The 144,179-nt window shown below is 40.2% G+C and overlaps 2 protein-coding genes across 2 annotated transcripts; both read left to right on the top strand.

Moving 5' to 3' along the window:
- The first annotated feature begins 27,934 nt into the window (after positions 1-27,934).
- LOC145800714 (uncharacterized) lies at positions 27,935-29,002 on the top strand. The gene has a single exon (XM_082890444.1). The coding sequence runs from the start codon at positions 27,935-27,937 to the stop codon at positions 29,000-29,002; it is 1,068 nt and encodes a 355-aa protein (XP_082746570.1).
- Positions 29,003-29,083: 81 nt separating this feature from the next.
- LOC145800715 (uncharacterized) lies at positions 29,084-32,063 on the top strand. Its single transcript, XM_082890445.1, has 4 exons — positions 29,084-29,650; positions 29,804-30,343; positions 30,575-31,765; positions 31,947-32,063. The coding sequence occupies exons 1-4, from the start codon at positions 29,084-29,086 to the stop codon at positions 32,061-32,063; spliced, it is 2,415 nt and encodes an 804-aa protein (XP_082746571.1).
- The last annotated feature ends 112,116 nt before the right edge of the window (positions 32,064-144,179 follow it).

The following is a 144,179-nucleotide window of genomic DNA, read 5'->3' on the forward strand; positions in this document are numbered from 1 at the left end:
TGACTAGCTAGATAAGCTGTCATTTGCTCTATGGCGCTACCGGACTTCAATTCGAACTTCTACTGGGGCAGCTTCGTATTCCTTGGTCTATGGGATGCAGGCTGTTCTGCCTATCGAAGTTGAGGTTCCGTCATTGCGAGTATTAGTTCAAGGGCTACTTCTGATTTAGCTTTGCAAGCTTCCTTTGATGACATCTGGCCTTCTTGATCTGACCATCTTACCCCTAGTTCAAGGGTTGCTTCTGATTTGGCCATACAAGCCTCATATTGTGATCGATTGTTGAACATTCTAAGTCAAGGTTTAAGGTTTGAAAGCAAAGGGGCCGAGTCTTGATGCTGAGAACGATCTGATACTGCACAATCTCGAGAGCGATTCTACGCATGTCTTCGTAGGACCACGCAAAACATTTTTTTTGAAATCTTGTAAGAAAACGATTAGTCACTCAGGCTCCTCTGAAGACAATGTAGAACCAATCTGGATGAAGTCAGGATCCTTCTTAGTACTCACATTAACAAGCATGATCTCATTCATTAAGGACTCAGCACGCCTCTCTTCCTCTCAATCAGTCAAATTTTTGCAAACCCCGAGGAATTCCTTCCGCTTTGTTTTCATCATAGTGTAGAAAAGTTTTTAAAAAACTTAGGTCAATGCAACAATTTCAAGGCACAGGAAAGTAGGTGAAAATCTCTATCGTTTCGTTCAGATATTCCAGCGCAACTGTCTCCATGGCAGAAATAGACGCAAAAGAAAAAGTGTAAACGACAAACACAAAACAAGATAGTGATGTTAGAGATAGCACCCCCGAAATCACCAGGCTCTAACACAACAGGACAGACTTGATACAACAAGACAGACTCAATACAACATAACAGAACTGACTCAATACCCAAGTCAGAAAGTACAATAAACAGCATTTTTAAATTGCTCAAAACAGTGTGTGCCATCCACCACATCTGGAGTAAAATCAACGCCATCAGTAGGTGGTTCATCCCCCGATCACATAGTCACATTATCCCCTCAGTTCATTGATTCAGTGCCGATAGACTTTGCAGGACCTAATGTGGCGATGACCTTGCTATCAATCAAATCTTGTATTTCATGGCGAAGATGAAAACAACCGTCAGTGTCATGACTGGCTTGTTGATTGAAGGCACAATACTTGGCAGGATTATACCTGGTTGGAATGAGATCAAGGAGAGGCTGAGGGTCAAGGGGTTTGAGATAGCCTTGTCCTACGAGGATTTGGAGAGCTTTGGATAAGGTCATGTAGATGGGATTATAGGTGTGGTTACCAGTCCTGGAGGGAATGACAGAGGGGTTGGCAGGTGCTGACTAGGTTTGATGATCCCTTCCTAGGGTAGGATTGGAGCTAAAAAGGGTGTTTCTAGCACGACATCCCCTTTCCCGGCTTGCCCCTTGATTCATAATGCTCTTATCCTAAGTGGGAAAAATGTCATCCACAGTTGTTGCAACAATTGCGAGCACTTGCTATTTGTTCAGCCTTTCGGCTTTTAAAGCCTCAACAACCCACTGAAGATGCTTATAGGGACCAGTGCCTGCCCCTACCTTGTTCTTACCAATTGCCTGCACTTTGCCAATGGGTTTGGTTGGTATATCAGAACGGAGCCCAGTTGTTGTCGACATGTCATTGCCCAGACCTGGGATGGCTTCAGGTTGGCCCTTTTCAATTACAGCTCGCCCTAAGATTTGGGAGCCTTTTAGCGTGAAATTTTTGGCATGTGATGTGGTCGATGATAGAGCCAAAACCCCAAAGGCTAAATCTGCTACTGTTCTCTGAAGATCTTCAATCATGCTCATCAGCTCAGAAGTAGTAGGTTCATGGGTTTAAGATGATTGGGGTTCGAATGCATCCATCATGCACAAGTTCAAGATTTCTCAAATGAACACCTCAGGCTTGGGTAAATGGCTGGGGTGATGTATATGCTGGGGTTGTAGGTAGATGGCAGTGTATGGATTAGATTGAGATGTGGAGGTAACAGGTTAGGGGTGGCCTGAGGTCCTTTTGGTGGAGTCATGGTCTCTTCGTCAATAAGATCCTGAATTTTATGACGGAGGTGGATGTAACGGTTTGAATCATGATCGTGCTATTGATGATAGGCCCACTATTTAGCTGGGCCATATCTTGGTGGAAGAGGATTTGGAAGTGGACGGGGTTCTAGGAGTTCTAGGTACCCTTTTTCTTACAGCATTCTCAAAGCTTGAGAGAGACTCACGTAAAGATGATGGAAATTTCGAGCTTGGGGCCGGGTTGAATTGGTTGGTTTTTGGCGATTGAGGGAAGTGGTGACCGTGTTTACTTCTGAGCATTTCGCAGCTGTACTACCATTAGTAGTAGCATTGGAACTGTGAACAACATTCTTCTTCAAAGGCTCACTATCTTCCGCAAAGATCCTTCGTCTGATGGCATCCTCGATTTGAACCCCCGTTTCATGAAACTCTGGAAAGGTAAACAGAGGTAGAACGATCATCTTCTGAATGATCATCGCCTGATCTGATCTTTTCGGAAGGCCTTATAGTCATCATCGAGGCCTTCACTCTTCATCTCGTCACGAACTCTGAGAAACCCTCATTTGGCTCTTGGTGGGTGACTTTGAGATCACAAGTTATGACCTCGATCTGTGTTATAGGAGTATTGAGCAATAAAGGCCTCAGCTATCTCTTCCCAGCTCTGTTTCACAGAGTCCTTCAATTTAGCATACCAGATTATGGCTATCCCAGACATAGTTCGACCGACGAGAGACAACTTCTTGGCTGGGGTCAAACCCATTGGCCTCAGGATATTAGAAAATAGGCGAAGTTGCACCATTGGGTCTCCAGAGCCGTCAAAATGGTCAATATGCGGCATCTTGAACCGCTCCGATAAGGTAACTGCAGATTTAGTATACTCGTCCTCTAAATTCGAGATGGAGTTCACTCCTTCTGCTCGTTTCAATAACTTCTCCAGTTTATTAACTTTAAGTGCAGTTGGGTCAACCTTCAATACAAACGGAGCTTCGGTTTGATAAATAGGAGCTTTAGAGGCCTGTGATGGGATTGGCTCCACTGGATTGCCCTGAGTCTCTTGGACATTAGCAGCATGGGCAGTGGCTCCAGGTGTCGGGTTACCCATGGGAGGTGCATGAGATACAGAAACTGCAGCCGGCTGTGGCTGTTGTTGTAACCGGGTTATCACTTCGGCTTGACGAGTTGTGCCTTCAGCCTGACGAACTGCTTCCTACTACAGTGCCTCAACTGTTTGTTGCAAGTGCGGTATTAGTTCTTCCACACTGGATAGGGGATATTATGCCATTTAGAATCGGCGTTTGAACTCGTGCTGTGCAAGAAGCAGATGATTGTTCCCGGACCTGACTGGACACGGGTGAACCAAAGGGTGACTGATGTAGACACTGCACTGATGAATCCTGCCTGACTCTTCTCTGTCTTGTACCCGGGGGGAGTGAGGTAAACTTTGGTTTCCTCTGAACAAATTTCGACCTGACAAAGTCTATCGATACATGTCCAGAGTACCTGGGGGATATTGGAGCCTTCTGAAGCTATGGTTCCAGGATTATCTAGCAAAAGAGAAAACAGACAGCATCTCAGTCCAATTTCACAAGAACAGATATGATCAAAGTTGAATGATTTTGCTCTCTACTGAATTCTGCCCCAAAACAGATACTAACTTGGCAACTGATATGCACATCCCTGTACAGTTTCATTGTAAAGCACATACCAGTTAAAGAGAGCCAAAACACCCCGATGAGCGGATAAGGTTACCTTGTCCTAGTTTCGTCAGGAGCTAGGGTTTTACTATGCACAACAAGTGGCTTCACATAATCCTGCATTCGGGTAAGCAACCTGTCCTAGTTTGGAACAATCTCTATGGTTTCTGATATGTAACTAGGCCGATTGGTCAAAAAAGATACCTCAGCAAGACTACCTAATATACCTCTCACACCTAACACCGAAAAGTGAAAGGAGGATCAAATGGTACAGCGATAGTTCAGATCCAAGGGTTATGTTCCCATCGTGGCAGAGCCCGCAACGGGTCAGCCTTTTGGCAAGCTTTTCCAAGCGAGCCTCTGGCAAACTGTTCAAAAATAACAGATGGCAAATACTGTGAGTTAGGCGCACCAATGCAAATGCAAATGCAAATAAACACATAAGTATAGATAAAATATCATATCATGAGTTCGAGTCAAGTTCCCTAAATCCCCAGTGAAGTTTCCAGAAACTATGGACTCGCCTTTTTCGCGCCTCCTTTCGGAAGGTTTGAAATGAAGGCCTCACAGTTCGAACTCCCACGGTTCTGAATCTAGTCTCCAAAGTGTAATGTGAAACTGATAAACATCAAAGAGTCCAAATTCGAAAAATATTTTGCAAAAATCGATTTTAAAACAAATAATGCCAAAATTAGACTCCTTTGCCAGATACAGAGTCGTCACCTAAATATTTTATTTTTGGAAAATTTAGGAAACCCTGTCTTGTGCCAAAGGCCACGTGTCCGTCATCACCAAAGTTGCCTTGACTCGGGAACCTAGGTACGATAGGGGAAGGTCATGAAATGAGCACCCCCGCTTGCCCAATTAAAGATCGGCCTATACTAATCATGATATGATTTTTTATTAACATTATGCATTCTTATTCCAGTTATTAAACTAGCTTCGCTATGTGATGCGCACAAGCAAGTATAGACTAGTTTGCTCAATTTGGAACAATTCAACTCATGTTTGTTTTTTCAAAAATGATTTGAATTTGCCACCTCAAGTGGGCTTAAAAGATGCGGATTTGCCACCAAACATAGTGGGCTTGAAACATGATTTGCCACTGAACAAAGTGGGCTTAAAGACGCACATTTGTTGAATCGTTCCAATTCAAACAACAAGCCATCATCCACAGGCATTCAAGTAGTTTAGCATTTAAGCACATAGCCTCATGGCAAGCATGCTAATCATGGCAGCATTCACATTTATGGAAGTATGCTAAAGCATAAAAACTTGCTGAGTACTCCAAACCAAAACAAAAACTAGTTAGAAAGATGCATGATCCTAACTTTACAAGATACCTAATGCAACACATGCAATATACAATTAATAGGCTTGGCTACTACTATGGCATATGAAGGAATTTGAACGACATGTGATTTAAACATGCATTCAACGAAGTATTGAAATCACAATGCAGTTTGAATGATGCGCCGAGCCTCGATGCATGCAATACGAATGAATGGATGCAAGCATGCAATATGCTAATTGAAATATGACCCCTAATCTAACCATTGAAAGCGATTAAATAAAAGGGAGAAAGACTTGGGGTTGGAAAACACACACACACACACACACACACACACTTATTACAACATTTTGCCCTCGCGGAGGAGGGTCCGAATGAATAAGAGCTAACTCACTAGCTACACTAATTAAACTAATCTAATTAAGATAATTAGACTAATTATTACAAACCAAATGAATCACTAGCTAAGCTAATTACTAATTATTACAACACGTTAACTAACTAGTAAATAATTAATTAAATTACAACACCAATGCGAATAAACTACGCAATTAAAATATTAAACTACACTGCCACTGCTCCGTCTTAGGAAGTGGAAAATGCACGTTCTCGATTTTTGCCCCGAAAAGACCTCCATTTTGCTCTTAACAGGATCTATTTGCAGGGTTAAGCATACTTCAGAACCTTTCTGCCCTACCTTGCCAAATCTTTGCTGAGGTTGACATCGGTGGCCTACCGGCCATGGATGGCTGCTGCCGGCCATAAATGGTGGCCGGCCTGCCACTGATGCACTTGGTAACCATGCTGCAACAGAGCACAAACAGAGCAAAAAGAGGGTTTTTCCATTAAATTGTTGTGTTCATGATTAAACTGTTTTGATAAATTATTATATTATCAATTGAATCAAATTAGTTCTGAAACAAGTGTGAACTTGGCATACTGTAAACTATTAGTTTTGGTCCCATGTTCATAATGATGAACTACCATGTTTTGCGAAACTGATATGTATTGATTATTGGGACCATGTGTGTATTTAGTCCAGGGAAATTATTCTACTGTGTGTGGTGACTCTGGCCACTAGGGAACAGATCCAGGTTGGGCCGTGATGACTCTAGTGCTCAATGATTGCAAGGAAAAGACCCTTAAAAACAACTAGGTGACCTTCAATCGGATTGTCTTTGAGAAAAGGCCCAGGTGCCACCCTGAGGATGACTTTTAGTTCGGTATTGGATCCAACGGGGCTTGTAGCCTTGAGAACTGTGTGGCATATTATTTGTTTTTCATGGTACCCAAAAAATTTTTGGTGTTCATGTTATAATCTATTTTAAGTGGAAAATGTCATTTATTATGTTCTTGCGAGACATGAGTATTTTAAGTGTTAAACTGTGGAACCTTCTTTTTGAAACAGATTGTATTTACCAAACTGTATGCCAATCTAGTTTTTGTGATATATATCTTATTTTGGAATTTATCCCTGTTTTCAAAACTGTATTTACTATCCATGTTGCTACTCACTTAGCTATCAGCTGACTTAGTTTTTATCACTTCCAGGTGTTAGAAGGACTTAGGGTGGACTCATCGCGTAGTGGAGACTCAATTACATGGACTTCTAGGACATTCATTTATTTTATTTGAGCTTGTTATGTCGGGTTTTGTACATACATTGTGGTTGGGTTTAATTTAGAATTATTTTATTTTGTGGACGGTTTATGTGCCATTTAGTATATATTTTTGGAAGTTGGTTATGGCTGGTTTTACCATTTATACTTGTCGCATGTCAGTGGATTGATTTTTTTTGATTTATTTATTTATGGGATATCGTCACATTTATTCTTTGTGATTTTTGAGTTCATGTTTAGGCTTACGTGTGCCTTGGGCTGAGTCCCTGTGGGCCACGGCCGGTCATACCCAGATTTGGGTGTGACAATTGTGGTATCAGAGCTATAGTTTATTGAGCTACATATCTTGCATTTCATCATTTAGACGAGGTCCGAGTCCTTATAGTCCGTAGTAGTGTGTGGTTGAGTTAATTTTGTTTAAACTTATGTTGAATCTTTCTTGATTTCATTTTGAAGGTTAAGAGTTGGTACGTAGATATTTACACGGATTATCGATTCTTTCTGAGCCTTTGATGTTTGTATTACCGTGTGTAATCCATTAGGAGAAAGAATAGTGTTGGGAGATGTTTGTAGATCTTGTGAGATAAAGATGTGTGGTAGGATTTTTGCAGTGGATTTGATTTCTTTAGAGATAAAGGATTTTTATGTGATTTTGGGGATGGATTGGTTGACAAAGCATCATGTCTCTGTTGATTGTTTTAAAAAGAGGGTAGTTTTTGCTATGCCAGGGCAACATGAGTTTTTCTTTCAGGGAGATGGGAAAGGATCTTCTATTTGTTTTATTTCTTCCCTTCAGGCTAACCGAATGTTGAGAAAAGGGTGTCATGGTTATTTAGCTTGTGTGGTGAGTACTGACCAACTAGAGCAGAAGTTAGAGGAGTTGCCTATGGTGAGTGAATGTGTTGATGTTTTTTTTTTCTAGAGGATCTACCTAGACTTCCTCCAGATCATGAAGTAGAATTTTCTGTTGACTTGGTCTCCAATACAACACCTATCTCTAAAGCGCCCTATAGAATGACACCGTTGGAGTTGAGGGAGTTGCAAACTCAGTTACAAAGTTGCTAGACAAAGGTTTTATTAGGCTAAGTGTCTCACCTTAGGGAGCACCTGTGTTGTTTGTGAAGAAGAATGATGGGTCTATGAGGTTGTGTATTGATTATAGAGAACCGAACAAGTCACAGTGAAGAATATGTATCCTTTGCCACGTATTGATGACCTATTTGACCAATTGCAGGGAGCTTAGATATTCTCTAAGATGGACTTGAGGTCAGGCTATCACCAGTTGAAAGTAAGGGATGAGGATGCTCCTAAGACCGCTTTTAGAACCTGTTATGGGCATTATGAGTTCTTGGTGTTGCCTTTTGGTCTCACAAATGCACCACCTGCATTCATGGATTTGATGAACAGAGTATTTAAACCCCGGCTGGATAAATTTGTGGTAGTGTTTATTGATGACATCCTAATTTATTCGAGGAGTAAGGAGGAGCATGAGCAGCATTTGAGGGTAGTACTGCAGACCCTTGGGGAGAAGAGACTGTATGCAAAATTTAAGAAGTGTGAATTCTGGTTGAGTAGTGTATGCTTTTTGGGTCATGTAGTGAGTAAAGATGCGGTATTTGTGGATAGCACGAAGGTGGCAGTAATTGTTGATTGGTCACGACCTACTTAGATGATAAAGGTTTGCAGCTTTCTAGGGCTTGATGGGTATTACAAACGGTTTGTGGAAGGATTCTCCCGTATTGCTTTGCCATTTATAAATCTCACCAGGAAAGGGGTAAAGTTTGAGTGGAATGATGATTGTGAGTGTAGCTTCCAAGAGTTTAAACAAAGGTTGATATCAGCACCAATCCGTGTCTTACTTACAGGTGGTGGTAGTTTTGTGATTTATAGTTATACTTCACGATAGGGTTTAGGATGTGTGCTCATGCAACATGGGAAGGTGATTGCTTATGTGTCACGATAGTTGAAAGTACATGAGAGAAATTATCCTACGCACGACTTGGAGTTTGTAGCAGTGATTTTTGCTCTTAAGATTTGGCGACATTTATTTATGGAGAGTCATGTGAGATTTACATTGATCATAAGAGTTTGAAGTATATTTTCACACAGAAGGAACTAAATTTGAGGCAAAAAAAAAAAGAAAAAAAAGATGGCTTGAGTTGTTAAAAGATTACGATGTGAATATTTTGTATCATCCGGGAAAGGCAAATGTGGTGGTAGATGCCTTGAGTAGGAAAGTAGCAGTCGGAGATGTAGTTGCTTTGTCTATTGAGAGTTGTTTGGTGGAAGACATGAGACGTTTGAGGCTTGAGATTGTTACGCCTGGTGATAGGGCTTATTGTAGTCAATTGAAAGTTCAGCTGACCATGAGAGAACGAATTCATTTAGCACAGGAGATTGACTCCTAGTGTGAGCGTATTAAAGGAGAGATGGCAGAGGGTAAGCACGTAGACTTTGTGGTTAGTGATGATGGGTTGCTTAGATTCCGTAGCTGAATTTGTGTTCTTGCTGGTGGTTATTTGAGGAAGGAGATTATGACGGAGGCACATAGTTCTAGTTATAGCATTCATCCTGGAAGCACTAAGATGTATCAGGATCTTTATGAACATTTTTGGTGGAATGGTATAAAGGGAGATATTGCAGAATTTGTGGCTCAGTGTTTGGTGTGTCAACAAGTTAAAGTAGAATATTAGAAATCCGTGGGGAAACTACAACCCTTACCTATACCAGAGTGGAAGTGGGATTATGTTACCATGGATTTCGTGTGCGGATTACCTCATACTAGTAGTAATCACGATGCAGTTTGGGTAGTTGTGGATAGATTAACCAAGTCAGCACATTTTATTGCAGTTCAAATGAACTATTCTCTAGCTCGATTTGCACAGTTGTATGTGAAGGAGATTGTTAAATTGCATGGTGCACTTGTGTCAATAGTGTCAGATCGGGACCCTCATTTTGTGTCTAAGTTTTGGGGTGCGTTACAGTCAGCTATAGGTACTCGGTTAAATTTCACCCTCAGACAGATGGACAATCAGAGAGGACTATTCAAACCCTTGAGGATATGTTAAGGGCTTGTGCTTTGGAGTGGAGAGGTAATTGGGATGATTATTTGCCGCTCATGGAGTTTGCCTATAATAATAGTTATCATTCTAGTTTAAGAGTAGCTCCTTATGAGGCTTTGTATGGGAGGAAGTGTAGGTCTCCTTTGTGTTGGTATGAGGTTAGTGGAAGGAAAATGTTGGGACCTGATTTGGTGGAGGATGCTACACGGAAAATTATCACCATCAGAGAGAGATTATTGACTGCTCAGAGTAGACAAAAAAGTTATGCTGATCATCGTAGGAGAGACTTGGAGTTTCATGTGGGGGATATGGTATTCTTGAAAGTATCACCATGGAAAGGAGTGATCAAGTTTGGAAAGAAAGGAAAGTTGTGTCCTAGATACATTGGTCCATTTGAGGTATTGTTGAAGGTTGGTGAGGTTGCGTACCGTGTTGCTCTACCCCCTAGGTTGGCAGGAGTGCATAATGTGTTTCACGTGTCTATGCTGAGGAAATATGTGCATAGTCCGTCGCATGCTATAGATTATGAGCCGCTTCAGATTAGAGAGGATTTTTCGTATGAGGAGATACCTGTTCAGATTTTGGGTTCGAAAGAGAAAAGGTTGCGTACAAAGGTCATTAAATTGGTTAAGGTACTGTGGCGTAATCATCTAGTTGAAGAGGCGACTTGGGAATGCGAGCACGAGATGCGCGAGAAGTACCCACATCTATTCTCATGATTTACTCAGGTTAGTTTCGAGGACGAAACTTTCTTTTAGGAGGGGAGAATGTGAGAACCTGAATATAAAAATTAAGTAAATAATTAAATAATAATATTACAATCTCAAATATTTTGGTGGTGAATTCTAAGGTGCAAATTAAATATTATTGGAGGATCTTTTAATTAATTTTAAACTTAAAATAAATTTATGGTGAAAGTATTTAATTTAGAGGCAAGATTTATTATTTAAAAAAAAAAATAGAGGGCAAGTTTGTAAGTATATTTTGTTATATTAATAGTTATATTTTATTTACATTAATGAGTTAGAAAATAAAATAATATAAAGAGATAATAAACTAGAGCCTTTTGTTTAGATACATAGCCCTATGTTGCCTAATGCATTCTATAGCAGCAACAGGAGGCAGCCACGCGGAGAGAGAGAGATTGAGAGAAAAGAAAAAAAAGAAAAGAAAAAAAAGGGGTTGGAAAGAAGGATGGATTTTTGGGTGTGTACTAGGTCTTTATCTTTCTTCTTCCTTATGGTTTTGTTCTTTATCCTTACTCTATGATTATTTAGTTCATGGATGGAGAGGTTGTAGATTTATGTATTGTGTATATAGATATCCAATTAAGAAACTTGAGGAGCTAAATTTATGTGTAAAGATTGGGTGTAATTCTTAGTTCAAAAATTCTGTGCATAATCACGAACTTTAAAAATCAAGAAATCATATCAAACGGATGAATTTTGAACTGAAATTTTTATAGTAGATCAGTTACATATTGAGTTGCATATCTGAATTGGGAGTCAAAATCCATATAAATTGAGGTATTCAAATCTGTCCAGGAAACCAGTCCGAAACAGTAAATTCGGGAGTGTTGTTCTCCTTGGGTATAAATCCAAAAATTATCAAATTAGTGTCATTAGAACCGGTTACGAGTCTAGTTTCGTACGTTTTTGGCCTTGCATTGATTGCTCCTGTATATTAAGAGAACCGCCAATTTCTTTAAAGTGCTGCAGAAAACAACCTGTTTGGATATAATAAAATGTAGATAATTATTTTGATAAGCAAATCAAGTGAAACCAATTGGGTTTGAAACTTAGGATATATTAGATCATATCTACAAGTTATTGGAATTTTTCGAATAGCGTGGAGTGGGTTTTGTAATTTTCAAAGTTAGCGAATAGGTTAGGAAGGCTTGTTTGAAATTCTGTTTTACCTTAAAGTCACAATTAATTAAGTGTTGACCGGAACCCATGTCTTGGGTGATTTTAAACCTTGAAGAACATGAACTTAGGTAATATTTAAGAGTAACGGTGAGTTGGGTTGAGCCGTGTTAGTGCGCTTTAGTTGAGGTTACTTAGTTCCTATTTTTTTTGTATTTTTAAATTAGTTATGACGTGTAGTTTTTATACTTGGTTCAGGGCACTAGTTGGACTTTTACATTCTATTCCAGGATTATATTATTTTGTTTTTAGGTCAGTAGTTTCATGCTACATATTTTTATAAATGTTCCCCTACCCTGAACTGTTAGAAAATTAAATTGTTGTTTCATGATTAAACTGTTTTGATAAATTATTATATTATCAATTGAATCAAATTATTTCTGAAACATGTGTGAATTTGGCATACTGTAAACTATTTGTTTTGGTCTCATGTTTATAATGATGAACTACCATGTTTTACGAAACTGATGTGTATTGATTATTGGGACCATGTGTGTATTTAGCCTAGGGAAATTATTCCACTGTGTGTGGTGACTCTGGCCACTAGGGAACAGATCCGAGTTGGGCCGTGATGACTCTAGTGCTCAACGATTATAAGGAAAAGACCCCTAAAAACAATTAGGTGACCTTCAATCGGATCGTCTTTGAGAAAAGGCCCAGGTGCCACCCTGAGGATGACTCTTAATTCGGTATTGGATCCAACGGGGCTTATAGCCTTAAGAACTGTGTGGCATATTATTTATTTTTCTTGGTACCCAGAAAATTATTGGTGTTCATGTTATAATCTGTTTTAAGTAGAAAATGTCATTTATTATGTTCTTGCGAGACATGAGTATTTTAAGTGTTGAACTGTGGAACCTTCTTTCTTAAACATATTATATTTACCAAACTGTATGCCAATCTAGTTTTTGTGATATATATCTTATTTTGGAATTTATCCCTGTTTTCAAAACTGTATTTACTATCCATATTGCTACTCACTGAGCTATCAGGTGACCTAGTTTTTATCACTTCCAGGTGTTAGAAGGACTTAGGGTGGACTCATGGCGTAGTGGAGACTCAATTACATGGACCTCTAGGACATTCATTTATTTTATTTGAGCTTTGTTATGTCGGGTTTTGTACATACATTGTGGTTGGGCTTGATTTAGAATTATTTTATTTTGTGGGCGGTTTATGTGCCATTTAGTATATATTTTTGGAAGTTGGTTATGGCTGGTTTTACTATTTATACTTGTGGCATGTCAGTGGACTGATTTTTTTTGATTTATTTATTTATGGGATATCGTCACATTTATTCTTTGTGATTTTGAGTTCATATTTAGGTTTACGTGTGCCTTGGGCTGCGTCCTTGTGGGCCACGGCCGGTAATACCCAGATTTGGGTGTGACAGAACACATGCAATGCAACACAAAGACATGCTTATCATGCCTCTTTTTCTTTTCAATTTTATTTACTCATTTTAATTACCAAATCATTCGTTAATCAATTTGTCCATTGGTGAGTGTCCTCTAAAGTGAAGGAAGTCTCAACTAAGGGATAGTGTAAGGCAAGAGAGAGATCGTGCCCTTGATAATGAACCCTTAAAGAGGATTAAATCATTGAGCATGACCTCAATCTCAAGCTGAAAGGATCCCAAGTTTGAAACAACCCTCAAAAGCAAATGAAAGAGTGAAGCAAAGAGGGAGGTTGTAGAAATTTAGGTGCTGAAATTAAGTGATAAAAGCACTAAAAACATGCAACCAAGTCACACCAATGATATTTAAAACCTTAAAACAACAAGTTAGTGCAAGGATTTACACTGCAACTACACAAAACAAAGTTTAAATGAACCAAACAGCCCAAAACAGAGCTAAAGCAGGTTATTTTAGAAGCTAAAACATGCTGAACTTTAGCTAAGTTAAGCTAGAAAAATATGCTAACATGTAAAGCTAATTAAACATGCAAACAAGACGCATGGAGGGGAGGCTAACCCCTCCAATTTTGGAATTGAAAATGAGATTTTTACCATTAAAAAGCCTCTGCAATTCAGTGGCTAAAAGGCCCAAAAAAGTTGATTTGAAAGTGGTGAACAAAGGCACAAAAGCTTTATAAGCAAAGAAGCAAGAAGGGTGAACCACCCCTTAACTGAAGATGGCCTCAAACCACCACTTTTAGGACACAAAAACAGAGTTTTTTATAGTCCAAGGACAGGCCAAAAATAGTTCAAAAATAGTGGAAAGAGATAGGAAAACAATTGTGCAAAACAAGCTTAAAAGGAGAGTGCTACACCTCTTGAAGCCAAAACACAATTGAGGAAATAAATCAAGCAAAGACCACCTTCTAGAGAGGGTCAAAAGTAACCTCAGCCCAAAGATAAGCAACTTTGGTTAAGGGTTGATAGGCAAACTTGAAGTGTATCTACACTTGTATGCATAAAAGTTCAAGGGAGAGAGAGAATTGCAGAGAGAGGGACTCCCAAAATTTTTCCAACCTTAAAAAAAATAGAGAAGGTCCTCTATATATAGAAATATATGGCTTCAGGTCAAAAATATCAATATAGGACAGCTGGAGCAATGTGGAACAGCTGCAGGGAAAATATCTGCACAAAATCTGACTTTTGACACCAATGGCCGACAAGCTTCATTAATGGCTGAAAAACCTCATTTTTGGCCGTCAACCATCATCAATGGCTGGCACATGGCTGGGAAAATTCATCCATGGCTGGCACATGGCCGGCAAACCTCATTCAACAGTTGGCCAGAAAATTTACTTTTTGGGCCTGACTTCAAATGGGCATATCTCCTTCATCTGGACTCCTTTGCAAGTCATTCTTGAGTCTAAATTGAAGCCCTGGAAGTCTACTTTTAACAGTGGAAGCCTCACATCTAAATTATAAGTGTACAAAGAGATATGCCTATTTTAGTGAAGGTTGCTCAGTTCTGGTCCTAATCGAATTGATGCCTAACTAAACAGCCACATCTCCCTCATCCGGACTCGACTTTAGGATATTCTTGAGTGTAAAATGAAGCCCCAGAAGTCCACTTTCTAATGGTGGTGGCCTCATAACTAAAATACAAGTATACAAAAGGATAGGTCTGATTTAGTGAGGCTGCCCGACTCTCTCTCTTAATGGTTCATGCCCAACCTCTTCCCCAACTAGGTTTCTTCCCTCCACTCTTATTTTCTTCAAGTCCAAACCTCTAAATAAGGTGTTTTGGAAGATATTTCAAAGAGTTCACCTCTTTTGCATTTATTTCCACTTTGTCCTTGCTTGGTTTACCGAAAAGTGCAACATTTAACAAAATGCGAGCCTCGGAACATCGTAGAAATATTTGGCAAAAATATTTTGAAAGAGAGGGTTATAAGGTTTAAAATCATTTTGCTCAAAAAAAGTTTGGTCCAAAATGGGGTGTAAGGTTGCGATTTGGAGCTCTTTTTGTTGAAGAAACTGAGTGATTGCACAACATAGCCTTAATCCTCGAGCAATCAACCTGTGGCCTCCAAGTCTTAAGGGCTGTCAAAAATGGGGCGTCTACAGTGTGCAACATGCTATGATTGCAAATCGGTTAAAGACATTCAAGTGGGCCCGGTGTTCACACCACCCTTCCTCCTCTCATGCGCAATGCGTTAGGATTGCAAATCGGTTAAAAACATTCGAGTGCACACGGTGTTCACACCACCCATTCCTTCTCTTGTGTGCAACGTGTTAGGATTGCAAATCGGTTAAAAACATTCAGGTGCATTCGATGTTCACACCACCCTTCCTCCTCTCGCGTGCAATACGTTAAGATTCAAATCAGTTAAAAACATTTGGGTGCGCCCGGTGTTCACACCACCTTTCCTTCTCTCGAGTGCGACGCGTTAGGATTTCCTATTGGTTAAAAACATTCTGGTGTGCCCTGTGTTCACATCACCCTCTTCTCCTCACGCGTGCAACTTGTTAAGATCTCGGTTGAGACCTCAGATGCGCCCAATGGTTACGCCACCCTTCGCCTTTCCTGCGCAACGCGTAGTTATGCTTACATAATTTTCTTACATTCTTTCTGCATGAAATGTGGTTTGGCTTGTTATTTCCATGTGTGGCGTGTTTATTTACTTATTTCTTTTCATGACTGGAATTGTTGTACCATGTTTTAGTTTGTTTGAATGTGGCATTTTCTTTGCATTGAATTTGCATTCAAATGTTTCATTGTATAGCCTCATTGCATGATCATAAGTTATGTTCTTGCATCATGCACCTTGTTTTCATTTCACCTAGAACTACGCTGGTTTGATTCCTTGCAAAGGGATACGTAGGTAGCCTACGAACGCAACCATTTATTTTCTATCTTGTTTGTTTGTCCAAGTCTTTCGGCCTTGTCAAAATGGGTCGTCTCTAGGCTTTGACATGCACTCACGTCATTTCATGATTTCTGAGCTCCGTCAAAGCGGGACAACTGTAGACACCCCATTTTTGACCGTCCTCAAGACTTGGATGTCATCGCTTGTGCACTCGATGATTATGATTATTTGTGCTTGTTTTAGTGCTCAAAATCCTCATTGGAATGCCCTGTCTTTGAGCCTTCAAACTTTATCCATTTTGTGCCCTATTTTGGATCAAAATCTTCAAGCCTGCAACCCCTGGTGGCTTCCAGCCACCAATTGAGGCTACCGGCCACCAGTGACATTTTTGCAGTTATTTTGTTGACAGTTGTTTCAGTTGTTGGCACAATTGTCTCCATCTCCCTACACGTGTATGGAGGGATTTCTCTCAGCCAAATGTATGTTTTTTTGTATATGTGGGGTCTCCTCCCCCATTTTTGAGGGTTAGAAATTTTGGAACAAAAATCTCTCTCTCTCTCTCTCTCTCTCTCTCTTGCAAATTTGTGCACATTAGCCTAGTTATACTACACTTTTGCCTATACTTAACCAAATTTGTTCATCTTTAAGCTGAGGTTCCTTGAAGCCTTCTTGGAGCTCTTGAAGGTGGTTTTGGCTTGAATTAGTGCCTAAAGTTGATCTTTGCTTCAAAAGGTATAACACTTCCCTTTTAAGCTTGCTTAGTTCACTTGTTTCTCTATCTTTTCAAACTGTTTTTGGGTTGTTTTTTAGCATAAGAAAACTCTGTTTTTGTAGGCTAAAATTGGTGTTTTAGGCCATTTAAGGTTAGCGGGGTATCTCACCCTTCTTTATTCCTTTCTTGTAAGGCTTTTCCATCTTTGTTTCCCACCTTCAATTTTTTTTTTTTTTTTTGGGGCTTTTGAACACTAAATTTTAGAGTATTTTCAGTGATAAAAATCACGTTTTGAAGTCCAAAATTAGAGGGTTTAGCCCCCCTCCTTGTGTCTAGTTTGCTAGCCTAGTTAGCCCTATGTGTTAGCTTTATTTTCTAGCCTTTTGTAGCTTAATTCCAAATTGGGGGGCTAGGTGGTTACTTGCTAAACTGTTTGAATGCCTGTAGATAATGGCTTGTTGGTTGAATTAGAATGATTCAACGAATGTACGTTTTAAGCCCACTTTGTCAAGTGGAAAATTCATAACTTTAAGCCCACTTAAAGTGGCAAATTCAAACCCTTTTCACAAACGAACATGAAATTGAATTGTTCCAATTCTTGCAATTTATACTTGTGTGTGTACGCATCACATAGTAATGCTAGCCTAATAAACAAAATAAGAGCATATAATTTACATAAAAATCATATCATGGTTAGTAGAGGCCAACCTTTGATCGGGCGAGCGGGGGTGCTCAATTCATGACCTTCCCCTCTCGTACCTAAGTTCCCGAGTCGAGGCAACTTTGGTGATGACGGACACGTGGCCTTTAGCATGAGTCATGGGTTTCCTAAATTTTTTCAAAAATAAAATATTTAGGTGACGACTCTATATCTGGCAAAGCAGTCCAATTTTGGCATTTTTGATTCAAAATCGATTTTCCAAAACGATTTGCCTGATTTGGACTCTTTGGTGTTTATCAATTTCACATTGCACTTGTGAGATTAGATTTAGAACCACGGAAGTCCGAACTATAGGGCTTTCTTTCAAACCTCCGAAAGGGGGCACGAAAAAGACCAGCTACAGTTAGCTCGTTGGTTGCTTCTCATTTCTTAATTTGATCTCAAGTATGTCACTCGCAAGTTGGTCAAGGGGGGAGCTATAATGGAGTTCCTGGCAGATCACCCAGTAGAAGGGGATGAAGCAGTAGAATACCTGTTCCCAGATGAAGCCATTCTGCAAATCGAGGAAGAGACTTGGACAATGTACTTTGACGGAGCATCCAATCAATATGGTTATGGGATAGGTGTGTTGCTAATAGCACCAGACAACTCCCATATACCTTTAGCCTTCAAACTCTGATTCAAGATATCCAATAACAAAGCAGAGTATGAGGCGTGTATCGCTGGTTTGGAAGCCGCCCTAAAACTAGGGGCAAAAAGGTTGGATGTTATCAGGGACTCAAACCTAGTTGTTTCTCAAGTAAATGGAGACTAGAAGGTCAAAGAAGAAAAGATGAAGGTTTATCACCAAACCCTAGATGCTCTAATTCCTAGGTTTGAAAAGCTGACTTTCACATATCTACTAAGAGAGAAAAACGGGTTCACTGATGCTTTATCAACTCTATCTTCTATGATAGACATCCCACTTGGAATCCAGATGCGTCCAATTATCATTGAGCAGAGTTACACGCCAGCCTATGAAACTATCGTCATAATAGATTAAACGCAAGATCAACACCCCTGGTACTACGATATCTGGAACTTCTTGGAAAAGAAGATTTATCTACCAGTGGCAAATGCCAAGGACAAAAGGGAAATATGGAAAATGGCCATTCAATTTATCATCTGCGGAGGTAAACTGTATAACATGGGTCATCTGGGAATACACAAGTTGTGTTTTGAAGAAGAGGAGTCAAAGCGCCTGATGGAGGCCATCCATAGAGGGGAGTGTGGAGCGCACATGAACGGAGTAATGTTAGCCTGGAAGATTCTTAGGCAGGGTTACTACTGGTCTACCATGGAGGAGGATTGTACTGGTTTTGTTCAACGATGCCACAAATGCCAAATTCATGCTAATCGCATGAATATCCCGCCGTTAAAACTCTACAACATGACTTCACCATGGCCTTTCTCAGTCAAGGGAATTGATGTCATTGGGGCAGTCACACCAAAAGGGTCGAATGGGCATGAATACATTCTGGTGGCAATTGATTACTTCACAAAGTGGGTGGAGGCTCAGTCCTACACAGTGTTGAAAGCAACGCATATGGCTAAGTTCATCAGAAACAACATCATTTGGCGTTATGGGCTCCCAAACGAGATCATTTTAGATAATGACTCCCACTTCAAGAAAGAAGTGATAGACTTGTTGGAGAAATAGAATGTGGCTTTTCACAAGTCATCTATATAACGGCCGCAAACCAATGGAGCTGTTGAGGCTGCCAACAAGAACATCAAGCATATTCTGTAGAAGATGGTTGAGACCTACAGGGACTAGCCAGATAAATTGCCATTCTCACTCTGGGGTTATAGAACTTCAATTCGGACGTCTACAGGAGCAACCCCATATTCTCTTGTCTATGGGATAGAAGTTGTTCTACTAATTGAAATAGAAGTCCTGTCGCTGTGAGTTATGGTTGTGTGTTAGATAGCAGAGGCAGACTAGCAACAGAGCAAGTTTGAGGAGTTGATGTTGTTCGACGAGAGAAGGTTAAAAGCATTGTATCACATTTAGGGCTATCAACGGAGGATTGCTAGGGCTTTTAACAAGAAGGTTAAGCCCCAAAAAATCAAAGAGGGGGATTTGGTGCTAAAAGACAACCGAGCTTCCATCCATGACCCTAGGGGCAAGTTCAAACCCAATTGGACTGGTCCTTACATCATCAAAACTATCTGATCGGGTGGAGCTGTTATTCTCATAGACTTGGATGGCCTAAAATTTTCCCAACCGATCAACATGGACAAGTTGAAAAAATATTACCCTTGAGAGGCTCGCTAGGCCGAAAATCTAGAAGGGTGACCTAGGCAAAAGTTAGAGCACAAAAATTAGAAATAAAGAAAAACTGAGCTCGCAAGGTTGAAAACCCTAAAGGGCGGCCTTGGCAAAAGTTAGAGCGCAAAAGGAGTGAGTTAATACTCGAATGAACCTGAACCGAACTGTGTAAGGCCTGATTCCCATCCTTGGGATACGTAGGCAACTTCATCCTGAAGTTCGGCCATAAACACCTCCAACTCAACTGTCCTATCCATGTGTTTGATCAGGTCATCTTTGTCTGTTCCGTACCTAAGAGTTCGGTTGTGATCTTTACTCTAAGAGAAGAGCTTGGTATAATGCTGAGCAATGGAGTTCAATCAAGGGGCAGTTCTGATTTTTTGATTTGGGGTTGTACATCTTGAGGATTGATTCCTTGCATGTCAAGTGGTGATCCTTTTCGAAAATGGTTTTGGAAAGTTTTGATAAAAAATGATTTTGTTCAAAATTTACCATTTTACAACTTAGACCATTTTTAGACCAAAAGAAAAAATTTTAGTGCCCACAACTTTAATTTCATTGATTTCAATATAAAAATTCTCTAACTCTCTGATACAAATCAAAGCTGCTAATAAACTAGGGACATAGATGAGTCAGGTGCTCCTGCGTCCCCCACTCGTGCTTGTGGAAGCTTTTGAAGCCAAAGCGAGCCCAGTTTGTGCCTCATCATCAAGCCAAGCCAAGCATTCGCCAGAAAGGGTGCAACTGAAATAAGGGACAGGGGCCGGAAGCTCTCTCATCCTCCAACCAATGAGGTAGTTAGCCAAATGTGAACCTCGAATGAGGAATGAAACCAGGTACTCTACCCCCTCCTCAAGGCGGATCTGATCACGCCCAAACTAATGTCTGAACTGAAAAGGAAAGTAGAATACACAGTGTGCAAGGTTGATTAACTGAATGCCAGGCTTCCGAGCCATGCTATAGCTCATCTCGGTTAAATTAAGCCAGGGGCAATGCCAAGCTATGTCAACAGCAGAGCTGTTGCACATCCAGTCTCACCACCACCCCTCATTCAGGAAATCCACTAGTTGGTGTCGGAAGAAATAGCCTCGAGCTGAGTACTCAGGGCAAGAGTTCACTACCTTCAGCTTATCCATAAGCCACACCTGGGAAGGAATGAAAGAAAAGAGAGATTAAAGAACAGAGAGATTAAAGAAAAGGGCTTTGAGAGAAAAACAGGGCATGAGCTTCGAGAGATGTGAGAAACACATATGAGAAAAAGTGGGAAACAATACCTAAAAAAGTAGCGGACTCCTTGCGAATCTGGTAGTCTCCCGTCGATGAAAGGTGACTAAGCCCATCGAAGTCTCGGCCAATGCCAAACCAATACAACTCTTGCCTTCTTTCAAACCTTAGGCCACTTCAATCAATCAAATGCTAGATCCGCCAAAACTAGGGGGAAGGAAAAAATGAGCAAGCATGCATAAGTAGAGGGCATGTTGCCAAAAATTCTACCAGAGAAGGTTGCCTCAGCTACTAATGTCGGAAAATCGATGAATCAGACTTGGAATGTCCAGTTCTCCGTTGTGAGCCAGAGATCGAGCCTCGTGCAGAGTAAGCCCACACATCCGTCCCAACGCTTAGGCGTGGCCAAAATGAGGCTGAAGCATGATTTCCTCGTCGCGCCGAGATTCCATTAATGCCTGAAATTCTTCAATTGTCGGGCACATTTCTTGTCTCTCGAAGCTAAAGACGTGTGTAATCGGGTCCCAGCACCAAGTCGTAGCATAAAGGAATGGAAAATCAAATGGAGTTCAGCTCAATAGAAAAAGTGCATTTATGCCGAAACTCTAGAAATTTACCTTTTTCGATCCATTTAAAGTCCCTATCCAATCCAAGAGTCTTTCGGCGAAAAATGGCTCCATTTGTGTAGAATTTGTAGCAAAAATGAAGAATCCCCGAAGTTCAACCTTTTGTAGAAGATAAGGCAGTGAGTGGAAGCCAGCTGTCAACAATTTGGAGATTCTGCACATTGATGGCCAGTAGGCCACATTGGTGGCCGAGAGGCTACCTTTTGTGGTCGGCATGTGGCCGGCAATCTTAATTTGTGGCCGGCAGCCTTCTTTACAGGCCTGTTGTTTACCTTTGTGCTGAACAATGTTGAAAGCATGTGTTTTGTTCTACTTTTTGTGTGTTTTTAAGGTCTTGTTTTGAGTCCTTTTGGTTTTAGCAGGTTTGTTGTGTTGTATTTGAGTTGTTCTATTTTGTTTATCGAGTTGTTGTTGTTTTTACTTATCGAGTTATATGTTGCTTTTTGTATTTCGGTTGTTGGTCGGTTCATTACCCTATTAAGAATTTTGTTTCAATCAAGTGCTCTTGGCCATTTCAATTCCATGTTCATTTCATGCTAATATGGTGCCCATGATACAAAAATGGTAACACACTTTTCATAAAAACTGTGAGGTTTTATTCCGATCATGGTTTTTATAAAAGAGGAGTACAAGTTTTAAAGCAAATAAGACATCCTAAAGCTATACATCTGCTAATGCTACTAAACAAAAAGAAACTAAGCAAAAAATCAGAAAATCAGCTCCAGTCACCTCGTGCCCGAGAGGCCCTCTTCATTCCTTTTCTCGGAGGAGAGGACTCTGGGGCACTATCTTCATCGACTTCACTATTTGAATCTGCCTCTGAGCTGGAACCAGAGCCGGCATCATCTCCGTTCTTTTTTCCAGAACCCTCCTCAACATCGTCGCCTTCGCTCTCGAAACTCAAGTCGGCATCGTCATCTCAGCTCTCAGATGACACAGAGTACTGACTTACTGTCTTCTTAGAGTCGTTAGTCTCAATATCATCATCACTCAAGATCAGCTTGGGAGGATTGCTCTAGCCTCGGGTGCCTTTAGCCCTCTCTCTCTTCCTTGCTACTGGAGGAGATACCACTGGTGCAGGTGTTGCGGCTACCGCTGGAGTAGTCAGTATAGCTGGGATCTAAAAAGGACAGTTGTCACAGATCTATTTCATCATGTGTATCAGATGCAAGCATAGTATACAGAATAAGTGGTATGCGGAAATCAGATACCGTCTGTAAGTACAGTGAAGAATGTAATGTGTGAATGCAGTGTATCAGATATAGTGTGTTAGATGCAGTTTGGGAAAGACTACAGTTGAAATGCCAGTGTATTAGTGGGAAGATGATAGCATGAAGTGTAAATTGAAGAAATTACCAGGATGACGTGGAGACCAAGCAGCGTCTCCCTCCTCTGTATCATAGCCATCAAGAAGGCTATCAGCTCAGGAGTGCTTCAGTGGATGCTGTGGACGCGCCCTCGGGCATTATGCTACCACAGTTCAGACTCAAGTGTCACGGTTCTTAATCTGATCCCATAATGTGCGATGTGAGATTGATAAATCACCAAAGAGTCCAAATCCAGCAAATCGTTTTGGAAAACTGATTTTTAAGAAAGAAGTGCCAAACATGGACTGCTTTGCGAGATACAGAGTCGCTACCTAAATATTTTATTTTGGTGAAATTTAGGAAACCCTGACTCGTTGCCCAAGGCCACGTGTCCATCATCACCAAAGTTGCCTCGGCTTGGGAACTTGGGTACGATTGCGGAAGGTCACTTCGTGAGCACCCTCGCTCGCCCGATCAAAGATCGGCCTTTACTCACAATGATACCGAGTTTCGAAAACATTATGCGCACTTATTCCGGTTATTAGCCTAGAATTACTATGTGATGCACACAGCATGTAGAGGGCATGGAAGACTCTGGGCCCTCGGGGCAGATACTTCGAAGTCTGTGGACCTTTGCTGGACGCACTAGCAAAAGGATCAGCAGGTGCTGTCTTGGCTCTCAGATCTTTTCCAGGTGCAAGATTAGGGTTGGCAGGAACAGTTCCGGTGCGACGGTCCTTATCTCGATTTTCCCTCTGGCTTGAACTACTCTCGGTCTGAGTGGGGAAGATGTCATCCACAGTCTTAGCCAAAACTGCGAGTACTTGTTCCTTATTCAACCCCTCGGCTTTTAGAGCCTCAACAGCTTGCTGAAGTTGTTCGTAGGGATCAGCGTCCACCTTCATCTTGTTCTTTCCACTAGCCTCAGCTTGGTGGGAGGTTGGGGTTGTTGCTTCAGTGCGAAGCCCCGTTGTCGTTGATATGTCATTGCCGGAGTTTGAGACAGCTTCAGGTTGGTTGAGCTTAATTACAATTCGCCCCAGTAGCGGGGGCTCCTGTGGCATGAAGTTCCCAACATACGATGCAGTTGGTGGCGGGGCTGACATTCCATAGGCTAGATCAGCCACAGATCTCTGGAGGTCGCCAATCATTCCCATTAACTCAAACGTGGTGGGCTCATGAGTTTGAAACAACTGGGGCGTCTAGATCGGGTGCGCGATAGGCGACCTAGGCGGATGTGGTATTTCAACATTGGTCTCATCCTGCAAGATGATTCCTTGGTCCAATGTGGCTGCCATAATCACAATTTCCTTTGAATTTTGTGTCATCATAAGTCTGCTGAACTGAACGGAGATGATGTAACCGGTGACTGACAGAGCAGGTGAACCAGTAAGCCTTGACCGGTCTTGCCTCAACAAAGGAGAACGCTGGCTACTCCAAACTGAAAGAGAAAGTAGGCAACATCTCAGCCCAATTTTACTAGAATAGACATAAGTACAGCTGAATAACTGTATTCGACCACTGATCACTGTTCCCCAAAATTACTGCCCCAATCTGAATCTGATACCCACAGATATAACTGATTCTCAAAACACTGATGCTCGCAGGCTTGATGCCCAGACTTGCAAACTGATATGTGTATTCCCCTGTAGAGGTCAACTCTAAAGCACATAACAAACAAGTGAGAGCAAAAACACCCCTATAGAGGGGTATGGTTTCCCTGTCCTATTTTCTCAGGAGCTAGGGTTTCACTACGCACGCAGCGGTTTCAAACAACCTACAATCGGGTAAGCAACATGTCCTAGTTTGGAATGGTCACTATGGATTCCGAATATGCACTAGGTCGAATGGTCAAAAGGGTGTCCCGGTAAAAATTGCAGTTTCTGTTCCCATTGTGGCAGAGCCCGTAACCGGTCAGCCTTATGGCACGCTTTTCAAAGCGAGCCTCCGGCAAACCGTTCAGGAATAGCAGATGACAAACACAGTGTCCTAGGCACACCAATGCAAATGCAATGCAAAGAAACACATAAGTGTAGTAAAAACAAGATATCATAAGTTTTAGTCAAGCTCTCTAACTCCCCAGCAGAGTCGATAGAAACTGTGAACGCGCCCTCGGGCTTTATGCTACCACAGTTCGGACTCAAGTGTCACGGTTCTTAATCTGATCCCACAATGTGCGACGTGAGATTGATAAATCACCAAAGAGTCCAAATCTGGCAAATCATTTTGGAAAATTGATTTTTAAGAAAGAAGTGCCAAACATGGACTGCTTTGCCAGATACAGAGTCGCCACCTAAATATTTTATTTTAGGGAAATTTAGGAAACCCTGACTCGTTGCCTAAGGCCACGTGTCCGTCATCACCAAAGTTGCCTCGGCTCGAGAACTTGGGTATGATTGGGGAAGGTCACTTCGTGAGCACCCTGCTCGCCCGATCAAAGATCGGCCTCTACTAACCATGATACCGAGTTTTGAAAACATTATGCGCTCTTATTCCGATTATTAGCCTAGAATTACTATGTGATGCACACAGCATACAAGTATAGACTGGATTGCCTAAGTTGGAACAAAGCATCGAATATTCGTTTGTTTTGAAAATGGATTGAAGTATGCTACTCGCAAGTAGGCTAAAACACGGGTTTCAACGAATTATTCCAACTCAAGCAACCCAACCTTCACCCACAGGCATTCAGGCAGTTATATCACATAAGCAATTGGCCTCATGGCAAGCATGTTGTCATGTTAACACTTACACACATGCAAGATGCTAAAGCATAAACACTCACAGTGTACTCTGAGCCAAAACAAGAACATGTTAGTAATCAAAGGTATGATCCAAGTCCATGTTAAGATGACTAATGCAACACGTCCGAAATGCAATTAGAATAGGCTCAGCTAATCTAAGATGGCATATGATATGCGGCAATTTGATACACGTATTCAAGTTGGAATTGAAATACTATGCAGTTAGTATAATGCGCCGAGCCCGGTGCATGCAATACAAATGAAAGAATGCAAACATGCATAGCATAAGGTATGCTAAATCAAATATGCCCTAAAACATAAGCGGTTAAATAAAAGGGAAAAAGAAGTGGGGGTTGGAAGACATGCATTGAGAGGGGAGATTTGCACCGTTAGTACGGCCGAGCTAAGATAGTACGGATCTATTTTGCTCGGTCTAAAAGATCGGCTGGCCGGGCGTGAACTAAGCATGGCCGAGCTACGACTAGCAAACATTCGGCAGTGCACACAGCCAAGTGGCGAGACCGGGCTACAGGTAGCTCGGGCTAAACTATGGACAAGTGAGGGATGGCGCGTCTTTGACCGGTGAGCCGAGATGGGCAGATTCCAGATAACCTCAGATGAAGGTAGAACGGACGGAGGCCGGCATGCCTCGCGACCGGTATGCCACGATAAACCGGTCAATACCAGCCCGGCCCATGAGCATCACCCGCTGCCCCTTTGCCAAGGGGCAGTCCGGTGGGGCATAGCGGTTGAGTGTCTTTAGTGATAGTTCTTCATGGGAAATAGGTCGGTCGTGGTACTGCGGTCAGGTGTGCCACCTGGGCCAATGGCACGAGGGAGGGGACATCTGCTCCACGCATGCCTCAATACCGTTAGACAGTTCTGCGTGTACTGGTGGGAGGACTAAGCCTTTACACGCGTAAGGTGGTGAGAGGCAAGCACTGCCACCTGTCTTGGGAAGGACAGCAGAGGTAGTGCGCGCATAATCTTAAGGCTGCATGGCCAACCTTGAAATAGGGAGGAGGACGAACGTTAGAGGTATGCTACTTCTCCCCCAAAAGAAAATACTCTCTCTCTCTCTATCTGTCTTCTCCTTCCTCAAGTGAACTGACTTGATCATCGGAGGGTCTATCCGGCACACCACCGCCGGGCAGCTCACCGTTTCTTTGTTACCAGGTAGATGCCATCAAGAGAAGCTTGGAGTACAAGGAATACGGAAAGCAGAGGATATTTCGCCCCTGTACAATTGGCACCGTCTATGGGAATCTTTTGATACTCAACCCTTATTCTTAGAGCTTCTTCAACCATTTCCATGGCCAACAACGGCGAAGGCCCACTCTCCGTCGTCGATGGCGTTACACCTGAGTACGTCCGTTTGAGAGAAGGTCCTCCAAATATTCCTGCCATGGCGGGCTTAGAAACTCCTTCGCGAAGTGCGCGAGACAAACGCGGAAAGAGTATTGATCGCTCGCAGAGTCCTGAGGGCCGCCGACGCCGGGGGGAGTCCCATGTGCAGCGCCTGGAGCACAAACTCAAGGACCAAGACGCCGTCATTCGTAAGATGGTGGTGGAGATGGAGCTGTTGAAACGCCAGATTAAAGGGAAGGGTGTTGCTGGAGAAGGCAACCTCAGTGAGCGCACCCCGTCCCCTCATTGTAGCAGTCGCCGCCAGGGGAGGACTCACTCTCTCTCCATCACCAGGAACTATGGGGATGGAGGTTCCGACCAAGGGGAGGGCAGGTCCCTCCCTCGCGACAGCACCTACCGCCCCTCACGCCCGACGCCGACGTCGGGATCCTCTTTCTCCACACGTTCCGAGGACTTGAGGGATGTATTGGAGGAGAGGGCGCGCCGTCGGGAGGCTCAGAGAGTGCCGACATTGCAGAGGTTAAGCACTCTAGTTCGTTACAGTGAGGAAGTGGCAATGCCATCCCCCAAAGTGATGGCCCTTGCGCTGGTGGACAAAGAGGTGGCGCGACTTACAGCCACGCCGCTGTCTCCAGAGATTGAGAGTACGCCACTCCCCGCCGGATTCCACCAGCCAAAGTTCACTTTGTACGACGGCAAAACGGATCCATACATGTATGTGAGCCACTACCGGCAAGTAATGGCTGGACACCAGCGGAATGACGCCTTGATGTGCCTCATATTCCCAGCAAGCTTGGGAGAGCTGTGTTTAAAATGGTTCGAAAGGCTCGCGGAGGGGAGTATTGAGGGGTGGCAGCAACTAGCGGAAGCCTTCGTCACCAGATTCAAAACCAACACACGAACGCCGAAGGAGGTCGACCATCTCCTGGGCGTCAAGATGGAGTCTGGATGTTCGTTGAAGGCATACAATGCGAAATACTGGGAAACTTACAATGAGATCCTCGACTACCCAACCAATCTGGCGATCACTCAGTACAAACGGGGTCTCCCAGTCAGACATAGGCTGCGAGATTCACTCACGATGCATCAACCCACAACCATGGAGTCATTGATGCAGTGGATCAATGAGCACATTCGTGTGGAGGATGATGCCGCCTCCGCGACCGAGAAGGCTAATCCGGTCGCAGTGGACAGAAGGGTTGCGGGGAAAGTTCACTCAGTTAGGCAGGAGGATAACCGCCCAAACAACTGGTCGAAAGACCAGCGCCATGGTTCAAGCCGTGATGACAGAAACAAGGGCCGCCGAAACGACTGGGCTGACCCTCCCCATGATGCAGCGGAGGATGCCAAAAGAAAATTGAAGGCGCGGATTGGGATCACCACGGTATTTAAAATCCCCATATACCGCATTTTGAGCGAGATTCGAGGTGAATCCTTCATCCGTTGGCCGGCCAAGTTGGGGAGTGTGCTGAGGGGCTTCAATTCAAAATATCACTGCACCTTTCATGAAGAACGGGGGCACCGAACAGAGGACTGCTTGCCGCTCAAACAACACTTAGAGGAGTTGGTGGCGGCGGGGCATCTTGACCAATACGTAGATGGGGGCATCAAGGCCACGCCAGCGGACCAAGCCGAGCCAAACGGCCTAGCCGCCCTAGAAGCACCCCCGCAAGGTGTAATCAACGTCATCCACGGTATCATTGAACCGGCCAGGGTTTGCGAGCTGAGAGGGATGATCAAGAAGGCCGAGCACATGAGGGAAGTGCTCTCTATTCAGCCCGCTGTGAAGAAGGGAAAGATCGAAGAAAGGGACATCCTTTCATTCTCAACCAAGGACTTGGAAGCAATTCAGATGCCGCATAATGATGCTTTAGTAGTCACTCTTCGCATCAAAGACTTTGACATCAAGAGAATCTTGATCGACCAGGGGAGTTCGGTAGAAATTATGTACTATGACGCATTTAAACAAATGAAGTTGGAAGACAAGGACTTGGTCCCCACAATGTCCCCTTTGGTCGGCTTCAACTCACAGCCAGAATGGCCAATCGGAAAGATTATTTTGCCGATCAAAGCGGGATCGGTCGTAAAGCAAGTAGAGTTCTGGGTGCTTAAAGTTCCATTAACTTACAACTTGATCTTAGGCAGGGGTTGGCTGCACGCCATGTAAGCAGTTGCCTCGACCTTCCACCAAGTCATGCGCTTTCCAGCACCGAGCGGACTAATAGAGGAAGTTTGGGGGGACCAGGTGATGGCGAAACAATGCTTCGTTGCGGTAAATGGCAGCCAAGCGGCCAAAGGGTTCGTCCAAATGATTGAAGGGCCCGAGGGTAAAGAGGTCCTTGAAGACGTAGGAAGAAAGGCCGAGGAAAAGCCGATCGAAGATTTGGTGGAAGTGCGCATTGACGAGAATGATCCAACTAAATTCTTCCTCTTGGGATCATCCTTGTCTAGCGCCGAGCGGATGGATTATGTCAACTTCTTGGTTTCCAATTTGGAGGCGTTTGCCTGGACGCCTTACGACATGCCTGGCATCGACCCGAGCTTCATTTGTCATCAGTTGAATGTCTTCCCTAATGCATGCCCAGTCATTCAAAGGACGAGTCGCTCAGCCTTGCACCATGCTGAAGTGGTCGCAGAGGAAGTAAATAATTTGTTGGAAGCTGGGGCCATAGAGGAAGTGCAGTACCCTCGGTGGATATCCAACACGGTGGTTGTTCCGAAGAAGAACGGCAAGTGGCAAGTCTGCGTTGACTACAAGACTGTCAACCGAGCTAGCCCCAAGGATAGCTTTCCCCGCCCACGAATTGACCAGCTGGTGGACTTAACCGCTGGCCATCAGAGGTTTAGCTTCCTGGACGCATATCGCGGCTACCACCAGATAGCCATATATAAACCAGACCGAGAGATCACGTCGTTCACAACCCCCAGAGGCTTATATTGTTACAAAGTCATGCCGTTTGGACTAAAGAACGCCGAGGCGACTTTTCAGAGGATGGTAACGAAGATGTTCGTGCCTCTTCTGGGTCGAACAATGGAGGCCTATATCGACAACATGGTGGTGAAGAGTAAGGAGAAGTCTCAATACCTCGCCGACCTTGTAGAGATGTTCGCCATACTTAAGCTCCACAAGCTTCGCTTGAACGCCACAAAGTGCGACTTCGGAGTTGGCACCAGAAAGTTTCTGGGTTTTCTGGTCACAAATCGAGGGATTGAAGCTGACTCGTCACAGATCAAGGCCATACAAGACCTGGAGCGTCCCAACTCCACGAAGGACGCGCAACATCTTGCCGGGATGGCAGCCGCGTTGAACAGATTTATCAGCCAGTCTTCTGATCGTTGCAGGCCCTTCTTTAAAACTATGAAGTCCAAGTTCTTTTGGGATGACGAGTGCGACCGCGCACTAGTAGACCTGAAAGCATATCTCTCCTCAGCCCCTATTTTGGTCACACCTCAGCCAGGCGAAGATTTGTACCTCTACTTGGCTGTCTCTCAACATGCAGTCAGCGCGGTATTGGTGCATGCTGAAGGCATCCAGCACCTACCGATCTTCTATGTAAGCAAGACTCTTCTCCCAGCCGAAACGAGATATCTTCCCTTGGAAAAATTGGCGCTGGCCCTAATGATGGCATCAAGAAAGCTAGCACGCTATTTTCATGCCCATACAATAGTTGTGTTAACCGAGTTCCCGCTTAACGTGCTTTTTCAAAAGACAGACTTCACTAGGAGAATTTTGAAATAGGCCATGGAATCAGGACTATATGACATCAAGTTCCGACCGCGCACCGCAATCAAGGCTCAAGCACTTGCCGACTTTGTGGCGGAATTTGCCCCTGGGATGCATCCAGTATGCCCGGTTGATTTGGTTGGTGCGGATTTAGCACAACCCATGGTTGTTGCAACAGAAACGAGTGTTGGTTCGCAAGTAGGAAAAGGGACGAGCACGACCGGACTAACAAAGTCCGACGAGAATGAACCGGTCAGAGACTTGGAAATGGGAAGCTTCCAGAACCCCTCTGATTGCTGGAAGCTGTTTATTGGCGAGATGTGGAAGCTCTTCGTTGATGGGGCGTCCAACAGACATGGGACCAGGCTGGGCATCGTGCTGAACTCGCCGGACGGGCTGATCATTGAGCAGGCAATTACGCTCGGCTTCCCAGCATCCAACAACGAGGCTGAGTATGAAGCTCTCCTTGCCGGACTAAGAAGCGGGTTGAGAATGAAAGCCACAGCCCTTATGGTATTTAGTGATTCCAAGTTGGTGGTCAATCAGGTCTCAGGGGAGTATGAAGCAAAGGACGAAAGAATGGCCAAGTATCAAGCGCTGGTACGCGCAGAGATCAAGAAGTTCGCTGCAATAAGGTTGGAACAAATCGACCGCGAGGAAAACAGCGCGACAGATGAATTGGCTGGACTTGCTTCTGCTCAGACAGCTTTTTCTAACCCCTTGATGATAGACTTTTTACCACGGCCAAGCATTGAGGAACCAGAATTAGCCGAGGTACTCTGCACCGATTTGGGCCCTTCTTGGATGGACCCTATCATCGCCTTCCTGAAAGATAGAATTCTACCAGAAGAAAAGAAGGAGGCACACAAGATCCGAGCAAAGTCAGAGTGGTTTTGGCTCTCCCCGTCCGGGGCCTTGTACAAGAAATCTTTCACCGGCCCGTATTTGAAATGTGTCCACCCCACCAAGGTAGAGGCTTTCCTCTATGAGATACATGAGGGCATCTGTGGCAGAATTCTCAGGGTTATTGGTGGCCGTGCATGCAGGCAGATGCGCAAAAATATGTTCGCAGGTGCGAGAAGTGTCAGAAGTTCGCCCACCAGATCCACCAGCCGACTAGAGATTTCCTCCCTCTCACAAGTCCTTGGTCGTTCGCGCTTTGGGGATTGGATATTGTTGGGCCACTCCCAGCTGCACCGGGCAACCGTAAGTTCTTCATCGCCGCCACTGACTATTTCACCAAGTGGGTTGAGGCCGAGCCACTAGTGACCATATGGGAAAACAATGTGAAGAAGTTTGTATGGCAAAACGTGATCACCCGTTTCAGTATACCCAAGGCCCTCATCTCGGATAATGGCGCTCAATTTGATGGTAAACTCTTTCGCAGATTTTGCGAAGAGTTGAAGATCGAGTTCTACAACTCGACGCCGGCCTATCCTCAGTCAAATGGTCAAGCAGAGGCCTCAAACATGACCATCCTGGACGGGCTGAAGAAGCAGCTTGAGAAGGCTAAGGGCAAGTGGGCTGAAGAACTCCCTAATGTGCTCTGGGCATACCGCACTACGCCGAGGCGGTCAACCGGGGAAACACCATTTGCTTTGGCCTACGGCATGGAGGCTGTCATCCCGTTGGAAATTGGCATGCCAACCATCCGCTCTGAAAGTTTCCAGCCAGATCTGAATAGTGAAGCGGTGGCATTGGAGTTGGACCTTGCTGAAGAAAAGAGGGAGTGAGCATTGATCCACATAGTGGCTTATCAACAAGAACTCTCCAGGAAGTACAACAAGGCTGTGCACCCCAGGACGTTCAAGATTGGGGACTGGGTATTAAGAAAGGTGCTTGGCAACACAGTGGTCCCTGGCGAAGGAAAGCTCGGGGCAAATTGGGAAGGACCATACAAGGTGATTGGTCTTGCTGGTAAAGGGGCGTACCATCTGGAAGCTATAGACGGCAAGGCTGTCCCCAGACCATGGAATACGGCCAACCTTAAGGTCTTTTACTTTTGAGATGTAATTTGCTTGTGTTGTTTAGCCTTTTTAGACCTTTAGCCTTTTGGCACTTAATGTAAAGGATAGCAATGCTTTTGTAATGAAAAATAGCCCTCTTGTTGTTTGGAATTACATCTTTGTACAATGGATTCGCAAGGACGCGAGGCAATTATGAATACCAGGGGCAAGAGACCGACCTGAATTGGACCGGACTGATTTCCTCTCGCCGGAATGAATGCAGACCACACAAACAGTTGGTGCATTTTTCGACGATGTAATTGGCGTATGGCCCCATTCACGTTAGGGCCGAGATGGTTTTGCTCGCCCGGTTGAAATGTTGGCGTCATGACCAACTTAACTGAAACATTGTTTTGCCCAGTGTAAGGGCCGAGCTGATTTCGCTCGGCCCAGTCGACATATTGGTGTCTTGCCCAATATGGAAAACGAGCGGAGTTTGCTCGGCAGAATTCGGAATGTTGGAATTTTGCCCAACCGATAAGAAGTCGAGCTGAATTTGCTTGGCCTAAAAGAAATGTTGGCGGCTTACCCAACTTAAAAGGCGAACTGATTTTGCTCGGTCACGTCGAAATTGCATGAAATTTACAAACTAATTGAGGCCAAGCAAATTTTGCTCGGAAGAATTAAAACGACAGTTGATTTGAAAACTCATGGAACCGCACTACTAGTTCTGATTAGAAAACGTTGAGGTTATTTTAGCTCGGCAAACTGTACGGCACAGTCGACCTGGCAGTTGTGAATTGTCAACAATTGAATCAAGGAATCCATGCTGACGCAAACCGAACAGAAATAGAAGATGAGCGAGCAAAAAGTCAAAAATCTTCATTGATAAAGGAAATTTAAGTACAAGACGGGCGGAACATATCCCGGTTACAAAAAAAAAAAAAAAAAAAGAGGTCAATCCAACTCTACGTCAACCGTTTGTTCGGTGACTTGCATAGTTTGCTCGGCCTCTTCCACATTGTGCTCGAGTAGGATTTCTTCGGCGTCATCGTCAGTGCCTTCCACCATGGCAACATCCCAATCAGCCTCTTCCTCCACACCTGGAAATGCTTCTGGAGGATTTTGTTTAGCTAGTTTCGCGGCGGCAGCTTCTTCCTCGGCCTCTTTCCTTGCATCCGTGATGAGCCGATTTTGGGTGGCCTTGGAGTACGCCTGCATGTAGACTAGGATATAGGCAGCAGGCGGATTGATGAACATGTCAGAATCCTGACCAAGACCAACTTTCTCCACGGCAGCTTTCCAACCGCACTGGAAAAAGATGTCCTTGGTCGCTTGGACCTGCCGTTTGTAGGTCTTCTCGCCCTGGGCATACCCCCGGTCTTCTGCATCATCTACGGCCTTGTCCTTCTCGGCTTTGTGCGCATCGCGCAGTTTCCTCAGCCCGGCGAGATACCGAGCCTTCGTCGACTTCACAGCCCGAAGTTTGTCCTCGTTAGCTCGGTCAACCTTCTGGCTCAGGATATCTCGCTCGGCCTCAACTGCTTCCTGCGCTGCTTTAAGCTTCGCTATCTCGTCCTTTTGAGCCTTATTCTCAGCAATGGCATCCCGCAGGCTCTGCCGCACTTTGATCATTCGGTCATGGGCCAAATAGTTCTTTTGCGCGGCTTGAAAACAAATGAGAGATCGTCAGTATTCGAAAAATCGCGCAAAAACAGAGCAAACAGTTTGACATAAAAAATGGAGAACTTACCAACACTATGGATTTCGCCGCCGAGCGGAGGACCTTGAGGTCGGAAAGCTCGTCATGTTTTTTCATATCAGCGGGCAAGATCAACCCCTTGGTCAAGTTGAAACCAAGCGAGTAGTCCTTGCCCGCGTACACAGAGTCTTCAGCAGAAATTGCTCGGCCCTGGTATTTGAACTCGGGTGCCCAGACCGGGGGGGCTGGGCCCTTGGATTTGCCGGTCCGTGGTTGCTCGGCCTAGTCCCCGAGCTCGGTAGCGACGCGATCAGTAGAGTCTTCATCCGCCAGACGCGGCCCAGTGTGCTCGTTCCTCGGCCGCTTCTTGGACCGACCAGCCGGTTGCTCACTGGCAAGCGCCAGCACTGCCCCGTCCCCCTGCACGGTGGGTGTGGAGGATGTCCCACCGGTTGCCTCTAGGTTCTGGGGCTCGTCTTCTTCCCCGGTGATCAAGGACTTGATGGCCCTAATTTTCGCCATTTCTTGCTCGGCGGTGAGTGGAATAAGTCTGATCGGTGGTAAGTTTGGATCCGGTTCGGGGGTTGGCGCACGCAGAAAATCGGTAACCCAGCTCCTGCGCGGCGCGGTGTAGTGGTAGGTCTGATCGAAGCCGAGCAATTTCGAAGCTTGCCTCTCCTCGGCAGGATGGCGCAGCAAGACTCTGATGGCCTCTTGGTTGGCCCGGTAGTAGTCTGCTGCTAGGTGCTTATCTGCAAAAAGAAGACAAGTGTTTGATCGGCATGGAAAGTAATTGATGCATAAAGAAAATAGCGGGGTCAGCCGAGCGACTCACCGGCACTACCAAAATCGTTTCTAATGTACCATCCCGGTATGGGTGCCTCGGTGTCCTCATAGCGACCGGACACCCACAAGAAGTCGTCGTCGTTGGTCTCCTTGTCCGGGTTACCCTCTATTAATTTTGCTCGGCCCTTCTTCACTTTGAGGTACCAGCAAAACCCGCTCTTATTTCTACTAACACTATACTGATGGAAAATTTCAGCCAGACCGAGATTGAAACCGAGCCTCCGGTTCAGTTCGGCGACCCCGTTTATTATTTTGTAAGTGTTATTTGAAACTTAGGTCGGGCAAAGCCTTGTCTGCCTCAAAAACTCACAGATCAAAGGCTGGACCGGGAAGCGAAGCCCTCCCTCTACTATTGACACGACCGTAAAGGGGCACCGGTCTAGATCTCCCCAAGGGGTGTCTCCCTTTTTGGTGAGCTCTAAGATGACATCATCTGGGATGTTGTAATCCCTGCGAAACTCGGCCATCGCACTGGGCGAGCTAACCATATAGCGGTACTTCCCCATCTATCTCGGTCTTATTTGATATAGTGTATATCTCGGTAAAAAATGTTGGGGGGTCTGCTCGGACTCTGAGCTCCACCAATTAGTGTTGGACTGGCTTGGTCGGTCCTATTTGTTCTGCATTGTTAAAAAATGAGGCTAAGGGTTAGCGCGACATAAATTCCACGGCTCCTATTGGAAATAGCTCAGTGAAAGGATTTTTGGTGTTTTACTGGCCTGACCCCTATCTCGGCTGGATTACTTGGTCGATCTCCTAGCTCGGTTCATTCCAATTTGCAAATTTTATGGTGTATTCAGCTCGGTTAGGCTTTGAAGTGAAAGTTATAGCTCGGTGCTTTCCTATTTACCAATCTAATTAAAGTATCCGGCTCGGTTGAGACCTCAATAAGAAGCCACAAACCAATTTTTGCTCGGCTATAGCCCTACCAATGGATCTAAATGAGCGTTTAGCTCGGATCTAAATGAGCGTTTAGCTCGGTTCTACCCAGATTTCAGCTATTCATCCCAGAAGTGGGGCGAACTCGTTTGAACTAGGGAGGAACGGGGGGTTCAGAGACCCCCTCCCATTCTCAAGGTTCCCATTTGCCCTAGGGTGTGCAGGTTCTAAGCAAAGAGAGAGGGCACTGGTGGTTACAAACAAAAATAAATAAAAATACGAAGCATAGTGACACGGAAATGAAGAACATGTATGAAAAAAACCTTGAGAAGTAGAAGTAAAAGATGCAAGGGGGGTAATGTGACTTACCAGGGGAACAGGTGCGAGGGTGAACGCAACCTCGAAAGCTCGATTGTGGCCTTCGAAAGGATCTGAAATGGAGGATGTGGCACAGAAACAGCAATGGCAGTGGTCTTGGGGGTTCGAAAGTTTGGGAGGTTTAGGGCTTGTGTGGAAGAGAAGGTGAAAAGTGAAGGGTTTCAGGCCCTTCGTTGGAATACAAAAGAGGGGGAAAAGAACCCCAAACGGCTACGCCATTTGAATTTTGCCTATGCAGAACAGCTGGCTGTACGACCCAGTGGCGTAAAGCCACGTGGCTCGGGAAACGCGGCTGTCAGTACGGCTGTACGACCTTTGATGAGACTACGGAGGAAATAGCCGACCAAACGGGACAACTTGACGATAGATATGCCCCAAATCATGCTCGGCTTGGTGGTGGTGCAACTCATCCGTTAGCTCGGTCAGGATGGTAACCCCAGTCACGACTAGGTCGGATAGGGTTAAGGGGCAATTGAGATGGGAGATTTGCGCCGTTAGTACGGCCGAGCTAAGATAGGACGGATCTATTTTGCTCGGTCTAAATGATCAGCTGACCGGGCGTGAACTATGTCTGGCCGAGCTACGACTAGCAAACATTCGGCAGTGCACACAGCCAAGTGGCGAGACCGAGCTACGGGTAGCTCGGGCTAAACTATGGACAAGTGAGGGATGGCGCGTCTCTGACCGGTGAGCCGAGATGGGCAGATTCCAGATAACCTCGGATGAAGGTAGAACGGACGGAGGCCGGCATGCCTTGCGACCGGTATGCCACGATAATTTGGTCAATACCAGCCCGGCCTAGAGCATCACCCCGCTGCCCCTTTGCCAAGGGGCAGTCCGGTGGGGCATAGCGCGGTTGAGTGCCTTTAGTGATAGTTCTTCGTGGGAAATAGGCCGGTCGTGGTACTGTAGTCAAGTGTGCCACCTGGGCCAATGGCACGAAGGAGGGGACATCTGCTCCACGCATGCCTCAATACCGTTAGACAGTTCTGCGTGTACTGGTGGGAGGACTAAGCCTTTACACGCGTAAGGTGGTGAGAGGCGAGCACTGCCACCTGTCTTGGGAAGGATAGCAGAGGTAGTGCGCGCATAATCTTGAGGCTGCATGGCCAGCCTTGAAATAGGGAGGAGGACGAACGTTAGAGGTATGCTACTTCTCCCCCAAAAGAAAATACTCTCTCTCTCTATCTGTCTTCTCCTTCCTCAAGTGAACTGCCTTGATCGTCGGAGGGTCTATCCGGCACACCACCGCCAAGCAACTCACCGTTTCTTTGTTACCAGGTAGACGCCGTCAAGAGAAGCTTGGAGTACAAGGAGTATGGAAAGTAGAGGATATTTCACCCCCGTACATGCATCACACACAGGCACGCTTATTACACAATTGCGCCCTCTCAAGGGAGGGACTGAAAGAATAATACAGATTAATTAATTAACAAGCTAATTAAATATTACACAATACTTAATTAATTAAATGAATTAATTAAGCTAAGAAAGTAGTAAAGAGGCCTCGAGAAGAGGAATGAATGCGTGCACGCTCAGCTCCGCTCAGAAATCCATCGCCATACTCATGCTGCCTCTATTTACACTGATCTGTACTTCTGAAAGCTTCACAAGTCCCAAGGAAGCTTCAAGATCACACCCTGAGCACTGTGGGATGTCACTGACCAAGAGGTGAGGCCACCGACCATGGGGAACTGGTCATCGACCATTTGTGGTAGTATCGGCTAACAATTAATGGCCGGCTGGCATTGAAGATGGTCGACCGACCATCTCTCGCTGCAGAATCCTGTTTTGCTGCAGCAGAGGACAGACAGAGCATGACGATGCATTTTCAAAGCAATGTTTGCACCACCACCCTCCTTGTCATGTTTGAGACTCGAAGGAGTATGGTTCTCGACCCTCGGGCCATCAATCACGCATTTCAATGCATGATGGCCCAAGGTGCCAAGTGTGCATTTTAATGTCAAATGAAATGCACACAAAACAAATGAGGGACCCTCAACCTCTATCATGGTTTATCAAGGGGCAAGGAATGCATGCTTAAAGCTATGCAACCTAGACATGCAAGCAAGCTAATGCAACATGAACATGCAAACGAACAATGTTGCACATGGCAATTATCATACAACAATATGCCAAGACAAGCATGCAAATAAGCATGTGACTTCATTCAATCATGTAACAACATGTGAGGCAAACATGTAACAACATGTTAAACAACGTAAAACCAAAAGAATGCATGCCAAATGCACTACCACTTAAGCATGCAACAACATATTAATAAGCCAAATATGCGACAACATGCGGGAATGGTCTTAAACCAAAATGGGCAGCTCTCGAATAAGCCCAAATCAGTGGCCAATATGTGAAGGGATAGGGGACAAAATCACATACGAACATGCATGGTAGTTGGCCTAACACTTAAGCATCAAAGGGAGACTTTGAAGCACGCTTAAAAGGAATGAAAAAGCATGCAAATGTGACAACATGTTAAACTCTGAAAACATGCTAGGAATGATGCCAAACCAACTAAACAAAGTAAGCAAAGCGTGCAAGAGAGCCTAAAGCTTGAAGCTAGCCGAAGGACTCAAACGAAGGCTACATGAAGCAAGCCCCAAAGGGACAAGGGGATCTAAAACAGTCCCAAATCAAGCTAAAGTGAGCCTAAAACATGCAATGACCAAAGCCAAAACAAGCTAAAACGAAGGGGCAAAATCATGAGGCATACAAGGCCATCAAAGAGGTGTTACACTACACCTAATACAACCAAACATGGCACGATTTAAGCGACCCAAAACAGAGTTAGGACATGTCAAAATGAGCCCAAAAACCCACTTAGATGGCATCCCAATGACCTAAGCATGATGGCATACACAATGACACATTCATGAGGCATAAAACACAAACTCTTTAAGACATTAAAGGAGTGATAAGTGTAAGTTTATAAGCATGAAATATGGACTGAAATAGCATTCTAAGTGATGCCAAACCACTGAAATGATCCAAATAGTGCATACTAGCAACTCGGACACTCAAAGCTAACAAGTTAGATTACATGGTAGCCATATAAAACAATGCAAACATGGCCAAATCAATGAAAAACAGAGCTTAACCATGCTACAACAAGCCTAAAAGCTTCATGGAGTTGGGCTAAAACATGCAAGCATAGTAGTCTAAATGCTAGGTACATCTTAAGGCAAATCATGGGATTACAGGACAAGTACACAAAGCATGCACGGTATGTCTAAACCAAGTTAAAACAGTGCTACATCATGACAAAACAAGGCCTAACATACACGAAAATGAAGCCAAAACAAGCTAAGTATGCAAGCCCCTTACATAAGCCATTTATGCAAGCATTAAAGGCAACAATGAGAGGGGATGACCGTCTCCATTTTAGGAACTCAAAACCACCTCTCCACTACTGATAATCCTTTGGATTTCAGTGGTAGAGAGGTCATGCAAAGACCAAAACAATGGCCAAAAGGTATGGCCTAAAACAAGGCCTTGGAGGGGGGAAACAACCCCAAATCTCAAAGTGACCTTAAATAAAGTTCTAAAACACACAAAATCAGAACTTTTATCAATTATAGTCGAAGCTTATAACAATAAGAAAGATAGGCTAAAAGCTTGTGCAAAAATGGGGAATAAAGAAGGTAGGTTCTCACCTTTGAAGAACCTCTTCAAGAACACCACTCCAGCACCTTTCTCTGATCAAAATCAACTCAAGAGCCCTAACAATAACCGTCTAATGCCTCAGCAACCCGAGGATGGTGTAATGCTAGGTGTTCAAGTGCAAAAGTAAGACAAAAACTCACTTTAAGGCACAAAATAGGATCAAACAAGGAGTATAGATACAAAACTATATCTCACTCTCTAACCCTAATTTTTCTGAACCTTGGAGGAGGGAGGAGGAGCTCCCTCTTTATAGAGGTTAAAATGCCAAGCTTCCTAAGCAAGCTAAGTAAGAGGAAAATCCCTCCATACACGTGTATGGAGGGGGTGTAATGTGGATGCCAGCTGTGACAGCTGGCATAAAATATCTGCCAAAAGCAGATGGAAAGGGCTTGGCTAGAAAATATGGCCAATTGACCAACAAAAATGGTCGACCGACCAAAAACATTACTGACCGACCAAAATCTTTGGTCGGTAGCAAGAAAACAAGGTCGGTGGCCTCAAGCCAAGGCCGGTGAGGTGTGGGGATGGCCAACAAGCCATTCCACACCCTTAGCAGCAAAAACACAAGTGTTTGGTGCATAACCAAGCACAAAACAAACAAGTCGAGAGGTCTTGAGGCAAGGCGCGCAACCGAAACCTCCGAGAACTCAAGACGAACACAAACATGGATGATCATTGAGTGTTCAAACGATGACGTCCAAGTCTTGAGGACGGTCAAAAATGGGGTGTCTACAGATGCCTGCAAATGCATTTGGATGATTAGTGCTTGTAATAAATATATCTGAAGTGAAATGTGGGGTGCAAATAGTAAATAGTGGTCCATACCTTAGTCAAGCCTCGAACCCCGACAAGCTTGTGCCCAGTCGGTGCAGGCTTAATTGGGATCTGGTAAGCCACTCCAGTATGCTGCTAACATGTAAGCACAGTGGGAAGCTCTGGCCAACCGGTGCGAAGAGCCTCTCTAGCATGGGCCCTAGTCGCCCTGGTCACTCTAGGTGCCTCTTTCGCAGCAGGAGCTCTGGCTCCATCACCACCACGAGCATCGGTCAAAGATGGCATGAGGTGTGTCTAAATGAAGGTCGAATAGTCACCCTCTGCTCGGAATCAGTCAGCATCCAAGCCCACCATAAACTGAGTGACCTCATCAATGGATAGGCCATCTGCTGATCGCATGGACTGTGGCAGCATCATCGGAATGATCGGGTCAAGCAGGCCTACAGTCTGGTGCACGAACCGCTTGCTCAAGAATCAATCCCAGCAAACTGGGTCCTCGAGTAGAATACGAAAGTGAGAAGTAGCCTGGCCCCAACATAATGGTCTCGAATCCCAACTGGCATCATGGCCTATGGCTGCCACATATTATGTAAATAAAGGTTGTACAAATTATTAGTTGCTATCAGTTGCTAAATGTGAATCAGAACAGTTGTAAAGCAAAAATGACTATGTTTTAGGTTACCTCATAAGCAGCTACAGTGTCAAAGTAATGCCGGAAGAATGTGAAGGTCTCGCGGGTCCTGCGTTAGTGCCGGCCGTCATACCTCCATGAGTAAGGAACTGCCAATGGGAACTCCTCTATGGGCTCTTTGGCCAAAGTTAGAAAATATGCATACATCCACAGCTGCGGAGAAAATGCAGTGATATGTGATCAATACAGTATGAATAGATATAGAAAGTGCAAAGCAGAAAGCACAATGTATGAACAGATGCAAAAAGTGCAAAACAGAAAGCACAAAGTGTGAACAGATATAAAAGTGCAAAGCAGAAAGCACAGGTGTTGAACAGATGCAAAGCAGAAAATGTAAAGTGCAAAGAGAAAACTGAGATGTATACCTCCCAGGCTCACTAGTAGCCTCCGATCAAGTCTCCTCTCAGACAAGAGGTTGAGCTCATGCATCCATATAGCGTGGCAAGGTTGGCTCCGTCCCAATCATAGAAGAGCACTCGAGAAAGGACACCAGGGCGGTCAGCAGATATAAGCCTACGGTGTTTCAACTGTTCGAAAACAAGATGGTACCGAAGATGAACATCAGAAAGCCTCTGGCGTACTGCTCCATCTCCTCTACGGTCTCGGGCTCGCACGCTCTAAACTGCTCCGCAAACCAGGTATATCTGACCATGCCTACTCGGTATATGGGTGGATGCACTCCTAGCAGCTCAACCCAGGTCACCTCTCACTCTCCCATGTCGAAGTCGAACGAGACCGGATCACCCTCTACGTCTAAGTCGGTGAGCATGGAAAAGTCGTAGGGAGTCATTGTCATCTCCCCAGTGATGGAAAAGTGGAAGGAGTTGGTGGTGTCCCACCACCTCTCCACATGTGCGCCCAGAAGAGGACGGCTCGCGATAACTCGCGTCAGGCTGGAGCAGAATAAGCCGAAGCCGGTCTCAGCTACGATGTCGCGAACTCTTATAGGGAGCTCGTCGTACCAGTCTCGCGCAGTCGTGGCTCCATACCCTCTAAAAGCACGAGACTCTCCTTGTGGCCATCACATATGGCAGTGATGAAAGTGCAGTTAGATAAAAGGTAGCGCAAGAAATGCAAGGAAAGATAGGCAGGAATGCATGAAAACAGAGCTCATACCTCAACAATGACAGATAAAAGGTGAGAAATCGGCTCCCTCAGCAGAAGATCCTCCGGCACATCGGGAGTAAAGTCGCTGAAGTGCCTAATGCCATCAGCTGGCAAGATATGTGTCCGGGGATGGTACATCTTCAGATCAAATGGTCGTACTCTCATTGGTAGTGGCTCTGGCTCAGGCTCGAACTCTGCCTCGAGGCCAGCCTCAATACCTCCAACTGCCTCGGGAATAGATGGAAATACGGGAGGAACCCTTGAAGGGGCCTGTCGTGTGGTGAACTATCCGCCATCTAGAAAATGGGTGGAAAATGGGTGAAAATGAAGAAAAATGAAGAAAAGAGCGTAAACTTGAAAAAAGTCAACCCTGGGAGAGAGAAAATGGAAGAAAAAGTCAAAGACGGGAAAAGTGCACAGAACTCAAGAGAAACTCGAGGGGAACAAACCTAAATGGGTGAAACAGAGGGAAAAAGTGTCAAAATCAAATTCCAATCAGTTTAAAGTGAAGAGGACTAAGAGGGTTTAGCGAATAAAGTTTGCGTGGGGTGTTGGAAAACGTGTAGAAAGTGCAAATCTAAAGAGAAGGAGCACTTAGAGAGAGAGAGAGAGAGAGAGCATTTTTGGACATGTGGGTGTGAGGAAATGAGCCCTAGTGGCTTGTACTTAAAGACCCATGTGTAAAAAATCTTTTTTTCCCCAAACTACCATCGGTGGCTGGCAGGGGACCGGTAAAGCTCACTGGTGGCCGGCAAGGCCGTTCAATGGCCGACAACCTCCTCCTGTGGCCGGCAGGTGGCCAGCGTTCTCCCTCTGAGGCTTGGTGTTGTTTTGTGCCTTTGTTTCCCAAGAGTTGAAGGAAAGTTCACTGTTGGGTCTAGATTGTCTCTACGAAAGTTCAAAAACTGTGTTTAAGCATACGATGTTCATCATATGTCAACATGAGCGGGGTGTATCCTTTTAAACATGTTGCAATTCCTCCGGGAGGTAAACCGGAAGGTACCATTGAATGTTGTTTTTGTGCGTTTTATGCTTTTGTTCTCTTTTGCATAGAATATGCATTTACATATGTTGCATGCTTGTCTTGCATAATTCGTGATTAATGCATAGAAGACGCTATCAATCTTGCATAGAGCGCGCTATCAATTCTGCATAGAATATGTTTTTGCTCTTGCTCATTACTTCATGCATAGAACATGCTTTTATTTCATGCATAGAACATGCTCTCGGTTAACTTCATACGTCGATTGTCCATCTTGAATTGAATACTTTGTGCATTTATCACACGCATTCACTTTGTGCATCTATCGCGCGCATTCACTTTGTACATCTATCGCATGCATTCACTTTGTGCATCCATCACACTAGCTGACTTTGTGCATCTATCGCATACTAATCGATAAACGATATTGTATGTACGGTTCATTTTGAGGAGCTCTGGATAAATTTATTTGTCTCGGTAGGAGAACATGCACCTTCATTTTGTGCATCTATCGCACTTGTTCATTTTGTGCATCTATCGCACTTGTTCGTTCGTGCATCTATCGCACACGTCACTCTTTAATCTCAGAACGTGCGAAACACAACCCCGAGCAGTGTTGTTTCTCAGGACACATGAAACGCGGCCCATGGCAGGTTTCATCTCGGAACGTGCAAAGCACGGCCAGAGTGGTGCTGTGTCTCAAGACACGTGAAACGCTGCCCTAGGCAAGTTTCATCTCGGGAACATGTGAAGCACAAGCTCAAGCGATTTTTTCTCAAATGCATAAAACACAGCCCTAAGTAGGTTTCATCTCAAGATGTGCGAAGTACGCGCCCTAGCGGCTTTCTTGTTATCTCAGAACGCGTGAAACGCGGCCCTAGGCGGGTTTCATCTCGGGACGTGCGAAGCACGAGCCCAAGCAGTTTTCTTTTATCTCTGGATGCACAAAACGCAAGCCCGAGTGGGTTTTTCTTGTATCTCGGGATGCGTGAAATGCGAGCCTAAGCGATTTTCTCTCATTTCTCGGGACACGTGAAACGTGGCCCCTAGCGGTTTCTCTTGTTTCTCAGGATGTGTGAAATGTGACCCCGAACGGTTTTCTCAATTTCTCAAGAAGCGTGAAATGTGACCCTGAGTTGTGTTTTCTTTCCTCGTCTCTTGTTTTGGCGTGGTTAGAGTATGGTTTTATCTTTTTGCATGGCACCTGTGTTGATTTAGCTTGAAGCTACTCATTCATGTGGTTATTTTGTTATCTTGTTTATCGCATTTGTTATTGTTTATGGCATCATCTTGCATGATCATCAGTTTACAAAACAGTCGGCTTCGCATAGCGTATGAGTCCAGCTTTCAAAGTTGCATTGTGCATATCATTTGCATCTTGCCCCAGAACTATGCTGGTTTGATTCCTTACGAAGGGAAACGTAGGCATCCTGTGGGCGAAACCATTTATTTATGTCTTGATTGTTTGTTCAAGTCTTACGGCCTTGTCAAAATGAGTCATCTCCAGGCTTTGACATTCACTCATGTCATTTCATGACACCGAGTTCTGTCACAGAGGGGCAACTGTAGATACCCCATTTTTTACAGCCCTTACGACTAGGATGTCCTCGTATGCACACTCGATGATCAGTTTTATGCTCGTCAAGTGCTTGAAGTCCTCAGTGAAATGCCACAACTTTGAGCCCTTTCAAACCTTGCACTCTTGTTGCCTCATTCTTGGGCCAAGCTGTGGTCCTTCAAGCTTGCATCTTTTGGTGGCCTGCCGGCCACTTTTAGAGGCTACCGGCCATCACTTTTGGGCTGCCGGCCGCCACTGATGGCCGGCCGGCCACCAGTGTATTTTACAGATATTTTATACCAATTGTTTGCACAGATGCATGCATCTATCCCTACGTGTAGGGCTGGATCTCCTTGAGGGAATTTCATGTTTTCTATATATAGGAGTCCCCTCTCTCATGTTTTAAGGTTAGAAAATTTTAAGATCAAAAAGTTTTCCTCTCTCTCTACCAAATATCTACACTTTTACCTACAAATCTTCAACTTTTGCCTATACACCCTTAACCAAATCTCACCATCTTTGAGTTGAGGTACTTTTGAGCTTGGTTTGAGCTCTAGAGGGTGTGTTTACTTGGTTTTGTTTCTTGGAATTGCTTCTTCTCTTCAAGAGGTATAAGGCTTTACCTATTTGCTTGGCTCCTCTACTATTTTTCCTACTATTTTTCCATTGTTTTTGGCTGAAGCTTGGGTTTAAGACCATTAAACGTTGAGGGGTTGATAGCCCTTCTTTGTACCTTGTTTTGGAGGCCTTTGCCCTTGTGTTCCCACCCTTTTACTATCTTTTTCCAAGATTTTAAACACTGATTTTCAGAGCTTTTTCAGTGGAAAAAACCATGCTTTGAAGTCCAAATTTGGAGGGGTTAGCCTCCCCTCCTTGTGTCTTGCTTATTAGCCTAGTTGGTGCCATGTTTTAGCATTTTAATCTAGTTATTTTTAGCTTAATTCTAGCATGTTTTAGTGCTTGTTTTAACCTATTTTAGCACTATTTTGGGCTATTGTTTGCATTTGGGATTTGTTTTGTATGCTTGTAATGCAATAGTCCTCATGAGTTTGGTGTTCTAGGCCTTAGACACCATCTTGTTTGAGTTGATAGCATTTATTTATGCTTTTCTCATTCATTTTGAGCACTTAATCATCTCTGGAACCTCCCTCCTTTCTTGGCTTTTTATTTTGCTTTGAAAGTGGTTCAAACTATTTGTTTGTTTAAAGCATGAGATTGAGATGTCATGCTTAATGGTTTAATCCCTTAGGGGGTTCAGTACCAACGGTATGATGTCTCTTTCATGCCTATAACAACTTTTGGTTTGAGTTCTTGTGAGAACCTGAACATAAAAATTAAGTAAATAATTAAATAATTAGAATATTACAATCTCAAATATTTTGGTGGTGAATCCTAAAGTGCAAATTAAATATTATTGGAGGGTCTTTTAATTAATTTTAAACTTCAAATAAATTTGTGGTGGAAGTATTTAATGTAGAGGCACGATTTATTATTTAAAAAATAAATAAATAAATAAATAAATTTAAGTGCTAAATTAGTAAGCGTATTTTGATCTAATAATATTTATATTTTAATGGAGACAGAAATTAAAATAATATAAAGAGATAGTAAATTAGAGCCTTTTGGTTAGATACATATGTATATAAGGATAACAAAAACCCTAACTCTTGTTTATTGTTTTCCGTAGCCCTAGCAGCCCTAGCAGCCGTGGGTTATGAAGGAAAGTGAGGGATGATTCAATCATCAAGATTATTGTTGTAGCCAAGAAGGAGAGCTTTGTGTGTGTTGTGCCTTGTGGCCTCCTAGGTTTTCTTCTCTTCTTCCAAGCCTGTTTAGATTGCATATCGCAAGTGTTGCATTAGTCATCTTGCCTAGTTAGGAAACATGCATTTTTTCTAACTCTTTTGTTTATTTTGGCTTGGAGTACTAGGTAAGCCTTTACTTGCTTTAGCATAATTGCATGAGTGTGATTGCCATTTTTGCCATGTCCAGCATGCTTGCCATGAGGCTAATTGCTTAATTGCTATAACTGCTTGAATGCCTGTAGATGAAAGCTTGTTGCTTGAATTGGAATAATTTGTGTAATGTTCATATGCGATCACTTTTTCAAGTGGTACATATTTCAAAACAACTTTCAAAACAAACATGACTTGAAATGTTCCAATTCTTGCAAAGTTAATCTATACTTGTGTGTGTGCGCTTCACATAGTAATGCTAGCCTAATAAACTGGAACAAGAGCATATAATGTAAATAAGATTCATATCATGATTAGTAGAGGCCGATCTTTGATCGGGCGAGCGGGGGTGCTCAAATGTATTCATGACCTTCCCTTCTCGTACCTAAGTTCCCAAGCCGAGACAATCTTGGTGATGATGGACACGTGGCCTTTGGCACTAGTCATGGGTTTCCTAAATTTCCTAAAAACATTTAGGTGGCGACTCTGTATCTGGAAAAGCAGTCCAATTTTGGCATTTTTTATTCAAAATCGATTTTCCAAAAAGATTTGTTGGATTTGGACTCTTTGATGTTTATCAATTTCACATTGCACTTGTGAGATTAGATTCAGAACCGTGGGTGTCCAAACTTCTGAATTGTTGGTTGTAGCTTAAAATGAAGAATGAATACACATGTCTACACATGTCTACTCTCAAAAGCTACAACCTTTTCAGAAAACGAAACAACATTTGCAGCATTTACTGTTACATCCAAACTACGTAGTTTTAACTAATAATCACACATAACTATAGGCAAGCTAATAAAATGAAGAATGAAATAAACAAGAAAGTAAGCTAGTTTGCAAAATTGAAGAAATGAGGCAGAAAAAATTCGCCTGGTTGGTAAGACATGTGCTGGTACCTACCAAAAAAAAAAAACAATAAATAGAAGGAACTAATAGAATACAAGTCAAATAAAAATAACAATATGTACAATTCTATAAATTCCCAAAATCATTGAGCCCCTATGGCGGAGGAGATTCGGGGCCAAGGCATTTCCCATTCTGTTTGATGTATTCCATTCACACCCTGCAATTTCAAGTTGAGGATTGATTACTTGAGTATTTTGTATATTTTTTCTGAGTTCTTTGGTTGGCTTATTTTCCAAAGAAGTTCTCTAGCTTCCATCATTAGATACGAACAAGAATTTGTATGTGGTTTTGACATGTACACACTGTCACGTCGCTTCAGCACCATGTACACACTATCACATCCCATCAAATTTGCCTAAACAAAGTCTATCCTAGAGGAGGTCTAAACAGAGGTTGACAAATTGCTTTGGAAGCAAGGAAATAACCTACAACTTAGTAATACTAACGATCCTATTTTAAAAGTCATAATCTCAATTTGTCATAAAAAGACTTGAAGTTTTGTTGAATATGTGGAGCATCATTTGGTATCCACGCATACAGTAATGAAATAAATGAAAAGCTAAGCATGTGCATATAGTAATGTTATTCGAACAAATAATATTCGAATTCCTCACTGACCTTGTTAATTCTTCTTCTTCTCTTTCTTTGAAAGGTGAACCTACATTTAATAAGAACAAGTATTTTAATTAATAAGGTTTGTATTGCAAAAAATGCTTTGGTTAAAAGATTGCTCAGCTCTTGAGATAAAAATGTATGAGATTATTGTTGATGTGACATTAGCCGAATAGTGGGATGACTATTAAGTGAATCCATAACCTATCATTCAATAAGAGGCTTAAGTTGTATAGTAGCTCTAGGAAATTTAAAGTAATAACTAGTAAAAATAGTTAAAATACTTGTTGCATGTGTAATGGGTCTGAGGGTGCAACAGTTGGTGTAACTGGCACGCCAGCAGCTTGCAATTGAGATTCCAAAAACTCAATTCGTTACTGAAAATATATGCATATTGCCTGAATTTGTTTCTCCATTATGTCATTCATCTTCGACTCTAACTGCATTTGACACCATTTGTAGACACCTCATTTTTTACCGCCCTTAAGACTTGGGCGCTTTATTCCGAGCACTCGATGACGAAAGTTACACTGTGCAATCTTTTGAATTCTCAGTGAAGAAATTTGGATTCAACCTCTAATCACAAACCTTGCACCCCATTTTGGCCAGACTATTTTAGACCTTAAAACCATCCTTTCAAAATATTTTTTCAAATGTTGTACAATGTTCCGAGGCTCGCATTTCGTTTAAAACATTGCCTTTTTTGGTAAACCGAGTAAGTACAAAGTGAAAATAAATCGAAGGGAGGTGAACTCTTTGAAAAATATTTAAAACATCTTATTTATAGGTTTGGAGTTGAAGGGAATAGGAGGGGAGGGAAGAAAATTAGTTGGGGGAAGAGGTTAAGCAACAAACCGTTGAGAAAGAATGAGAAACCTTTACTAAATTAGGAATATCTCTTCTCACACTTATAATTTAGATGTGAAGCCACCACCATTGGAGAGTAAACTTCTGGGGCTTCAATTTAGACTCAAGAATCACCTAAAACCGAGTCCGGATGAGGGAGATATGCCTGTTTGAAATCGAGATTGAAATGTAGATTTTTGGACCCTGCTGGGTCCATTACAGACTTGTTTTTTAGGCCCGACAGTGTGTTTTTAGGCCTGGCCGTGGGTTTTGATGCCTAGTCAGGTCTCAATGGCGCTAAACAAACAGCTAGCGGGAATTGAACAAATATGTTTGTTTGAAGATATTTTCAACCAAATTGGCTCAAATTCTATAAATAGGACCTGCTACTTCAGATTTTAAGGTTAGAAAACCTTCCAAGAGGCTTAAGCATTGATAGAACATCCATTTTCCTTCCAAAGGCTTCCTTGAACTCATATCACCTTTTAGCTATACATACACAATACATAGACCATTAGAGCTTGTTCTTGGAGCTTTTTGTTGAGATTTCAACCTAAGTTTCACAAAATTGAGGGTGTTTAGGATCAAGTTTATTTAACTACAAGCATCCTCTCTTTCAAGAGAGCACAAAAATAGGTTTTTTTCACAAAAATAGGGCACGACCGACCTTATTTGGGGCCGGCCAGGCTCCAATATTTGGTCAACAGCATGTTTCGCAGAAAACAGAGGGTAGTTGTTGAAAGTGAAACAAAATAGTCTGGGCAAACAGAGCAGTTTCTAGACACTACGCATGCGAGCATTGTTCATCCTTGTGCATTCTTGTTTGATGATTAATCATTGTAATTATTGTTGTAATTAATTCTTATCATTATCCTTTTGTCTAGTTGTAATTCATGCAATTGTTCATTTGTAATTGCATAGCTAATTGTACGGTTAGTCAAATTGGATTTCTAGTTTATTGCTCATTATTAACATTGTTGTAATAAAGTAGATAGCTAGCTTGTCTCTTTGATTCATTCATTCGAATTTGTAATAGTTAGTTTATTTGGACACTTGGACATTCATTCGAACCTTCCTGTGCAAGGGAAAATATGTGATAATGTGTAGGTTTTTCATCCCCATGTCTTTCTCTATTTTTTTTACTTGCTTATGATGGATAGTTCAGAACATCATGTTTTCGTTTAGCGTTTCTCATGACTTGCATCCATTGTCTTCTATGCATTAGGCCCGGCGCATCATTCTAACTCGCATTGTAATTTATTTAACTATTTGAAACGTGTTTCAACGGTATGCCATCAAAGTGATTCACATGTCATAATTAGTAGCCGAGGCCATTAATCGCATTATTGTATGTGTTGCATTAGTCATTTTGCATCTGTAGGATCATGCATTTTTTCTAACTCTTTTATTTCTTTTGGCTTGCCTTTGAGTACTAGGTGAGCACTTATTGCTTTAGCATATCGTATGCGTGTGATTGTTGCCATGATAAGAATGAATACCATGAGGCTAAATGCTTAATTGATATATCTGCTTGAATGCCCGTGGATGAAGGCTAATTTCTTGAATTGAAATAATTTGAGTAATGTGCATATGAGATCACTTTTTCAAGTTGTACATATTCAAAACAATTTTTAAAAACAAACATGAAATCAAATTGTTCTAATTTTTGCAAATTAGTCTATACTCGTGTACAACACATAGTAAAGTTAGTCTACTAATCGGAACAAAAGCATATAATGTAGATAAGAATCACATCCTGATTAGTAGAGGCCGATCTTTGATCAGGCGATTGGAGTGCTCAATTCATGACCTTCCCCTCTCGTACCTAAGTTCCTGAGCCGAGGCAACTTTAGTGATGACAGATAAATGGCCTTTGGCACAAAGTCTTGGGTTTCCTAAATTTTCAAAAAATATTTAGGTAGCAACTTTGTAATCTGGCAAAGCAGTCCATTTTTGGCAGATTTGATTCAAAATCGGTTTTCCAAAAGATTTGTCGGATTTGGACTTTTTTGTGTTTATCTATTTCACATTGCACTTGTAGAATCAGATTCAGAACCATGGAAGTCTGAACTGTAAGGCTGATCGTATTCGAAAGGAGCACGAAAAAGCAAGCTACAGTTTCTAGTGACTCTGCTGGAAAAGTAGAGAACTTGACTTGGACTTGATGATGTGAAATTTTGTCTACGCTTTTATGTTCTTTTGAATTGCATTTGCATCAGTGCGCCTAAGTCACTGTGTTTGCCAACTGCTATTCCTAGACGATTTGTCGAAGGCTTGCCCAAAAGCTTGCCAAAAGGCTAACCGGTCATTGGCTCTGCCATGTTGGGAACATAACCCTTGGATCTAGACTACTGTTGTACCGTTTGATCCTCCTTTCACTTCTCGGTGTTAGGTGTGAGAGGTATATTAGATAGTCTTTCTGAGGTACCATTTTGACCATTTGGCCTAGTTGCATATAGAAAAACCATAGAGACTATCCCAAACTGGGACAGGATACTTACCCGAATGCAGGATTGCATGAAACCGCTTGATTGAAATAGTGAATCCTAGTTCATGATAAAACTAGGACAGGGTAACCCTACCATCTCATAGGGGTGTTTTGGCTCTCTTTTCCTGGTATGTGCTTTGCAGTGAAACTGTATAGGGGTGCTTCATATCAGTGGTACAGTTGGTATTAGTTTGTGGGGTAGAATGTAGCGGGGGGTACACTCACTCAATTTGGAAGATACGATTCTGCTCTTGTAACTGCCTATATCTGTCTCTAAAAACATCAGCGGGGAATGGTCCCAATCCAAACATCTGAACACGACCAGGTCATTCTGGGCCCAAAACTTGTGTGAAGATCTGCTTATGTAATGCTGCAGGGTCAATAGAAGATCCCTCCATGTGCTCCATTAACTCATTCATTTGAGTTTGTAGTTTTGAATTCAATAATTAGCCTCCAATATAAATCATATTAAAAGTCCATAAATAAAGTAGTATCACATACCATAACCTCATTAACTTAATCACTATTTGACATCCTATCTTTTATGTATGAGGCCATCCACACGTGTGACCGACTAGCAGGAATCCCATTATTCTTTTTTGTCTCATGTAATATATCAAAACATTATTATATTTAGTGTGGCATATATCAAAACATTATTATGACTCAATTTAGAAAAGAAAATAAAAGACTCTTAGTTGTTGTGAGAGAATAATTATACCTCCACTAGAACTACTGCGAAAGGCCTTCGGCCTATTCTATGATGTAATGTCTTCTTCTTCCGAATTTTTATATTCTTTTTGCTTGATTTCTATTAAGTATGAAATTCATTTAAGATATTATCAAAAATTATCATACATAAATATGTTTTTACATAAATAAATTGTGCCAATGCACTCTGAGTGCCCCAATTATAGACCAAGGCCCGCCACTGATCCTCTTGTACTTTGTCCAGTCAATGAGCCAACCTATCTACGTCATTCTTGAAGGGTTTGTATCCTATTTTTTTCACTCGACTTTTCCAATCTCTTCATTTCTTCCCAAATGAGGCCATTATTGTTCTCTTCATGGATTCATCTACTTCCGTTTGAGCCTGCATTACAATTATACACACTTGTAATATGATATAGTGAAGACTAGAAAATGAAGATCAGCGCCACTCTACTAATAATTTCAAACCCACTAGTCATGTGACTAGCATTTATATGGTGATAAGGAGGGTGAGTAGAACGTTGCATGAGGTCATTCATAAGACTACCCCTGCTTCTCAAGTGGCTTCAGAAGGCAGAAAAATTCTCCATACATTCTTAGGGAGTGTAAGTTACTTGATTATATCTTCTCAAAGAAAGGCTTCGAGAGAAATTAAAGTCTTAAAATAAAACTTCACTGCTATAATCAATGGCAAAGAAGGAAGTTGATTCCAATTCTATCATGTTTTCTAGCTGACTAATTTGGCCTGCACATTAGGAGGACATTTTTGGACTAAAAGTTTAAACATAGCCACTAAATTAATTAACCAGACTTTGTGAGGTCATTGATTTGAATTGCACCTTTCTGTAGGGAGTGTAGAACTTGAGGCTAAAAGTTCAGTTGCCAAAATATATACCAAAAAGAGTGTTGTTAAAACATCTAAAAACTCTAATAAGAGGAAGAAGTTTTGCATTCGTATTTACTTTTATCTCCCTCCATATGTTATCTTTGTTTTGTTTTGGGATGTAATGCCAAGTCATAAAAGTGAGTGGTGCAAGACTCCCATCTTGTGCCAAAACACCCAAATGTGAAGCATTAGATGTGTACTCTTCAACTACTTGATTCAACTCATTTGAAACAACTTTTAAAATGCCATCTTCACTAGTACCCCATGGACTATGCACATATGTGGGGCCCCTCGTCTGCTTTTTTGTGGCTTGACTTGAACTGGGACCTATAAAAAAAGACAAAAATGGGGTCAAAGATTAGTCATTAGTTTCACTCACTTGCACATAAATAAATAAAAAATAAAAAAAAAACACAAAACTGATATTATTGATAAGAGAATAAGTTTAACAGTTGACAAGTCACAACAAAAGTCAAAAGCTTATACGTATCATCTGAAATTGAGCCATGTGATGTACTACCGCTACGTAATATGGTAGGAAGACTGCCTGGTGGATGCCATGATGCCAGTGGATCGGCTATGACCCTCATCTTAAGAGTGGCATGAGTCACATCTGAACGAAATTTTGGCAGCATCTCCCCATGGTTCTCCAAGTACACGACATAGACTAGGTGTACTGCTAAACCTTATCAAGTTGTATTTAGACCACTAGGGCAGGAAGAGATTGTGTTTGTGGGTAATGGGGTAGTGCCTCCACCTTATTTGATATCTGCAATGAAAGCATATAAATTGATCAGGAAAGGGTGTCAAGGCTACTTGTGTTGTGTATTTTCTGAACAATCTATGAATGTTGAATTGAACAGTATCCTTATTGTTAGAGAGTTTCCGGATGTATTCCCAAATGAATTACCGGGGGAATTGGTTGAAAAGGAGATAGAGTTTACTGTTAATGTTATGCCAGACACTCAGCCTATTTCACAAACCCCCTATAAGATGTCTATTGCTGAAATGAAAGAACTAAAAGAACAATTGCAAGATTTACTTGACAAAAGGTTTATCTGACTGAGTACCTCACCATGGGGTGCGCCGGTGTTATTTGTGAAGAAGAAAGATGGAACCTTACGCTTGTGTATCGACTATCGGGAACTAAACAAGGTGACGATAAAGAATAAATACCATTTACCTCGTATTGATGACTTGTTTGACCAGTTGAAGGGATCACAAGTATTTTCCAAAATTGATTTGAGATCCGGGTACCACCAGTTGAAGGTAAAAGCAGAAGATGTTGAAGAAACTACGTTCTGGACAAGGTACGGTCACTATGAATTCATTGTTATGCTATTTGGAGTGACTAATGCTTCTGCAGCATTTATGGACCTGATGAACTGAATTTTTAAGACTTACCTTGATGATTTCGTTGTGGTTTTTATTGATGTTATCTTGATATATTCAAAGAGTAGACTTGAACATGAATACCATTTGAGAACTGTCTTGCAAACACTTAAAGAAAAGAAATTATTTGCTAAACTAAAGAAATATGAATTTTGGCTAGATGAAGTTATTTTCTTAGGGCATGTTATCAACAAGGAGGGGATTGCAGTAGACTCGCAGAAGGTAGAGGCAATTATGAACTGGCCTACTCCGACGAATGTAATAGAAGTTTGCAGTTTCATGGGTTTGGCTGAGTACTATAGACAGTTTGTGAAAGATTTTTTGAAAATAGCTGTACCACTTACTCAACTCGCACGCACAGGACAACCATTTGAATGGATTGATGAAAGGGAGTTTGCCTTTCAAGAATTGAAGACGAGACTAACCACTACAGCAGTTTTGACATTGCCCTCAAGTATGGAAAACTTGGAGATATATAGTGATGCTTGTTATAAAGGTTTGGGTTGTGTATTAATGCATAATGGAAGGGTGATTGCTTATGCCTCCCAACAATTGAGGCCAAATGAAAAGAACTACCCAACACACGACTTGGAATTAGATGCAGTTGTGTTTGCCTTGAAAATTTGGATGCATTACCTATATGGGGGCGAAATGTGAAGTTTACATCAACCACAAGAGCCTAAAGTATTTCTTTACTCAAAAAGAATTAAATATGCAGCAGAGAAGATGGCTTGAGTTAATATAGGATTATGACCTTCTGATTCAATACCACCCCGAAAAGGCCAATACAATTGCCGATGCATTGAGAAGGAAGTCTACGGGGAACTTAGCTTGTCTACTCATTGAACAGAAAGATATTTTGCAAGATTTTGAGAAAGCCGAGATTGAAGTTGTGTTACATGGACAAGTTGGGTTGATAGTTGCCATTTCTGCTGAACCAGCAATAATTACTGAAGTCAAGCAAAGGCTAGGAGATGATGAGGCCCTTAAGACAATAATCGATGAGTTTGAAGTGAGACCAAAATCAGAATTCAGTGTTGATGGTGAAGTGTTGAGATATCAAAGCCGAATGTGTGTCCTGGACATTCCCAATTGAAGAAGAGAATCCTAGATGAACCTCACAAGTCGATGTTTGCTATGCATCCGAGTAACAACAAAATGTATCGGGATTTAAAACAAAGTTACTGGTGGTCCAAAATGAAGAAGGAAACTGTAGAATATGTGTCTAAGTGCCTTCAATGTCAAAAGTTAAGGCTAAACACCCAAAACCAAGTGACTTTGTTGTTGGCCAACCTCGAACTCCTAGAGGTATGGATTCCGTTTGGGTTATAGTTGATAAACTGACTAAATCTGTGCATTTTCTTCCTGTGATGACTACTATTGATGCTTATCGATTAGCTACTATATATGTTGATGAGATTGTTCGTTTAGATGGAGTTTCGGTATCTATTGTCTCAAATAGAGATCCAAAATTTGTGTCTAGATTGTGGAAAAGCTTGCAAACGGCAATGGGAACAAAACTAAGATTCAGTACTGCATTCCATCCACAGACAGATGGGCAATCAGAACGGACCATACAAACTTTGGAAGACATGCTCAGAATGTGTGCTTTAGATTTTCAAGGGAGTTGGGAGGACTATTTGCCATTAGCAGAATTTGCATACAATAAAAGCTTCCACTCCAGTATCGGTATGACACCATACGATGCTTTATATGGCAGAAAGTGTAGATCGCCAATTTGTTGAATAGAAGTCAGAGATAGACCTTTACTTGGGCCCAAAATTGTGCAAGACACTTCTGAGAAGATTAAAATCATCCAACAAAGGCTCAAGACAGCATAGAGCCAGCAAAAGAATTATGAAGATATACAAAGAAGGCCTCTTGAGTAAGAGGTTGGCGACCATGTATTTATTCGTATGATTCCGATCAAGGGCCAATTGAGATTTGGTAAGAAGGTAAATTGTCACCCCATTACATTGGGCCATTCCAAATTCTAAAAAGGCTTGGTCCAGTTGCTTATAGAGTTGCTTTGCCACCGGGATTCGAACAAATGCACAATGTATTCCACATATCGATGTTGAGGGGTTATTTTCAAGATCTGTTTCATGTGATTAATTACTACCGGATAGCTCTTGATAAAAATATGAAATACGAAGAATAGCCAAAATGAATCATTGACCGGCAAGTGAAAGAGTTGAGAAATAAGTCCATCCCAATGATGAAGGTAAAGTGGAAAAAACACTATGGGAAGGATGCTACATGGAAAAAAGATAATGAGATGCGACTACGCTATACATATTTGTTTTTGGACGGACGTAAAAAAAGTTTGGAGGACCAAACTTTCTAAAGGGGGGAAGAATGTGATAACCCTACTCTGTGTTATGCTAATTAATCTTAATTATGCTTATAATTATATGATTATATATGTTTCTCAATTTGTATCTGTTCACCGTCAGAAAATTTGTTTATTTTTCTATAATAAAATTTAAATTGAAGGTCGCAGAGGCATTAGAAAGTGAAATTGTTTGTACCATTGTGATTCATGTGAGCTAGGTGGATTAGCACAAGAACTAGATAGAATTTGGAAGATTGGAGCTTCTAGGTGAGTAGTTGAACTAAAATTGAAGAGTTTAAATTCATAATTGAGTGAATTCAAAGACAATATGAAGAATTTGTGGTCCACATGTTCAGGCATGCATAGGATTGCCATGAATTTACATAATCTAGCATAAGGCATGCTAAACATGAAGACTTGTGCACCAAAGTTTACATGCATGCATAATTTTGTTAAGTTTCATGATTTTGAGCATCATTTGTGCCATTTGAAGTGGAATTGGAGTCAATAATTAACATGCATGCGTGATTCATGAAGGTATGAAGCTTGAATGCATAAGTTTTGAAATTGGCCAAGAAGAATTTGGAAAGATTTTGGAAATGGACCATGATTTTGAATAATTGACATCAAATTACCTAAGTATTTATGTTACTCAATGTTTTTCTATGTTTTGGCATCAATTTGCAAACTTTGGAGCCTGTGGGGTTGTGTTTTGAAGCTCAAATAGCTTGCTGGAAAACCTAGAATTCAACATGTTCGCTCGAGCAAGAAAAGTGTCGCTCGAGCGTGAAAGTCAAGCTCCCAGAAGTTTTACAGAGAATTGCATGGTAGCTCGAGTGCCAAACCTTGCGCTTGAGCGAACCTTATTTTGCAAGAGTCCTCGCTCGAGTGTAAAATTCATGCAACTAGTACTTTTATAGAATTTTGCAGGCCTCTCGAGCGACCAAATCTGCGCTCGAGCGGAGAGCCCTATTTCCAAAATTTTGGAAAGTTGTTTTATGTTTCGTTTTCCGTTCTCTTTCATTTCTAAGCACTCTTAGGCATGCATTGAACATTGTAAATGAACTAAAGGGATAAGAAAGAGGCCAAAGAGAAATAAACAAAATAAGAATGGATTGAATCGCTTGTGACCCAATATGTTATGAAATGTGTAGGGTCAAGCACAAGGGAAAATCCATCGGCAGAACACTGTGAATTATATCTTAGTAAAGATATTTTCAAGTATGCTACTTTCCAAATGCTCACTTCTGTATAAGTTTCATGGATTTGTTAATTTGAATTGTGAACGAGTATTCATCATGCCAATGTTTGAATAAAGTCGTCGGAATACGATTATGATTATGATCTCAAGTATGAAATGCGCATAACATGAATGGATTGGGCTCGAGGCCGTATGACATGAATGAATTGGGCCCGAGGCCATCTGACATGAATGAATTGGGCCTGAGGCCATTTGATAAGAATGAATTGGGCCCGAGGTAGTTTGATATGATGGGCCAAAGGCCGTTTGATATGTTTAGACCAGAGGCCGTTTGATGTATTGGATATAAATATGAATGGGCCTAAGGCGGTTCGATATGCTTGTTAAGAATTTCATTCATGTAACTTCTTTACTTTGATATTATTCACTAGACTTTCGCTCACTCTTGTTTATATGTATGTAGGTGAGCAAAGAGTGTCCAAACCCAGCCTCAGTGAAGGGTGTGAGAGGAAGTCAAGTTTTGTGGAGTTAGCCTGAACGTCTCACGCACGAGACTTTCTTTCTTGTACTTGTCTTTCTGTTTTGCACCTTACTACCTTGGTGGTTCCGTTGGATCACTTATACATATAAACTTTTGGTTTGGCTGACTATAAGGTTGAATGATCCTGTATGTACAAGATTCTAAGTTTGCTTTTCGGTGTGAGTTATTATTGAATATATGCGAGATGTTTTGATATGCCATGTAAGCACAGCTCTTTGGACAACATTTTTAAGTCTGCTTCCGTTTTGGCCCCATTATTATTATAAAATATGTTTAATTTTGTTTGAGGTCGTAGGTAATCTCATGATTATTCGCCGGTTATGACCTTAATCTATAGGGGAGGGTTCAGATCATGACAGAATCTCTAAGATAATTAGGATTTAGAGAGAGAGAGGGAGAGAGAGAATGTGTGTGTGTGTGTGTGTGTGTGGAGCTTACCGATCTAAATCGCTTGACTTGACCTCATCGATTTCGATTTCGATTTCAAAATGGCTTTGATGAATCACCGATGTGTTTCTAAATGGCTTTGAGATATTAATGGGGTTTAGACAGTAGAGAGAGAGAGCTCTTGAGATTTGGAATCAATGGCCTCACAAAGAAATTCATACACCCTGTAGAAAGAGGGAGCACATGAACTTTTAGCCATTCAATATGATGTCTAGACAAAGAAATTCAAAATAAGGGTGAAAAAAAGGAGAGGGAGAGCGTGAGACATAACCCATTTGAAGGCGTTTATAAACATCTTCTATTCATGAAACGACGCCGTTTTAATTAAATAAAAATGCGACATTTATAAAATGTCGTTAAAATATTAGGAATAGTGGTGTTTTAAAAAATGTCGTTAAAAATATGCCACAAAAACACATATTTCCTGTAGTGAGTTGTGTTTTGAGTTTTGAATTTTTAAATAATGATTTGAAAAGAGAAAAATTTTTTGATTATGACTTTTGAAAATAGTTTTAGGATGCTACCAAAGAAATTCCTCTCCTGCAGAAATTAAACCAACTGCCACTAAGGACAAAATGTCTCTGTCAACAGCACAAAGGTCCAAAGCTATTTGCGAGGGGTTCATAATTTAAATAATAAAATTACTCATTTTGGATCAAATACTAGATTTTATGTTTGAATTTTATCATCTATTTAATAATTAAAAATATTTGAATTTGCTTAATCCATTTATAAAAAAGTATGACCATATATGAAAGATCGTGTTAAAAATATAATAATAAAATTATTTTTTTTTAAATTTTAAATGAATTGTGATTAACAAATCAACTGTAACTAAAACCAATTCCAACTATAACTTAAATATAATATGAATTAGCATTTGTATTTGTTGCATCACAATTAGCATTTTACAAAATTTTGGTTCGGAAGTTGTGTCTCACTAGATAGGTAAGTTGAATTCCACTCCATATATTAGAGTTGGGTTTTGTTTATGAATTTGTGGAAAAATTTAGAAAGCAAAAGAGAAATGTATGTGAAACGTTGTTGTATTTCACCTTCCCTTTTCCTCTTTCATATATATACACTACTAAAAAAAGCATTTTTTGCGACCGCTACAAGCCGTTGCAAATAATAAAAAAAACAGTCGCAAAAGACTTTTTGGGACAACCCATGCGACGTCAATTGAGGGTCGCGAATGTGGGGGTGGCAAATAGTTTTTGCAACCGCAAAATAGCAGTTTCATATTATTTGCGACCGCCTAACCTACATATAGCGACTGATATTTTTGCTGTCGCAAATTTTTTTTTAAAATGCCTACAACGTATTAGCGACCATCTTCTTACCGTCGCAAAAAAATAAATAAATAAATAACTAATTTAAAAAAATTAAAAAAACTACAATCATATATATAGACATATATGTTGAACAAGAGGTGAGAGAGAAGCTGTAGCAGATGAGAGCACAACATGGAGAAGGAGAAGTCAATTTTACGTGAATACTTATCAAGTTATGACTCTAAGGTATATCCAGTGAGAGGTGAGAGAGAAGTTACAACAAATGAGAGCACAATATAGAGTGAAAGCCATTTATATGAATATTAAAATTCTAATAATCAAGTTATGTATGTCCAACATACCATACTCTCCCAATACTGATAAAAAAAGACTTGCCAATACAAACAAACATGTAAAGTACAAGAACCTCATGAATACACCAAAAGGATAATGCTTGATTTATGTCTTGGGCTAGAACACCATCAGATATCAAAACACCTTCCATTGAACGAAGTAGGAAGGCCTCAAGCTTCTCCCTAGAGGCATGAAAATGAATTTTAGAATCCAAAAAACATCAACACATCAGCCATAGTAAAGTGATACAATAAGGCAATGCATTCTCTAAAATAACAGGAAACACAAGCTACTCAAATTCCATGGGCAAAGTTGAACTTGGACATCACAAAATAGTGATATGCTATTTCAGCTGATAAAATTGCTAATCAAAGACCATAACAAAGCTTCAATCAGGCATAAGGATAACCAAGGTTGAAAATTCTTCTTTAATTTATTAGTCATCTGATGCCTTTACAATCCCTATCACTTGGTCTTTTCTATTTCTTTATTTTATGACTTGAATCTTATAAAGAAAGGGGCATGCAAGAAACTTTTCTTTAATTGAGGACCAAGGAGCTAATGTTGACTAGACCAAAATTCTTCAAAAAAATTAGGATGACAAAATAGAGTTTTCTTAAAAAGAAAAAGAAAAATAGAAAGGGAATTACTTTGAGCAAATAAACAATGCATTATCAGCAAATAGCTTACTTGTCATAAGATTCATCACTGCCTGTTGTCTCAATCAGAACATAAAAGTTATGCATCGAGGGCGGCAATGGACTCCGAACACCTTCTAAATGATCAAGAACCTGTTCCACACAATAGAAGAGGTAATGCTTGACAAACGATGCAACAACACATTGCAAACTTTTTCTTTAAGCAAAGTAATACCATTTTCAGGACAGTCTCTAATCATTTTAGGCTGGAGAATAAAATTGGACGGAAAAGAACAGTTAGGCATACATAGAAGGAGGCCCTTGTTTTTCCAATAAATCAAGGGACTTCGCTAAAATCTAGTTATAAATGAGGAGGCATAATATTTGCTACGGTGTGGAGCCCAAGATTAGAACAATTTTGTTTCTCTGAAAATTTTGCATAGCATGCTCGAACCAAATAAAGACAAATTTAAATGTAAAACTTTCACATCTAAAAAACATAAGAAAAAATATCAACATCATAGGATTTGCACCAGCTTTACTTGAAAAGAGCAGAGCCGCAAACTTTTTACACAAAGTAAGAATCCCAAAATAAAATTAAGGTAACCAATTATTTCTTGTTTATTTTATTTTATTTTATTTTAATGCCCTTGGTCCAAAATCATGAGGATTGACAATGCTAGGCACACTATTTATGTATTGTACTCAGTTATGCTCATAACTTGAGACTAGCACTAGTTGAAGGGCATACTCTAAAATGTATCAGAGCACCATTAGGGTATAATCAATAAAATGTATGCACAAGTTGAAGGCATACTCTGATTCTGTAGGCAAAACTTGAGACTAGATATCAAGAATTCCAAATCTTTGGCCTCTTAACAATCTCCAGCATTTCTAACTATATTTTCTTTACCAAAATCATGTTTCAGACTGATATTGGTCCTACTAATCTTAAACCTTCTAATTTTGAAAAATCTCTCTCTACTGCAGTTAAATAATGTAATGCAAATAAAAGAAAGATTTTTTAGTTCAAATATCTGTATCCAGATCTAGTAGAGAAAATTTACCAGATCCATTAAGTTGCTATCCAAAAATTCCACTGCAGATAAAATTTCACCAAGCTTTCTTTTGGCATCCAATAGTAGATTCTAATGAAGAAGACAAAGAAAACAACATGAACTCAAAATTGCAAATCAAGTTCATATTTGAAGTTCACATTAACTTCGATTATTCAAAATGAAATGATATATAGAAGAGGATGCAAGTTTGTTAGGAAATTCGTAATGGCATAATATCAGGAATTTTGCATAATCATTATTTCTTCAAGACAAATCATGATCAAATTTCAAGTAACCTTTTTATACTTTCACTTAAGTGATATGCTTGCCTAAATAGAAATTAGAAGGGAAAATTTATTTGAGTGTGACAGAAGTGATCTTACCTGGCAGCTAAAATAATCTTTACAAGCAAGAAAAGCAATATTTACCGAAGACATCTTCGGAGGTGTAAGTATGGAAACCTTAGCTATAATTCCCAAGGATCCTTCACTCCCTAGTCCAAATAAATTGAATACAATACATAAACAATTGCAGTAACTGCATCTTTATGCATTTTTACATGATTTAGCAATAAAATACGAAGCACTGGTGCATTACTGAACAGACCAGAAAGAAAGAAAAAATAATTATGCCATGTTAACTGTTTTACCTATGAACAAATGCTTCAAGTCATACCCAGTATTATCTTTTTACGTAGCGTCCCAAGCATGTCAAGAACAGTGCCATTAGCTAAAACAGCTTTAAGGCCTAAAAGATTGATCTAGAATAAGCTTCAAATGAAATACATGTGCAACGATTAGAAATTTACTGCTTATCAGCCACTCAACTCACAAGATGCGAAATACATGTGCAATGCAGAGAAATTTACTACCTATCAGTCACTCAATTTACAAGATGAAGGATTTAATGACAACACTTAGATTAGCAAGTAATGAATTAGCGAGTGAGAGTGATTATTCCATAATTTTCTTTCTTTTGAGAAGTAAAAAGTGCCATGGGGGGCACAATCAAAGTACACAAAGAGTACGCAAGAGTGCACAAACCTCAAGCCAAAAACACAAATCATCCAGAAACATAAAAAAAGCATCAGCAATATATAGCATTCCTTGGAAGGCAAAGAAAACAATTCAAGATGAAATATATATATTGTATAGGAACTTCATATCCTCAAAAGAGCACATATCCCAACCCCTTCCAAATGTTTGCTGAATAGAGAAATGCAGTGCTAAATTCAAACTTTCCCAAGCCAAATATTAACATTGTGTGGAAACCTCAACTGTTGACCTTAACATGACTTAATACACTGCAAAATGGTATGGCGAAAGACAAATAGATGTCCACAAAATAATGCACCAAAAGGCAAAGCAAATCATTCAAACAATACAAACAAATAAATCATATAAATAAATTGTTCAACACCAAATTCTAAATGGCATATAAATAAACATCACCCAACACCCACCAATTTTCAATATTAGTCTTAGCATCAATCTTAGCTATGTAATTTTATCATTTACAATCATTGGTCCCTTGTTTGGTCACTCAAATCACCCAAAAACAGAAGAAATAAAACATTTAATTATACAATTGATATTTGAGTAATTTCAATTGTAGAAGAATTGTAAAAACAAAAAATAACTCAAAATAATTGCACTTTCATGTGCAGTGAGAGTTGTGCCACGTGTCGAGCACAAACCCACTTGCACCTCCATGAAAATTGCAATTATTTTGGGTTGTTTCCACTGATTTGCAATTTTTCCTTCAAATTTCCCCATTCACCCTAAACAATAATCAAAATTTCCAATTCCAACCTTTCATTTTCCCATCAACCACACATAACAAATAGATCAACATTTCCACAAACTCCAATCTCAATCCCCCCAAACAAACACAAATCTGTACCAATTAATATCAAAATAACAGAAATTAAACCCATCATTTCCCATGCAAACACATGCAGCTCCTACAAAAATTCAACCAAATTGAGACACAAATTTGACATCATACAACACAGGATCAAATTAAAAGAAAATCAAACCTGCTGGTAGAGAGCGTAGATAAACAATGTACAGTAATACAGAGTCACATTGAACTTCATGCTGACTCAAAATGAAATTCAAAATGCAATGCACCAGAGCTTCATTGGAAGTGAACTAATTGGTACATATATATATATATATAGAGAGAGAGAGAGAGAGAGCTTCATTAGCATTTGTGTCTGCTATTACTAATAATACTACTTGATTCGCTCTTTTCTCACGAGCAATCCGAAATCATCAATTGAAAACCCTAGAATTCGATCAATGGTTAAACCCAAGCGACAGAGAGAGATGAGAATGATAGAAATCTCAAGAATTTGAAAATAAATACTCTATTAAACCCTATAATTGAAAAATCGGAGGTCTCCATATTCGACTCTGGCGAAAAAGAGAAAGAGAAGCGTCTGTGACGGATAGGAGGCACAACAGAGGGGAGAAGGAGAGAGTTGGATTCATTCATAGAAATTAGGCGTACCGATTATGAACTGATCAAAATCTTCATAAAAAATCAATCAAAATCTTCAAATCTTCAAATCTTCATCAACAATTGATCGAAATCTTCAAATGAACAATAAAATTGAGAGTGGAAAATCGAAAGAGAGTCGAGCGAGAGAGAGTGGAGAGTGAGATTTTGAGAGAGAGAGAGAGAGAGTGTGTGTGTGTGTGAGAGAGAGAGAGAGAGAGAGAGAGAGAGAGATTTTGAGAGAGAGAGAGAGAGAGACATACCGTTGGAGGTCTCTTCTTCATCCGAAGAGAGGGCAAAATTGGGAAATGATAGTGAAACACATTTGGAGTTTAAGTAAAATTAGATTTTTGATGTAAAAAATGATTTTTTGCAACGATTAAACAATCTGTCGCCAAAAGAAAAAAAAAAGACGCAAAAAGCCATATTTCTAGTAGTGATATATATAATATATATTTTTAAAATCTTTCTCCAAATCCGTCAACGAAAAATAGTATAAAGATTACCATTTGGCGAGCTTTTTCAATGTCCTACCTACCTATTGTTTGTTTAACTCGTTTTTTACAAATTTGAATATTTTTTTCTATATTTTTTTGTGTTATTATATATATATATATATATATTTGGTGTTTGGTGAATATTTTACACGATTTTTTTTTTTTTTTTTTTATAAATTGTTTAGATATACTTAATTTAGATGCACTTAAAAATTATAATATTTGTGAAAACAAAACTTTCAAAATTTCATAAAATACAAAAAATTAGTACATTTTCATATTTTATTGTATTTAATAAATTTAAAAAAAAAATGTACAAAATTTCTATTTTTTACGTATATCCAGCTTAAGTGAATCCAAAATGTTAAAAAAAAAAGATTGAAATACTTTTAAAAATCATTAAAAATATAAAAATATAAATTGAAAACTCAAAAACTATTTTTGAAAATTTCAAACCAAACATTTCAAATATATATATAATTAATCTCACGCTTTTAATATATCTCCATTAGTCTTTCTTTAAAATTCTAATTTACCTAATCCAAACCAAGCCAAGCCTTAAGTCCCATCAAATGGGGTCGGCTACATGAATCCTTCTTCTCCACGCGGCCCTATCAAAGGCCATTTCATTAGTCAAATTAAGTAGATTCATATCTCTATTTATAACGCTAGTCAACGTTAATCTAGGCCTACCCCGTCCCCTAACACTTCCATCTATCGTTACAGCATCGCATCTCTTCACTACTGCCTCTGTTGGTCTCCGTTGAATATGACCAAACCATCTCAAACGATTCTCTCTCAACTTATCTTCTATCGGTGCTACTCCTACCCATTCCCGAATACACTCATTCCTAATCCTGTCCTGTCTAGTCTTACCACACATCCACCTTAGCATCCTCATCTCAGCCACACTCATCTTATCTACATGTTGTTTTTTGGTTGCCCAACACTCCGTCCCATACAACATAGCTGGTCTAATAGCCGTTCTATAGAACTTACCTTTTAGTCTAGTGGGTATTCGTTTATCGCACAATACCCCAGACGCACTTCTCCACTTACACCATCCCGCCTTAATCCTATGGGCCACATCTGCATCAATCTCTCCCGCTGTTGTGATAATTGACCCTAAATAACAAAAATGTTTACTCTTAGGCAGTTCTTGGTTCTCAATCTTTACTTCTCCTCTGCTTTCATTGTTACTGTTACTAAATTTACACTCCATGTACTCTGTCTTAGTTCTGCTTATCCGAAATCCTTTAGATTCAAGAGCTTTTCTCCAAATCTCCAACTTTGAGTTAACTCCTTCATCAGTTATATAAATAAATAAAAATATTATTGATAAAAATATATAACAATCACAACCAACTAGGCTTAACTTAATTCACCATGTTTGTTTGGAAAGATTGGAGGGAGGGATTGGACTCCATGTCCAATACACCACGGAGTCCATTATTTGATTGAGAATTTAAAGGATGTATTAGGAGTCCTACAAGACTATAAATATCATATATACTAGACTATTTTGTCCTGAGGGGATGTGTGCTACAAGAAAATGCACCTTCAACTACTAAAAAATTAGTCACCAAAGCTTATTTTTTAGTCGCAAAAAGTTAGTAGCAACTAAAGATTTTAGTTGCCCAGTTTGTCGTCGAAGGCTTGTTAGCGATAGTATTGGCTACTAAAAATTTGTTGGTCGCCAATTCTCTTCTCTTTGGCTACTAAAATGAATTTAGTCCCTAATTGTCACCTTTTGGCGACGAAAGGTGTAGCCACCGAAACTTCTCAAATAAAAATAAAGTTCTCTTTTAGCGACTAAACATTTAGTCGCTGATACGTTTTAGTCGCCAATAGTGCTACATTTAGCAACTAAATATTTTAGTCCTCGTTTTATGTCACATTTAGCTATCAAATAATTTAGTCGCCTTTGGTTTTTTACGGCTAAACATTTTAGTCGCCAAAAGACTAAATATTTTCATCCCATTGTATTTTACACTAAAATATTTTAGTCACCAAAGGATGCGATGTTTTTTCATGATTAAAATATTTAGTCAGTAATAGTTTCTTCCCTCATCTCAAATTGTTTGGCTACTAATTATTTGATCGGCAAAAGTCACTTGTTTTTTTTACTCCTAAATATTTAGTCACCAAAAATCTTTACCTACTTTTTGTTAGAATATATGTTAGGATCATTCTATTATTTGTTTCCTTATTTAGATTATAGTTTGATTTCTTAATTAATGCCTTAGCACTTTCTTATTCTACTAACTGTTATTTCCTTATTCTGTTATTTCTTTATTTGTACTTTCAAGGTTTCCATTGTAAGCTACCTATTATCAATATAAAAGGGGGTGATAGTCTAATCATTCTCAAAGTTAGTTTTCTCTTAAACAAACATGGTATTAGAGCCAAAACCCTAAACCCATCACCCACCCAGCCACCAGCCACCATCAATACACCACCCGACCACCTCCCGTCTACCACCCATCACTATCCAACCTATTCCAGACGTTGTCGACTCTAGAAAAAGACTTACAACTGTTGTTCAGTGCCTGTTAAGCTCTTTTGACTCTTCTCTGGATCGTTTTATACAAGCTGATACCCATCTTAGGGTTTTTCGGCTCCAACCGACACCTATCTAGGTATCTTTAGGCTTCTTCCAAGGTCTGGTAGGTGCTTTGGACATCTCTCTGGCCTTCTGTTATGTGTTTCGAGCTCTCTGCGATAACATCTAAGTGTTTCTCCACATCATATGTCCTGATAACACTCATTGGTTCATCTTTTGTTTCACTACTATGTTTTTTTCACTGTGGTTGAACCCAAGACAACTATTTTGATTGAAGTTTCACCTTTTTTTGTATCATTTTGTTTATTCTTTAGGGTGGCAAATGGACCCATTAATCTAAGTGTTATGCTCCCATAGTTGTTTGTGTTTGAGATTGCTTTCCCTTCCATTCCCTTTTTCTATTATTATGATTAGTGCTATGTTTTTTTGGTTAAGATAGTAGCATAAACGTGGTTGACCCATATAGTGAATCCACTACTTCTCACCCATCCAAAGGGGAGAATTCCAGTCCAGTTATGACTACTACTTCTGAGAAAATAAACCCTAGCCTTAAAATCACTACCTCTCTGTTTAATGGTTAGAATTACCTTGCATGGTCTTAGTGTCTGACACTTTTTTTGAAGAGTAGAGGGAAGATGGGATATGTTGATGGGGGAGTTCAAGCGCCAGATATTTCTAATCTTAGCAATGATCAATGAGAGATTACCAACTATTTGATCATGGGGTGGCTCATTCATTCCATAGTCCTTAAGATTGGTGAAGGTTATTTATCCATGGAAACTGCCCAGGATGTTTGGGAAATAGCAGCTGCTACATATTCTTGAAAGGGAAATTTTCTCAATCATTTGAGTTGCGTCGGTCTATTGATCGCTCAGTACGGGGAGAGCAGACAGTTCTTTAGTATTACACCTTTTATGACTAATGGTTGGAAGCACCTAGATTATCTTCTGGATTACAAGTCTGTTTGCACAGTTGACTCAATCGGTTATCAGAAGTTTCTTGCCTATGAAAGAGTCTTCAAGTTCCTAGAAGACCTTAATGTGGTGTTTGACCCGGTCTGGGGTCGTGTCCTTGGCATGGATGTTCTTCCATCTCTTCAGGAGACCTTTTCTTATGTCTAGAATAAAGAAAGTCATCGTTTTGCTATATTACCACCGACTTCTACAAACTACTCAACACTACTTTCTACACCTTCTTAAGATGGGGCTGATTTGTCAATTCCTTCCTTTCATCCTTCCGGGAAGGATAGAAGTTCATGGGACTTTATCAGGGGGTCAAGGAGATCGCTCTAGTCATAGAGGTGGGCGTTCTAGTTAGTCGAGAGGATTTGGGTCTCACTCTCGTGCTCATTAGTCTAGTGTTGTAGAGACGCATGATTGAGCTCCGGTTATGCAGACTTTTGATCTGGTCTCTGGTGTGTCATCTTTTGAGTTTGAAGATGCTTTGCGCTATCTGCTTGATCGTCGATCTCTTGTTCCTCCTAGTGCATCTTTTGTTTCTTCTTTATTTTCTTGTTCAGGTAACTTAGACTCATTTTCTAGTGCTTTCTTATTCCATAAGGCCTTGCCATGGATTATTGATTCTAGTTCCTTATATCATATGCCTGGGTCTTCTGATCTCTTCTTAGACTATACACCAGCCTCTTGCCAGGATAAAGTTAAGATTGCTGATGGTACTATTTCTTCTATCTCCAAGAAAGGTTTAATCTGTGCCACTCCTTCTCTACCTTTGTCTTCTGTTTTGCATGTTCCTAATTTTTCTATTAACCTATTGTCGTTGAGTCATCTTACTAGAGATTTGAATTGTAGTGTAACTTTTTTCCCTGATTCTTGTCTTTTTCAAGACCTTATCATAAAGAAGACGATTGGCGATGGTAGAATAGAAAATGGTCTCTATATCCTAAATCAGACTGATTAACAAGCTCATCATTCCATCCAATCTCCATCCACTAAGGAAGATTTATGGTTGTGGTATCGACGTGTAGGACATCCATCTTTTTTTATTCCTTAGACATTTATTCTTTATGTTTTTATCAAAAATAAAGTCTCTGAGTTTCATTGTGAGTCCTGCCAACTTGGAAAACAACATCAAGCCTCTTTTGCTCCTAGTAATAATAAAAGTTCAACTCTTTTTTCTTTAATTAATTCGGATGTTTGGGGTCCCTCTCGTGTGATGGGAATGAAAGGTCATCAATGGTTTGTTAATTTTACAGATGACTGCTCTCGTGCTACTTGAGTGTACCTCATGAAAGAAAAAAGCAAGGTTTTTTCTATGTTTCAAAACTTTCATAAGATGGTTAGTACCCAATTTGGGGCGGTTGTCAAAGTATTGCGTTCTGATAATGGGGGTGAGTACATTGATTCTGGGTTAGCAAAATATTTTTTTACTCATGGTATTATCCATCAAACATCTTGCACTAACACCCTCAACAGAATGGGGTTGTCGAACGCAAGAATCATCATCGTCTTGCTATGGCTTGCTAGATGTGTTTTTCTATGGGCGTACCTCGGGCCTATTGGGTTAAGGCTGTTCTCACTGCTGCATATCTCATTAACTGTCTTCCTACACAAGTCATACAAAAAAGGGCACCTCTTCAAGTTCTCTTAGGTTTTGAGTCTCTATTTTTCATTCCTCCAAAAATCTTTGGTTGTGTGTGTTTTGTTCACAGCCATTCTCCTTATCGGGGTAAGTTGGATCCTCATTCTCTTAAGTGTGTGTTGTTAGGTTACTCTCCTACTTAAAAGGGGTACAAGTGTTATCATCCTCCCTCTCGTAAATGGTTTGTGTCCATGGATGTCACCTTCTTTGAGTCCCAATCCTACTTCTTGTCCTGTCTAATGTCCCTGTCATCTCTTCAAAAGGAGTTTTAGAGTGAAGAGAGTGTTGTTACTTCTATAACCTAACCCAATACTGCCACTAGCAGTACCTATTATTACTTCTATTGTTCCTTGCACAGTACCACCTCTAATGATATCTATTACTAGAAATGCAAAATTTGATGTTGCCAAGAACAAAGAAGGGCAAGTCTATGTCAGGGACAAAGAAAGAGAGAAAGTTACTTGGATACAAGAGACCATTTCTAATCAATCACTGCCGTCTCCTTCTCCTGATGAAGGTCAAAGTAACCCTAAAACTCTCGATATTACTACATCTGAGTCTGAGCCTACTGATCTTCATATTCCCATTGCGAAGAGAAAGGGTGTGAGTTCTTACTCAATTCATATACCATCAATTGTCGTAAACTTCTTGCGTGATGATCTATGAATCGATGGGACAAAGGCTCAATAAATGGAAATAAAAGACCAGCAAAACCTCCTCTCTATCATGGAGTTACCTCAAGGGAAGTGGTAGACATTGATTCTTGACTCATTAACATCACTAAAGAGTATGTAATGATTCATGAATCAATGGGTTCAATATAACGTCTAATTGAACCCAACTCAATTTTATTATCTTTTCCCTCTTTTAGTCCAATTTTATTAGCCTCTTTTACATTACCTTGCCATTCTTTATTCATTTTTTTTTTTCAAAAGTGATAATTGTGTCCACTAATGAAGAGAAATGTCAAACAAGAAGTTGAACTTAGCATGAGAGAGATGTAATGCCCTGGCAATGAACCCCCGAAAAGATTAAACCATTAAGCATGGAAGGTCTCTTTCTCATGCTTTGAACAACAATCAAATGTTTAAAACAACTCTTAAATAAAGAAAACCAAGAAAGGGAAGAGGTTGCAAAGATGATTATTACATGTGTGAGTATAAAGTGCATGAAAAATAAGGAATGAAAAGCTATCAACTCAAATGAATTGGTGTCTATGGCCTAAACCCCCAAATCCATGAGAACTTACAACAAGACAAGCATAATATTCAAACATAAACTGAATAAACAACTAAAATAGCCCCAAAAAAAGATTAAAAAAATAGTGTTGGAAATTAGTTGGAAAAGCTAGAAAAAGCAAGTAAAAGAAGAGGAGAACAAAGCTAGTAAGCAAGCCTAAGGAATGGTGGCTAACCCCTCCACTTTTTGGACTTTAAAATCACATGTGTTAGCATCTGAAAACTCTAAAAATTAGTAACTAAAAGTTGAGAAATAAGTGAGAAACACTAGGATATAAGCTATGAAATAAGGTTCAAGGGTGGTTAACCCCTCCACCTTTGGTAGCTTTTAAATCACAAGTTTCAGCCCATAAAAACAATCCAAAATAGAGTATAAGCACCAAGAAAAAGATGAGAGAAGAGTAGTTTAAACAAGGAAAAAGTTATATCTTTGAAGAGAAGACACTCTTTGGTTCACAAACCACAAAGTGTTCACCCTCAAGAGTTGAAATTTTGGCTCAATACTCTCAGCAAGGAGCCTCAATTTTTTGGTTTAGGAAGTGTATGTAGAGTGTGTATATTGCAAGATAGAAAGAGAGAGTGTTTGATAAGTTTTTGGCTTTTAGGAATTTTTTCTAACCTAAAATCAAGAAGGATAGTCATCAATTTATAGAAAAACAAATTCCTCTATCGAAAATATCTGTATTGAACCAGCTGGTGCAAGGCATGTATTGAACTAGCTGGTGCAGGGCATGCACATGAGGAGGGGACAGTTGGCAGCAAATATCTGCCTGTCGGGAAACATGGCCAGCTGACCATGAAAGGGGACAACCAGCCAAAAAAATTGGCCTGCCGGCCACTTGTTGGCCAGCAGTCCTCTGAGTGGTCAACTTGTAAAAATATAGGTTTTGGTTCAAAGAGGGTACAAGGTTTGGGCTCTGAAGTTGGAAAACCAAAACCTTTTGCTGAGGAAATTGAACAATTGTACAACGTACTAATTCATCATTGGGTGATCGCCATGAGGCGTCCAAGGCTTAAGAGCGATCAAAAATGGGGTGTCTACAAAAGGCCAAGCATATTAGATAGTGTTTTTTTCTGATTGGATATAATGATTTGCAACTGTACAACGTTGTAGAGTATATTGTGACGAAAGGAAAGCTGCTGTCAAACATGAGACAAGTAGTATGAGTCACTACAACAAAAAATGCCTTTTGTGACAGATTGATTTTGTCTCCAAACATCAAATTGTCATCACCAAAGTGATCCATGATGAAAAAATTTTGTCACCATGTTCGTCGTCTATTTGTCATCGCAGAAAGTACCTGGTGATGAAAAATCATTTCGTCGCCTATTCTTCATTTTTTTGCAATGAAAATTTTCATCTCTAAATGCTGAATTTTTCATCCTCTATAACATCCATTTCGTCACGATAATTAAATAATACTTTATTTTTAATTGTTTTGATGACAAAATATTTCGTCACAAAATATTAAGATAGAGGACAAAACAATGATATAGATTAAGGTGACAAAACAATTAGTCACTACAATGAGCACAAAACAAAATTCTTCAATGACAAAAACAATTTTGCCGCCAAATATTTCAAGTTAGTGATGAAATATTCAACAAATGTGACGAAATTATTTGTTGGAACTATATCATTAGTTACAAAATTATTTGTCAAGAAAAGTTGTTTGAAAACTAATAACGACAGTTTTTTATTTTGTCACTAATAATAATTAACATTTTTAAAAATGGAGGTAATATTTTAAATTTTCAATTTTTTTCACTAAAAATTCCTTGCACATTTTAATAACTGTTTAATAACATATCTATTACTTATCAATACAAAAACTTGGTCAATTTCATAAACACCAAAGTTGAAAGATGTCACATAATATCCACAAAAATACAATATCAACCGCGGATTACAAGACACGTCTCCTAATATCCACAAAAATATAATATCAAGTGCAGATTACCAAACATGTCTCCAAATATATACAAATATATAAACTTTACAACGTAAGCAAAATACATGCAAGGTAATATTAACAAAAACACAAAATGAGCAAGCTCCTGCTCTCCAAATTACCAAACACATCCATCTCTAATCTCCAATCTGCAACCAAAAAAAAAAAAAGGAAGACAATTACTATCTTATCAATAAAATATACAAGTTAACATTTTTCGAAAAGTGCATTTTTCAACTTAGTTTTCTAACCAGGAGTCCCGTGCTAGTTCAATAAGTTTTCACAACTTACATTGGTCCCTCTTCAGGTGTTCGGGGTGTTTCTCGAGCCTTCTCATGGCTATTTCACGATTTCGCCCCCAATGGCCTATTTTCAAGCCTAAGTGTTGGAAAAAGTGCATTTTCGACTTAGTTTTCAAACCGGAAGTCCGATGCTAGTTCCATAAGTTTTCACAACTTACGTTGGTCCGTCCCTAGGTGTTTGAGGTGTTCCCCGGGCCTTCTCGTGACTGTTTCCCAATTTTGGCCTCTGATGGCCTATTGTCAGGCCTAAGTGTGCGAAAAGTACATCTTTCTACTTAGTTTTCAAATAAGGAGTCCTGTGCTAGTTCCGTAAGTTTCCAAAACTTACATTGGTCCCTCCAGAGGTGTTCGAGGTGCTTCCCGGGCCTTCTCGTGGTTGTTTCACAATTTTGTAGCCCGATAGCATATTTTCAAGCCTAAGTGTTGGAAAAGTGCATTGTTCTACTTAATTTCCAAACCGGGAGTCCCGTGCTAGTTCTGTAAGTTTTCACAACTTACATTGGTCCCACTCGAGGTGTTTGAGGTGTTCCTCAGGCCTTCTCATGGCTGTTTTACGATTTTGGCCCCTCAATGGACTATTTTGAAGTCAAAGTGTTGGAAAAGTGCATTTTTTTACTTAGTTTTCAAATCGGGAATCCAGTGCTAGTTTCGTAATTTTCACAAGTTACATTGGTCCCTCCTGAGGTATTCAGGTGTTCTCATGGCCTTCTTGTGGGTGCTTCACGATTTTGGTCCCCAATGGCCTATTTTCAAGCCTAAGTGTTGGAAAAGTTCATTTTTTCTACTTAGTTTTCAAGCTGGGAGTCCCATGCTACTTCTGTTAGTTTCCACAAGTTACATTGGTCCCTCTCGAGGTGTTCACGTGGCCTTCTCATGGGTGTTTCACGATTTTGGCCCCCGATGTCCTATTTTCAAGCCTAAGTCTTGGAAAAGTGCATTTTTCTACTTAGTTTTCAAACCGCAATAATTTATGGGGAATCTTCTTACCCCTGCCACAATTGATCTTATTTTCCATCTCTCCAAATAATTTATGACCTGAAAAATGAAAATACATGTTAATTCAAGGGCAAAATTTGCCCCTTCTTTAGAAATCACGAATGCATTTAAACCAATAAAAAATATGAAATATAACAAAGAAAATCCATGAGCATCAAATCGTCCATCTTGTTGTGACCTTGGGTCAATATCCACTTATTCACATACAAGGGGAAAAAAATCTCCCACATGCAGGAACAAATTGGATAGTCCATGCCTAAACTGATGGGCATGACAAATATGGTAAACAAATTTCTTATTTTTTGATGACATGACAAATCTCGTAGTCCGTGGCGCAACTCATATTACACCTAATCCTACATTCCTAAACATGTATCAGTGTCCACATTAAGAAAAGCAGGATAATAGAAACGACAACAAACTGAGTGAATATTAAATTAAATTCATATGGAAGCATGGTTGATAGTATGTATATTGTTTTGTGTCCTATACATGGCATGTTATTTTGTATAATAGGATAACAAACTGAGTAAACATTTATATACAAATTAAACAACATAAAATTAAAGCTCTATCTCTATATTTCTTTCTCTAAAAAGCAAGTCATCTCACCAAATGGTTCAACAATTTTCATCAATTTTCGCCAATTGGTTTAGTAATTAGAAACTAACCTCCCTATATCTCATAATGGTTCATCAATTTTCATCTCTCTCTAACCCATTTTCATCTATAAATTATGACCCATTTCAATTTAAAATATCAAATTTGATGACTAACAATTTGAATTTGAATACATAGAGATATCCAGTTAAACTAACCTAGATCGATGAAACTCTTAACAACCAATAAGAGAATTCTAAAAATATACAAAGACTTCAGCGAATGAGATTAATTAAAACTTAAACAATATGATACTATACAAATTCAAACCAATTAAGTCAAGAATTTCAAAATCAATGAACTTAAAAAATTAACTCATGAATTCTATAATTCTGTTAAGAGCCTGTTCGTTGAAATAGAAAAATGAAATGAAACGTGGTATAGATTTAACTGACATAAAATAAGGGGGGGGGGGGGAGGAAAGCATATATTATAGTTGATTTCTTAAAACATTTATGCTTTCTTGCTCCCCCTACCCCACCCGCCCCAATATGATTTTAATAAACCCAATAATGATAATTGAAAGAAAAAAAAATAAAAATAAAAAATTGTACCTATAAATTCATTTGAGTTTTCAACTCAATAGGAAGCATGATGGATGATAATTTCCTAAATTTGTGTAGTCAAGTTAGATAACCAACCAAAGAAATAATTATAGAATAACAATGATCAATCATTGCTTCAGTAAGAATACAAATCAAATACTTACCACAATGTTTGGATATGAAATGTCCTAAGGAAGTCATCAAGCTACTTAATGTGAGCCTATTAAGCAAACACAATGTTTCAAACACAAACTGTAAGAATTAATAATATAAACATCAATAAAGCAATTAAATTGGACAAACCTGCTGTCAATATTATTGAGTAACAAACTTGCTGGACATTAAAGATTATTGAAACAACATATATCCAAAAAAGTTAGAGTAACAAACTTGCTAGAAATATAGCTGCTGGACCCAAATGAAGACACCTCTATCCATGATGGGATAAAGATAGAAATACAAATAACCAAACCAAACCAAACCAAGCCTTAAGCCCCATCAAATGGGGTCGGCTACAAGAATCCTTCTTCTCCACGCGACCCTATCAAAGGCCATTTCATTAGTCAAATTAAGTAGATTCATATCTCTATTTAAAACGCTAGTCAACGTTAATCTAGGCCTACCTCGTCCCCTAACACTTCCATCTACCGTTACAGCATCGCATCTCTTCACTACTGCCTCTATTGGTCTCCATTGAATATGACCAAACCATCTCAAACGATTCTCTCTCAACTTATCTTCTATCGGTGCTACTCCTACCCATTCCCGAATACACTCATTCCTAATCCTGTCTTGTCTAGTCTTACCACACATCGACCTTAGCATCCTCATCTCAGCCACACTCATCTTATCTACATGTTGTTTCTTGGTTGCCCAACACTCCGTCCCATACAACATAACTGGTCTAATAGCCGTTCTATAAAACTTACCTTGTAGTCTAGTGGGTATTCGTTTATCGCATAATACCTAGATGCACTTCTCCACTTACACCATCCCGCCTTAATCCTATGGGCCACATCTGCATCAATCTCTTCCGCTGTTGTGATAATCGACCCTAAATAACTAAAATGTTCACTCTTAGGGAATTCCTGGTTCTCAATCTTCACTTCTCCTCTGCTTTCATTGTTACTGTTACTAAATTTAAACTCCATATATTCTGTCTTAGTTCTGCTTATCCGGAATCCTTTAGATTCAAGTGCTTTTCTCCAAATCTCTAACTTTGTGTTAACTCTTTCTCTAGTCTCATCCACTAGCACAATATCGTTTGCAAAAAGCATGCACCATGGCACGTTATCGTGAATATTTATCGTCAACTCGTCCACAACTAACACAAAAAGATAAGGACTTAAGGTAGATCCTTGGTGCAACCCTACAGTGATAGGAAATTCATTTGTCTCTCCAGCTGGCGATCTAATAGTGGTCACCACCCCTTCATACATGTCCCTAATCACGTCAATGTATCCTTTTGTTACCCCTTTCTTCTCTAACACCCACCATATTATATCCTGCGGCACTCTGTCATATGCTTTCTTAAGGTCGATAAACACCATATGAATGTCTCTTTTCTTTTCTTTATACTTTTCTATTAGTCTCCTCAAAAGATAGATCGCTTCCATTGTTGACCTACTAGGAATAAACCCAAATTGATTCTCTGACACCTCTGTTATATCTCGCAATCGGCGTTCCATCACCCTCTCCCACACTTTCATTATATGACACATTAGCTTGATTCCTCTATAGTTGCTACAATTCTGGACATCACCTTTATTCTTATAGATTGGCACTAAAATACTCTTCCTCCACTCATCTGGCATGTTCCTAGTCAACAAAATTTTGCTAAACAACCTAGTCAACCAACCAACTCCCTTTTTACCCAAACACTTCCAAGCTTCAATAGGGATATCATCGGATCCTAAAGCATTATTTGATTTCATCTTCTTAAGTGCAATTTCCACTTCAAAGTTCCTAATCCTACGATAGAACCTATAGTCTTGGTTTATCGTATTACTAGCTATTTCTTCCCTTATTGTCGTACCTCCATGTTCCTCATTTAATAGTTTCTCAAAATAATTCTTCCATCTTTCCTTAATCTCATCATCCTTCACCAATACCTTAGAATCCTCACTCTTAATACACTTTACTTGATTAAAATCTTTTGTTTTCCTCTCCCGTATCTTAACAAGTTTGTATACCCTCTTCTCTCCCTCTTTACTATCTAGTCTAGTGTATAGGTCATCATATACTTTCAACTAGGTCTCTCTCACTACTTTCTTGACCTCCTTATTAGCCAATCTATAGCTCTTAAGGTTTTCCTCAGTTCTATCCTTTTGCCACTTTTTAAAGCACTCTTTTTTTGCCTTAACTACCGTTTGAACCTCTTCCCTCCACCACCAACTTTCCCTAGAGCTGGGTCCTGTTCCTTTCGACTCTCCAAGCACTTCCCTTGAGATTCTCCTCATACAATTGGCCATAAAGTTCCACATAGTGTTAGCATCACCTTCTAAGTCCCAAGTACCTTCCTTATTCATCTGATTCTTAAATATTTCTAGTTTATCCCCTTTTAGGTCCCACCATCTCGTCCTATGATGCCCACCATCCTTCTTAGCTTGGTATTGCCCTCTAAAACATAAATCTAGTACCAAAATCCTATGTTGAGAGACCAGACTCTCTCCAGGAATCACCTTACAATCATTGCATTTTAGGCGGTCCACTTTTCGCACTAAGAAGTAATCTATTTGACTCTTAACTAATCCACTCTTAAAGGTTATCAAATGTTCTTCCCTCTTCTTATACATAGTATTGGCCACCTCCAGGTCAGAAGCCACCGCAAAATCTAAGATACTCTCTCTAGCCTTATTTCTGTCACCAAAACCGTATCCACCATGTACCCTTTCATAACCTAGTTTATCTATGCCCACATGGCCATTAAAATCTCCACCTATAACCAGGTTCTCTCCTACGGGTATCTCCTGTAAGATCTCATCCATTTGCTCCCAAAAATCCCTCTTAGTTTGATCATCTAACCCTACTTGAGGGGCGTATGCACTAATAATGTTCACTATATTCCCACCAATAACTAGTTTAACTAGCATAATCCTATCTCCTTTCCTAGTGACCGCCACTACACTTTCCGCAAGACCCTTGGTAATTATGATTCATATCTCATTCCGACGTCTATCCTTACCACTATAATATAGTTTAAAACCGGTATCCTCAATTTCTCTAGCTTTCTCTCCCGTCCACTTAGTTTCTTGTATGCAAGCTATACTAACTCTCCTCCTAATCATAACATCTACCAATTCCATCGTCTTACCAGTTAAGGTTCCTATGTTCCAAGTGGCTACCCTAAACCTATAGTCTTGGACTAGCTTCTTTACCCACGCTCATCCAGAAAAGCACGGAAACCTTTGCCCATTTTTCACCGCACCCAGACGTCGATGCGGCGCCCCTTGCTCACTTTTCGAAACACCCGGAGGCAGACGCAATGCGTCACTTGATGGGAACGACCTAGCATTTAAATGATTCAGAGTAGGATTCATTTTCATAAGGGATCCGAGCGGCTTTTTTACGTGTTGGCTGTCGGCTACCTAACACACAACCCTCCTCCTTAACCCGGGCTTGGGACCGGCGGAGTTGTTAACAACCCCGGCGGAGTTATAAAGATAGAAATACAAATACTCAAGAAAAATCAAAGCCTAGGTTTCCACTTTCCCCTTTGTTTAGCTACTCTTAGAAGATAACAAATAAGATGGGTTTGCTCACCTGAACAGTCTTTCTACCATATTCTTCCTTTATTAAGCTATAGACACCTGACAAACCACTCCAAACACGTCAATTCCTCTTGATTAAGCTTCACCACTGCCTCATTTACATTTTTGTACAGAACAATCAAAACCTAGATAAATTTGAGAAGCAATCAATAAACCCAGATAAATTGAGGTTTTTATATCTTAAACAAGAAGGCTAAAAGGATTGGGATAGAAACAAAAAAAAAAAAAGCAAACCTATTTGCGAAACCGAGACACTTGGCGATGCTAGAGCCGATTCCCTAAGTACCCAGTAGCTATTTGAATCATCAACAACCAGAAAACCTGTAACCGACTCCTACCCGTTTCCATATCCATATGGAACCTCATGTGAACGTAGTCAGACCTTTGTCTTCTTATGCATCAACTTAAGTACTGTACCATATGTAATCTACCAAAAGAATATAGAATCTACAGTAAGCTTCTTAAAATTTCTAGATCTCTTAAATCTATTTAACCTCATTTAGCTTCCAAGAGACCTGATGGAAAAATAAAAAAAATAAAAATAAAAAAAGATCAAAGCAAAACTACACCTTAACTTCATGCATAAACACCACATTTAAAAGTTCAGTGATATCATGTTTTCAACAAAATCTTCAATCCAAGGGAACCTAAAAGAATCTAAAAATAGAAACGTGTCCAAATGTTGAAGACATAACCAACAACTATTGAGTGCCGTTTTGGAACTAAAAAAATTTCCATGCAGCGTGCATATGCACAAAGAGAGAGAGAGAGAGAGAGAGAGAGGGAGAGAGAGAGAGAACTATCATCTAATCTATGTCATACGTGTGCTTCTTTGAAAGAGTTCAATTATCTGCATCAACAAAGATCCAATAGAGGTAGACAACTATCCTCTCTTATTTTACTCTCTTACTTTTTTTATCTATCATATGGAAATTCTGAATCATTCTCCTTCACTTTAAAGGGCTGCGGATGTTGGCCAAAGCAATACAAATTCCACATCTTGAAATATGTTCTCTCAAGATTCTTCACCTGGATACAACACAATGTTATAACTGCTCACAAATTTGAATACACTTTGGATATAGTAGGAGATCAGTACGAGCAAATGATGAGCAAACCGTAGGTAAGATGACATTTAGGATACTTCTAATGTATGAGCTAACGATGAGAGTAATAAGTAAATAGTTGAAGGATGTCACTGCACAAATTTGTATCCACCACAGACCAGCACACACAAAAAAAAGTACCAAATGCTTAAAACTCATAAACCAGTTACAAAATATTTGTTAACTCACCCAATGTGTCGTATCAAATAGAGGGCAAGTCAAACAAACCGCTTTGAGTTTGTCGGTAAGATCCTGAAGCTATGCAATTAGTGCCAAAGATACTTCCTTCTCTTCATACTCTCTCATACTTCATTATATACCAAAAACAAGAAGTTAGCAATCAATAGCAAACCAAACCAAGTCAACAAACGCAATTTGTTTAAAAGGTAGATCCATCACCACCAGAGATAGAGGGAGATGGTCCAAACTCTAATGCTCGGGCAGGAAGGGCTTACACTACCGTGTGACCCATTGCTAAACTATAAGTGATCATAACAACTTTACATTTACATTCTAAGCCAGTTGAGCAACAATTCATATTTTTCAATGCTTTCAAAATACCTACCTGTTGACAATAATCTCCTCCCCAACTCCAGTGGCCAAACAAAGTAAACTAGTAACTCTAGCAGTCATTTTCTCAAGGAGAAAGGTCACCATAGGTAGACTAGTCCAAAGTATACCTATGCCCGTTGTGTGGGCATTGCATAATAGCCTACAAAACAAAACAAAACAAAAAAATTGTGCAAAACTTGAAGTGATAGGTATAATCATTAAACTCAAAGCAGTAGACAGCTTTTCCCATTGTAGACAATCAATAAACTGCAAGTTTAACAATCCAGAAATTGGCAAATAGGTACTATTTATATATGTGTCAAGGATCTTTCTCTCATTTTAACAATTGGGCAAGACAAAAATTGCAAATTTACGCATCAAAATCAAGTAAAGGTTGAATTGGACCTTACCAAGAAAGATAATCATGTCAATGTTCCCACTGCTCATTCAACCACATACAAAAAAGATCCCTGTCCAGAAGAAAAGTGGATTTGCATGTATTTAGACCGCACCTATGGTGGATCTATCATGAACAAAAGGAACTAAAGAAGAAAATAAAACTTTCAAATTCTCGATATTTACAACAGAATAAGCCACTCTCCCCAATATACTAGCTAAATAGCTGAGAGTAGCATTTCAGTTCAAAACAATCCATAGACTGACAAGTTGTGAGCCCATATGTTTGCTTAAACTCCGATAGAGACAACAGGAAGAATTCATGGTTTTTGACAATCCTATGTAGAGGGTTTCTAGTCAGACAATCCTATGTAACAAAAAAAAAAATCCTCATGCCAAAAAGCAAAACATTAATGTTAAAAAAAAAAAACAAAAAAACAAAACAAAACAAAACAAAAAAACAAACAAACCCACCAAGTCTATGCACTCACCAACCCATCAATGTAAAACTTTTATCACTTTAGATGGTTTGAATGTGAAACATTCATGATGATCTGTATTCGCAAACCCTAAACCACATCATTGGAAAAAAAAACCTTCAAATATACAACCTCACAATAATAAAACGAAGCAACACCAGTAACAACAGACATAGCCACCAAACCTCATAGCAGCTACTAAATCAAACCACAACCTCAAATCAGAACAGACCAGCATACCACAATCTTAAAACAAAGTAGGAACAAATCGCAATCAACAATTTACCCAATTGGAAATCGTAAAAAAAATAAGGGAAATCGCATACAAATCTTTATTCACGAAGAGTGTACACACACATACACACACATATATAGAAAAGAAGATATCTGGTGCAAAATTCACAAAGAATAGGGATTTTGGTGGTGCTGTATCAGTGAAGCAAAATGAACACAAAAGAGGGCTTCTAGTGGTGCAATTTGAACAGAGAGAGAGGGTTTTCGATAGTGCTCGTGTGTATGTGAGAGGGCAAGGAAGAGATCAGTGAGAGGGTTTCATGAGCTATGACTAGAGAGGGAGACGAGACTAGGTGAGAGAGTAAGAGAAAGAGCACGAGAGAGAAGAGTGATTTGGGTAGAGTGATTTGGGAAGACAAAACGACATCGTTTTGTCCCCTTAAATTATAGGTAACGAAATTATATTTGTCTTTGAAAATTTTTACAATGGTGATGAAACTTTTCGTCTCTAATATGGCGCCCAAATTTTCCACCAAAATTTCCAAGGGCGGGAATTTGTTTTGCGACGAAAAATAAAATTTAAAGATGAAAATTTTTTTTGTCACCTATTATTTTATTTATTTTAAGCATTTGGTGACGAAATTTTGTTTTCGTCTCTAAAAGTAGTACAATTGGTGACAAAATCTTATTTTCATCACTAAAACATGTATATTTGGAGAAAAAATATTTTTTCATCATGCGTTTTCGTCACCATAGACCTTTTCTGTTGTAGTGAGTCACGGGTAAATAGTGTGAGCAACAGTTGTAGGATACAAGCCAAAGAGGGGGAAAAAAATCACACATAGATTTACGTGGTTTGGCCCAAATTGCCTACATCCACGGGAGAGAGAGCTTCCACTATGAATAAAATAGAAAATACATATGAGATAATCAAAATACTCAAAACCCACACCAACCTGATGCCCTTGGTAGTTTTTCTCTCATCCCTTATATCTCTATTATTTCCCTTACTTCAATCTCTCAATCTTTCTCAAAAAAACTCTATAATCCACATGACTATTTATAATAGTCTATCCATGAGAATCCTAATTCCATATAATTAGGTAACCAATATATTAGGTTTCCTAGTAGATTCTGAATTCTACTACCCTAACCCAAATACATGTATAAACTAACCTAATAATTAATGGGTCACGCCTTTATCATATGGCTGGACTAATCCTAACACCCGCTCCACCCATGTAGGGTAATGTTATGTGCATCCTTTAACCTGGATGTCTTAGTTTGTGTGACACACTCCACCTTCACCTAGAAGATGTTACACCACCTGATTGTCGACGTTATTTGCACCTCACACAATAGTGCTCAAACGTGTCCTTTGTAGCTTCTTCTATCCTCATACTCAAGCCCATGAGAACCGCCACACCCTTTTGAGGTGTCTTCACTGCCAAGAACCAAAGCCTATCATAGATAGAGACTCACATCCTCCCTTGGTGTACACCTTGTCGCGACCTTTGTCTCAAATTCTATGTCTGAAGCTTCCTTCTATGTACATTCAACAACCCATTGTCTTCATCTTGGTACGAGTTTTTCTTGTATAGTAACTACATCCTATGCCAATCGCGCCTAGAATCGATAACTTTTAACTTTCATACCACTTGTTGGGATTTGTATCACATGCCACCAACGCAAACGGAAGAACACTCATACACACACCAAATAGAAAAACAATGGCACACATATTTACGTGATTCAACCCAAATTGCCTACATCCACAGGACAAAGAGCTTCTACTAGGAATAAAATAGAGATTAAATGTGAGATAACTAAAATACTCAAAACCCACACCATTACCCGAACTTTATGCTCAAAGGTAGTTGAGCCTTTCTCATTCCGGTGCCCTTTGTAGTTTGCTTTTCGCGTTCCTTTGTAGTTTGCTTTTCGCGTTCCTTTCGGATACGATAGCCTTACAGTTCAGACTCCCGTGGTTCTGAATCTGATTTTACAAATGCAATATGAAATATATAAACACAAATGAGTCCAAATTCGAAAAATCTTTTTGGAAATTGATTTTAAATCAAAATGCCAAAAATGGACTGCTTTGCCAGATTACAGAGTCGCCACCTAAATATTTTTAAGAAATTTAGGAAACTAGAGACTCGTGCCCAAAGGCCACTTATCTGTCATCACCAAAGTGTCTCGGCTCGAGAACTTAAGTATGAGAGGGGACAGTCATGAATTGAGCACCTCACTCGCCCAGTCAAAGACCGGCCTTTACTAATCATGATGTGATTCTTATTTACATTATATCCTCTTGTTCCAATTTATGAGGCAAACTTACTATATGATGCACACAAGTATAGACTAATTTGCAAAAGTTGGAACACTTTGATTTCATGTTTATTTGAAAATTGTATCGAATATATACCACTTGAAAAAGTGATCTCATATGTACATTACTCAAATTATCCCAACTTAAGCAATTAGCCTTCATCCACAGGCATTCAAACAGGTATATCACGTAAGCACTTAGCCTCATGAAAAATATGCTTGTCATGGCAACAATCACACATATGCGATATGCTAAAGCAGTAAGTGCTCATCTCGTACTCCAAGGCAAGCCAAAAGAAACAAAAGAGTTAGAAGAAATGCATGATCCTAACGATATAAGATGGCTAATGTAACACATACAAGAGTGCAACTAAGAGGTTCGGTTGTCTAATATGTCATGTGAATCACTTTGATAGCATACAGTAATGCACATATTTCAAGGAAGTAATAAATGACAATGCCATTTAGAATGATGAACTGAACTTTATGCATGCAAGAACAAATGGATGTAAATCATGAAAAATTCTAAAAGAAACATGATGCTCTATACTATCCATCGTAAGCGAGTAAATAAAAAAGAGAAAGATGTGGGGTTAGAAGACATGCACATTATTACAAGTTTGCCCTTGCGTAGGAGGGCCCGAATAAATGAATTAGCCAGCTAGCTAACAAATTATTACAACACCGAATTTAACTAACTATTCTGGCTAATTAAATAATTACAACACAAGATTAATTAAGTAATCTAATTAATTACAACACCAAGTTAATGGGCCCCGAGAAATGAGGGAATGGCTTATGCGTGCACATGATTTTCTCCCCAGAGAATGCCTCTGTTTTGCTGTCAAAAGGATTTTATTTTGTGGTTAGAAAATTGCACTGCTTTCACCTCAACATCTGCTCTGTTTTGTAAGGAAAATGGTACTGCCTGGCTGAAAAAGATGGCCAGCTAGCCAGAAGTGGTGGAAGGCCATACAGTATAAGTGGCCGGCCAACCACTATTTTTGGGGTTCTCTTGCTGCAACAGAAAACCAAACATAACACAAACAAAGCTTTCTCAGGGGATGTTTGTCCATCATGCCTCTCATTATCATTAGATAGATCAAATGAGGGGTAGGTTTGATCTGTAAACCATTAATCGACGCGAATTCATTGTGTGATGGCTTATGAATCAAGGGATATAATTTCAATAAATGAAGCTAAAGACCCACAAAAACCTCTCCCTATCATGGCATTGATCAAGGGAAGCGGTTGACCTCGGAAACTTAAACCATTTTCATTACTAACAAGTATGAAATGACTCAAGATTCCATGGGTTCAATTAACGTTTGATTGAACCGAAAGTTGATTTTATTATCTTGCTACTTCTTTTAAGCCCCAATTTTATTACTTCATTTAATTACCCTTCCATTCATTAGTCCATTTTGTCCAAAACGAAGATTAAGTCCACTAATGGAGAGAAATGTCAAACCAAAGATTGTTTTAAGCATGAGAGGGAGATCATGCCGTCAGTAATAAACCTCCAAAGAGATTAAACCATCAAGCACAAGGTCACCTCTCAAGTTTAAACAACACCCATTTTGGAGCAACTCCCAAAACAAAAAGAAAAAGCCAACAAATGAGAGAGGGTGCAAAAGTGATTAGAGGTGAACACAAGTATGAAAAGCTTGAAATAAATGTTATCAACTCAAATAGGTTGGTGCCTATGGCCAAAACACCAAATCTATAAGGACCATTACACTACAAGTATGCGATACAAGGCACAAATGAAATAAACAACCTAAAATGGTCAAAAATATAACTGAAATTCACATGGAAAAGCTTGAAAAAGTTAACCACAATATTGAGGAAATCAAGCTAGTAAACAAGCACAATAAGGGGAGGCTAACCGCTCCATTTTTGGGACTTCAAAACATCATTTTTAGCCTTTGAAAATCTTTGAAACTCAGTGGTAAAAAGCTCAAAAAAAGGTGGGAAAAAAGTGGAAAACACAAGGGTAAAAGCCTAGGAAGCAAGGTTCAAAGAAAGGTGGCCAACCCCTTTACCTTTAATGGCCTTAAATCACAAGTTTCAGCCCACAAAATAGGTAAAAAAAAAAACAGCCCAAAAACAACAATAAATAATGGAAACAAATAGGGGAAAAAAGCTTAGAGTTATACCTCTTGAAGAGGGACAACCCTTTTTGTTATAAACCACCAAATTCCATACCCTCAGGAGCTAAAATTCAAGCTTGAGAACCTTAGCAAGGAACCTTAGAAATTAGGTATAAGAAGTATAGAGAGAGAGTGTGTAGGTTGCATGAAAGAGAGAGAGAGAGAGAGAGAGAGAGAGAGAGAGATATTTTTGGAAATTTTCCTTCTCTAATTTTTCTAACCTCATTTTATAAGAGGGAGTCATCTATATATAAAAATATATGAGACTATCTCGGAAATATCCATATAGACATAGTTGGTGCAATGCATGCACATGTGGAGACAGTTGGCACAGTTGGCAAAAAGATCTAGTTTTTTGACACAAGTGGCCGGCAGGTCACTAAAGGGGACAGTCATACACTAATAAGTGGTCGGCCGGCCACTAGTGGGTCTGCAGGCCCCTGGGTAGTCAAGCTTGAAAATTTGCTATTTTGGTCTAAAAATGATGCAAGGTTTGTAGGTTTCTGAAGCTCAAATCCAAAGCTTTCTACTGAGGAAATCGAGCGTTTGACAAGTGTGTGTATTCATCATTGGGTGATCAATCGGTGGCGCCCAAGTCTTAAGGTGGTCAAAAATGGGGTGTCTACAGTTGCGAGAGAGAGAGAGAGAGAGAGAGAGAGAGAGTGCATTCATCATCGGGTGATCAATCAGTGGCACCTAAGTCTTAACGGCGGTCAAAAATGGGGTGTCTACACCCTTACATCTCTATTTTTTCCCTCACCTCAATCTCTCTCAATGAAACCTTATAGTCCACATGACTATTTATAATAGTCTACCCATAAGAATCCTAATTTCATACCAATTAGCTAACCAAATCCAATACATATTAGTTTTTCCATTAGATTTCGAACTCTACTATCCTAGCCCAAATACATGTATAAACCAACGTAATAATTAATGGGACCCACCTTTATCACATGAGTGGACTAATCCTAACTTTTACAAGCTTGCCATTAGATGTAATGGGTAAATAAGACTACAAGGAAACTGTTGCTAGATATAAAGTCATGCTTATGGTTAAAGGCTATCTTCAAGAAGATAGGGTTGTTTTTTAAGACATCTTTAGTCATGTTGCTAAACAACCAACCATTTGGACGTACACTATAATTGTCTGTTAAAGCAACTAGGTATCTCAAATGTAATTCTCCATAGGAAACTAAATAAAAAGGTGTATATGACTCAAGCCCAAGGTTTTGTTGATGCTTTTAAACATCATCATGTTTGCAAACTATAGAAAGCACTCCATAGTCTCAAACATGCTCCCTGAGCTTGGTTTTCAACATTTCCTTATTTTCTTCTCTCTTTTGTTTTCAAATCCAATCATTGTGATTCCTCTATCTTTGTCTACCTAATTAATTCTACTATTACCATTTTACTTACTTGTGTTGATGACATTCTCCTTACTGGGGCATCATAGTCAAGTTTTCTGGTGAATCCTATTTGCGTATCCCAATTTAAGTGTGCTCTAGTAATTATATCTAAAACTAGTATGACTGAATGCAAACCATATGCTTCTCCAGTCATTATAAAGGTTTCTACCTCTACTATTGATTTAGCTTCTCTCTCAAATTGTTCTCTTTAAGAGAGTATAGTTGGTACCTTACTATATTTAAAAATTACTAGTTGTCCTGATCTATCTTATGTTATTAATACTATTGGTTAAAAGATAGATTAACCTACTTTGCTGATTTTTCTTTTGTCAAGCGCATAGTCAGATATGTAAAGCGCACTTTGTTTCATGGCTTCTAATTTTCATCGAGGTCCTTTGATTTGCATGCTTTTTTTTACTCTGATTGAGCAACTAACTATGTTGATCACAGTTCTATGTCAAGTTATTGTGTTTATCTTGGTCCTAACTTGATTTATGGGTCTTCTAAGAAACAACAAACAATCTCTCGATTTTCTTTTGAAACTGAATACAAATCTATAACTCAAGCTGATGCAAAAGTTAGCTGGCTTCAAATAATGCTCACTAATTTCTCCAGGATAACATTTATACCGTATCTTTAGCCTCCAATCTGGTTTACTATGCTTGATCCAATCACATTCCTATTGATTATCATTTTATTCAAGAGAAGGTTGCAGCGAAGCAAATCATTATGCATCATATTGCCTCATCTACTCAAATTGCAGACATCCTTACTAGGTCTTTCTCTATCTCTCGCTTCAAATATCTTCAAGAAAACTCATATTTGTCTTCTTCTCATTTGTTTTTCAGGGGGATAACAAGACTATACAACAGTCACATCTATTTTCACAGTAATCTTAAGATCCAATGATTATGTCATGCCCCAGATTCAGGATCTAAACCCAAGAAAATATTCCCAAAATATACTATAAAAATAAGAATAGATAGCAACCAAAAGTCATCCTCTCTCTCTCTATATATAAGCAGTACACGATGTATGTTCATTACATACATCCTCTATTCATCGTCTAAATATACAATATGTAAATCAGAAGAGATTATTGTTCAATACAAAGAAAATTCCATATTGTTTTATATACTAACTGTCGCGACCCAAACCTGCCCCTATAAGCTTAGTGCCGTAACCGGCCAGTAATCTTTGGATTACCAAATGCCTCTGAACAAATTAACACATAATAAGGGGCTGCCAAAGTAGATATATAAAACATACATGGTCAATTGAGTCGTACAGACATACATGGGATAGAATTTTAAAACTTTATATACATACGTGTGACGTCATATATATACATTAGCCTTACATCACACAAACTTACAGATAAAGCCAAAAGGGGACTTAGCCCAATACACAGATAAACAGAAACTTGTTCGCAATTGACGAAAAGAAAACAAGGTCTTAAACTTCGCTCACAAAACATGACCACTTGACTTTTTCCGAAAAGTCCTTGAGAGGCACCAAAGTTAGCCGACAAAATAGAATTCTACGCAATCATCATTGAGTTCGGTCACGCGTCTGATCACCTATATACATAAATACTAGAGTGAACGAGAGCCTACTGAATAATAGCAAAATAAATGGGTTAAATTAAATGATGTCCCATATTAGATTTGGAAAGCAGATTCATGTTCATATTCTTGTTCAAATCATATACAGAAATTAGGTCTCATGTTTAATCATATGTGGTACATCGATTAGAACTAACAGAATAGATACAGAACAGATATAGAGTAGATACAGAATAGATGGTGGTTATAAGTAACCAATTCCATAAAGGAACCTCCGAATTTGGGTAACAGATAACAGATATTCTGAGCTCCATAATGGAGCCTCCTGTACGGGTAATAGATAGCAGACATATTAAGTTCCATGATGGAACCTCCAATACCGGGTAATAGCTAACATATATCACATGATGCTAAGGATGCCACGAATACATTGTCAGAAATTGGACAATCATTCATTGTATAGAACATACCATTTAAGAAAACATAGCTTATTTCATCATACAGAAAATAAATAAAGCTGAACATAGCTTTACTAAGTTATTACTCATAGTTGGCTCCAAAAGCAGACAGACAGAGCAGACAGATCAAATAGCTCATGGCTCGTGACCTACACAAACAAATAATGGACACACACTGAAACACATGCTCAGAAAACACTTAACTTATTTTGTTTTGTTCTTAGGGTGTTTCTAGCCTTTATCCTCATTATTATGTTTTGATTAGGACTTAAGAATGCCTAAGATGCAATAAGGATGCTAAAATGTGCTTCAAAACGCTTTGTCAAATTTTGAAAAACAGTGCAGTCCGCTCTAGCGCAACTTCAATCGCTCGAGTGGTCTGCAAAGTCTGCAAAAGTGCTGGTTGCTTGAATTTTCCGCTCGACAGACACTCGATGCTAGCTCGAGCATAAGGCTGAGTAAAAAGGGCCCCCGCTGGAGTGCAACTTTCTACGCTCGAGCAGTCTGCAAAAGTCTATAAAACTTCTGAGAGCTCTCATTTCACACTCGAGCACAACCTTAGTCGCTCGAGCGGAAGGTCAAGGGTGGCCGCTTAAGCGCAGGTTCTGCCACTTAAGCTAACCCCCAAACTCTACAAAAGTATTGATAGCTCGCATTCTCCACTAGAGCACAAACTCCACTCCTCGAGCGGATGGTGCAAATTCTGGAATGTCTAGATTGCTGATACAAGTTCAAAACTTAAATTCAAAGCCTTAAAACACATCCTCTAGGCCCAAAACTTGAGAAATACTTGCAAACTTACAAAACATGAAGAATTAAAGATCATTACACAAAATCAAGGCCCAAAAGTAAGTGAATTATTCAAAAACAAACTTGAATTGTATGTATATATAACATGTATGTATTGTCTTGACTTCAAGTTTTCAAAACATGATCAAATGAGGTCCAATGGTGAGAAATGTAATGAATTCTTGAAACCATGTTAGAATTACCACATGCATGAGAGCAATCTTTGAAAACAATATCAAAACTCCATGAAATGCACATGCATTCATGGTTAACTCTTATTTCCTACTTTGTTTAGATCATTCATGTATCTCATAGCTTCATTCTCTTGACTTCATGCAGTAACCAACTAAATTACAAGACTAAGGGCTAGACTTCTTACCTTAGAAGCTTAATTATGTTCTAGATGTCCAGTTGCTTGAATTTCCAAGTCAAAACCTTGAATTTCCTAAGAAATTCTTCCCTTCTAAGCTTTGATCTCAATTCTCTCTCTCTCTCTCTCTCTCTCTCACACACACACACACACACACACACACACACACACATTTGAGGTCAAAAGATTAGAAAATGAAAGTGTCTCTAATGCTCCTAAGTCAACAAGTTGCCTTATATAGGCTTGATTAGGTTTTCTTAATTGAGCTTGGTTTAGGCTTAAGTAGTTGGCCTTATTTTATTCTAATTATTTGATTCTGAATCGAATTTCAATTGAACCTACCATAAAATTCTAAAAATTCTAAACAACACATATATTGAGTCAATTTCGAGATCGGATGCCGATAAGGCATTCAATTCGCATTTAGAAGCAGAAACATAGACATATCTTTTCATAGCAAACAAATATAAAAACAAATAATGCGACACACATGTAATAAATTCAGAATTTCTTCTTAATTACTTATTTGGCATTCTTAATCATAAGTTATAGGCTACTCACAGGTCGGGATTGTTACAGTACCTGGATTCATCGTTATTATTCAATTCAAATCAATGGAGTTTCTAAATTACAAAGCAACTCATGCATTCTCAATCATTAAAGATATTCAACAAAATCATCGTTAATCAACAGATTTTCTAAATCTCAACAGTTTATCAATTCAATTTATCAAAACGAGTTTCAATTCACCCTAAATTGGTGATTTCTACAACAATACAATTATGCACCAATTGCCAACAATATCAATCTCTCATATATGCAATAATTCATAATTGGTGGATTTTCATTTCAAATTTCAAAATCTATGGACAACATTAATACCATTAAGCAATTTCTCATATTTAGAGTTTTTAAAGAAAATTGAGACTTATAATCAAATTAAAACACCCTCATGCTTTGAATTTTTAGAAAAACACACTTTAGAAGCAAATTTATGAAAAATTGGAATGGTAGCTCAAATCCTAACTCTCTACAATAATACTTTTAAAATTTCTACACAATTCTAAATATTTATGCAAGAAGCTACCACATATCCATATATATATCCTCATGCTAAGTAGATTAAAGAAATCCTTTCTCAAAGAGTGAAGAGAAGAAACCGTAACTTTGAAAATGCTCCGAATCAAATCTAATGATCTGGTAGCGCTCGTCAAGCTCAACTACGTAAAAAGCGAGTTGAGGATGAACTCTTACTCACCCAAGCTTTTATGATATAATAATAGAAGAGAAAGAAAATAGAGAAAAAGAAGAAGAGAAGACAGAAAACACATATTTGAAAAAAATAATTGAAAACATTAAAATGGGATCGATCAAACTAAAGAAAGGGATCAATCGAATAGCGATCACTAGCTACTGGATTAAAATACAAAATTTAGCTTAGTGGAGTGATTAATTATCAATTGCTCAGCGATCGCTAACCACTAGATGGAGCACGAAATAAATTCAAATAAAGTGATTGATCGCTCCATGGGCTGTGATCACTCGCAAGCACAGAAAAACACAATTTCACTTCCAAACAAAAAACAACAAACCCCAAACTCATTTCCTTCAATCCCGGAACAATTTGCTTGCAACAACAACATTCGTAACAACATTTTGAACTCAAAGGAAATGGAACACCATCCAACATTGAGCAAATATGGGTAAGTGGGTGGGATTTAGCCCCGAAGCGTTACAGGTTAACAGTGTAGTGTGTACTGGTTCTAAGGTGTGCAGTCGATACATTATTCCAACCAAGATTACAGAATTAATATTTAATAGATCTTGACAGTTGAGCTAGTTACAGTTAGGGAGGTTAGTAGTTTGTTAGAGTTTGTTACATACTATTATATATATATTTACTTGATATATATATATATATATATGACTAAGAATAATGTTTGAGAGTTTTAATTTGAGAGTTCTAATGCAATTCTAATGATGTGAAAAGTGCTCACGTGAAGGTGAGATTCACACTCTCGTCTCTATCTCTCTCTACACACTCTCTATCTCTTCCACCTCACTAGAGTTCCATTTAAAACTCTAGTATTAAAGTTATGTATCATTACTGATATGAGTAATACATGAAACAAATGTATTAAGGTTCATTTCATAAATTTCTTCATCTATCATCTATTTTCTATTGAAATGTATATTTATCTTTATTATTGAATTAATTATCTAAAAGTCCTATTAACAAATATTATCGTAGCTCGGGTCCTATCTAAGTTTTTTGAACTAATAAGTCATATTTAGTAAACTGAGAATATTATCAATTTTTTCCAATTTTTAAAACTCAGAATATTATCAATTTTGCATAGTAATGTTACATATAATTGTTTTACAAACTGAGAAAAAGAAAAAGAAAAAACAGAGCAGGAGATTAAACGTTTTTGCCCTTCTATTTATTAGTTTAATTCAACTATCCAATAAAATCGATAATATTATCAATTTTTTTTCCAGTTTTAAAACTAAGAACATTATCAGTTTTTTTTATTTTTTTTTTTCAATTTGAACGTTGATATTTTAATGATTTTTTTTTTTGAATTTTTTCAATTTGAAAGTTTATATTTTAAAGTTTTAAAAATCAAAATAAATGTCAAATCATCATGTTCCTTTATAGATAATTATAAATGATGAACAATCATTATTTGAGAGTAATTTCGACTATTAAAAATTTAATGGGACTTAAAAGTTTAAAAAATCTTAGTTAGGATTTAATAGAATATAAGTTCATAAATTAAGACTTGTGTGTAAATGGTCCATATTTATTTCAATGTTCACTCATCGTCAACAGTATTAATTTCGGTCTCTTTACTTGTCAAAAGGGTTATTATTATATTTTTGACGACAAAATTAGATATGTAATGATGAATTACTATCATTTTAGGATCAAAGTTTTTGTCTAAAAAATGTAAATTCTTTTGCATGAAATTGTTTTGTCTACAAAAATTTATTTATTAATGACATTTTCAAAATTTTAAAGCTAAAGCTCATTTTTGTGACTTTTCGAGACTGACATATTTTAATACCAACTCTTATGATGACAGGATTTGGTCTCATGGTATTTTTTGTAACAAAATTTTTATTTCTAAGTACAAAAAAATTTAGTTCTTAAAAATCTTATATGTTATAGTTCACATAGAAAGTCAATTTAATTATGTAAAAAATATAGAGTTGACTGAATTTTATTTTTTTTTCAAATCTAAATAAAAATAAATATATTTTATCTATGATAATTCACACTACAAGGGAAGTCGATACACTTATATCAAAAGTATAGCGCTGCTATATTTTTTCAAATATCAATAAAAGTAAATACAGTACATTTTCCCCTTCTTTTTTTTTTTAATTTCTAATTATTTGTTAAAATTATGAAAAGACATGTATCGAAAAGTCACAAGCTCCATAAATCCATTTCACATCACATTCTTTTACACCTTTTTAAAATAAAATAAAAAATTAATTACAATTTTATTCTTCCAACAAATTATGGGTTCAGCATAAATAGCCCAGTATACCTTCCGTCAAATCTCAGTGACCACAACCAGCACCTCCCCCACCAACGGCCTTACGTGATAATAATGTTGTCCTTTTTAAGAAACATAAAGTATCAAGGCAAAATTATTTGAAAATCACACTTTATAAATTTATTTTTTTATAGATCGATAGATTCTGTTCGTTTGAAAATATCTACGAAATCTTCTTTTATATATTATTGTGTTAAGACGTTTTTGTTTTTATTAATTGTTTGGCTCTTTTTGTAATTATTATTATTTTTTTCTGCAATATGTTATATTTTTCAAGCGTGGTTAATAAAGCTTTTGGAGTATTTTTCAAACATGTCTAGAGTATTTTCTAAACGTGACCCTTCTAAATGTGACTAATGCAAAACAAATAAAAAATCTCTTAGCATATTTTTTTCAAACGTGAAACATGACTAGTATATTTTTGAAGCGTAACTCTTAGTCTATTTTTCAAAAGTGGCTAATACAAAACAAATAAAAAAAATAATAAGCCAAACGTTTATTTTTCAAACATGGCTACTATAGTAAATCACATGGGCAAATGTGTCAATTCTCATTCCATGGGACTTCTATGCTCATTAAAGTAAAGCTCGTTTAGCTTTTGAGATTTATGGGTCAATCACCAAACAATTCTAATACGTAGCCCGAAATTTTCAAGCTCGAATTTGCCCCGAATCCAAAACGATGTAGTTTTGGATTATTATTATTATTCTCTTCTTCTTTCTTTCTCGCTATTTTGAAGATGAAGAAGAAGAAGAAGAAAAGAGAAGAGGGAGCAGCTGAACACATCATCATCATCATCAACAACAACATCTTCATCAACATCATCATCATCATCATCAACACTGAAATTAGCCATTTTTTTATTTTTTTTCCCTTCATCTTCAGATCTAGATCCACTAGAAAAAATAAATAAAAAAATTCAACATCTTCATCAATATCATCATCATCAGCCAACAAATTTATTTCTTCATTTTCAGATCCAGATCCACTAGGGAAAAAAAAAAAAAAGGTAGAGTGGCGATCGGCGATACCCACCGGCGATCACTGCCATCACCGTCGAAGCCATCACCGTCTCCATCTTTTCCCTTTCTTGTTTCTTCCTCTTCTCTTCTCTCATCTCTCACTCTCTCGCCACTATATTTAAAAAGCAAGAAAAGGTCCAAAAAAAAAAAAAAGAAGAAACCCAAAACGACGTCGTTTTGGGTTTCGAGCCAATTTTAAGCCAACTAGTTTCGGGATACCCAGTATTATTCATCACCAAAATATCAAGTTGGTGTAGTTTTAAAAATCTAATTATAAATCAATGAAAAACTTTATACATATTAATAATTAAAATTGTAAATTTTTTCATGAATATGTTTTTTTTTTTTTTTCCTTGAGACCCATTGGGACGTAATTACCCATATAAGAAAAATGCTGAGAAATTCATTTCTAAGGGAATGTGTGACGTTATGTTTGAGAATTATTTTATTTTGATTGTAATGACATTATATTAATGAAATTATTTGGTCTGCATGACAAGTTATTATTTTCAAGGATATTTTTATTTTTTTTCTTTTTATCTACGGTTGTCGGTGGTGCTGGTGGTGGTAATAGATTAGGTAAACAGATAGATGACGTGTAAATAGAAAGATGGACATGCAAGTGACACATGGATAGATAAGTGGCACTAGACAAATAGCTGCACAAATAAGTGACGTAGATAAATAGAAGGAATAGTAAATAAATAGACAGATAGATAAGGGTAATATGAGAGGCCAAAAAAAGAAAAAGAAAAATTTAAATAAGGTAATATGATCTTTCAAATTATTATTGTCATTATTGTTCCAAAAGATTAGAGTTAAATTATAAATATACCTCCTGAGATTTACTTAAAATACAATTTGATTCTTGTGGTTCTAAAAATTATATCATGCCGCTTGAAATTCCTAATTTCGTAACAAAGTGATCATTTTTACTAATAAATTATCAAATTAATTAATAATTTTTAATGATATTAAAAATTTATTTCAGTTAATAATTCATATAATTTTATCGTTATATAAGAGAGCAGTTATAAATATTATTTTTTTAATTAATTTCTGTTAAATAAAAAATTTTAACAAGAGAAATTTATAATTTTTTAAATTATAAAAAATAATCTATATTTTAAATAAATTTTAATTGATGTATTGATAATTTATCCTTAAAACTATTATCCAAATTTTTTTTAAAGGAAATTTATGATCCTGGTGGCCTTTTTATTTGTTTGTTTTCCTGTCTTTTCTTAGTTTTTTGTGGCAGTCTATGATGTATTATTCTGGAAAATTTATCTTCGTCGGTTGTCTAATAGGTGGGACAGCAATGTTTGCATTATTTCTTCGAAACCTACTAACATTAATATGATGTGTTTCTTTCCATTGATAAGGACACATCACATCACACAAACCTGCTTTTCTTGTGAAAAATTCGGATTTGATTTGCAGATATTCATTGCACGTTCATAGCATGTACGAACAAAAACCAAAACATGTATATAAAAAGATTATTGTTATATAGAAAAAAAAATTCATATATAATTTATATACGTAATGATATAATTTATTGTGAATTTTTTATTTTAAAATAAAATATTATTAAAAATTAATTTACTTATAATAATGGTTTTGCTACATCATTTTTGTCAAATTTTTTAGGACTTTTCTTAAGTGTGCAACTTACACCATACACTTACACCTTTTGTGTTTGCTATCCTGTTTGATGTTTACACCTTCCACTTACACCTTTTGTGTTGGTTGCATATGGTGTGCAACCTTAAAGGGTTGCACACCATAACAAGACCCAATTTTTTATATGAATTTTATATATGTTTAGAATTTTTTATATAAAAAAAGAGAATTATTATTCAAGGTGAAAAGTTAGGGATTGTTTGGAAACAATCTAAAATAACATACTTATTGTCTTTTTATCTTATAGGTCATATTACTTTTTATTTTGGTCACATCATCTCTTTACTTTTTGGTAACTTCTCTTGCCATACACAATTTTTACTCCGTGCACACACTTAATAAAATATTTTTATTACAATTTCAACCTTATACAAAATTACTAATATAAACATTGATGTACATACCCGACTTCATATTTATATTTTTTTAGTACACATCTTCTAAACGAAAAAATTCTCAAACACATCCATTATGAGAAAAACTAAACCTTACTTCTGTTATTACCTTAGGTAAATTATAAATCTATCCCTTGCCATTCGATTAAAATACAAACTATCTCATGTAATTTTAGAAATTACATTCTACCCTTTGAGATTTCTAATTTCATAACAAACCACCCTTTAATAAATTATTAAGTCAATTAACAGTTTTTAATGGTGTTAGAAATATGTTTCAATTAATAATTTAGGTAATTTTATTATTATATAAGAGAGCAACATGAATTTAATTTGTTCGTAACTTGGTTTCTCGAAAGAAATATTCGACTCTAATTTACAAGCATGCTATACAAGGCACAAATGAAATAAACAGCCTAAAATAGTCCTAAAACACTCAAAAATATGACTGAAATTCACATGGAAAATCTTGAAAAATGCGGTATTTGGGAAGTGGGACTACAGGCTATTTTAGTCTCAAAGTGTAAAAAAAGCTTTTAGCCTCAACAGTAGCTGCCTAACCTATTGATTTTTTTTTTTTTTAAAAAGAAAAAAAAAAGAAAAGAAAAGCACTGGTAGGGCCACACGGGCAGCGTACACTATCACCAACACAGTGCAGGTTGAGCCTATGATTGCCATCCCACATTAGTTAAATAACCATTTTGCCCCTGTACATCTTTTTTGAAAAAAAAAAAAAAAGGTTAGGGGCAATTTTGTCATTTCAATTTTAAACATCACTTCAAACACATTTTTCAATACAACAATCAATCCAAAAATTTAACCCAACGCCCCAAACACAAAAATTAAAATAGCCTACTAAAATAGTCAAAAAGCCTCTAAAATAACCATTTTCCAAACACCCACAAAGTTAGCTACAATACTGAGGAATTTAACATAGTAAACAAGCATAAGAAGGGGAGGCTAACCCCTCCCTTTTCGGGACATTAAAACATCATTTTTAGCCTCTGAAAACCTCTAAAATTCAGTGGTAAAAAGCTCAAAAAAAATTAATGAAGAGATGGGAAATACAAGGGTAAAAACCTAGGAAGCAAGGTTCAAGGAAGGGTGGTCAATCCCTTTACCTTTAATAGCCCTAAGCCGCATGCTTCAACCCATAAGAACAGGTGAAAAACAATACAAAAACAGCAATAAATGATGGAAATGAATATGGGAAAGAAGCTTGGAATTATATCTGTTGAAGAGGGATAACCCTTTTAGTTATAAACCACCAATTCTACACCCGCAAGAGCTAAAATTCAAGCTTGAGAACCTCAGCAAGGAACCTTAGAAATTAGGTTTAGGAAGTGTAAAGAGAGAAAGTGTATAGGTTGCAAAATAGAGAGATATATATTTTTTGAAATTTTCCTTCTCCAATTTTTTCTGACCTCATTTTATAAGAGGGAGTCATCTATATATAAAAATATATGAGACTCTCTCGGAAATATCCATACAGCCACAGCTGGTGCAGTGCATGCACCTGTGGAGATTACTGGCACAGCTGGCAAAACGATCTAGTTTTTTGACACAAGTGGTTGGTTGGCCACTAAAGGGGACAGTCGTACACTAATAAGTGGCTGGCCAGCCACTAGTGAGTCTGTAGGCCCCTAAGTGGTCAGGCTTGAAAAACTACTATTTTGGTCCCAAAATTGTGCAAGGTTTGTAGGTTTCTGAGGCTCAAATCCGAGGCTTTTTGCTGAGGAAATCGAGCGTTTGACAAATGTATACATTCATTATTGGGTGATCAATCAGTGGCACCCAAATCATAAGGGCGGTCAAATATAGGGTGTCTACAAACACTTATTTCATGTTATAGTATTATTCTTGATGATGGCAATATTTACTCTTCTCTAATCATTAAGTTCATGGATTTGAACCTTTATTTTGTTCGCCAAGCTAGATTTATACTCATTTCCATGCATAGAGAGTGAATCTTTGTCATATTTTTTTGTATTTTTACCATGATGACAGTCTAGCTAGCATAAGGCATGGTTTATCATGTTTTAATACTGTTATTATCATGTCGTGTTGATGATATATTGAGATGCTCCACATGCTTAAAGTATTTCACATGACATTTTACTGGCAATTGAGCCTTTAGGTTTTCATTTCATGAGTTCTCCTGCACTTAATATAACCTTGCATATAGGATTATGCATATTTATAATTATGTGTGCATTTGGCATGGTACGGTGAGTTTCTCTCCTTTCTTTCCATCCTACATGTCTTTGTTTCTTTTACTATGTCCAACATGCTACCATGAGGCTGCTTACTTACTTGATATATCTTTATGTTTTCTCAATGGTTAGAGGGTATTTCACCTAGGGTGGAAGCACATCTACCCCTCTCACAAATGTTTTTCATCCTTTTTCTTCGGAAAAATCTCAATGAAATGCCTTTTCATCATAGAGCTGGTAGAAACTTTCCAAAATAGGTGATTTACTCTATATTTGTCTGCTTCATATTATAAATTTAGCATTAATAATATAAACATGGGCATCCTTTGACAATGAGTCTCGTATCAAGAATCAGTAGAGATTGATCTTTGATTGGGGTAAGTTGGGGGGTGCTCAATTCATAATTTTCCCTTTTCATATCTAAACTCCTGGACCAAGATTTCAGGTCGCAACGAACAGTGGTTTATATTTGTACGAGTTGAGATTTCCTAGTTTTCTAAATAAATAAAAAAATAAGATAGAGACTCCATGTGTGACAACCTCGTTCTGTATTATGTTTTTAATTCCTTAATTGTGCATGTGCTTATGTGTTAAGTGCGAATTTGAATGTTAATCATGTGATTAATGTGGTTTTTTTACTTCATATTTATTGATCGTAGGAAAATCTGTTATGATTTATGTTTTGATATGAAAATTGAAGGCCATAATGGTATCAGAAATTGAAATTGGTTAATTTATTGCGATCAACATAACTTTTAAAACCTAATGAGGAGTTTGACTAAAATTTAATTCAGATTAAATTAATTAGACTAAACTAACTAGAACTAAGTGTACTTAGTTAATCTTAAGCCATGATTAACACCTTAATTTAATCCTCAAGTATATATATGTTGTAATTAAGAGCTTGAACCCCTTAATCATAATTTAAGCTCAAAAATTCTAATATAGAGAGCTTTAGAGAGAGAGATAACTCAATTTGTAGAGAGAGAAGAGCTTGAACTTGAAGAATTTGTTAAGACGCTTGCGAATTGTGAAGTAGAAGCTCTAAAACTTGCTAGATTGAGCTCAATTGAAGACCTTAGATAAGCTTTTGAATCCTAATTCATGAAATTAAATCATCAAAGATGTGAATTTAAGAGGATTATGTAATTAAATGTAAGAATTGAACTATAATTCTTAGAATCAAAGTCAGTTCATATATGCATGCATAGTTTTGTTGAATTTCATCATTTATGGGCATGATTTTGACTTCCATGTTGAATTTAGATGATGAAATGTACATGCATAGATGGTTCACAAATTTTTGAAAGTGAATTACATCATTTTGAAGCTTTGGAAAAGAATTTGGAAATAATTGATGCTTGCATAGGAGTTTTGGTTTCAATTATGAAGTTTTAAGCTTCAATTTTGCAAAATCATGAAGTTTAATTTAGTAATTGTCCATGTACTCATGTTTTGGAAGACTTTCCATGGTTTTGGGTTGCATCATGCGTGAATCCAAACTTTGAACTTATGTTTGAAGCTAAACTCTGTTTTGGAATTTTCAAAATTCTGCCTCACCGCTCGAGCGAACAATCCGTCGCTCGAGCGTACATTTCATGCTTCTAGTATTTTTGTAGAGAATTGCAATTGGCTCGAGTGACCGCCTTTTATTTTGCACCTTGGCTCGAGCGAACATCGTGCCTAAATTTGGACCATCCAATACTTTTGCAGACCAAGTGGTCCGCTCGAGTGACCAATGTTGCGCTTGAGCGAAGTGCTCTATTTCAGCAAATTTTGAAAAGGCATATGCTGATCAAATGTGTATTCTCATTCCTTTCTAAGCATTCTTATGCAAGAATTAAACATCCAAAATGAATTTAAGGGTTAGAATGAAGCCTAAGAGAATTGAAAAAGTTAAAGAACAATATGGTTAAACAATGTAATTCAATGTGTATACGTTTATGTATTGTGTAGGATCATCCGTGAGGACGAATAAGCAACCGAATTACTGTGAGTAATATTTTAATGAAGATATTTTCTTACTTACTTTATTTTTGAATGTCCTAATGTGGTAAGCTTTCTGAAACTGTGATTTTGCAAGTGTGAATGAGTTTCTATCTGTCTGATCAATACGATATCTATAAATGTGATTGATGTGACTCAAATATGTATGATGGACCCAAGGTCGTTCTGTACATTTGATAAGATAGACCCACGGTCGTTTTGAACATTTGATAAGTTTGAATATCTATTATGAGTTGACCGAATGGTTATTATACAGCCGTAAATGATTGGACCCAAGGTTGTTCTGTTATGATATGATCAATTTCATTTTGTATATTTGTTGGACCCAAGGTCATTCAACTATCTGTTGGACCCAAGGTTGTTCATTATGTAATGCCTAAGATATAGAAATGCCTATGTCAATTACTAGAACTCATTCACATAACCCCTTTACTTTGATGTTATTCACTGGCCGTTAGCTCACTCTGTATTTATATGTATATAGGTGAGCAATAGGATATCTAGCCCCAGCCTTAGTAAACTTGTAAAGAATACCAAATTGAGTGAAGTTTATCATGAGCGCCTCACGAGTGAGTGTATCTTGCTTTTCGTGCTCCTTTCGGATACAATAGCCCTACAATTCGGACTCTTGTGGTTTTGAATCTGATTCCACAAGTGCAATATGGAATAAATAAACACAAATGAGTCCAAATATGATAATTCTTTTGAAAAATCGATTTTGAATCAAAATGCCCAAAATGTATTTTTTTTCCAAATTACAGAGTCGTCACCTCAATATTTTTGGAACATTTAGGAAACCTGAGACTTGTGCCAAAGGCTCCTTTTCCGTCATCACCAAAGTGTCTCAGCTCGAGAACTTAGGTGCGAGATGGGAAGGTCATGAATTGAGCACCCCACTCGCCCAATCAAAGATTGGCCTCTACTAATCATAATGCAATTTTTATTTACATTATATGCTCTTGTTTCGATTATTTAGGCTGATATACTATGTGTTGCACACAAGTATAGACTAATTTGCAAAAGTTGGAAACTTTGGTCTTATGTTTGTTTGAAAAGTGTTTGAATATGTACCACTTGAAAAAGTGATCACATATGTACATTTAATCAAATCATCACAATTTGAGCAATTAGCCTTCATCCACAAGTATTCACACAAGTATATCAATTAAGAACTTAGCCGCATGGAAAACATGCTTGATATGGCAACAATCACATGCATGCGAAATGCTAAAGCAATAAGTGCTCATCTAGTACTCTAAGGCAAGCCAAAAGAAAGAAAATAGATAGAGAACATGCATGATCCTAACAATGCAAGTGACTAATGCAACACGTACAAAAATGCAACTAATAGGTTTGGTTGTCTAATATATCATGTAAATCACTTTGATAGCATGCGGTAGCGCACGTATTCAAGGAAGTAATAAATGACAATGCCGTTAGAATAATGAACTGAACCTTATGGATGTAAGACAAATGGATGCAAATCATGAAAAATGCTAAAAGAAACATGATGCTCTATGCTATCCATCATAAGCGGGTAAATACAAAGAGGAAAGATATGGGGTTGGAAGACATACACGTATTATTACATATTTTCTCTCGCGCAGGAGGGTTCGAATGAATGTCCTAGCTAATTAAGCTAATTATTACAACACCACAAATTAACTAACTACTCTAGCTAATTAATTAAGTACAACACAAAAACTAAGTAACTATTTCAACTAATTAATACAAATTAATTAAACTACCTAATTAGTTACAAGTCCAATACTTTAAGGACAACATACTACTATTAAACATAATTTTAACGGACCTCGAGAGACGAGGGATGGGTCATGCATGAATGCGGATTTCCACCAAAAAATGCTCTATGTTCTGCTGCCAGAATGCTTCTGTTGCACAGTCAGAAAATTGAACTATTTTTTGCCTCAACCTTTGCTCTATTTTACAGGAAAAAGGACACTACCTAGCTGAAAAAGGTGGTCGAATGGCCAGAAGAAATGGTCTGCCGTTCATTTTAGTCGTCGGCCGGTCACTAATGTTTGGTACTGCCCTGCTGCAACGAAGATGAAACAGAGCACAAACAGAGTATTTTCAGTGGATGTTTGTCCACCATGCCTTTCCTTATCATCAAATAGATCATCGAAAAGGTAGGCTCAATTCGCAAGCCATCAATCGATACAAATTTATTGCATGATAACTTATGAAGCAAGGAATACAATTCTTATAAGTGACAAGGAAAGACTCATGAACCTCCTCCCTATCATGGAATTGATCAAGGGAAGTGGTTGACCTTGAATCTTGAGCTATTTTCATCACTAACAAGTATGAGATGATTCAAGACTCAATGAGTTCAACTAACATCCGATTGAACCCCAAACTTGATTTTATTATCTTGTTCCATTTTAGCCCAATTTTATTACCTCTTTCAATTACCTTTCCATTCCTTAGTTATTTTAGTCCAAAAATGATAGTTAAGTCCACTAAACGGAGAAGAGTGTCAAACAACAAGTTGTTTTGGGCATGAGAGAGATGTCATGCCTTTGGTAATGAAACTCTGAAGATATTATACCATTAAGCACAAGGATCTCTATCTCAAGCTTAAACTATACTCATTTGAAACAACATTTAAAGCAAAGAAAAAGCCAAGAAAAGAGGGAGGTTGAAGAGGTGATTAGAGGTGAACACAAGTGTGGAAAGCACTAAATAAATGCTATCAACTCAACTATGTTGGTGTCTAAAGCCTAAAACACCAAACCCATGATGACCATTACACTAGAAGCATGTTATACAAAGTATATATGAAACTAACACATAAAAATAGTCCTAAATTAGGCCGAAATAGTACTGGAATTAAAGTAAAACAACTTTAAAAAAAAAGCCAAAATAATGGAACAATTAAGCTAGCAAACAAAGCCAAAATAGGGGTGGCTAACCCCTCCATTTTGGGGACTTCAAAACAACATTTTTAGCCTTTGAAAATCTCTAAAATCAGTGAGAAAAAGCTCAAAAAAAGTTGATGAAGAGATGGGAAACACAGGGGTTAAAGCTTAGGAAGTAAGGTTCAAAGAAGGGTAATCCACCCCTCTACCTTTGATATCTTTTAACCACAAGTTTCAGCTCATAAACATAGTTGAAATACAGCCCAAAAATATTAAGAAAACATAGGAAAGAAGTAGTGCAAGAGAGCCAAGGGTTATACCTCTTGAAGATGAGTGACCCTTTGAGTTATAAACCACCAATTTCACACCCCCAAGAGCTAAGATGCAAGCTCAAGTACCTCATCAAAGGGACCACAAAAAACTTGTTTTAAGAAGGCTAGGTAAGGTGTGTATAGGTTGTAAGGTAGGGAGAGAGAAATATTGTCTAAGAATTTTTCTTCTCCTTTTCTAACCTAATTTATGAAAAGGGTCAAGTATATATAGAAAATTATGTCAGGCTCTTGGAAATATAAGTATAGAAATAGCTGGAGCAGTGCATACACCTGTAGAGACAGCTGGCATAGCTAGCAAAAATGTCTGGTTTTATTGACACAAGTGGCTGGCCGGCCACTAGTTGGACGACCGTATACTCACTTATGGCTGGCCGGCCGGCCACCAGTTGGCTTGTAGGCCTCTGGGTGGTCAGGCTTGGACAATTGCTGTTTTGGTCCAAAAATGGTGCAAGGTTTGTAGGCTTTTGAGGCTCAAAACTAAGGCTTTCTGTTGAAGAAATCGAGCATATGACAAGAATATAAATTCATCATCGGATGATCAATCGGTGGCGCCCAATTCTTAAGGGCGATAAAAAATGGGGTGTTTACAGTTGCCCTTCTTTGACAAAGCTTGATGTCATGAAATGACGTGAGTGAATGTCAAAGCCTAGAGACGATCCATTTTACTAAGGTCGCAAGGCTGGCTGAAATAATCAAGACATAAATTAAATTGGTTGAACAAAAGGGTTGCTTACGTATCCCTTTGCAAGGAATCAAACCAGCGTAGTTTAGGGGCCAAATGCGAAGTGACATGTATGATGCGATGCAACAATTGAAAATACAAACGAGCATACCGCTCAAAAATTATGAAAATGAGATTCAAAGCAATGCAACAATTGAAATCAATAAACAAAAGCAATCTTAACTACATTTTCGTAATGAGAGGTTAACAAGAAACAATCCTAACTACACCCCCGTGTAGAGAGGTTAACAAGAGATGTGCCCAAACTACACTTCCGCACAGAGAGGCGAGAAACAAAATAAACTACACTATCGCGTAACAGAGTACAAGAACGAACCAAGCAACACTTTCGTGTAGCGAGGAACAAGGGCAACCAAACTACACTATCGTGCAGCACGGTGCTCCTAACTACACTTTCGTGTAGAGAGGAGAACAACAACAACCCAAACTACATTACTGTGTAGAGAGGTAATCCTAACTACACTTCCGCGTAAAGAGGATAACAACAAATCAAGCCACCCTACCACGTGGCGAGGAACAAGAACAACCAAGCTACACTACCGTGTAGCGAGGTGGTAACTACAATTCTATGTAGAGAGGATAACAGCAAACCAAGCCACCCTACCGCGTGGCGAGGAACAAGAACAATCAAGCTACATTACCGCATAGCAAGGTGATCCTAACTACACTTCCACGTAGAGAGAAGAACAGTAAACCAAGCCATACTACTGCATAGTGAGGAACAAGAAAACCCAAGCTACATTACCGCGTAGCTAGGTGATCCTAACTTCCACATAGAGAGGAGAAAAGCAAACCAAGCCACACTTCCACACGGCGAGGTGATCTTAACTACACTTTCACATAGAGAGGACCCAAAACAAACCAAGCCACACTTCCGTGTAGCAAGGTTAAAGGGAAGATTCCCAAATCACACTCATATGACAAGGGTGGATAAGCACGGTACACACAAATATGACACAAAGTGATGTAAATTGAAAGCCAGTACGATGATAATGCATATTCTATGGCAAATAAGATGTAATGCGCATATGTAACATAAGAGGTATATGAGAATGCATATTCTATGCAAAAGATACTTGAATTGAAAAGGCGAAAAAAAACGATGTTTGGTAATGATCTCCAACTTACCACTTGGAGGCTAAATACTCAAAAAGGATATAACTTGTTCACATTTGAAATTGGGGCACATTCATGCACCAGAGACACAGCGGGAATTGCAACGGTGCAACTGGAACACAATTCGAGATCCTTGGAAACCGCACCAACTTCAAGTACCTCAATTTTTCCTTCACAGATGAAAACAGGATTTGTTATATGCTATTTGGGGAAGTGTGCAACAAAAACCAACACTGGGCCACAAAAGGGGCCGCCCGGCCACACGGCCGGCCACCCGTGGCTAAATCGGGACAATTCAGGTATTTTGACTTGGGTCGTCATTTAATACACACCTTATCTTCATTTCTTCACACACATATCCGAAAACACTCTTCTCCTCTCTCTAGATGCTTTTTCTCTCTAAATTTGTGCTTTATACACATTTTCCAACGCCTAGTGCAAACGTTATTCGTAAAACCTCTTTGGTCCTATACACTTTGAACCGATCAGATTTTGTTTTCGTTGATTTTTTTGAGTTTTCATCACTTTGGATTCATTTCCCTCGGTTTTTTTTTTTGGGGGGGGGGTTTTGCAAACTTTCCTAGATTTTGACTTTTTCTTCCACTTTCTCTCTCATAGGGTTAACTTTTTTCATGTTTTTACCTTTTTTTCCCCTCATTTTCACTATTTTTCACCCACATTCCAGATGGCAGACGATGTCCCATATGACGGTGACTCTCCCAAGGTACCTATGCTTCCACTATAGTCGAGGTAAAGAAGCTAGTGGATGCCGAGACTGGCAGGGTGGAGGAGGATATTGCCATTGATTTTGAGGTCGAGGCAGAGACAGTCTTTCCACCAGGGCCTGAGCCTGAGCTGTTGCCACTAAGGCTGAAGCCATTTGATCTGACCACTTACCATTCACTGATGCAGGTGATTGCCTCCAGCAACATGCTGAGGTTTGATGATTTTTTCGGTAGCGTGCTCGAAGATGTTTTGCTGAGGGAGCGGACCTCCCACCTTTCTCACGACACTTCTGAGGTACAAACATTCCCACTTTTCTCATGCACTTTCATCTGTTTAGCCATTTCATCACTGCCTTTCATCTGACAATCTTTTATTTGACTCACTCTTTCCTTGTCATAGGAGGACTCTTGCTCTTGGAGAGGTTACGGGACGGTGACGGCCAGGGAGTGGTATCACGAGCTTCTCACTCAAGTCTGCGATCTTGTTGATGAGGTGGGCATTGGCCTATTCTGCATCAGGCTCTCACGCCATATGACTAGTTGGGACCTACTCGGAGCGTTGGTAGAGAGGTGGTGGGACACCATCAACTCTTTCCACTTCTCTTCCACCGGAGAGATGATGATGACTCCCTATGATTTCTTGATGATCACCGACTTGGGTGTAGGGGGTGATCCGATTTCGTTTGATATGGATATGGGCCAGTGAATGGTGGCTTGGATTTCCTTGGTTAGAGCGAGCCTGCCGCTATATAGGCTAGCTATGATCAGATACAACTAGTTCCTCTAGTACTTCTGCGGGAGTAAGCCCGAGACATAGGAGGAGGTGGAGCAGAACACCCGGGCTTTTTGATCTACCTTCTCTTTACCACTTTGTTTGCGAACAGGTGGAATACTATGGGCTTGTATCTGTTGAGCGCCCTTATGGCCTTGCCCCGGGTTCGATTTTATGACTGGGGTGGAGTTGGCCTTGCCACCCTTTATGGCTGCATGAGCTTCAATTCCTGTATGAAGGGGAACAAGGTCGGAGCCTATTGGAGAGTCTGAAGGTACACATTGTGCCTTCTATTTCTATTTCCTACTTATGCTTTCTGCTTTGCATTTTCTGCTTTTGCATCTGTCCTCACATTGTGCTTTTTACTTTGCACTTTCTGTTTAACACTGCTCACAGACTATGCCTTCTACTTTACACTTTTTATTAATATCTGTTCACACATATTGATTCACACCTGGTCTCTCCTCGCAGCTTTGGGCTTATGCTTATTTCCCAACGCTCGCCCTAGTACCGGTAGAGAAGATACCACCGGTCGTGCCCTACTAGGGCAGTATGATAGTAGGTGCCGCCGTTGGTGCCGTGATGACATGACATTCGCTTACTTCTGCCGATATTTCAATATGGTGGTGGCCCGTGAGGTAATTTGAAACTTACAGTCATTTCTTCTTTATTTCTATTACTACTTTTTTGATCCATACTCTAACAACTGACAACAACTAACAACTTGTAAATTCTCCATTTACAGATCACGTGCCAGCCATAGGCAATGATGCCGATCGGAGTCAGTGAGCAGTACGCCAGGGCTTGGGCCACCTCCCGGACCGGATCTTGTTAGAGGGACCTATAACGCGGTTTTTTTGTGCGCCCTTTTGGAAGCTCGGAAGAAGCCCTACAGTTCGGACTCCCACAGTTTTGAATCTAATCTCACAAGTGCAATATGAAATTGATAAACACCGAAGAGTCCAAATCTGACAAATCTTTTGGAAAATTGATTTTAGGATCAAAAATGCCAAAAATAGACTATTTTGCCAGATACAGAGTCGTCACCTAAATATTTTTTTTGAGTAAATTTAGGAAGCCCATGACTCGTGCCAAAGGCCATGTGCCCGTCATCACCAAAGTTGCCTCACCTCAGGAACTTAGGTACAAGAGGAGAAGGTCATGAATTGAGCACCCCCGCTCGGCCGATCAAAGATCAGCCTCTACTAGTCATGACATGACTTTTATCAACATTATATGCTTTTGTTCCGGTTTATTAAGCTAGCATTACTACGTGATGCGCACAAGCAAGTATAGACTAGCTTACCCGAATTGGAACAATTCAACTTTATGCTTGTTTTGTGAAAAGGGTTTGATTCTGCCACCTCAAGTGGGCTTACAGTTTGCGAACTTGCCACTTAACAAAATGGGCTTAAACGTACATTCGTTGAATCGTTCCAATTCAAACAACATGCATTCATTCACAAGCATTCAAGTAGTTTTAGGAAGTAAGCATTTAGCCTCATGGCAAGCATGCTAGACATGGAAATCACTCACACTTATGCAAGTATGCTAAAGCATTAAAAACTCACTTAGTACTCAAAGCCAAAAGAAAACAAAGTTAGAAAAATACATGATTCCTAACTATACAAGATGTCTAATGCAACACATACAAAGAATGAAATTAATAGGCTCGATTTCTAATATGACATGTGAATCAATTTTAGACATGCGGTCTAAGCACGTATTCAACGAAGTATTGAAATAACAACGTAGTTTGCATGATTCGCCGAGCCTCGGTGCATGAAATACAAGATGAATGAATGTAAGCATAAGGTATGCTAATTGAAACATGTCCCTAATCTAACCATCAAAAACGGATAAATAAAAGGGAGAAAGACGTGCGGTTGGAAGACATACACATTACTACATTACGCTCTCACAAAGGAGAGTCAGAATGAATAAACTAGCTATGCTAATTAAGCTAACTATTACAAAACTTGAACGAATAATTAACTAACTATCTAAGCTAATTAATTAAGAATTTAACTAGGCGAAACTAATTAAATATTACAACCCAAACTAATTTAATTAATCTAAACAAATTGAATGAGTTAACTAATTAGCTACAACTAATTAAGCTAATTTAAATATTACAACACAAACTAATTAGCTACAACTAATTAAGCTAATTTAAATATTACAACATAAACTAATTAGCTACAACTAATTAATTTACATCAAATGCTTAATTAAATGCTAATTTATACTAATTAACTAGCTAACTAGTCCCGGGAAGAAAGGGAGGCCCATGGATGCTCGGTTTCCACCCGAAGAATATCCGTTGCCTGCCCTCAAAAGCCTCTGTTTGGACAACCCTTGTATTGTTTCCTTCTCCAGATCAACTCTGTCATGCTTCACAAGCGCACTGCCCAAAATTCATTGGTGGCCGACAGGCCAGAAGTGGTGGCCAGCTGGCCACCACTGAGGGGTTGTCGGCCAACACTGATGGCCTACCGGCCAGTAACAATGGTCGGTTAGCCACTGATGAATCATCTTTTTTTGCTATAACAGAGAGCAAACAGGGCAAAGAGAAAGCATTCTCACATGCTGCATGTACTGTGTATCTCTCATTTTCATCAAAACATCTCATAAGAGTGATACACTTGGTTCCAAAACCATCAATCAAGCAATTTCATTGCATGATAGCCAAAGAACCAAGGTGCAGAAGTTAATAAATGTACAAATAAGACCAAAAAGACCATCACCCTATCATGCATGATCAAGGGTAATGGAGACCAAGGAAACTTGGCACATTTCATCACTTTGAATATGAAATGCCCCAATTTTCCTTGTGTTCAATTAACGTCTGATTGAACACATCAAAAGAAAACCAATTTCTTACCTTGCACACTTTTAGTTTCAACTTGTTTACACATTTTAATTACCTTTCCATTCATTAACCAATTAAGTCTATTGGTGAGAAGTCCTCTAAAGGGAAGGAATTGTCAAACAATGGGTAGTTTAAGATAAGAGAGAGATATCATACCGTTGGTAATGAACGCCCAAAAGAGGATTAAACCATTAAGCAATGAACCTTAATCTCAAGCTTAGACTATCCTAAGGTTCAAACAACACTCAAAGAAAATAAAGAGTGACGAAATGAGGGAGATTGCAGAGATTATAAGTGTTGAAATGAAGTGAGAAAAGCACTAAAATATGCAATCAACTTAAACAAGTGGTGCCTAAAGGCCTAAAACACCAAGCTTCTGAGGACTATTACACTAGAGGCATACAAAACAAGACCCAAATGCAACAAACAATAAAAAATAGAGACAAAACAATCTAAAATAAAGCCTAAAACATGCTGGAATTAAGATCCAAAAGGATAAAAAATAAAGCTAACACATGGAGCTAACTAGCCTAGCAAACAAGACACAAGGAGGGGAGGCTAACCCCTCTAATTTTGGACTTCAAAACATGATTTTTCCCATTGAAAATACTATGAAATTCCATGCCAAAAAGCCCAAGAAAGATAGTTTGAAAGTGGGAAACAAAGGTGAAAAAGCTTTAAAAGCAAGGAATAAAGAAGGGTGAGATAGCTCCCTAACCTTAAATGGCCTAAAATACCAATTTCAGCTTAGAAAATAGAGACTTTTACAGCTCAAAAACAGCCCAAAAATAATTTGAAAAGATTGGAAAACAAGTATACTAAAGCAAAGTAAAGAGGTCAATGTTATACCTTTTGAAGCAAAGCTCAATCTTAGCACTAACTCAAGCCAAAACCACTTTCAAGAGCTCCAAGAAGGCTTCAAGGAACCTCAGCTCAAAGATGATCAACTTTGGTTAAGGTAGTGTATGCAAAAGTATAGTGTAACTAGGCAAGTGTGTACAAATTTGCAAGAGAGAGAGAGAGAGAGAGAGAGAGAGAGAGAGAGAAACGTAGAGAGAGGGAGAGATTTTTGTTCCAAAACTTGTAACCCTATAAAATGGGGGAGGAGACCCCATATATATAGATAAACAAACATTTGGCTGACAAAAATCCATCCATGCATGTGTATGAAGATGAGACCAATTGTGCCAACAGCTGGAACATTTGTTATCAAAATATCTGAAAAAAGACACTGGTGGCCGGCAGGCCACCAGTGATGGCCGACAGCCTTAATTGGTGGCTGGCTGGCCACCAAAGGTTGCAGGCTTGAAGGTTTAAGGTTTTGGGCTTAAAACACTAAGGTGTTGGTCCAAAACAAGGCACAGAATGGACAAGGCTTGAAGACTCAAAGACAGGGCATTCCGCCAAAGACTTCAGGCACGAAAATGAGCATAAACAGTCACAATCATCGAGTGCACGAGCGATGATGTTCAAGTCTTAGGGACGGTAAAAATGGGGTGTCTACAGTTGCCCCTCTTTGATAGAACTTGAAAGTCACGAAATGATGTGAGTGAATGTCAAAGCCCAGAGATGACCCATTTCGACAAGGCTGAAAGATTTGGACAAACAAACAAGATAGAAAACAAATGGTTGCGCCCACAGGCTGCCTACGTATCCCTTTGCAAAGAATCAAACCAGTGTAGTTTTGGGGCAAAATGCAAACAATGCAAAATATAAGAACATAACTTATGATCACGCAATGACGCTATGCAACGAAACATTTGAATGCAAACGCAATGCAATGAAAATGCCACATTTAAACAAACCAAAAACAAGGTACAACAACCTCAATCATGAAAAGAAGAGTAAATAAACATTCCACATGTGGGAAACACGAACCGAACCACATTTCATGCAAAAAGGATATAAGAAAATTATGCAAGCTTAACTACGCATCGCACAGGAAAGGCAAAGGGCGACGTAACCATCGGGCACACCTGTTGTTTCAATCGAGATCCTAACGCATTGCATGCATGAGGGAGGAAAGGGTGGTGTGAACACCGGGACGCACCCGAATGTTTTTAACCGAAGGGGTGGTGTGAACACCGAGACACACCCGAATGTTTTTAACCGACGGGGTGGTGTGAACACCGGGGCGCACCTGAATGTTTTTAAGTGAAGGGTGGTGTGAACACCGAGACGCACCCAAACGTTTTCAACCGAAGGGGTGGTGTGAACACCGGAACATACTCGAATGTTTTTAACCAAAAGGGTAGTGTACCAGGACGCACTCGAATTTTTTTAACCGAAGGGGTGGTGCGAGCACCGGGATGCACCCGAATGTTTTTAACCGAAGGGTGGTGTGAACACTGGATGCACCCGAAGGTTTTTAACCAAAGGGGTGGTGTGAACATGGGGACACACCCAAATGTTTTTAACCGAAGGGTTGGTGTGAACACCGGGATGCACCCGAATGTTTTTAACCGAAGGAGTGATGTGTACACCGGGACGCACCCGAATGTTTTTAATTGAAGGGGTAATCCTAACGTATCTCACGCGAGAGGAGGAAGAGGTGGAAGATGTGACTCGGAGGGCACGAATGATTTTACCTGGAACTCCTCTGAATGAACCGTACATACAATATCATGCATTTCCAAGAAAGAAACCTAACAAGTGTAATTAAGTAGAATGCATGTTCTATGCAATACAAACAACCGAGATACAATGTTAATGGCATGTTCTATGCGAGAAAAAAAAGCACAAGCATATTCTATGCATGATTCGTAACGAGAGCATATTCTATGCGTAATTCAAAAACGGATGCATATTCCATGCATGATTCACGAGCGAATGCATATTCCATGCATAATTCAAAACGAATGCATATTACATCACTACAAGAATTTGCATTTTTGGCGATGAAATTTGGCAACTAAATTTTTTTTAGTCGCCAAAAATATCACTTTTGGCGACTAAAAAAAATATTAGTCGGCAATGGTTTAGGATGTAGCTACTAAAAGTTTTTAGTCGAGAAATATTACTTATTGGCGACTAAATTTATTTTTAGTCGGAAAAAATGTTACTTTTGGCAACTAAAAAGTATATTAGTCGCTGTTTGTCTAAAGTATTTTAGTTGCCGTATATTATTTGTTGCCGACAAAAGAAATGTTAGTCACTAAAAAATGGCATATTTTTATGGTTACTCTTTGGCGACCAAAAGATTTTGTCGGCAAATGTTACTTTTTTCCGACCAAAAGGAAAATTAGTCACCAATAAGCATTCATTTGCCGACTAAACAATAAATTAGTCGCCAAGGTTCAAAGTTTTTAGAGCCAAAACAGTTTTTAGAGCGCCAAATACCAAATTCATTTTGCCCGCCCCTTTCTCTGTTACAAAAAACAGCATTCAAATCTCTCACACACACAGATTGTCCTTCACCAAACCTCACTAAGAATCACGTCATTGCAGCCCACCATGCGGAGGACATCGCCATGGCCACGGCCACCACCACCGCCACCGCTGCAAATCACCACCACCACAGCCACAGATCACAGGTTCTCTCTCTCTCTCGTACGAGGGCACGCGTTCGCTCTCGATTTGTCTATGTCTCTCCTTCTTTCGCTCCAGCTCTCTCGCTCACAGTCTCTCTCTGTCTATCACTTTCTCTGTGTGTGTGTGTGTGTGTGTGTGTGTCTCTCTCTCTCTCTCTCTCTCCTCCTTCCTATATTTCCTCCCTTTCTAATTCTTGCTTTAGGGTTTTATATGCTTGATTCAGTTAAATTTCATGTTGATTTCTAATATGGGTTTGGTTGAAGGACAGTCTACTCTGTTTCCCCTTTTTCTGATTGGTTAAAGGACATTTTAGGGTTTCTAAAATATGACTCCAAAGAGTTTATTAGAACCTAAGGAGAGTTAAATCTGAGACCTGTGTATATTTGTAAAATAGCATTCATTGATGATGATTCTACGTGCTACTCATTAATATACCTAAGAATTGCTATTGACAAATTTTTATTTTTTTATTTTTTAATTGGTCAAACTGTGAAGGATATTGCGATTGCTGATCTTGCTCCAACTTACCCTATAGGGTTGGGGCCGGCACTGAACTTCTTGGCTTTCTACTATGAGATTCTAAATGCATCAGAGAAAGCTTGTAGCATGGCTAAACAGGTTTGTTCCATTCCTTTCACAGGTAGAAATGCATGACTTGCTTCTTTATTTTTTCTTAGTTCCAAAAGTATGTCCACGAATTGATGGCAGCCACAGTATCTCCATGTAGACACCCCATTTTTGACCATCCTCAAGACTTGGACGTCATCATTCGAACACTCGATGATCATCCATGCTCGCGTTCGTTTTGAGTTCCTGAAAGTCTCGGCTGCACGCCTTGCCTTAGAACCTCTTATCTTGTCTATTTTGTGCTTGGTTGTGGACCAAGGACTTGTGGTTTTGTTTCTAAGAGAAGAGGGTGGCTCGTTGGCTATCCCTACAACCCATCGGCCAAGCCTTGTGCTTATCAGCCTTGTTTTCTTATCATCCGCCATCAGTGATGGTCGATCGGCACTCTTTTTGGCCGATCGACACTCTTTTTGGACTATCAGCCATATCTTTTGGCTGAGGCCTTTTTATTTGCTTTTGTAGATATTTTTGTGCCATCTGTAACAGCTGGTGAACACAGATTTCATCCTCCATACACGTGTATGAAGGCATTGAATCAAACCCCAAGCTTGCTCAACAAGCTTGAGATTTGATTTTCTATAAGAAGGGAGACCCCTCTCCCTTTTCAGAGGTTCTGAAATTTGATATATGAGATATATATCACTCTCTCCCTATATTTCTTCCTCTCTCTATATATTTTCACTTGTTTGTGCTCAAAAGTGTAATTTCTTCACACTTTTGCAGTAAAGCACCTACTCAAACACCATACTCTTGTTGCTGAGGTACTTGAGGGTTTTGTTTGAACTCAAAGTTTGGGTTTTAGCTCAGAAAGTTGCTGGAGTTGCCTCTTTGAAGTTGTTGTACAAGGGTGAGTCACTAACCCTCTTTTAAGCTTTGTGTTCATTGCTTACTTAGCCTTATTTGCATGGTTATTTTGGCTTCACTCTCAACTGTAAAAAGATTCATTTTCATGTGTTTGAAATGATTGTTTAAGGTCTTGTTGGTGTTGGGGGTGGTCTACTCCCTTTTGTGCCTTGTTTTGCATTGTTTTGGGCCACCTCTTTAGGCTTTTGTTTTAGTCTTTGCATGAACTTTCTACCACTAAATTCCAGAGGAATTTAAGTAGTGGAAAGTATATTTTGAGGTCTTAAATAGGGGAGGGTCATCCCCTCTCCTTATGTCTTGCATGCTTGTATAGATGGCTCATCAAAGTAGCATGTTTGTGTAGCATGTATTGGTTCCATTTCAGCATGTTTTTGGTGTTGTTTTAGCATGCCATAACTCTGTTTTGGGTTGGTTTGATAGCCCTTAGCATGCTCCTTGCACTTGTAGTGCAATCCCCCTTGCTAGTCTAACATGCACTTTGCTTTTGGACCATCATTCTAACATTTTTTGGCTTAACTCCAAGAAGGTTTTGTTCATATTTTACCATGATTAAGCTCTGATTTATGTTGTTTTGGTCATGCATGCATTGCTTTGTATAGCTATAATGCATTCTAGCTTACTAGCTTTAAGTTTCCAAGCCACTAGTATGCATTGCTTGGGCTATTTTCATGATTTGGCATAATTTCATATGTGATTTCAGTGCATGTAGTGTGGTCATAAACTCACATTTGTCACTCTTTCCATGCTTTGGAAGGTTGGTTCTTTATGCCTTAAACATGAGCCAATGTGTATGCCTTCATGCCTAAGCTTGTGAGCTATCATTTTAATGTATTTTTGGGATTATTTTGCCATGATATAACTCTGATTTTTGTTGGCAAAGCCATCCCATGCTTGGTCTTAGTAGGTGTAGTATAATCCTCCCTTTTGGCCTTGCATATTTCATGCTTCATGATCACCATGCTAGCTTATTTTGGCTTCCTTCTATACATGTTTTAGCATCATTTTGATATGTTCTAGGACTTTTTTGGGTTGTCTTGGCCATATGCTTCGTGTTTTGTATAGCTATAGTGCAAGTGCCTATGCTAGCTTCAAGTTTTGAGCCTTCTAGCATGCCATGCTTTTGTTGTTTGAATGATTTTGCATCATTTCATACATAATTTCAGAGCATATAGTGTGGCTATATTCTTACATTTATCACTCATTGAGCACTTTTGAGAGTTGTGCTCTTAGGCCTAGTTGATGGGCCAATGCATGTGCATGCATTGTCTTGCATTTAAGGCCATCATTTAGGCATTATGGCCACTGATTTAGGCACGATTGAGGTCTGTCCATATTTGGTTTAAGTCCATTGAGCATGTTGTTTGAATGTTGTTGCATTACATTGAGTTTACATGCTTGTTGCATTGCCTCATATTGCATGCTTGTTGTTTGCATTGTGTTGACATGCTCATCTTGTGTTGCATTGTGTTTGGAAAGAGTGTTAATCCAAACACGAGAAACGGGGGACGTTTCATACTTGAAGTGATGAAACGTGCCTCAATTTTCGATCGCCGACCCTCTTGATCATGCATGATAGAGGTTAAGGCATTTATGTGTTTTTGTGCATTCATTTGCCATTGACTTGTGCGACTCGGCCTCTTTGGCCATCATGCGTTGAGATGCGTGATTGATGGCTCGAGAGCCAAGCACTACACTCCTTTGAGCTTTAGACATGATAAGGAGTGTGGTTGCACACACATTTTCTTGCAAATACACTATCATGCCTCTGTTAGTGCTCTGTTACAGCAAAAGGAGGAATTTGCAGGAAGCAGTGGCCGATCGACCACTTAGTATGCCGATCGGCTATCAAAATTGGCCGATAGCCTTGAAATTTGGCCGATGACTATTACACATGGCCGATAGCCATTCCTCTTGGCCGACCACCTCTCAGAGTGTTCATAAGGTGGGTCAGATGTACCTTGGAAGTTGGCACAATTTTTAGAAGTCCAGAAGTGTGCAAACAGAGGCAACACGAGGCACGATAGTGGATTTCCGAGCGAAGCCGACCAAGCATGCATCTCTTAATCGCCCGTGAGGCCATTTCAGTATTCATGATTAGTTCGTATAATTTAATCATTTGATTTGTTGTGTAATATCTCAACTAGCTTAGTGTAGCTATTTGTTTCAATTTGGTTGTGTAATAATTAATTAGCTTAGCATAACTAGTTAGTTTATTATTCGGACCCTCCGTCGAGAGGGCACAACTGTTATAATAAGCGTGCGTGTGTGTGATGCATGTCTTCTAACCCCCATTTCTTTCCCCCTTTTACTTAACCGCTTACGATGGTTAGTTTTAGGGCATGTTTCAATTAGCATCCTTATGCTCTGCATGTTTGCATCCATTCATCTGTATTGCATGCATCGGGCTTGATGCATCATGCAAACTGCATTGTATTTCAATACGTTTACTTGAATACATGTATCAAGTTGCCTTCACATGACATCTTAGAATAGCCGAGCCTATCTTAGTTGCATTTTGCATGTGTTGCATCAGGCATTCTTGACATAGCTAGGATCATGCATTGATTACTAACTAGCTTCTTTTTTGGCTCGGAGTACACTGTGAGTGTTTGCGCTTTAGCATACTACATGAGATGTGTATGTTGCCATGTTAGCATGCTTGCCATTAGGCTAACTGCTTACGTGCTTAACTTCATGAATGCCTGTGGATGAAGGCTTCATTGCTTGAATTGGGACAATTCATCAAATGTACGTTTTAAGCCTACTTGACAGCGGCAAATCATGTTTTCAAAGCCCACTTGAGGATGGCAAAATCCCCGACTTAGCCTACTTGCGAGTGGCAAACTTCAAACCGTTTTCAAACAAACGAACATGAAATGTTTTGTTCCAACTTGGGCGATCTAGTCTATACTTGTATGCTGTGCGCATCACATAGTAATTCTAGGTTCATAACCGGAATAAGAACACATGTGTTTTCAAAAACAACATATCATGTTAGTAAAGGCCGATCCTTTGATCGAGCGAACGGGGATGCTCATTGCATGACCTTCCCCTCTTGTACCCAAGTTCCCGAGCCGAGGCAACTTTGGTGATGATGGACAAGTGGCCTTAGGCACGAGTCAGGGTTCCCTAAATTTTCCAAAATAAAACATTTAGGTGGCGACTCTGTATTTGGCAAAGCAGTCCATGTTTGGCACTTCTTTATTAAAATCGATTTTTTAAAATGATTTGCCGGATTTAGACTCTTTGGTGATTTATCAGTCTCACATTGCACTTTGTGAGATTAGATTTAGAACCGTGACATGAGTCCGAACTGTAGTAGCCAAGAACAACGATTCGCGCCCTCGCGCATGGAGCGGATTTTCGAGCGGTCTACAGTTTTTGGCAACTCTGCTGGGGACTTAGAGAACTTGACTTGAACTAATGATATCTTGTTTTGACTACACTTATGTGTTTTTTTGCATTGCATTTGCATTGGTGCACCTAAGACACCATGTTTGCCGTCTGCTATTCCTGAACGGTTTGCCTGAGGTTACGTGCCATAAGGTTGACCGGTTATAGGCTCTGCCACGATAGGAACACAAACCTTGGTGGTTACCGAGGCACCCTTTTTGAGCATTCGACCTAGTTGCATATCGGAATCTGTAGTGACCATTCCAAGCTAGGACAGGTTGCTTACCCGATTATAGGTTGTTTCAAACCGCTACGTGTGTAATGAAACCCTAGCTCTTGACAAAATAGGACAGGGAAACCCTCCCCCTCCCTAGGGGTGTTTTGGCTCTCATTTGCTTGCTTTGTGCTTTTAGAGTGCGTCTCTACAGGAACGCATGTATCAGTTTGCAAGTCTGGGTGTCAAGCCTGCGATCATCATTATTTGGGGAATTAGTTTTACCTAAGGGTATCAGTTCTGGGGCAGTGATTTGGGAACAGTGATCAGTGTTTGAGAACAGTATATTCGGCATACAAATGCCAACTGTGTGTTACCTTGGCAACTGTGTGTTGTCTTTATTTAAGCCGTTATGCTGTTCGTTTTTCTACTTATTGTTTCCTTATTATGCTTTATTTATCTTTTTGCAAGGTAGTTTAGCACAATTGCATCCGACCAGGCAGATATTTCCCAAGCTCTCTGGGTTAGAGGTCGAAGACTTCATCGATCCGAGGATCTAATAGACGGACAAGCAGTGTTTATTTCTTTACCACCGGTTGCTAGATGGAGGTTAGCTAGGCGCAGTGCATCGGTACAGCGGTTTGGTCCTTGAATAGTCGAGCTGAGATTTTAGTTTCTACTGTAGAGACAGATATACCGGTTGTTCAGATAGATCAGTACGTTATGGCGGGCATGGAAGAGATGATACGTCAGCTCCAAGAAACTATGCAAGCCATGCAGCGGGATGCTGCCCGCCAAGTAGAGTTGGCCACGCGCCAAGCTGAGGTTGTGGCCCAACAAACAGAGCTGTTTGCCAGACTCCAACAACAGCAACAACCACGGCAAGCTGGAGCATCTGCTTCGCACCCACCTCCTCCCCCACCAAGAGTTCCGACACTCGGGGAGACCGCAAACGTCCAGGAAAATACGGACGTTCCAACGGGGCCAGCTCTGCCCCAATCCTACCTCAGTTATCCAAAGTGCCGACTAACCTAGTGGATACACCATTTGAGTTTGAGGTGGATCCAATAGCGCTAAAAATGAGCAAGATAGAAAAGCTATTCAAGAAGGCTCAAGGCGTGAAATCCATTCCTAATATAGAAGATGGATACACCGACTCAGTCGTGACTCTGCCAGACCGATTTAAAATGCGGCACAGAGACTGCTTTGACGAGTCTGGGGATCCTATGGTACACTTGCGGCTGTTCTCGGATATCCTAAGGCCGATGGGCCTCTCCAGATTGCAGAAGCATTCCCTTTTCGGCCGGACCCTGTCGGGTGTTGCGGCTATTTGGTATGCAAAGCTGGAGGACTCTGTTAAGAGAAGCTGGGAGGAGATGGCTGAGGCCTTTATAGCTCAATACTCTTACAGCACACAGATCGAGGTCACAACGCGTGATCTTAAGACGACTAAACAGGAGCCGAAAGAGAGCTTCTCCGACTTCGTAAACTGTTGGAGGGCCAAAGCCTCGATGATGACCATCAAGCCGGTTGACAAAGATCAGATACGGATGGTTGTGCGCAACCTCCAGCCCAAGCTTATGCAAAAGATGATCGTCGTCCCCCTTCCCACCTTTTCGGATCTACATGAGATTAGGGTGTAAATCGAGGACGTCATGAAACAAGGTTTGATTAACCATGAGAAAGAGCAGCCCAAGAGGGCATTCAACTGCAGTACGAATATAGGTACAAGTAGTGCTGCAGCTGCCAGGACTTTAGATGTGGGCATGGTCACCACCACCACCCTAAAAACCCCTACAGCTACACCATTCACCGGTGCGTTTGGAAGTAGCTTGCATGCAACCAAATTTCCACCCCAAGGCCAGAGAACCTTTACCCCGTCGTATATGTCTCTATCCAAAGCTTTGGCGGTTTTGATCAAGAAAGGGCACTTGAAGCCCCTAGAGCCGCGGCCCTTACCAAGTAATCTCCCACCAACCCATAACCCGGCAAAGTACTGTGCCTTATACCAACAGCATGGTCATGACACCGACCAATGCTATAGGTTGCGTCACGAGATTCAAGACGTCATTGACAATAGGGTGATCGTGCCTCCGGAAAAACCGAATGTCACAACCAACCCACTCCCACCACATAACCAATCTCTACCTCCCAAATGTATCAACCTGATCCAAACCTCGGTCATTCCATATGACCTGAGCATATACATCGCGCCTTCCCACCTACCCAAGCCGGAGGTGTTCATTCCAGACAGCGCGGACTTGTGCATGTTGGACATCTCCCAAACCTGACCAGAATCGGTGGTGGTGACTATCAAAGATATAATTAGGTCGATTGTGGGGGCCGATGGGAATGATCAGTCAGAGCCTGAGGGGTCTGCGAGCTTCATGTACAACCCGAGTGGTTACATCACGCCAATAGATCAGGTTAGGCCGAGGATTGGGCTACTAATTGGGGCAGAGGTCTACGTGGTTCGGGAAGATGGACCAAATTAGGGGTTAGATGACCTGGCAGAGCTAGAGGAGGATATCGCGAATCTGCAATTCTTTAATGAACAGTATCCGGGAGACGTGACTGTCAACTTGTTTGATTTGGATGGGTTGGCAGAAACTACCAGATGGCTCAGCGACGAGCCAGATGTTGTTGAGCAGCCTCAGCCAGAACAGGGATTGCCAAAGACGGGAACTTCAGTAGTGACCGGAATGGCCGAAAATTAGGAGCAACCGTTAGAGAGCACCGGTGTTAAGAATTTTGCTCAGAACACGGGCAGTTTGAGTACGGAAGATTCTCAACAACAGGTTGCACTGAAGCAGTTTGAACAGGAAAAGATTGAAGATCAGGAGAGGGCTAGAAAGGCCAAGGCCCCTGCGCGGACGGAATGTGCTGTGAGCACAAGAACGGAATGTGCTGTGCGCACAGAAGCAGTTGCAACGGAATCGGACAGGTGTCTGTCAGTCGCCGATGGCATGTGGTGTGAAGACGATGACCTACGTCTTGCCCACACCGATGAAGATTGCAGGCAAAGCCAACCGGATGATACCTGGTATATGGGAGAGGTGGACCACATGACCAAAAGTGGGCGGTACTTCAAGCCCCCACACTTGGATCAACCAGAGGCGTCCGGAAAGGACAAAGAAGCGGAGAAGCAGAAAAAAAATTGCTCGAAGAAGAGGCTGTACTAAAACAGCTTAAGAAGATACAAGCAAACATCTCCATCTGGGGACTGCTTATGGCCTCAAGAGTTCATAGACAGGCTGTCCTTTCTACGATGGGCAAGGCCAAACTTTCAATCGACACCATGCCTGAATAGCTGGTAGGGTTGGTTTTTTCGGGAGGAGCTTCCCCGACGTTGACCTTCACTGACAAGGAGCTGCCGCCTAAGGGCGCGAATCATAACAAACCACTCTACATCTCTGTCGAGTGTAGAGATAAATGGATATCGGTGGTCCTTGTTGACACAGGATCTGCTATCAACATGTGCCCATCGAGGACGACATATGCTATCGAGTTGAAGCCTGCGAATTTTGTGCCTACTGCCCAGGTGATAAGGGCATATGACAATACCAGCAGAGATGTGATGGAGACTGTGCAGATTCAGACTCTGGTTGGTCCAGGACAACAGGATATTGACTTTCATGTCTTGGACGTTCCCGCAACCTTTAATCTACTCCTAGGGCGGCCGTGGCTGCACCAGGTGAAGGCGGTCTCTTTCACCTTGCACCGAATGTTGAAGTACCCCCACAGGAAGGGGGTGGCTATAGTTTTTGGGAATTCGTCAATACATCCACTGCCTGAGGTTTCTACACCAGTTCTGGATATTGAGCATGGTGCGAAGGATGTGTTCCTGTCAGGATTTAACCTAGCCGAGGACCGGGTTATACAAAACATTTTAGCTGTTGATGAGGGGCTCTACATCAGCGCACAGTCTGTCTACCTTACGAACAAGCTCTAGTACATCCCTGGGATGGGATTAGGGCGAAGAGGCTTGAAAGGCGTTGTAGCATCGGCCGAAGTGTCGCATAACCCACATACCTTTGGTTTAGGTTATCTGCCTACCAAGGAGGACTGGGTAAGGAAAGGAAAAGAGATGGCCAGAAGGGCCAGAACAAAGCAAGCCGGGAAGCCTTATGAGTTGGTGCACTGGCCTATCCAGGGAGGAGGAGGACTTTCCATTCGGTGGCTTTCCAGAGCCCTGGATAAATGCAGAGAGGCAGCGCTTGTCGGGGTTTGAGATTTTCTTTGACTTGGAATTGTTCGGGGATGATGTTGCCAAAGAGAAGACAGACCAACCAGCTGAGGCTGAGCAGTGCAAGGAGGAGGATTCTGAGAGCACATAGATTGAAACGGGGGTAGCACTGGCTTGTCTACTCTCAGATCCTCAGATCATACAAGAGTGCTTGAGGGATGACTTCTCAGTGTCCATGATTGGGAATGAAGCGGCTGTGAGCCTATCTTCAAACATTCTGGATGCGTCCATCGCACCCTCCCTCGTCTGGCAATACGAGGAGGGCTTTTTATCGAGCAGCACCGAGTCAGGTAGTGAGCCAGAATCTGATTCCACCGAGTCTGTGGAGTTGGAATCAGGTTCCAGCTCGTTTGAGTCTGAGTCCGGTATTCTTGGGAGGTGACAACCGAATGTCACAGTCCTGTCTAGGTCGTCTTTTTCTTTTTCCTTTAAGTCTGTTGTAACGAAGGAATCAAGCGATTTGGAAGTGATAAATGAGAATGGAATGGTTGTGGCTTCCGAGTACTTTTCTGTGCCCTTAATTTATTGCATTAATCAGGATTTTCAAAATTTTGATGAAAACGGCGAGGAAAAAATTCCTCCGATTTTGCAACATTTGCTTGATCAAGAGCAGGAGAGGTTTGTAAAACCCTTGGTTGATGAAATCACCCAAATTAATGTTGGTACTGAGAAGGACCCGCGGCTGGTCTAGATCGGGTCCATGTTGTCTTCGGAGGAGCGCGAGCGCTTAGTCGCTTTGTTAAAAGATTTCAAAGATGTTTTCGCGTGGTCCTACGAAGACATGCCTAGAATCGATCCTGAGATTGTACAGCACCGGATCCCTCTTGACCTAGAGGCCTGACCTGTTAAGCAGAAGCTCAGAAGGATTCACCCGGACTGGGCTCTCAAGATCAAAGAAGTGGTCACCATGCAAATTAACGCAGAGTTCTTGCTGGTATCTGAATACCTAACTTGGTTGGCCAATATAGTTCCGGTGTCGAAGAAGGACGACAGAATTCGGGTATGTGTGGACTTCAGGGATTTGAACAAAGCCAGTCTGAAGGATGACTTTCCTCTGCCGCATATCGACGAATTAGTGGATTTTACTGCGAGGCATGCGCTGTTCTCATTCATGGATGGGTTTTCAAGCTACAATCAGATTTTGATGGGACCCGAAGACTGGGAGAAGACGGCTTTCACCACCCCATGGCGAACCTATTGTTATAAGGTGATGCCGTTTGGGCTGAAGAACGCTGGGGCTACGTATCAACGGGCCGCGACCGCAATTTTGCATGATATGATCCATAAAGAGGTTGAGGTGTATATGGATGACATGATTGTCATGTCCAAGGAAAGAGAGGGCCACTATACCGCCTTGCAGAAATTCTTCCAATGGATCAGAGAGTATCGGTTGTAGCTGAATCCTCAGAAGTGTACATTTGTGTTACAGTAGGGAAAATGCTGGGGTTCTTGATCACACAGAGAGGTATCAAGGTCGATCCTTCCAAAATCAAGGCCATCTTAGAAATGCCACCACCGAGGACTAAAAAGGAGGTGTGAGGCATTCTGGTTAAAGTGCAATTCATAAGATGGTTTATTGCAAAATTAACCTTGACTTGTGAACCACTCTTTGGTCTCCTAAAGAAAGGAAAGAAGTTCCAATGGGACGGCCGATGCCAATCTGCTTTTGAATAGATCAAGCAATATTTACAGAACCCACCTGTGTTGTCACCGCCTAAGCCGGGGAAACCGTTGATTCTGTACCTTTCAGTGACTGAAACTACGATGGGCTGCATGCTCGCATAGGAGTCTGAGGACAAAGTGGAGAAGGCTATCTACTACCTGAGCAAGAAAATGCTAGATTACGAGACCCGTTACACTCCACTGGAGAAGACTTGTCTGGCCTTGGTATGGGCTACCAGGAAGCTCAGGCACTACCTGTTAGCTCACTCCGTAATACTGGTTTCAAGATTGCATCCCATCAAATATCTCTTCGAGAAACCAACACTTACGGGTAGGCTAGCTCGTTGGTTGCTTCTGCTTTCTGAATTTGATCTAAAGTACATGACGCACAAGTCAGTGAAAGAGAGAGCGGTAGCGGAGTTCTTAGTCGATCACTCAGTTGAAGGGGATAAAGCAGTTGAGTATCTGTTCCCCGACGAGGCCATTTTGCATGTCGAAGAAGAAACTTGGACGATGTACTTTGATGGAGCGTCAAACTAAGACGGGTATGGGATAGGGGTGTTGCTGATAGCACCTGACAATTCCCATATACCTCTTGCATTTAAACTCTGGTTCAGAGTATCGAACAATGAGGTAGAATATGAGGCATGTATTGTTAGAGTAGAAGCCGCCCTGGAACTAAGGGCAAAACGGTTGGATGTCATCGGGGACTCGAACCTTGTTATATCTCAAGCTAAAGGAGATTGAAAAGTTAAAGAAGAAAAGATGAGAATCTATCAACAGACTTTGGACGCTCTGATTCCTTGGTTTGAGAAGCTGAACTTCGCTCATCTGTTAAGAGAGAACAACAGGTTCGCGGATTCATTAGTAACTCTATCTTCTATGATAGACATCCCTTTCAGAGTCCGGACGGATCCGATCGTCATTGAACAAAAATTTGTGCCGGCCTACGAGCTGATTGTTGCCATAGATGAAGTACAAGATGAGAATCCCTGGTATTGCGATGTCTGGAACTTCTTGGAAAAAGAGGCGTATCCACCAGGGGCAAATGCCAAGGATAAGTGGGCAATTTGAAGAATGACTGCTCAGTTCATCGTCTGCGGAGGTAAACTGTACAAGAGGTGTCCCGACCCGAACCTGCCCCCATGGGTTAAGGACGTAACCGGCCAGTAATCATGAGATTACCTACGGCCTCAAACCAAACCAAATGTATTTTAACAGAGTTAATGGGGGCCAAACGGAAGCAATTTAAAACTTTGTCCGTAGAGTTGTGCTTACATGGCACATCATAACAATCATACAGATACATATTAATAACTCACATCAAAATATGTACTAACACAACCTCTGTACATACAGGATCATTCGAATCTAAGTCAGCCAAGCAAAACTATATACAGATGTAAACCAAAGTTCTCGCCAACATAACAAAATGACACAAGATAGCAAAAGGGCGAAGACGTGTCTTGCTCGTGAGACGCGAGGGCTGACTCTTTAAAACCTTGGTTGTTCCACACAAACTTCACTGAGGCTAGGTTTGGACATGACTGAGCGTGAGTGATAGCCTAGTGAATAATATCAAACAAAGAAGTCATACAAACGATATGTAGAACAACATACTCCAAACGGCCTCGGGCCCAATTCATACTTCTATTTAACATATATACATACACAATTTAAATCAAGTGACCGTGGTTCGTATCAAGTTGGCCTTCGGCCCATTTATACTTTCATTTATGTCAGAACGGCCTCTGGCCCATCCATTCGTGTCAAAACGGCCTCTGGCCCATTCATTCATGTCAAAACGACCTTCAGTCCTTTCGTTTATGTCAAAACGACCTTCAGTCCATTCATTTATCTCAAAACGACCTTCGGTCCATTCGTTCATGTCAAAACGACCTTCGGTCCATTCATTTTTCTCAAAACGTCCTTTGGTCCATTCATTTATCTCAAAATGACCTTCGGTCCGTTCGTTCGTGTCAAAATGACCTTCGGTCCATTCGTTTATGTCAAAATGAACTTCGGTCCATTTGTTTATGTCAAAACGGCCTTTGCCCCATTCACACTTTCGTGTCAAACTAGCCTTTGGCCCAATCATTTATATCGAAACAGTCTCTGGTCCATTCATTCATGCTTGTCAAAACGGCCTCTGGGCCATTCATTATTTCTTGTCAAAACGGCCTCTGGCCCATTGCAAACTTTCATATTAGACATTGTCCACCATTCAAATTAATGAACTTACAGACTTACGTAGAGGTAAGCAATAGGACAACAACATATTCAAACATCTTTTGTTAAGATATTACTCACAGTCATCGGCTTGTGGATTTTCCCTGGAGCTTGATCCTACACATCACATAACATATATGGGTCACAAATAACTCAATCCGTTCTTTAATTCACACATTCCTCTTTAGGCTTCATTCTTATCTCTTTAATTCAATTACAATGCTCAAAGTATGCCTAAGAGTGCTTAGAAGTGAAAGGGAACGAAAAACAGAACACAGAATGCATTTTCAGAATTTCAGAAAATAGGGTCCTCGCTCGAGCGTACCCTTAGGGCCTGCAAAAGTACTGGTTACATCAAATCCCTGCTCGAGCGTGAACTCGGCCGCTCGAGCGGAAGGCCCATCTACATAGCTCCCAGCTCGAGAGCCAACTTCCCCGCTCGAGCGGACACCAAAATTTTAGGTTTTCCAGAATGAGTTCTTGAGCTCCAAATCGACTTTCAGCCAATTTTTCTTGCATACAATGGCTCCAATCTCACATATATTTGTACTAACACTAGAATGCGTCAACATGGAGCTTAATCTCATGAATCAAACACATGCATGGCTCATTTTCCACCAAACTCAATACCAACATAACAATGTCATGCATTCAACCTTATAATTTGTACATGCATGTGATGATTCTCAACTTAGATAATACAATTGGTGATTACATCGTGAGCTTTAACCAAAACTCTACATGAATCATGTATTTCAAGCTCAAACATGCAAATTTAAGACAATTTCTTACATGCATGCACAATTTAGCCTTCAATTCAACAAAACCAATTCAATTTCATCATACTCAACTAAATTCATGTTCTTTATTCTTATTTAGCTCTGAATTTACAAATAGCAAACAAAAACCCATGATTCAAGGGTTAATTACTCACTTAGGAGCCTTAAACACTCAAGTTCTAGCCAAATCTTGAGCTTAATCTTCAAATTCCCAAGCTTGAGCCAAAAATCACACAATTCTCTCCTTCTCTCTCTCTACAGTCGGTTCTCTCTAATTTGAGTCCCAAATTCAGCCAAAATGAAGTGAAAAAGAGAGGATAGAGAGTGTAGTGACTTCAAAACAAAACCCACTAAGGCCAATATAATATTAATAAGATAATTGGGCTCTAATTCACCGATTTAAATGATTTAATCTGACCCGAATCAATTTTCAATTAAATTTCACCATAGGTTCCAAAAATTATTCCAATCCCAATGGCGTAATCAATTTCGGGTTCTGTGGCCGATAAGGCCTCCAATTAAATTTTCAAAGCAGATAAATCAAACAGATATTCCTACGGTGAACAGATAGAAATCCAAGACCATATAATGGCACACAAAATCATATTAAACACATAATCATACTCATATTAAGGACCAAATAACATATTACGGAATAGAGGTATTACAAGAGGGGTCATCTCGGGATGCATAAACTGTGTGTTGATGTTGAAGAATCTAAGCGCCTGATTGAGGCCATCCATGGAGCAGAGTGTGGAGCGCACATGAACGGGGTGATGCTAGCCTAGAAGATCCTTGGACAGGGTTATTATTAGTCCACCATGGAGGAGGATTGTATTCGCTTTGTCCGGTGATGCCATAAATGCCAGATCCATGAAAACCGCATGAACATTCCACCGTCGAAGCTGTACAACATGACTTTGCCATGGTCGTTTTCAATCTGGGGGATTAATGTAATTGGGGCTGTCACTCCGAAGGGGTCCAACAGGCATGAGTATATTCTGGTCTATAGACTACTTCACGAAATGGGTTGAGGCCCAATCTTATGCGGTGTTGAAGGCATCACATATTGCTAAGTTCATCAGAAACAACATCATCTGTCGCTACGGGGTCCCGAATGAGATTATTTCAGATGATGGTTCCCACTTCAAGAAGGAGGTGATCGACTTGCTGGAGAAATAGAACGTGGCTTTCCATAAGTCATCTACATATCGGCCGCAAACCAACGGAGCAGTTGAGGCTGCCAACAAGAACATCAAGCACATTCTGCAGAAAATGGTAGAAACCTACCGGGACTGGCCAGAGAAGCTGCCATTTGCTATTTGGGGCTACCAGACTTCAATTCGAACTTCTACTGGGGCAACTTCGTATTCCTTGGATTATGGAATGGAGGCTGTTCTGCTTATCGAAGTTGAGGTTCTGTCATTACGGGTATTGGCTGAGTGTCAGAGAGCTGAGGTAGATTGGCAGCAAAGCAGGTTTCGAAGAACTCATGCTCTTTGATGAAAGAAGGCGGAAAGCACTGTATCACGTTAAGGGTTATCAATGAAGAATTGCCAGGGCTTTCAACAAGAAAGTTAAGTCTAGGAATTTGAAAGAAGGGGATCTAGTGCTCAAAGGCAACCGAGCTCCCATTCACAACCCTGGGGGCAAGTTCAGACCCAATTGGACTAGCCCTTACATCATCAAGTCTATCTGGTCGGGCAGAGCTGTTGTTCTGATGGACCTGGATGGCCTAGAGTTTTCCCAACCGATCAACATGGACAAGTTGAAGAAATACTATCCCTGAGTGGCTCGCTAGGTCGAAAACCCGAAAGGGCAACCTAGGCAAAAGTTAGAGCATGAAAAATTTGAAATTATAAAAACTGAGCTCGCAAGGTTGAAAACCCAGAAAGGGCGGCCTTGGCAAAAGTTAGAGTGCAAAAGGAGAGTGTTAATACACGAGTGAACCTGAGCCGAACTACGTAAGTCTTGATTCTCAGCTTTGGGATATGTAGGCAACTTCATTCTGAAGTCCAGCCACAAACACTTCCTCGATCAACTTTGTCCTTCGGGTCATGTTTGGTCATCTTTGTCTATTCTGCATTCAAGAGCTCGGTTGTGATCACCAGGGTAGTACTATTCAGACTAGGGGCAACTTTCCAGTTGTTGGGATCTGGGGTTGTACATCTCAGTGATAGATCTTAGGCGTGTCCAGTTTTGATCCATATCGAAAATGGTTTTGAAAAGTTTTAATAAAAGTTGATTTTGCTCAAATTAATCTTTTTACAACTTAGACCATTTTTGGACCAAACGGAAAATTTTCAGTACCCACAACCTTCAATTACATTGATTTCAGTACAAAGTTCTCCTACTCTTGAATACAAATTGAAGTTGTTTTTTATTACATTCATAAAGGAAACTTGAAAGTACTAATTAAAGCAATAAATTCGAGGCATGGATAAGTTAGGTGTTTCTGTGCCCCCTCCCAGAGCTGGTCGAAGCCTCTAATGCCAAAGTAGGCCCAACCTGCGCCTCTTCATCAAAGCAAACTATGCACTCATTAGAGAGGATGCAACTAAAAGTGGGAGCGGGGGCCAGAAGCTCTATCGTCCTCCATGCTGTGGCATACCGAGCTAGTTGTCCGCCTTAGACTGGAAATGTAGCAGGGTACTCTATCCCCTCTTCCAGCCAAGTTTGATCATGGCCGAACTGGCGCTGGAATCGGAACGGGAAGTAAAAGACACAGTGTGTCAGGCCGATCAACTGAATCTCGGGCTAGCGAGACATGCTGTAACTCATCGCCGACAGATTGAGCCAAGGGCAACGCCAAGCAATACTGACAGCGGATAGACTGCACATCCATTCGCACCACCATCCCTCATCAGGAGCATTGACTAGACGTCACCGGAAGAAATAGCCGCGAGCTGAATATGCTGGGCATGAGTCCACAACCTTCAATTTATCCATCAACCATATCTGGAGAGGGTTGAAAAATGAGAGTTTAAAGAATAGAGAGATGTACGTTGAGAGAAAAAGTGAGAAAAGGGTTTTTGAGAGAAAAACCAAGCCTAAGGGCCGAGTGATGTGAGAAATATATGTGAGATAGGGTGGGAAACATTACCTGCAGCAGTAGTGGACTCTCCACGAATCTAGTCATTTCTCGACGATGGAAAGCATCCAAACCCGTCAATGTCTCAGCTAGGGACAAGGCAATGCAACTCTTACCCTCTTTTAGGCCTTGGGCAACCTCAATAAAATGGACGCTAGACCCTCCGGAGCCTGAGGCAAGCAAGAAATGAGACAGCATACACAAGCAAAGGGCATGTCGCCGAAAGCCCTACCAGTGATGATCGTCGCAGTCGCCAGCATCAGAAAACCGATGAACCAAGCTGGGGATGTCTAACTCCCCGTCGCGGATCAAAGACTGAGCGTCATGCATATTGAGCCCGCACATTCGTCCTAAGCCTTGGATGTGGCCAAATTGGAATTTGGGCAAAATCTCTTCCTCGCGTTCAGACTCCATCAAAGCTTGGAAGTCTTCGAAAGTGGGACATATCTTTTGTCCGCCAAAGCTAAAAACGTGCGTGATCGGATTCCAACACCTTGTTGCGGCATGAAGGAACAGAAAACACAGCGGGGTGCAGCTCAGCGTGAATAGTGCATTGATTCTGAAGCCCTGAAAATTCATCTTTTCCGAGCCATCCAAGTTGGCAATCCAATTTGTGAGATTTTGGAGAAGAAATGCTTCCATTTGGTGCAAAAATTGAGCTGAAATGGAGAAACTATGAAGCTGGGGCTTTTGTAGAAGATAAGGTGTTGAGTGGAAGATAGGTGGCAGCATTCTGGAGGTTCTTGCCATTTTTGGTTGATCGGCCAGTAAAGAGTGCCAACCAACCATCTTTTTAGCCAATTGGCTAGTAATTATGGCCGATGGTCATTTCTTGTGGCCGATGGCCTCTCACCTTGGCCGATGGCCTCTCCTTTTGTTCTCTTAACTGTCTATGTGTTGGAGGTGTTGAGAACTTGTGACTTGTTCCACTTCGAATGCCTTTCGGTGATGATTTTGCGAAGTCGCGCTTGTGTTACTTCAATTTGTTTATCAAGTTGTTGTATTTTTGTTTACTGAGTTGTATTTTGTGTTAATTGTTAAATTTTCATCTTGTTATCGAGTTGTATTTGCGTTTGATTCGTATGTCAAGTCTTGTTTTGCTTATCGAGTTGTTTTGTTATCAGTTGGTTCACTACCTGATAAATACAATTCGATTGTTTAGCTTTCAAAACAAAGTCCAATCTCATTTACATTGTTATGTGATGTGATGCAATACGAGGCTTAGAATGTACAAATGTAACACTTTTTCAATAAAAAATTTGTTTCATTCCATTATGTTTTCTTTTGCAAAAGTACATAGTTTTGAAGATCATAAAATCTGCCTGATGCAGTACAATGTGCAAAAAATACTAGTAAAAAGAAAAATAAAGCAAAAAAGAGCAACATCTGAATCGGCGCCAGTCTCCTCAAGTGCGGGAATCCCTCCTCGCCCTCTTCTTGGATGAAGGTCTAGGATCACCACCGTCAGCTCCGCTGCCAGTGTCTAAACCCGAGCCATCTCCAGCCTCATCTCCATCCTGAGACGACTCTGACTGTAGGCTCACTACCTCCTCGTCAGACTCATCATTATCTGGGTTAGGCCCCCGCGAACTGCTCTCAGTACTAGTACGCCTATGTCTGCCTTGGCTGTTTATCAACATCCCTCATCTGGCCCCCCTTGCTGCTCTGGGAGGTACTGATGGTCCCGTTGAGGCACCCGCTGTGGCTGGTATCTGGAATGGGGCCTGAAAAGAACATTTGGCAGATACATCAGTTATGCTATGTGAAGCTGAGTGTGGTATCAAATGCAGTATATGATTATAGTGTGTCAGTGCCGTGAGCAGTGTATAATTGCAGTGTATGAATGCTGTGAGCGGTATATGAATGCCATTAGCGGTAGATGATTGCAGTATATAAAGGCCGTGGCCAGTATATGAGATACAGTGTGTCAGTGCCGGGAATGGTATGTGAGTGCAGTGTATCAAATGTCATATTGATAATGTAATGCATCAGATCAGTATGGAACAGACTATGTAAGGTTTTTGAGACTGGGGTTGAAAGAACTTACTGGGATACCGTAGATACTCAGCAGGTCCATACTCCTCTGAAGCATCCCCATCACCAAAGCCGACAGCTCCAGTGCCTGCCCGGTGTACTCAATGGAAGCCTGCAAAAGTGTTGAAGTAATTAGTACTCTGCGGGATATCAAATGAAATGCAATGACTATATAAAATGGAAGGTATAGCACATAACAGGTCGAGCCGCGAACTCTGACGAGCTCATGATCAGCCGGGGGAGGAGAGATTGGAATCAGGTAAGTCTCTCCAGCCTGCCCGCAGCATGTCATAGTGGTCGGTAAGTCTGGCCACTTTGCTCTCTGTCCCCTCCAGGAACCCCTCCTGCTATGGGCCTGAGTCACCCTCGATGCTCCCGCTCCTCCTACACAGGCCTCTCTCTCTCAGCTCGGTGAGGGCTGGTCAGAGATAAGTCAGGATGAAGTCGGTGTAGTCGCCATCATCTCTGAAAAAATCGGCATCCCAACCTATCGTGAAATCGATCATCTCCTGCGGGGTGTACCTCTCTGTATGCCTCATATAGGTGGAAGGTGGCCTCAGGACTATCTGCTCAGGTAAACCAAGGGTCTAACGCAGGAAGCGCTCTCCCAAATACCATGCCTGACAGACCGAACCCTCCAGAAAAACCCGGAACGGGGCAGTCTCCCGAGCACCCATGTACTGGTCTCTCACTGCATCAGGCAGCATCGCCCAGGGCTTCCAGGTGATCTGCAAATGACAGGATATACAGTTTGTTATCTACTATCGGAAGTACAATGTAGAGCAAAACTCAAATGAACTGTAAGCTTTGAAATACCTCTGCTGCGACAATGGTGTCGAAGTATTAGCGAAATAACAAGAAAGACTCTTGTGGCCTCCACTCGCACCTCACGTCATATCATATCTGTGAGAGTAGGGAACAACGAGGGGCATCTCCACCTCCGGCTCCAGAGCAAGCCTCGGGAAGTAAGCATACACCCACAGCTACAGAATGTAACAGGGTAATAATGAGTATGTTTATTAGTGAAGCGGTATGCAGATAAAGCAGAAATCAGAGAAGGGTGTGCAGTGTATTGTGCAGTAGGTGCGATGTACAGCCAGTGTAAAGCAAATTGCATGTATGCAGTGTGTATGGTGTACAGATAGTGTAAAGCAGAACTGTAAAAGCAGAAAGGAAAGGTGTACCTCCCAGGCTCGCCAGTAGCCTCCTAACAGATGCTCGCTCTGGCGTGATGAGGAGCTCATGTATCATACAGTGTAGCCAATCCTGCGCCACCCCAATCATAGCGCCGAATCCGGGTCACGTCCACCAACGTGCTCAACAGATAGAGGATGGCGGTGTTCGCCCGGTCGGCGAAGAGAGTGGTGCCCAGCATGAACATGAGGAACCCCCGGGCGTAGCGCTCGACCTCCTCTCAGGTCGTTGGTATCTATACCTTGAACTGGTCCTCAAACCATGAATATCTCAAGAACTTCGGTCGAGAGAGAGGTGGGCGAATGCCGAGCAAGAAGATTTGGGCAGCATCCCACTCGCCCATGTTGGTGTCAAAAGGGATCGGATCACCCCCTACTCCGATGCCAGTAAACATGGAGAAGTCGAAGGGAGTCATCGTCATCTCCCCTGCAGCAGAAAGGTGGAAGAAATCGGTGGTGTCCCACCACCTCTCCACTAGCGCCTAAAAGGGGCCTACTCACAGTCAGGTGCAAGAGTCCCATGCAGAATGTGCCAAAATTGGCCTGATCAACGATGTGACGGACCTCATCAGGTAGCTCCATGTACCAGTCGCGTGCAATGGTATTCCCATACCACCAAAAGGCATGGGAATCTCCCTGTGTTCAAAGACAAACAGATACGAAGCAGTGTCAGAAATACAGTGTTTGAATGTGTCCAGAATTGATAAAAATGTAGTGTGTGTACGTATGATCGAGTTGACACAGATATCATGTATGAATGTGCCTAGGATGAACTAGGCATGTGATGTACAAGTGCATTTAGGTTAATCAGATGTAGAGTGATACTGGCTATCCGAAGCGTATGACCTATATTGCGGAAAGTGAAGAGGAAGAGTATACCTCAGCGGTGCCATAGGACAAGTGTAACTCCCACTCGCGTAGCAGGAACTCCAATGGCGCACCTCACACGAAGCTCCTAAACTGGCGAATACTGTCGGGAGGCAACACATGTACCTCGGGCTGGTACGTCGCCAGGTCGAATGGCCGAACATTGAGCGGTAAAAGCTCGACCTCGGGATCCACCTCCATCCCTGGAGAAGCCCCACCCCGTAGAACATCGTCCGCCATCTCAAGAAAAGTGAGAAAATGGTCGAGGGTATGGAAAACAGGCAAGAATGCCAAAAGTCAACCCCAAGGGGTGAAAAATGGGAGAAAAGGTCGAAGTATGGAAGAACGCACGAACACCAAGGCTAACTCGAGGGAAACAAACCCCAAGTGATGGAAATCAAGAATGTGGCACCGAACTCACGTTTCAATCGGTCCAAAACGTTGACAATAGCGAAGGTGTTGTGAATCGAACGTTGTGGGAGGCTTGAAAACAGGGGAAAAAGCTCGGCTAGAAGGATGGAAAACAACCTAGAGAGAAAGGAGAATGAATTTTGGCTAGGGAGAAGTGAGGAAATAGGGTTTGGAACCCTATACTTAAAGACCCAAGGCAACTGGACAAAATTGCCCCGAATCTGCCACTTTTGGCCGATCGGCTAAATTGTTGGCCGATAAGCTCTTTTCATGGCCGATGGATGGTCGATGGCCCCCCCTTGTGGCCAATGGACCTGTAATGCCCTTGTTTGGGGTAGTTCTGTTGTTTGGTACCCTCATCTCTCAAGACAGTGCAAGAAAATACACTTTTGAAGATTTGGGGTAGTTCTGTAATGCCCTTGTTTGGGGTAGTTCTGTTAAGCAGTCTCCGTGGTGACCTCGAACCGTGTCTTCCGTGCGCGGCACTCGATACGCGCGAGGTGTATCCTTTTTTGTATCCTTTTGTATTTTTCAAGATTTGAAAATTGCTTTGAATATGTTGCATTACAGTGTTTTGTCATGTTTGCAAAGTGCGCATTTGTTTTATGCCTTTTCACTCTTGCATCGAGCATGCCTCATCTCATTTTGAAGTTGTATCTCAACATTGTGGATAACATGCCTTTACCATGCTTACATTGAATATGGCATCTCTATGTCGTTGCATGGAACATGCGTGTTACGTTGTCACTTAGAATGTGCATCATCACGCTTGCCTAGCATATGCATGTTGTGTCGGATATGTATCCACAATTACATGGCATAGGGCATACATGTTGCATTGAACATGCATCTTTGTTGTTTTGCATAGAATATGCATTTCTCCCTCTTGCATAGAATATGCACTTTAATACTGCATGGAGTATACATCACCACTCGTTGCATTGTCATGCACCACCTTACTTGCATTATTATGCACGTTTCAATCGCATTGTTATGCACTTTTTACGTGCATTGTTATGCACTTTTTACTTGCATTGCTACGCATCTTTTCACTTGCATTGTGTATGCACGCGTTTATTTCATATTGGAATTGTATCTTGACATGACATTGAACATGTGTTGCTACTATATTTTACCTGCTGAGTTTCTTTCTTCTGCAGGCACGATATTGTATGTATGGTTCATTTGAGGCCGGTGCAACCAGACGGTATTGTGTGTACGATTTATTCAAAGGAATTCCAGGTAAGACCTTTCCTGTCCTTTGAGTTCGTCTTTTTGGTTAGGAACGGGTGCACTCGGTGTTCTCGATGTACCCTTGTTAGAAGAATTCGGACTCACTCTGATGTTTATGTAACTCCTCAGTACTTGCACTGCTTCCTTTCCTCTTTTGCGTGTGATACGCTGAGGTATGCCCTTTCCTCTCTGGCGTGTGATACACTGAGAGATGCCTTTTTTTTCCTCTCTTGCATGTGATACACTGAGAGATGCTTTCTTTCCTCTCTTGCAGGTGATACGCTGAGAGATGCTTTCTTTCCTCTTACGCATGTGATACGCTGAGAGATGCTTTCTTTCCTCTCTCGCGTGTGATACGTTGAGAGGTGTACCTTTCCTCTCCCGCGTGTGATACGCTGAGAGATGCTTTCTTTCCTCTCTCGTGTGTGATACACTGGGAGGCGTACCTTTCCTCTCCCGCATGTGATATGCTGAGAGATGCTTCATTTCCTCTCTTTCATGTGATACGCTGAGAGATGTACCTTTCCTTCTCCTACGTGTGATACGCTGAGAAGTGTTGCCCTTTCCCTCTCTCACGTGTGACACGCTAAGAGATGTTGTGTTTGAGACTCCAGGTATTCTTGGTAATCGCTTTTTGCCTTCTCCGCGTGAGCCACAATGAGAATTGCATAATTTTCTTACATCCTTTCTGTTGGAATGTGTGAGGCTGTTGTTTCTTATCCGCTTAAACTGTTGTATTTATTTTGCATCAATGCTTCATTACAGCTTTCTTTGCATGATCATAAGTTATGTTCGGCATTGTGCATGTCATTTGCATTTTGCCCCTGCCTGCGGGCGCATCTCTTTGTTATCTTGTATGTTTGCCTAAGTCTTCGGCCTTGTCAAAAATAGGTCGTCTCTGGGCTTTGACATTCACCCCTGTCATCTTATGACTTTTGAGTTCTGTCAAAGGGGGGCAACTGTAGACATCCTATTTTTGGCCGTCCTCAAGACTTGGATGTCATCGTTCGAACACTCGATGATCATCTATGCTCGTGTTCGTTTTGAGTTCCTGAAGGTCTCGGCTGTACGCCTTGCCTTAGAACCTCTCAACTTGTCTATTTTGTGCTTGGTTGTGGACCAAGGACTTGTGGTTTTGTTTCTGAGGGAAGAGGGTGGCTTGTTGGCCAGCCCTACAACCCATCGGCCAAGCCTTGTGCTTATCGGCCTTGTTTTCTTGTCATCGGCCATCAGTGATGGTTGATCGGCACTCTTTTTGGCCGACCGGCACTCTTTTTGGACTATCGGCCATATCTTTTGGCCGAGGCCTTTTTATTTACTTTTGCAGATATTTTTGTGCCAGCCGTGATAGCTGGTAAGCACAGATTTCATCCTCCATACACGTGTATAGAGGGATTGAATCAAACCCCAAGCTTGCTCAACAAGCTTGAGATTTGATTTTCTATAAGAAGGGAGACCCCTCTCCCTTTTCAGAGGTTCTGAAATTTGATATACAAGATATATCACTCTCTCTCTATATTTCTTCCTCTCTCTCTATATTTGCAATTGTGTGTGCTCAAAAGTATAATTTCTTCACACTTTTGCACCAAAACACCTACTCAAACACCATACTCTTGTTGCTGAGGTTTTTGAGGGTTTTGTTTGAACTCAAAGTTTGGTTTTTAGCTCAGAAATTTTCTGGAGTTGCCTCTTTGAAATTGTTCTACAAGGGTGAGTCACTAACCCTCTTTTAAGTTTTGTGTTCATTGCTTACTTAGCCTTATTTGCATGCTTATTTTGGCTTAACTCTCAACTATAAAAGCTTCATTTTCATGTGTTTGAAATGATTGTTTAAGGTCTTGTTGATGTTGGGGGTGGTCTACCCCCTTTTGTGCCTTGTTTTGCCTTGTTTTAGGCCACCTCTTTAGGCTTTTGTTTTAGTCTTTGCATGACCTTTCTACCACTGAATTCTAGAGGAATTTAAGTGGTGGAAAGTGTATTTTGAGGTCTTAAATAGGGGAGGGTCATCCCCTCTCCTTATGTCTTGCATGCTTGTATAGATGGCTCATCAAAGTAGCATGTTTGTCTAGCACGTATTGGTTCCATTTCAGCATGTTTTTGGTGTTGTTTTAGCATGCCATAACTCTGTTTTGGGTTGGTTTCATAGCCCTTTGCATGTTCCTTGCACTTGTAGTGCAATCCCCCTTGCTAGCCTAACATGCACCTTGCTTTTGGACCATCATTCTAACATGTTTTGGCTTAACTCCAAGAAGGTTTTGTTCACGTTTTACCATGCCTAAGCTCTAATTTATGTTGTTTTGGTCATGCATGCATTACTTTGTATAGCTATAATGCATTCTAGCTCACTAGCTTTAAGTTTCCAAGCCACTAGCATGCATTGCTTGGGCTATTATCATGATTTGGCATCATTTCATATGTGATTTTAGTGCATGTAGTGTGGTTATACACTCACATTTGTCACTCTTTCCATGCTTTGGAAGGTTGGTTCTTTATGCCTTAAACATGAGCCATTGTGTATGCCTTCATGCCTAAGCTTGTAAGCTATCATTTCAATGTGTTTTTGGGGTTATTTTGCCATGATATAACTCTGATTTTTGTTGGCGAAGCCATCCCATGCTTGGTCTTAGTAGGTGTAGTGTAATTCTCCCTTTTGGCCTTACATATTTCATGCTTCATGATCACCATGCTAGCTTATTTTGGCTTCCTTCCATGCATGTTTTAGCATCATTTTGACATGTTCTACGACTATTTTGGGTTGTCTTGGCCATATGCTTCGTGTTTTGTATAGCTATAGTGCATGTGCCTATGTTAGCTTCAAGCTTTGAGCCTTCTAGCATGCCATGCTTTTGTTGTTTGAATGATTTGGCGTCATTTCATACCTAATTTCAGAGCATATAGTGTGGCTATATTCTTACATTTGTCACTCATTGAGCAATTTTGAGAGTTGTGCTCTTAGGCCTAGTTGATGGGCTAATAAATGTGCGTGCATGGTCTTGCATTTCATGCCATCATTTCAGCATTATGGCCACTAATTTGGTCACGATTGAGGTCTGTCCATATTTGGTTTAAGTCCATTGAGCATGTTGTTTGAATGTTGTTGCATTACATTGTGTTTACATGCTTGTTGTTTGCATTGTGTTTGGAGAGAATGTTAATCCAAACACGAGAAATGAGGGACGTTTCATACTTGAAGTGATGAAACGTGCCTCAATTCTCGGTCGCCGACCCTCCTGATCATGCATGATAGAGGTTAAGGCATTTATGTGTTTTTTTGCATTCATTTGCCATTGACTTGTGCAACTCGGCCTCTTTGGCCATCATGCATTGAGATGCGTGATTGATGGCTCGAGAGCTGAGCACTACACTCCTTTGAGCTTTAGACATGATAAGGAGTGTGGTTGCACACGCATTTTCTTGCAAATACACTGCCATGCCTCTATTAGTGCTCTGTTGCAACAAAAGGAGGAATTTGCTTGAAGCAATGGCCGATTGACCACTTAGTATGCCGATCGGCTATCAAAATTGGCCGATAGCCTTGGAATTTGGCGATGACTATTACACATGGCCGATAGCCATTCCTCTTGGCCGACCACCTCTCAGAGTGTTCATAAGGTGGGTCAGAAGTACCTTGGAAGTTGGCACAAATTTTAGAAGTCCAGAAGTGTGCAAATAGAGGCAACACGAGGCAAGGTAGTGGATTTCCGAGCGAAGCCGACCGAGCATGCATCTCTTCATCGCTCGTGAGGCCATTTCAGTATTCATGATTAGTTCGTGTAATTTAATCATTTGATTTGTTGTGTAATATCTCAACTAGCTTAGTGTAGCTATTGGTTTCAATTCGGTTGTGTAATAATTAATTAGCCTAGCGTAGGTAGTTAGTTTATTATTTGAACCCTCCGTCGAGAGGGCACAACTGTTGTAATAAGCGTGCTTGTGTGTGATGCATGTCTTCCAACCCCCATTTCTTTCTTCCTTTTACTTAACCGCTTACGATGGTTAGTTTTAGGGTATGTTTCAATTAGCATCCTTTTGCTCTGCATGTTTGTACCCATTCATCTGTATTCCATGCACCGGGCTCGGCGCATTATACAAACTGCATTGTATTTCAATTCATTTACTTGAATACATGTATCAAGTTGCCTTCACATGACATCTCAGAATAGCCGAGCCTATCTTAGTTGCATTTTGCATGTGTTGCATTAGGCGTTCTTGACATAGCTAGGATCATGCATTGATTACTAACTAGCTTCTTTTTTGGCTCAGAGTACACTGTGAGTGTTTACGTTTTAGCATACTGCATGAGATGTGTATGTTGCCATGTTAGCATGCTTGCCATGAGGCTAACTGCTTACGTGTTTAACTGCATGAATGCCTGTGGATGAAGGCTTCATTGCCTGAATTCGGACAATTCATCAAATGTGCGTTTTAAGCCCACTTGAGAGTGGCAAATCATGTTTTCTAAGCCCACTTGAGGGTGGCAAAATCCCCGACTTAGCCTAGTTGCGAGTGGCAAACTTCAAATCATTTTCAAACAAACGAACATGAAATTTTTTTTCCAACTTAGGTGATCTAGTCTATACTTGTATGCTGTGCGCATCACATAGTAATTCTAGGTTAATAACTGGAATAAGAACACATGTGTTTTCAAAAACAACATATCATGTTAGTAAAGGTCGATCCTTTGATCGGGCAAGCGGGGGTGCTCATTGCATGACCTTCCCCTCTCATACCCAAGTTCCAGAGCCGAGGCAACTTTGGTGATGACAGACACGTGGCCTTAGGCACGAGTCAGGGTTTCCTAAATTTCTCACAATAAAACAATTAGGTGGCGACTCTGTATCTGGCAAAGCAGTCCATGTTTGGCACTTCTTTATTAAAATCGATTTTCCAAAACGATTTGCCAGATTTGGACTCTTTGGTGATTTATCGGTCTCACATTGCACTTGTGAGATTAGATTCAGAACCGTGACACGAGTCCGAACTATAGTAGCTAAGAACAACGATTCGCGCCCTCGCGCGTGGAGCGGTGTTCCGAGCAGTCTACAGTCCATGTATATATTCACTTTACCTCCATTATTAGGATCACCTATTCTTTATGTGCAATTGTCAAGAAGTGTTCATTATATAAACTTCATAATTTGGCGGGTACATAAACATGTATTGGGCATTTCAAAAAAACCTCAGCCATGAATGGACATTAACTCAAATGATGATGATGAAATGGAACCTTGTGATAATTTTGGTTAGTTTTAATTGT

This window comes from Camellia sinensis, chromosome 10 (assembly GCF_055761805.1).
Source record: "Camellia sinensis isolate YWXY chromosome 10, ASM5576180v1, whole genome shotgun sequence".
NCBI lineage: Eukaryota > Viridiplantae > Streptophyta > Magnoliopsida > Ericales > Theaceae > Camellia > Camellia sinensis.

Coding starts and splice junctions, on each gene's coding strand:
- LOC145800714 (XM_082890444.1), top strand. CDS start 27,935: ATGGAGTCATTGATGCAGTGGATCAATGAGCACATTCGTGTGGAGGAT.
- LOC145800715 (XM_082890445.1), top strand. CDS start 29,084: ATGGCGAAACAATGCTTCGTTGCGGTAAATGGCAGCCAAGCGGCCAAA. Junction 29,651..29,803: donor GCCCACGAATTGACCAGCTG/GTGGACTTAACC, acceptor TTTGGACTAAAG/AACGCCGAGGCGACTTTTCA. Junction 31,766..31,946: donor CCCAGCTGCACCGGGCAACC/GTAAGTTCTTCA, acceptor ACTCTTTCGCAG/ATTTTGCGAAGAGTTGAAGA.